The following is a 144179-nucleotide window of genomic DNA, read 5'->3' as shown; positions in this document are numbered from 1 at the left end:
TCGCTGCAACACAATGGGGTTCGGACAGTTAAAGTAGACCCCCTTTCCAAATAGCATGTGGCATTGTTCGACGCTCTCACTACTGTTCCCGTGTGCACAGGCAACATTATCACACTTGGTGCGGGTTGTACAGGGCGGACTCATAGTCCTTCCTTCCCACTGCGTCTTTGTCCACTCGGAACGCTGGTTCTCCCTGATCACCAAAGGCCCAGTCAATAATGATCACCAATTGCATCGCCCAATAATAACATAGGGAATCCAGGACGGCAAGGCCTCCCCCGTATACCCTTTGCTACAAATTTTGCAATGCAATGTGGGAGCAGCCTCTGTCCCACAGCAGCAGCCTAACTTCCTGATCCAGCTGTTGAAACACTGCTGCTGGTATCCTACAAGGAGCATTTTAAAAAACACATAGGAGCCGAGGTAACATCGTTATTTTGTAGAGGGTGGCCCTCCAAATGAAGGAGAGCGGTAAGGCCCTCCGGTGCCCGACATCTCTATGGAATCTATTTAGCGGGGATTGCAGTTTCCTCTGGAGGAAGCTTTCCTGACTCCTGGTGACATACATCCCCAGGTACATAAAGCCCTCCTGGCTGAGCGATGCAGTACAATTTAGGGGCAACGTGGGGGGAGCCTCCGCCAGGGGGAGGACCAGTGACTTGTCCCAATGAATTTGGTAGCCAGAATGCTCCCGAAAGATGTGGAGAGTCTGCATTATTCTATCAATGTACCATCAGGAGTTGGTGGCATACAATAAAATGTCATCTGTGTACAAAGAAATGCGCTCTTCCCATGCTCCAGCAGACCCTATACTCCTTGTTAGACTTTTCATCCTTGGCGTGGTCTCCCTTAACTTTTTGCCTCTGTTTCCCAGGTTGTTGATGTGTGCTGGACTTTGATTTTGCTGATTTTGTTACTCTGGGCACTTTACACCTGCTAACCAGTGCTAAGGTACAAGTGCTTCTTTACAAAATGTGTATGTAATTGGCTTATCCATGATTGGCATATTTGATTTGTTAGTAAGTCCCTAGTACAGTGCACTAGAGCTGCCCAGGGCCTGTAAATCAAATGCTACTAGTGGGCCTGCAGCACTGGTTGTGCCACCCACATAAGTAGCTCTGTTATCATGTCTCAGACCTGCCACTGCAGTGTCTGTGTGTGCAGTTTTAACTGTAAATTCGACTTGGCAAGTGCGCCCACTTGCCAGGCCTAAACCTTCCCTTTACTTACATGTAAGACACCCCTAAGGTAGGCTCTAGGTAGCCCAAAGGGCAGGGTGCAGTGTATGGTTAAGGTAGGACATATAGTAATGTGTTTTATATGTCCTAACAGTGAAATGCTGCTAAATTTGTTTTTCACTGTTGCAAGGCCTGTCCCTCTCATAGGTTAACATAGGGGCTACCTTTAAATATGATTAAAGTGTAGGTTCCCTTTGGGAGCAGATCGATATTTGGAGTTTGGTGTCTCTGAGCTTACAGTTTAAAAATACATCTTTTAGTAAAGTTGATTTTAAGATTGTGTGTTTGAAAATGCCACTTTTAGAAAGGGAGCATTTTCTTGCTTAAACCATTTCTGTGACTCTGCCTGTTTGTGGATTCCCTGTCTGGGTCACTTTGACAGTTGGGCGGGTTGCACCTCTCACTAGACAGTGACACAAAGGGAACTGGAGTGTAGTCTGCATTTCCTGATGAGCCATCTGTGCTAGGAGGGAGGTCAGGAGTGGTCACTCACTCCTGAAAGGGCTGTGCCTGCCCTCACACTATGTCACAGAATGCAGTCTCCAACCCCCTGGTGTGTGTCTATGGCCTGGCCTGAGCAAGGCAGGATTCCACAAACAAGAGAGACTTTTCTTTGAAGTAAGCCTACTTCAAAGGGCAAAATAGATATAAGAAGAGCAACCAAACCACAGACTTTAGAACACTTCTGGAAACCAAGAAGAAACTTTGCCTGGAGAAGAGCTGAAGAGCTGAGGAAGAAGAGATGCCCTGCCTGTGACTATGCTTTGTGGTGCTTTCCTGCAGTTGCTGCTTCTGCCAGAGTAAAAGGGCAAAGACTGGACTTTGTGTGCCTTCCATCTTGTGAAGGTCTCCAAGGGCTTCATTTAGAGCTTGCCTCCTGTTGTTTGAAGTCTCAGGGACAGCAAAGACTTCTCTCTGCCAGCACCTGGAGCCTCTGGAGAGAATCATACTCTGCCAAGTGGTGCCCATTCAGTTTTTGTGACCTTGAAAGGAGAAGCTGGCAGCCAAAGAGGAAGAAATCCACGCACAGGACGCCGTGTGGGGAAAAGATCAACGCGACTTCGATCTGCGGCTGAAAAATCAATGTGCCGCCAGCTTCGCAGCTGAAAATTGACACTCGCCTGCAACGCGACCAAAGAATCGACGCACGGAGCTGGAGAAACAATGCGTAGCATCGCTGACGGAGGCTGGTGAGTTCGCAACACGTGCTGCGTGGTTTTCGGATCATCGTGTTGTTGGATTTCCGACGCAAGTACCGATGGGCATGTAAAAACAACGCAAGGCCTTTCCGGACCCGAGAGTACTGACCGGATCGATGCATCGCTCTCCTGCAGAGAGAAGAAACGACACACCCCAACCCGATGAAAGAAGAAACGATGCAAGGTCTCACTCGTGAGTGAAATCAATGTATACTGAGACTGCCGGCACCCTTATGCTATATTACACAATATTTGAAGCATGCAATATATTAGGGAAAGTAAGAAATCCGTCACAAGTACACAGCGTGATTTTGTCCACGGTGTATTTTTCAAATTTTTCTAATGTGGTACTATTTACACTAGTTAGGAGATATTATTCGTTGTTGTATAAATAGATCACCTGCATGGTTCCCGTTATGGGAGAGAGGGTTTGACACCATGATTAATATTTTATTCATATTTGTTACTGACATTACCATTGAGTTACTGATTTGTTAATGATAGGCAATATTATTGTAGGAGGTCCTGAGGAAATCAAGGGGCACACCCCGGATGAAACACGTGTTGACCTGTGATCTATTTTGATCTGTGACCTTTGACCTGTGATCTATTTGATCTGTGACCTATTTGGATGATTACGTAATCCACAGGAAGACTAACCAGTAACCTACATGGACAATTACGTGATTTATTGGATGATTTTCAGAATAAAGACCACTAATGAAGATTTGTACTTATTGTGTGGATCAGATGGAGGATGAGAAACTGGGATAAAAAGAGGAATCTATCAAATTTGGGATCAGATATTTTGAACTAACTGTGGGTTCTGGATTAATGAAAGTTCAACTTATACATAATACTCCCAAGGATTTGCCTTGGGAAAATATGATTGATATTATACCTGCTACTTTTCATTACAAATTGTTGTAAGAGAATTTCACGTGTGCCATAACCTAATGTATATGTTTTAGATAACAATTTTTTTTTTGTTATCGAGTGAGGTTTTTGTTGCGGGTGGAACCTTTGTTCTGAGCACCGTGTATAATAGAATTTTTGCTTTGATACATATATAGATAGGGAAGTAAGAGCGCCAGTTCACTCTCAAAATTCACCCCTTTAAGACTTAACGTTTATTTGAAATCAATGTATAGCAAGCCCTTTTTGATGCACACTCGCCTGTGCGGGGTTATTTTTGACGCACCCAAGGTACATTTTCATGCTAACAGTGTTATTGTGTGTTTAAAACTACACAAAGACTCTTTTTGATTTTTAATTGATAACTTGACTAGTTTATTGTGGATTTTTGTCGTTTTGGTCTTGTTTTGTTTAGATAAATATCCTCTATTTTTCTAAACCTAGGTTGTGTCATTTTGTAGTGTTTTCATTAAGTTGCTGTGTGTGTTGGTACAAATACTTTACACCTAGCACTCTGAAGTTAAGCCTACTGCTCGTGCCAAGCTACCAAGGGGGTAAGCAGGGGTTAGCTGAGGGTGATTCTCTTTTACCCTGAATTGAGTGAGGGTCCTTGCTTGGACAGGAGGTAACCTGTCTGCCAACCAAAGACCCCATTTCTAACACCCCTGATTAAGGGGTCCTGACAGATCCAGGCTGCCAGGGGCTTGAGCATCAGCGCAAACAGGATAGGGGAAAGAGAACGACCCTCTTGAGTGCCCCTGCATAGGGTGAAGGGTCCCCAGAGCGCACCATTGACCCGCACTCTGGCTACTGGGTCCCAAAATGCAAATCAGTTTTGACCCTGCTCTCCATAGGAACAGTCCAGCCCAAACTCCGAGGCCAGGTCCTCCGTGGCTCGGAAACAAGTATCTGGGACCGGTTTCAGGGTATCACCAATCATCAGACCGGCTAGCTTGAATCCAGTGGCACAGTGAGCCCAGGACACACGTCTGGGCATACACAGCACACTTACGGCAGCAAATGCAAACTCAACAAGGTGATGGATGGAATGTTGTTTTTTTGTGTGTGCATATGCATGCATGTATGTCTATATCTGAGCCTGCTTGTGTCAGAAATCTGTTTGTGTGGGAGCCTGTGTCAGTGAATGTGTGCATACATGTGGGGTGTGTAGGACTATTGTACCCACCGCCAACCCTAGACAAAATGCCACCATTACCGCAATGTTGCCAATTCTTGACAACTTGTGGGCATTCATGTAATGATGTGAATTGTCCACTTTTGCTGGTGATCTCATAATGGTGCTATTTCTAGGCATCATGTGGGCTTCCATGGGAAGATGTTGGCTCACTTATCGGCAGTATTTCTGCACCACTGGTATGCATCCATTGCATGCTGCCGTCCCTTAGTAAAATGCTTGCTCTAGGCTAATCGTGGTTATTCCTCGCATTTCAAAGTCATCTAGGGTGTTATGGACCCTGTCCCTGAAATAATGCTGATTCTGACAGAAAGAATGTTTGAGGTGTTGTGCACATCCTGGCCAATGCACTACGGTGGTAATGTATGTCATATTTGTGCATGCATAGTATGATTGTGCCCACCCTAGCGAAATGATGACTTTGCCTTAATCGTGACTTTTCCTGACACACTGTAGGTGGCCTTGCTATGACAGTGCCAGGAAACGAACATAAATAAACATGAATACATTAAACCAACCTGCTCTCTAAACCTTAGGGGAAATACGTCTGTAGCAATGCTTACGTTTTGGAGAAAGGATTGGACAAAGCAAAACTAATTGCATTTGTAAGTGCTTGTTTAACTTGTGAAATTATGGCATTATTGTATTTTGTTTTTTTAGGGTCGAGCCTGTGAAAGTCCGTGCTAGTGCATGTGTCTCTCTTGTGAGACACTTATGTTAACAAAAAAGGGCTTAGAGCCCGCCTGTTGCTTTGCATTTGTTGGCTTGCCTGGCACTCTTCTTTACAGCCTCGTAATTGTCACTGGAGGTCTAGCATCATTACTGTATCTTTCTTGCGGAGCAGTGACCAACCACTGATCAATTCAACTTAATCAGTGCCCGTCCACAGCTCCAGACATTAGTGAGGTACTATTTTAGTCTTTTTAACTTCTGGTGCCCTGCACACAGAAGGAGTGTGACTGGCAAAAACGTCCCAGCAGGACAAACAAAATTGCAAAGTTGTATTTTCTTCAGTTAACTTTCTTTTATTTTGCCAAGTCTTCTTTTCTCACTTTGTACCCATGTTTTGTTTTGTTTCTGCTTGTGGGCACTGTTCTCAAATGATGACAATTATTGTGTTCTAAATGCTGTAAAGCAACATTATTTATTTGTTATGTGTAATTTCCAAATCTATGTTTTAACATATAATTGTGCGGTGCACCCCAATCCACCCCAATACAATCAGCACTGATCCACCCCCCTCAGCCTACATCAGTCCACCTCACTCAGTCCAATCTACCCCACTTTAATCCATCCACTCCAATTCAAATGATTCACCCCAATCCAATACACTCCAATCCTCCCAACCCACCACACTTCAATCTGTCCCACATTAATCCAAAACAATCAGCCCAACTCTAATCCAAAACGATCTGCCCCACTCCAGTCCAAAATATTCTGCCTCACTCCAATACAAAACAATCTGCACCACTCAAAAACAATCTGCCCTACTCCAATCGGCCCCTTTCCAATCAAAAACAATCTGCCTCACTCCAATCCAAAACAATCTGCACCACTCAAAAACAATCTGTCCCACTCCAATCTGCCCCTTCCCAGTACAAAACAATGTGCCCCGCTCCAATCCAAAACAATCTTCCCCAATCTAAAACAATATGTCCCAATCCAAAACAATATGCTCCACTCCAAAACAATCTGTTCCACTTCAAACCTAAACCATCTGCCCAACTACAATCCAAAACAATCTGACCCACTATAATCCACAACAATCTGCCCCACTCCAATCTGAAAAAATCTGCCTGACTCCAATCCGTGCCCAACCCCAAGCCAAAACAATTTGTCCCCACTCCAATCTGCCCCATTCCAATCCAAAGAAATCTGTCCAACTCCAATCTGCCCCAACGTAATCTAATCCAAAACATTTACATCACTCCAATATGCCCACTCCAAATCAGCTGCACTCCAATCCAAAACAATCTGCCCCACTCCAATCCTAAAAATCTGCCCCAATCCAACCCAAAACAAACTTCCCCACTCCTATCCAAAACAATATGCCCCAATCCAATCTGCTCCACTCCAATCCAAAACAATCTGCTACACTCCAATCCAAAACAAACTGCCCACTCCAATCTAAATAAAATATGCCCACTCCAATCCAAAACAATTTCCCCCACTCCAAAGCACTTTAATGCAAAACAATCTGTCCCTCCCCAGTCTGCCCAACTCCAGTACAAAACAATCTACCTCACTCCAATCTGTCTGCTCCAAATTTGCCCCAAAACAATCTGCCCCACTACAGTCCAAAACAATCTACCACACTGACCTGCCCCACTCCAATACAAAACAATCTGCCCCACTACAATCAAGAACAATCTGCCCTACTCCATCTGTCTCACTCCAATCCAAAACAATCTGTCCCACTCCAATCCAAAACAATCTGCTCCACTCCAAATCTACCCCACTCCAATCTGCCCCACTCCAATCCAAAACAATTTGCCCCACTTCAATCCAAAACAGTTTGACCCACTACAATCCAAAACAATCTGCCCGCACTACAATCTGCCCCATTCCAATCCAAAACAATTCACCCCACTCTAATCCCCACCACCCCAATCCACTCAATCAATCCATTCCAACCCAATCCATCCACTCAAATCCATTCCACCCCACTCCAGTCCAATTCAATGTAACCCAATCCACCCCACTCCAGTCCAAACCACCCAACCACCCCTCTCCAAACCATAAAATCCAATCCACCTTAATCCATACCAATCCACCCCACTACAAAGCACCTTAATCCAAACACTCCAATCCACTCCACTCCAATCCACCATAACCCACTCCACTCAAATCCAGTCCACTGAAATGCAGTCCACTCCACCCCAATCCAACCCACCCCAATCAAATCCATCCCGCTCCATGAATTCCACTGCACTCCACCCCACTCCAATCCAACCCACCCCTCTCCAAACCAATCCATTCCACCCACTCCAATCCCCCACCCCAATCCACCTCAATCCATTCCTCCCTGCCCCACCCCAATCCTGTCCGCTGCACCTCAATCCAATCCACCCCAACCCAATTGACTCTAATCCACCCACTCAATCCAACTCACCCCACTCCAATCCAATCTACCCCACTGCAATCCAGTCCTCTCCAATCCACATTGCCGATCCAATCCACCTGCTCCATGCCACCCCACCCCATCCAACCCAATCCACACCACTCATTACATTTCACCCCTCTCCAATCCACCCCACCACACTCTAATCCACCCCACTCCAATCCACCCCACCCCACTCAAGCCACCTTTCTCCAGTCCACCCACCCCAATCCAAACCCTCACCCCATTTCAACCCACCCAAATCCAGTCCATCCCACCCCATCTGGTCCACCCTGCTCCATTCCACCCCACTCCAATCCATTCCACCTCACTCTACTCCAATCCTCCGCACCCCAGTTCCACCCACCCCTTGCAATCCAAACACTCCAATCCCCGACCCCACTCCAAACCAATCCATCCCACTCCAATCCAGTCCAATCCACTACACTATAGTCCAATCCACCCCACGCCAATCCACCCTACTCCAATCCAGTATACCCCACTCTTGTGCAATCCACCCCACTCTAGTCCAACCCACTCCAGTCCACCCCACCCCTATCAAATCTTCCCGCTCCAGAGCAAACCAATGCACCTCACTCCAGTCCACCCCACTCTAATCCAATGCACCCCAATCAAATCCAGTACACCCTGATAGAGATCAAATTTTACTAATACGCTAGTGGCATGGAAGTTAGCATATGGCGACTTAAAAGCTTCACTTAAAAGCCTATCAGAGAAATTGACATGAAATGTAAAAATGTGCACGTTTGAATCATGGCGGACCATGTGACCTCCATTAGTTTTCAACATTGTGTTTGCCTTGAAAGATTTTGTGCATTTATATTTAAGTGAACTAATGACATGAATTATTATTGAGAGTAGTTATTTTAGAGAAATAGTAGAGATGAAAAGAATATATGATGAGTATTAAACAAACTTGAGTTAATCATACTTATATTGATTTAAATGATTTTATTAACGTGAGTTACATGTGTGCAGGAAAATAAATGCACATTTAAACAGTTTCTAACAATGTGCACAAATATTCAATGACATTAAAGAATTTGCTTTGCATATTTGATTTAAACTGTAAGATGCACAATAGGATTTATATGTAATAATTGCATTTATATGTAATTAGACTTTCTGATGTGTTGGTGAATATCCTTTTGTATCAGAGACAGAGAACATGTTTTAACTAATAACAAATCTAACAGTATTTGATCTAGCTGTTAAATAAGGCAAGAATTTTATATCCACATGAGAGCTATTAGAATCATTGTGTAGAAGCCTGGGAGAGGGATCCTATGTTTAAACATTTTTTAAATAGTTATATTTTGGTGTAAATGTATGAATTCATCCAGATGACTTTGCACACTCCCTGAGAAAATCCGGTTTAGTTGAAAACTTTATGTTGTCAATGATTTTCCATTGGATATTTATTAATTTGCGCAAAATGAGCTCACATGGAGGACCATCAGAAACCTCTGGATATTTCTAGTAAGGGAGAGCCTTTTGGAACTTTTAGTCAGTCAAGTTTTGCTGATGACCTGCTGCTGTAATGTTAGTATCCCTTTTCAATCCCTATGACCAGTAGATATTTTCTGATGCTTTAAAGTCATCCTTTCTAATTGCCTCATTTACTTATGCTGTCCAATACTAATATGACCAATAAATTCTGAACTGCTGATCTGTCCATGGCAGAGCTCATATTCTGCACTGCCCTAGAAGCTGCTGTCTACTGATACTGAGAAGCTGTGAACGCTCTGGATCGACAAAATATTTCTGTTTGATGTCCCATGTGGAGAGGAATATAATCTGTATTGTTGTTTTTCTTGATTTATTTTCAGTTTAGATGATTACCTCAGGGTATTTTTATATTGAGTTACCATAGTTAGATGATTTTTCCAAATTATTTTTGTCTCTTCTTTTGTTTTGTCCATATGTGTTAGTCTGTCCTCACACATACATGTCCAGATTTGAATTAGGGATTAGGATGGCCCAGCCCCGAAAATTGATTGTTATTAATTGAATTATGAAGATTTATTAATATCACCATCATTGCCTTTGATAATTCTATTAATTTGTGTTATTCTTTTGCAAGGAAATATGGCCCTCATTGCGACCCTGGCGGTTGGCGGAGAAGTGGTGGTCTTACCACCAACAGGTTGGCGGTAAAAAAAATTGAATTATGACCATGGCGGTTTCCGCCATGGTCATCCGCCACTTCTCCGATCCAACCGCCAGGGCGGAGACGACTGCTGGGCTGGAGACTTGGGTCTCCAGCCCTGCGGCCGTCACAAGACCGCCGGCGGTATCACGACCCGGCTGACCACCGTGGATTTCATGGGGTTGGGAACTGCCATGAAATCCATGGCGGTAAGCACTATCAGTGCCAGGGAATTCCTTCCCTGGCATTGATAGGGGTCTCCCCCACTCCCTGTCCCCACCCCTGATTCCTCCCCCCCACACCAACCCACACCCCTGCCACCCCCAAAGGTGGCAGAACCCCCTTCCTCACCCCAATCCCCAACATCGCAACCCAGACATGCATGCAAACAGCACCAACACACAGAACCGCACACATATCAACAAACCTGCCAACAGCCACACATACCGTCATACACGCACACCCACATACAGACATACACGCACACATCCATTCAGACGGACAAACATGCACACATTTCCAAACACACCACACCCCCCGCATGCATACACGCATTCACACACCTACATCCTCACATGCACACCTCCATTCACGCACACAACACCCCCTCCCCTAACAGACGATCAACTTACCTGCTCCGTTGATCCTCTGGGAGGGGACGGGATCCATGGGGGCTGCTCCGCCGCCAGCATCCCGTCAACAGAACACCGCCACGCTGAATCACAGAATGTGATTCGGTGGGCGGTGTTCTGTTGACGGGGGTGGAGCAACCTCCACTTCCCCGCCGACCGCCAGTATGGCTGCCAGCAGTCATAATTCGCCGAGCGGAAATCCGCCTGCACTGGCGGTCTTCAGCACGGCGGTCCCTCGGCGGTCTTGCAAAAAGACCGCCGATGTTGTAATTGCCACCAATGTATTTGTTTACATGTATGTGATTATTTGTTCTTTTTCGTCCTGGTGTTGTTTTGGTCCTATTCCTTGGTGTTTGTATGTTGACTTATGTGTTCTTTTATATGTTGTTGCATAGTATTATATGTTTGGGCTCTGTAATATAGGGGGGAATTGTTGTACACAAGTTTCTTTCTCTTAAATTTTGTGATATCAGTTTGTATATTTTGTAGAAATAAACCATTGATGTGTTGATATTGGGTTTAGTTATAACATTGAATATGTCCATGGAATAAATAGGAGAGATATGTGTTTTTTACATTTTGTACAATTCCCAGCAATAACACAGGAAGGTGATGGAAGTGTTGGATCTATAACCAAGAAGAAGCCTGTAGAAGATCTAGTGCAGAAGTTAGATGAACATAAAAGGGTAACAGCCACCTAAAGTGTTTTGGATGATAAATTTATATCCCAGCTTTAGTAGAATTGTCCCTCACCATATAATGCATTTGAATCAGTAAATCAAAATGTATCTCTGACTATAGCCACAGCCCCAGTTATTCAAAGGCAGGTTCAAATAGGTCTTAATGTACCTTCTGCTACTGTGGCACAGGTGTCTGTGGTTAATCCAACAGCTCCAGTTCTTAATACAGCCCAGAATATCACATTTCCAGTTATGCCACAACCAATTCAGAATTCAGGAATGATTTAAATAGAGTCTACGCCTAATGTAATGACACCTGAACAAATTGTGAATCAGAGACAGACAGTGCCTATGTATTCCCCAGTAATGACATGGCAGAATGTTGCCCCAAATAAGTCAAACCAGACTTTTGGCACAGTATTAACTGGTCAAGGTACAGGACTGATGTTTCCACCAAGTCAAATGAATTTGTCAGGACCAGATGCTTTGACAGTTCCTGTGACAATTGTCCTGTTGTATACCCAGGGTAATAATAGGAGTAGTCCTCAGTCTCCAAATCCAGTATCAGTAGCACATTCTCCTTTTAGCACTAATGCAGAAATGCAAAGACTGAGCACTACTGTGCCAGCAATGACTCCTATAAATGTTTCCAGTTCTAACCAAATATGTGATAAAGTAGGTCCACTGATCGATATGACATGCCCCCCATGTTCTACAGGTTTATCTGTGCTGGCTCAGGAGCAAGCTATGAAAGCACCATGTAATACTCCACAGACCATATCTCGAGGTAATAATATTAGTTTTCAAGGATTAACAGCTTAACAACTAACTGAATGGTTGGGCAGTCTAAGTAAAGTATCAGTTTTGAAAAACACACCAGAGGGAGAGAAGATACTGAATGTGGTTAAACTAAAATTGAAATGGAATGAAAATGATTGAAGGAACATTTGAAATGGACAGATTCTTACAATGAAAACAAATTGCACTTGATGTGCAAGGATGTCACACTTTGTGCAAGACAAATATATGGGAAAGTAGCTGAGTTGGAAGAGAAATATGAAATTGAAATAAATAAATCTAAACAGTTAAAAATGAGTTACAAATTAGAATTTGATTAAAGATTGCAAATATGAAATCAGGTGGTATGAACATTCACATTAAAGAATTGATTCAGAGCATCCAAACATGAGATCATTGGAAAATTGGGAAGGCAGATGGGAAAAGTAAAGGGATCGGAAGACAAAAGCAGACTGCACCCTAAAATGGTGCACAGCAGGCTGAGAGAGCTGTGAAAATGATGCCAATTAGAGGAACTCCCGGAGGGAATTTAGTTCATGTCCCATGGAGCACAAGTGACATATTGTGATTTACCAATGTTTCCCAAAGTTGAAGGATAATCCAGTGGAATGGTACCAACAAAGGGTGAGGTTTGTTAAGATTGCAAAGTGTTTGTAGGAAGATTTGAATTCTTTATTTGAAATTGTGGTTCCTGCAGATTTGTGGGTTGAAAGTAAACGGAGTACTGATTGACCAGCTCGTGAACTGCCAAGGGATACGGTGAAAGGTGCATCGTCCGAAGAGGTGATAAAAAGTTATTTTAAAGTGACTGTATTTCTGAAAACTAGAGTTTCCCCTAAATATGTTGATTCACAGAGAATTGAGAGTACAGCTCAGGAGTCAAAGGAGTCAGTTCATGCTTATTATGAGTGATTATTGCAAACATTCAAACAATACAGTGGCACAGAGATTATTTAACCGAGAGATAGGATTCATTTTGTGTTCAGATTTTTTCAAGGATTGATGCCTGAAATTAGCAATACAATTCAGAATAATTTGATTTTTTGGCAGGGTAGACCAATTGATGAGGTACTTCAATACTCAATATACTGTAGTGATAAAATTGAAATAAAGCAGAAGAGATTAAAGGAGAAGGCGATGGTGATGCAAATTAAATCTGCCCAAGTAGGAGGTAGGCAGGGATAGCAAGGAATGGTGAACACTGGAGGAATGCAGAGAGTACAGCAGCAGGCCACTATGGTGCCTTAGTTTAAAGGTGGAGGTCATGGAATTAGAGTAGATCAGAATGGCAACATGACTGATGTTCACAACATGAAAGAATGCTTCCTTGTTATGCATGCGGGAACGTCGGACATTGGAAACTGGAGTGTCCATATAATAGTGTAAATAATTTGTGGCAAGGTGGTGGTGGTGTGCTGATTTTTGACAAAAGTCAATTTCAAAATCAAAGGGTTCAAAGGCCTCGAAATCAAAATATGAACATTTCTACAGGAACAGTACAAATGCAAGTTCCCCAACATCAAGTACAATTTCCCAAACAGCAAATTCAGGTCCCACAGCAAATGCAGATTCTCCAAGCTCCGATAACACAACAACAGAATGCAAACTAAAGAGCAAATGCAAATGCAACTGTAAATCAGCTAATTACACAATACCCATTGATGGATCTGAGTGATGATGAAGTGATTGAAGAATATCTGAGTGAAAGTTCAGAAGAGAAAGAATGTGTGTTGGGTACCTCACTGGAAGTAGATCAGCATGGTCCTTATGTGAATGCAAGTGTTATGGGTCATGATGTTTTGTTTCTGGTTGACACTGTAGCAACACATTCCACTGTCAGGTCTGCAGAAGTCTCTGATACGCACCTTTCTGGAAGGACAGTTCAGGTAGTCAGAGTGGAAAACCAGCATTTGGTAAATCCCATTAAGGAGTACATCCCGGTCAAGATAGGAACATTTGAGGATTTACACCAATTTGTGGTCTGCAAGTCAAGTCCTGTGAGTCTGTTAGGAAGAGACTTGTCATGCAAACTAAAATGCTCCATCACTTGTACTCATGAAGGGATAGCAATCCAGACAAATAATGATGATGAAACGTCAAGCCAAATTGAAGAGCTATATCCTCTTATTTCATTGTTTCCTGTTATGACAGTCAGAGACTTACCGGATGAATTACAAGCCACAATGATGTTGAGAGTTTGGGATCTCTCCGAAAAAGATATTGGAGTCATATGAGGTGTTGAGCCAGTCAAAGTTGCAGTTTAACATGACCCCAGAATAAATTGAGGGAATAACTCTGATAATTACAGACTTTGTTGAGCAAGGCGTGCTAAAGGAAGTGATGGGTAGCCCACATATTTCTCCTATTATGGGGTTGCGAAAGCCAAGTGGAAAATATCGCATAGTTCAGGATTTGAGAAAGGTGAACAAAATTGTGTTATTATGTTGTCCTGTGATGCCAAATCCTGCAGTAATTTTATTTTGGATTCCATGTGAAACAGAGGGGTTTCCTGTTATTTGATTTGTCCGAGGCTTTCTTTTCAGTACCCTTACATGAAGACAGTTTATTTTCTCATTTAAATTTGGCAACCGTGTATGTCTTTGGTGCGGTAACCCACAGGGATTCTCAGAATCAGCACCCATTTTCACTCAGATCCTAAAAAAGTACTTAGAGTACTTAAATATGCCATTGCAGTCTGTTTTAGTACAATACATTGATTATTTGATGGTTGCATCCAATACATGTGAAGCCTGTAGACAAGATACCATAGCATTGTTGAATTATTTGGGTGAGAACGGACATAAGGTTCCCCTAGCAAATTATAATATTGCCAGGAGGAGTTAAAGTATTTAGGTCACCAGACTGAGAACAGTGCAAGGAAAGTGTCCCAAGAGAGAGTTGCCACTATTATGCAGATGAATCCCCTAGTTACACAGAGAGATGTCAGAATATTTTTGAGCATGGTGATCCCAAATGTTTCAGTAATTTCCAAACCAATGCAGAAATTAACACACAAAGATATTACTGATCCAGTCCTGTTTGATGAAGAATGCATGAAAGCCTTCACTGAGTTGAGAGAGAGTTTGTGCAGAGCTTCGGGTTTCGAAATACCAGATAAAAAGATTTTTTTTTTTACTATTTTGTCATGAACGTGATGGTTGTGCTCTTTCTGTTTTGATACAGATGCATGGAGGAACAAAAAGACCTGTGGCATATTTTTCTGCCACACTGGATCCTGTAGCTGCAGCTTTGCCTTGCTGTTTAAAGAATGTGGGTGCCACTGGTGTAAGTGTTGGTCAATGAGAAGGCATTGTGATGGGACATCCTCTGTCTGTGCCCCACATTTGGTTGAGGTCCTTTTGACCTGAACCAAAATCCAGCATTTGACTAGTGCCTATCTTACCTGTTATGAATTAATAATTCTTCATTCTCCCAATGTGCCTATCAAAAGATGCTCAGCTTTAAATCCTGCTACATTGTTACCTGTTAAAGTTGCGGATCCAGATTATGTTAATGAAATGGAACATGACTGCCTTCATGCCACTGAACTATTCACCAAACCCAGACCTCCTATTCAGGATACTCCTTTAGAGGAGAATGATCAAGTTGTATTTATTGATGGTTCCTGTGTGAGAGAAAATGATGGTACTCTGAGAGCTGGTTATGCAGTTTGCACCATTTCAGAAATAGTTGAAGCTTCATGGCTTCAAGGCGTCATTTCTGCTCAAGTGGCCAACTTGGTTGCCCTTACTAGAGCATGTTGTGTATCTGAGCGACTCAAAGTGACAATACTAACAGAGAGTCTATAGGGGTTTGGTGTCATACACAGCATTGGGCAGTTATGGCATCAGAGAGGTTTTATGACCTCTTCAGGGTTGCCCATTCAAAATGGTGAAAGAATACACAGTTTATTAAAAGCATTAAAATTACCTGAGAAAATTGCGATTGTAAAGTGCACTGCATACCAGAGATCAAATGATTATGTCATTGAGCAATGCCTATGCTGCACAAATTGCCAGATATTGTGCACTCCATTGTGTCACTTTCAATAAAGAGTGGCGTGGCAGAAGTGACACCAGTGAGACAAATCAAAGTTTCTTAATGTCAGTGGTTGATATCTGGGATGAAATTAAGAGATTGCAAGAAGAGGTGACAGAGGAAGAAAGCAGAAGTTGGGGTAGAGCAGAAAGATGATGATTGGATTTCAAATGAAGGGAAAGTTGTGTTGCTAGATTGTTTGTTTACCTCTATAGCTAAATATTACCATAGTCAAGTTCATTTAGGCAGAGATGCAATGATTTGCCCATTTAAACAGACAAGGTACAATCACAGATTTTGGTTAATTACAGAAGCAGAATGTCAAAGATGTGTTACATGTCAAATGAATGTGGGGAAATGCACTGTGGTTAATTTGAGCCATATAGACAGATTAGGAGGTCCATTTAACAGAACGCAACTTAATTTTGTTGAAACGCCTGCCTGTAATGGATTGAAGTATGTGCTGGTGATTGTGTGTGGGTTCTCCCGTTGGATAGAGGCCTATCCAACATGCAGGAATGACAGTGTTACTGTAGCCATGCTGCTGCTCAGGGAACTGATACCTAGGTTTGGTTTCCCAACTTCTTTGGAATCAGATAGAGGAACTAATTTTAATTACAGTATCATAAAATTGCTTTATGCAGCACTAAACACTGAGCGAAAATTGCACTGCAGTTACAGACCAGAGCCATCTGGATTGGCGGAACAAATGAATGGAACACTGAAAGCTCAATTGGCAAAGGTTTGTGCCTCTAAAAATGACTTCATGCATTCCCACCCGCCCTGATTAGTATGCGTAGCACCCCTGACAGTAAGACAGGATTGTTACCACATGAAATACTTATGAGGCGTGCAATGAGGTTTCCAGCAGTGCCTGCCAATGCACTTGTGAGCATAACAGATGACTTTGTGCTGGATTATTGTAAAGTTCTGGTTAATGTGGTTCAGTCTTTATCTCATCTGGTTGAAGCAACAATGGTTTAAACGGCTCAAGAGCAGAGTCACAGCTTGAAGGCTGGTGATTGGGTGCTTATCAAGAAACATGTGAGGAAGACTTGTCTAGACCCAAGGTGGAAAGGACTCTATCAAGTCATTCTGGTGATGACAACTGTTGTGAAGTTTGCTGGCCTTCCAAACTGGATTAATCTAAGCCATACATGCAAAGTTCCATGTCGTCTTGAAGGCACATGGTCTGATCCTCTAAGAGTGAATGGAGAAGAAGAAGGGGTTCAGATTAACCAAGCTGGGAGGACTGAACAAGTTGCTGAAGTAGAACTTGTGTGAGATGGCAAAAATGCAAACATTCCAACTGCAGATAAAGATACAGGAGAGCAAGGTCAAAGCCAACTGACTCCTGCCAAAACAGCAAAAGATGCGAGCCCACTTGCACCCAAAAAGAGAACTGCAAAACGAGATCAGTGGCTTGCATTCACACCTGATTTAGTTGCTGATAAACTTCCAACTATAACAGAAGCAGTTGCAGAATCGAATCAAAGTGAAGGTGAAATTTGGGGTGTGAGGAGAACAAAAAGTAGAAGAGTGCCAAGCCTCAAATACTCTTCACTTCAATGGATCTATCTTGTTGCAAGTGAATGGGAGAACAAGTTTATGGCCTTTTGTTTTTACCGTGAGAATTCAGTTAAACATTCTGGAGCTTGAAATTGCATTTGAACTGAGTTTTGAAATAATTTTGCCAATTGATGAACAGAGACGCTACACACTGGAAGTGACAATAAGTGATCATCAGACTGTAATTTATTAAAGACAAACCTTTTTGAACTATTTTGAGGACCTTTAGTTGAAACATGATTAACTTTCTAGAAGATTGAGGACTGTTGTAAATAATTGCGGAAAGACTTTGATGAGCTGCTTTGATTTCGCTTGGTTTTGCCTTTGAACTTTTTTAATTTTCTTTATCTTTTCCCTGTCTGACTCTACAGAAGACATGAATCCAGAACAGGTTAATGTAGCAAATGTAAACATGAGTGCATTGGTTTTATTCATAGTATATATGATTGCATGCATTCTATTGGTGGCTGAATTTAGTGTTTCAGTGAAAGAACATGTGCAAAGCATAGCAACTCCACTGCAAGGGATGACACCATCTAAGTGAGATAAGTTTCATAAAGATGATAGATTGCTTCATTTAGACAACGCTGAGGGAGATTGGTCTTCCAATGTTGGTTATAATTTGCTGCTTGAGTATGTGGATACAATGAATTTGCTTGACTGTCATGTGTGCAGACAGATTCTTTTGTCACTTCAAGACGGGATCACATATCACAGCTTACCAATGACTTATGGCATTAGTTGCAGCCTACTTTTAACACGTTTGTACAATCAAGAGTACATTCAGTATTTTATCTCAAACTTTGACCTGGTTTTCTCTTTTGTTCCCATTAGTCAGGCTAAGAACATAGATATAGTAGAAGGATTCTTTGAACCTACAGTAACTTTTGGCGCAGCATACGCACATAGAAATAATTTAACATGTATTTTTACACAAGTAGAGAAAGCTGATGATAAAAGAAAAGCAATGAAAAAAAGATAGAAAAGGGCATAGTTTCACACGAGTACAAAAAGAAATGAGCTCACAGCACACCTGATACACAAGGACATTTAGCTTTAGTTTGACAACATGTAGGGAACATTTGTACATATAAAGGCTGCAATCAAAAACTGACAATAAGTTTGTAGGCACTAGTGAATGCAGACGTGTTTTTGTTTAAGAATATATGGGATTTTGTGTTAAATGGACAAGACCCTGCTGTTCCTGGTGTATATTACATTTGTGGGAAGAACGCGTACTACACGTTACCAAAAGGTTGGTATGGTACATGCTACTTAGGGGTGTTTTTTCCAAAAATGTATCAAGTAGACAATATTGACAATCCACCAGGGAATAAGAGATTTAGGATGAGGACGTGAAGAGATGCAATTAGTTTAGAGATTACTGGAGATATTTTTGGAGCTTTTATTCCATCAGTAGGTGTGATCTTAATTGACATTAGGATAAGGAAGTTATCAAGTATAGTAGACAAAATGTCAACTGATTTTGCAGGTACAATGCTCCTACTTGACAGGGAAATAGTTGAGATAAGATCAATGGTTTTGCACAAACGCCTTGTGTTAGACATCCTTTTAGAAAAAGGAGGCGGAGTTTGTCGAGTTTTAAAGATGCAACATTGTTGTACTTACATACCTGGCAACAGTAGGGAGATAGGGAGGTACATTTCTATCCTGACAAGTCTGAAAAATGACTTGAATGACATAAAACAAACAAATATTTGGGACACAGTAGGTGAAGGATTTTCGAGAGTAGGTTGTTAGGTTGGAGAGTTAGTATATTGATTTCTGAGAATGATCCTTAAACATTTATTGATTGTGACAGTGTTCATAATTAGTGTACTTGGATTTTACAAAACCTACAATTTCTGGAAAATACAAAGAACAAAGAATAAACAGAGGATGAAAGAGATTGTAATAGAGAATATGAGAAATAGGCACTACAAGAACTTGAAGAAAATTTAAAATTACCACCTACCTAGACCTATGCGTTATCATACTACAAGGCTTTGAGTTGTCTCGTTGTAAATGAGAATGTCCTTTTGTGATGACATAAATTCCTGTCAGATGAGGGACTGATAGAGATCAAATTTTACTAATACATTAGTGGCATAGAAGTTAGCAAAAGGTGACTTACAAGTTTCACTAAAAAGCCTAACAGAGAAATTGACAAGAAATGTAAAAATGCGCAGGTTTGAATAATAGCTGACATTGTGACCTCCATTAATTTTCAGCATTGTGTTTGCCTTGAAAGATGTTGTGCATTTATATTTAAGTGAACTACTGACATGAATTAATATTGAGAGTAGCTATTTTTGAGAAACAGTAGAGATGAAATTAATATATTATGAGTATTAAACAAACATGAATTAATCATACTTATATTGATTTAAATTAATTTATTAATATGAGTTACATGTGTGTAGAAAAATACATGCATGTTTAAACAGTTTCTAATGATATGCACAAATAATGATTGCAATTGAATAATTTGCTTCACATATTTAATTTAAACTGTAAGGTGTGCAATAGGATTTATATGTGTTAGTTGTGTTAATATATATTTAGGCTTTTTTTTTAGCTAAACTAGGCCTGAAGATTCATTTTGCAGCAGTAAAGTACTAAATCATCATGTTTCCTTTGACCTGAATTATTTCCTAAGTTGCTGATGTGTTGGTGAATGTCCTATTGTATCAGAGACAGAGAACATGTTTTAACTAATAACAAATTTAACAGTATGTGTTCTAGCTGAGGAACAAAGCAGGAAGTTATATTAAATTCACATGAAAAATTGTTCGAATTATCTTTTAGAAGCCTGGGAGAGGGATCCTATGTTTCAAAATCTTTTAAATAGTTATATTTTGGTGGAAATGTATGAATTCATTGAGATGACCGCACACTCCCTGAGAAAATCTGCAATAGTTGCAAACTTGATGTCATCAATGAGTTTCCATTGGATATTGATTAATTTATGCAAAATGAGCTCACAGGACCAATCAGAAACCTGTGGACATTTCTAGGTAGGGACAGACTTATGAACCTTTTAGTCTGTCTAGTTTGGCTGATGAACCACTGCTGTAATGTTACTCTCCCTTCTCCTGAATCCCTCTGACCATTAGATATCTTCTGACACATTAGTCATCCTTTCTAATTGCCCCATTTAATAACGCTGTTCAGTACTAATATGCCCAATAAATTCTGAACTGCTGACCTGTCCACTGCACAGCTCATGTTCTGCACTGCCCTAGATGCTGTTGTCTACTGATGCTGAGAAGCTGTGAACACTCTGGATCTACAAAACGTTTCTGTTTGCTGTGCTATGTGGAGAGGTACATAATCTGTATTGTTGTTTTCTTGATTTCTTTTCCATTTAGATGATTACACCAGCGTATTTTTTATAGTAATTTACCCTAGTTAGATGATGTTTCCAAATTACTTTGTCTCTTCTTTTGTTTTGTCTGCATGTGTTATTCTGTCCCCACAATTGCAAGTCAGATTCGTATTAGTGGTAAGAATGGCCCAGTTCCAAAAGCTGATTGCTATTAATTGAATTATGAAGATTTACTGATGTCACCATCATTGGCTTCGAAATCTGATTTTGATGTACGTACTATAATTCTATTAATTTACGTTATTCTTTTGCAGTGGTTGATAGTATTGATGTTAACTAGGCTAAATCTTTTTAGACGTTTTGGTCAGCCTATGGTTTTCATGTATGTTTATAACTTAGTTTTACGCACCATTTATGTTACTCCTGCTTTGTGGTTGTAATAAAGCTTTGAAACTTTATCCAGTTTGGAGTCTTGTTTCCGTGGCCAAATTGGTCATGGTGTTTAAAACTGTTTGTGTTCCTCATGTTATTGTTTTATGTTGAATGAATCTCATTACCACACTCCTCACTGAGTTCAAAGATCCAATTGTTCTTTAGTGGAGGTGGGACGAGTTGTGGTGTCTCATCAGAGCGCATGCGGTTTCGGAACCTGAGGAGGGAAGAAGACCTCCGCATGCACTCCAGCAACCCCAGTCATATCACTTCAACCCAATCCACACTCCCCAGTCCAATCCACCCCACCCCAGTCCACCCCAATCCAAACCACCTCATCCTATTTCAGTCCACCTCATTTGAATCCAATGCACCCCATCCAGTCCACCCACTCCAATCCACCACAGTCAATCGACCCCACTCTATCCGCTCCACTCTATCCCAATCCAGTTCACCCTACTCCACTCCAATCCACCCCACCACCTCCACGCCAACCTGCTCTATCCTATTCCATCCCACGCCACTATACACCACTCCACTCTACAACATTGCAGTCTATGACACTCTGCCACTAAACCACAGAACTCTACTCCTCTCTCCAAACTCTCCAACACTCTACACCAACAAATCCTCAAACACTCTACTCTACAACACTCCACACCGTCATGTTTTAGCCATGCTGAACAACAACCACACTGATGGTGTACAACATGGCAAAAATACTTTGCCGAAGCAATAGCTTTTGTACAGGCAGGACATATTGGATTTGCCAACGCCAGTTATGCATTCCAGTTTATGTGAACATCCTCAACATCTCTTGTTGCCGAACTGGTGGTCTCTTTCTTTATCTTCTTCTGCAAAAGACTTCTGCACTAACCCTGCCCGAGACCATCCGTTTATTTTGTCTCCCCCTTCCCAGCCAAACTGTTTAAGCCATCCTGCTGTGCAGCACTTCATTTGCATAAACGCTATACCCTTAGAGCAGAGGTCTTCAAACTGGGGGGCGGGCCCCCTAGGGTGGCCTCAAGTGGTCCCAGGGGGGCGCCAGACTCTGGCCAAAAGACGCGTTATACAGATAACAGACCTTTTTTTTAAGCAGAAGCATGTTATGGCATTTTTAAAAAGGTAACAGCACTTAACTGCAATGTTTAAATAAGTCTAGATCTATTTAAACATTGCTATCTTTATAAAATAATTGTGAAAAATTCTGAGGTGGGGTCCCAATTATTTTTATTTTTCGACTGGGGGGCCGCGACATTAAAAGGTTTGGAGACCACTGCCTTAGAGTATGCGCACAGGTGGCATATACAACACACAGGAGCATAGTCGGTCAGAAGATCGGGGTTCTCAGGGGAGGAAGTGCGGTGACAATAGGTCATGGAGCCGTTTCAGATACTCCTGCGAGTAGCCCTCCAGGCCATACTCGGAACATTTGTCCCGTGGCAGCGACGGGCTACTGAGCGACAGTTTAGGTCTGCGTGTGCTGACGCATGCAGGCGCGCGCTCCATCTTCGCCCTGGCCGGTTTGTTGATTAGTTTCCAAGTTGCATAGGCTGCCCCTCCTACCATCCAGAGGCGGGCCCCGGGCAACACAGCCGCAGGCAACAGCGCCCAGGGACCTGGAAAAGAAAGCGGCTCGAGACAGGGAGACAGGGAGGCAAGGAAGAACAATACCCGGGACATGGAGCAGCACTCGGAGACCTGAGGCATGGAGCGAGTTCTATGGGTCCTTAAAAAAATACAGAAGGACAGACGGCAGAGATAAGGGGGTTGTACTTGGGGGGCGGCGAGGAAGCATCCGGGGGGGACTTGGAACGGCGCCCAAGGACTCGAGGCGTGGAGCAAGGTCCCTGGGACTAGAAATACGGACAGTGAGACTCCATTGATGTGTGCGAGGAAGACTGTAATGTATGACTCACACAGGTACGTCCTTATGTAAAGTTGGTATCTGGTGTCCCAGCACGTCACTCTTCCTTCTCCATTCCAGTGACCAAAAAAAGCCCCGCTTCTCTCATCTAATACATAGGCCACTTCTGAACTGCCTCCGTCTCTTGCAGTTCCTAGCTGTACTAGCTGTTGCACTGTTCGCCATCTCTTTAAACACCCCGAGGCCTGTTCACAAAGGCACTTTTTTGCAGTCCTTAAAGTAATACCCTTGTGGTACTCATTTACGTGCTTTTACATGCATTTGTGAATTGGACCCAAAACAACAAAACTGGAAATAAAATGGGCATGGACTATTCGTATACAGTTAGCGCAAATAAAAAGGGCGTTGCTCTATTTGCTCTTTTACGAATAGTGACTTGGACATTACTTACAGGATCATTTACAGTTATGTGTAAGGGGATGTGTAAAGGTTTTCCTGTGGTCCTGCATCCCATTCTCAGAAATGCTTTTGCGGCTTGGGCCCTTTGTTTCTGCTGTATCGCCTATACCTAGTGTTTTAAACAGAACTATAGAAGCGTGAGTACTCATTATTTAAAGTGCCTGTTTACTCCCGAGAAGTGCACCTCTTTATCCATTCGCGGGTTGTCCCATCTTTTGCATGCTGATCCTCACATCTTACACTATTTTCCCCTCTGTTGCACTCTCCACTTCTTCCACCTTCTGCACTATCAAATTCTCCATCTCGTGCACCATGCCACTTCCCTCACACATTATTGCACTCTCTGTTTCACACGTTTATTTGCTGTGCCTTCTAGTTACCCCTTGGCATTCCCTGCTTCTCAAATCTAACAAACGGCCCTTTCCTCCATTCTATGCACTGTTTCTTGCTTCTTCCACCTCAGAACCCCCCTTCTCCCATTCGTGTTTCCCTGCTTCTCCCATCTCATGCCCTTCCCTCTTCTTCCACTTCAAGCCAGAGTGTGGGTCTCCTATTTGTTTGCACCGCCTGCATCTCCATTGCCTTTTCAATGCCTGCTTCTCTTGTGCCATATTCAAGGCACAATTTGAATGTACACGTAGAGTATGTTGAATATGAAATAAGACGCTGCAATTTGTTTCTCATGGGGAATTCCGGAGTGCTTCTGGCCTGTGTAAGTTTCAAATGTTGGGAGTGGATACTTCGGAAGAACCTTATTATGTCACTAGTTTGGGAACTCAGAATTGTTCTCTAAAAGAAAGACTCGTTTTATTTTATTTTGTTGCCAAAACCATTTGAATATGCGTTTTGATTGCACTGTGAGTTGTCCTTTTCTAATGTTAGTTCTAGTTGTGAAGGGTGGGTTGCAGGTCAGCTCTTGGGAGAGGGCCTAAGACAGTAATGGACGCATTTCATTGTCTCATATGACCATGGGCCGGCCACTCCTCTTCTGTTGATGACTCAAGTTACTGAAGTTGCCACAAAGGTAGGTGCCTGTAATTGCCCTGTTATTAAGCCGCCGCTCTTTATTTGTTGATTGGAGAGTCAGCTCAAGTTTGAAATTGGAATTTATTTATGAAAAAAAAAGTTTTTAAAATTATAACCAGTAATGTGCATCTAAAAAAACCGTTCTTCACTGAAAACAATAAATGGATTTCTTACACACCCTAGTGTCTTGTGGGTGCGAAAATAGTGCAAATGAGCTGAAGGAACATAGTTATGATACAATATAACAAAATAAGACAACATAAAATAATATCATTTTAAATGGTAACAAACACACAGACCCTGTATAACAGTAAAAGCCACAACGATCAATGAACAATCCAGGGGGCAGGGCGTTGCAAACAATGTCATCTTAAAACACTGGTTATGGCTGGAAAAAAAGTAACAAGGTGTAGTATTTCTCACTTAAAAAAGGCACATAATAGCCTATACATCAATGTTTCAATAGTGCCTTTGTTGCTACGTATGCAGTGACGTAGCTGGTGTGTCATGGGTCCAAGTGCAGGAAAGAACATGAATCCCTTGGCACTGTTTGAATTATGAAATATAGGAATAATCAGAGTTTCAGTGGGCCCCTCAGGCCTCTGGGCCCTGGTGCCGCTGCACCTGCCACACTAATGGAAACTAAACATCTGTACATATGGGAAATGGAACGCTACCGTTTATATAGTACTTCAAACTTGCCTACCATGGAAGAGAAAGTTTCATTTTAGGACTGAGCATGAGTATCACATTTCTCTGCCTCCTCTCCTTCCAGATATGTTCCACACATGATACTCCTGCTTCAGTTCAGGTTTCTTCCAAGATAGCTTGTTGTAGACCTTGATGCGTGATTGTTCTCTATGCCCCCCTCCCCTTAGCATTTTTTATGCCCTCTGTGCGAGCTAAAGACCTTTCAACACATATCTCCAATTTCCTAGTTTCGAACTCAATACTCAATGTACAGTATTTAATTAGCTCCGACGGTTTTCTTAGCAATTTTTATGTTTTTATTACAACGATTTTGGCTGAAACAAACAGCAGCACAAAATTGCTTCGGTTTAATAACGCGAAATAACAGTGACATAGTGTGATCTGTTTTTAGGATGGAACGACGGAAGAAAAATGATTCTGCGAAGGGTTTGCTATCTTAAACTCTAAATTTACCCACAGTGGCTGATTAACTTAAGGTTGCTATGTCAACCTTTGCTCATTCTTCGCCTTCCTGGAGAATTTGAAAAACGCGCCCTATGGCATGTTCTTTGTTAGCTGCGGCCATTCACTGGCTCTGGCAGCGCTATGTTATATGTAGTCCGCCAAAGCCAAGTTTGTGGAAATTACGGCTAAACCTTAGTTTTCATTAATTCACAGCCATTTCTGTTGTATGTGACAGCAAGAGGGCAAGCAGTAAAACAGGATAGCTAGCAATTCAGAGAACAAGGAGCTGAGCTGGAGACGCACTGCTATTCTGGTAAAATGGGCCTGCTTACCCGGGCCAGGCTAATTCTCAATAAATTCACTGCCCCGAAAGAAATCTGATGGCCGGGTGATGTGCCACGCAGGTCAGAGCTTATTCTACAGGTCACGACTAAATTATGAATATATTTTTTTCCTGCTTTTTCGAAAAGGTAAAGCCCCAACCCAAGTCTTGGCTTTAAAATTTACACATGCATTTCAGAACACTCTCTGTGTGCCAAGGCAGGTAGTTAATCCACACACGTGGCCGAACAATGTGGAAATTAGAAGAGATCATCCTGTAATAGATACTGAAGGAGGGTGGTGTCAAGCGCTTACACCAGGGGCAAAACACAGGCCCCTGAAGGCCCTGAGGTGCAGAAGCATCCACAGCTCGGCCCATCAACCCTTCAAGTGTCACCCCAAGACCAATCAATATTTGTGAGATGTCAGCAGGGGCAGCTCCTCCGCTAAAGTGGAGGAGCATCGCCACACTGGATTGTGGGGCAAGGAAAAATAAAATGATAATAACGCTACATGGTTGCCTATTTCATGCAGGTGGATGATGTGGATGTGGTGTGATACTGTATCAAATTTTGCTGACACACACACACACACACACACACACACACACACACACACACACCCTCCTCCTCTATGGGCAGCTGTTTGATCATGAACAGTGAATAGCCTTCTTTATTGTACCAATAAAGAACACTGTTGTCAGAAGAACAGTAGCCAGAGCAAATTGTAATATTGTACATTTTGGTGGTACATAGGTATTTGTAAAGCAATTTACTCACCATAACACAAAGAAAAACACACTTGTGAGCGTCTCCAAATGCGTGTCACAAAACCTAAGAAAATATCAAAACGAAAATCACAAACAACACGATAAATGCCAAAAATATTGACAGCTCCAAAATATTGGGAGGCAACAATCAAGTGGTCACATGGTCTTCAAACCTATTACACACCCCATTGGGTTAAAAAAAATCAGTGTGCCCCCCAAAATGAAAACATATTTTCTCACATTCACTATATTTTGCATCTCCAAACATATGTAACTAGACAAACATTACAGTTATGTCTAGTTATCACTTTTACAAATGGAACCACACAATTGCAAACATTCTGTTGGCAGTCAACTCTTCTTAAAAGTGCAAAAGTATCCACAATGTAATCCTTTATCGGAAATAGAGGGAAGGAATTTTGAGGGTCTTCTAGAGCCCTTCCCTATCACTTTGATCCCTACTCCCAGCAAGTACATTAGTGACAAAAGATGGTACTGATGGCCTATTACGGAGTGGCTCACTGCCACTCTGTTTTCTTTCACTAAATACACAGCACTGTTTTCATCACAGCATTTGTCTCTGTTTCCTAGGGGCACAATAAACGCTCCTATTGACCAGAACCTGGGGCCAGATGTAGCAAGCCGTTTGCATGTCGCAAACTTAGAAAAACGCAGTTTGCGCCATGCAAACGGCCTCCCGCAATGCTCATTCCCAAATTGCGAGTTGGTACCGACTCGCAATTTGGGAATGCGACTCTCGCAAATAGGAAGGGGTGTTCCCTTCCTATTTGCGACTCACATCGCAATTCAGACTTGCTTTGTGACTGCGAATGCGGTTGCAAAGCAACTCGCAGTTACCACCAGTGTCACACTGGTGGTAACTCATTCGCAAAAGGGAAGGGGTCCCCATGGGACCCCTTCCCCTTTGTGAATGTCGACAAAAATATTTTTTCAGAGCAGGCAGTGGTCCTATGGACCACTGCCTACTCTGAAAAAACGAAACCAAATGGTTTCGGTATTTTTTTCATTTTGCAGCTCGTTTTCCTTTAAGGAAAACGGGCTGCAAAATGAAAAAAAAACTGCTTTATTTAAAAAGCAGTCACAGACATGGAGGTCTGCTGACTTTAGCAGGCCACCATCCCTGTGAGTGCAGGGACTCGCTATGGGGTCGCAAAAAGCGACCCACCTCATTAATATTAATGAGGTGGGTCTTTGCGACCCCATAGCGAGTCGCAGAAGGTGTCTGAGACACCATTCTGCATATGCTTCTGCGAGTCTGAAATTGCGAGTCGCACCGACTCGCAATTTCAGACTCGCAGAAACATATCTTGCTACATCTGGCCCTAGGTTCCTTCTACCCATGAGACCAACAAAGGACCTCCAGGGTGGCCCAACCCACAGTTTGAAGAACTCTGCACAATAACAAGGGCATTTTTGGCCATTAAGCCCCCCCCCACCCAACGATCCTCCACCGAAGTCCATGAATGCAAATGAGGCAGAAGAGCATGTCCCTTGCCTACACATAGGTGTAGGGTGGTCATCTCTTCGCCTCCTGCACAGAGCAGGAGTTGCTGTCTTTTTCAGACTGTAGTCCAGGAAGATGGCAACAGAGCTTATGTGCTCTGCTATGGCCAATCCAATGCTGTGAAGCACATTAAGGGATAAATCCCCGTATATTGCCCAAAGTAGGATATATATATATATATATCTAACACCAACAATTGAAAAACAATAGATTCGTTTGCACTCCAGGAGAGTTTTATTACTTCTATCCAAAAAAACTCTCCTGGAGTGCAAACAAATCAATTGTTTTTCAATTGTTGGTGTTGGAGATTGTGGAGGAATGGTCCTTTCCTCACATTTGCACCCGTGAAATTTGCGTGATACAAGTGGGACCTTTGGATGGTGTAATATATAAATATAAATATAGGTTTGACAGCATCAAAGAATAAACCCATAGGAATTATAAAGACCATTGGAGTTACATTGTGTTTCCCATGACAATGTACTTTCAGGAGTCAAAATCCTACAATAACAGATGCAAACCGGCATCCAGCCTTCCCAGCCCCACAAGGGGTAGGTAGGAACCATGGGAAAGAAGGCTAAGAGCTCCGGCATGTAGGTACCCCCCTCGGTATTCCCTTTGGAGTGAGTGTGACTACAAGGGAACCCCCCCCGGCACTAGCCAGACCAGAGGCAATCCGCCCCCGACTCCGGGCTATTATAGACCTACCACACCATGAACTACTTGTTCAGGTAGGCCATTCATTATTTCACTTTGAGCACTTCATTTACTGCTTGTGCTCCGACCCTGAGGAATGCCCCTGACCTACCAGCACTTTGTAAGGGCAGACACATGTTGGTCATACGTATTTCTTTTTAGACTCTAAGAGACATTGGGCCTGATTACAACTTTGGAGGAGGTGTTAATCCGTCCCAAAAGTGACGGTAAAGTGACGGATATACCACCAGCCGTATAACGAGTTCCATAGGATATAATGGACTCGTAATACGGCTGGTGGTATATCCGTCACTTTACCGTCACTTTTGGGACGGATTAACACCTCCTCCAAAGTTGTAATCAGGCCCATTATCCTTGAATGAGCCTCCCCCCCTGTTCTTAGCCTTACCAGCATGCACCCCCATTAAAACTAAGTAGTAGCAACTGGTGACATGCATGGTAATTTTATTTTCACCTCATCTGGATCTCTGTAATTATCCAGTCAGTCTAATTTCAGCACTCCCTCTGGTTCCTTTAACCAAGAGGTTGAGTCCGCCCAAGTAGTATCATCTTACTTGGGTGGGGCTAGGTGGTCAAATGATGAAGCAAGACACTATTATGTGTGTGAGACCACCTAGTCTGTAAGGGAACTCCCCCCTCCCCCTGTAGGACAACATAGCACCCCTTGGTTGGGACACTTTTCAACCATGCCTTCCCCGTTTTAGAGCTTAAGGCGACCTAACTGACACCGCCTACTGAGGGAACACTGACTCAATCCTACGCTCAGTCTCTACTACCCCACACCTTTAGTGATTATATAAAGAAGGCTAAGAGACAAACCATATTCTGTGATCATGTTCCGGATCTGGTACTACATACATTAATGCCCAGAAAATAGGTCAAACAGGGTCATCCAAAGAGAAGCTTTTCCATTCCATCCTGCCTTCAGTTACAACTACACTCAAACTCTCAATTAATGATCAAAATGTGTAACTAAGCAGAAGTCCTCAGCCAATCCAGAAGACAATCTGCATGACAACCAGCTCAGCTCCAAAAGCCTTGAGCCTCTCTCATCATCTAGAAGTGTCATGCCAGTGTGTGAGAAGAGGAATAAATCATCAGAGGCTGTAGATTCAAAATAGAGTACTTACTGCTCATAGTCATCACTTTTTAGTCTCTATATTAATGTGTATTCTTTTTTATATAAATATAGGTGGTCATTATGCTTTTGGTGGTCTCCTGACCACGATGGCGGCAGTGGCATTTGGTCCGCCTCCAGGTCGGCGGTGAAGACCGTCATATTATGACTTCAGCGGCTCTGTATCAGCGAAGTCTTGCTGGCGTGGCGGTGCTGGTGGTGGAACCACCTCTCCTTCTCCGTCGGCCAGGCCGACAGGGTCATATTTCCACCCATAAACGGGCAGAAATCCTACCTAAATTAAAACATGGCGGTCTTCGGATCGCTAGCACTGGCGGTCTGTTGCTAGCAGCGGCTTGGGCGGTCTTAGAAAAAGACCACCAAAGTCATAATGACCACCTGTATGTGCAACAGTGATATGAGATTGAAGCAGTCATCCAAGATTTGAAAACTGGGAAAACCCCAGGTCCAGACGGATTCCCTCGTGACTTTTACTGTAAGTTCAGAGATCTTGTGACACCCCACCACTTTCAGCTATATTCTGAGGCTGTGGCAAAGGGGTCCTTCCCTCAGGACCTTGGCCTGGTGAGCATTGTCGTTATTCACAAAACTAATCCACCATTGATGGACTGTGGGACATCCAATCTTCTTGATTAACATGGATGTCAAAATATACGCCTAGATCCTGGCATCCAGACTTCAAACGGTCCTCAGCTATTTGTTCCACCTATACCAAAGCAGCTTTATGTCTGGCTGCAGTATCAGACATTGTCTACAGGGCCATGGCTCGTGTTGGTGAAACTACAGAGGCAGCAGCATTGTTGCTTATTGATTTTGAAAAAGCATTTCACACTATAGATTGGTATTATCTCGGTTAGTACTCTCCTGGATGGGGGTTGGTATCTGATTTTAGACCATGATATTGCTTCTTTATTCCCATCTGATGGCCCAAGTCCTGATTAATGGTGTACTATCTCGTATTTTTGCGATCTGCCATTGTACCCGGCAGGGATGTCCCCTCTCCCCACTCCTGTTTACTCTTGCCATCGAGCCTCTGGCACGCTTGATCCAATGAGCAAATGAGGGGGAAGGCTCAGAGGATAGGATTGCATTGTATGCAGACTCTGTCCTTTTTTTCCTTGCTGATCCAGAAACCTCTGGCCCACGTGCACTCAGGCTTCTCCGTATCTTTGAGGAGGTCTTGGGCCTCTGGCTGAATGAGGAGAAGCCACTTCTTCTCCCTCTCCGAGGAGATGCTACATCAAGTGCTTGGCGGATGAGCATCCCGATTGGCCTTCTCTGCTTTAAATATTTAGGTATACATGTCTGTACCCTACCAGACCTTATGCATGCCCTTAACCATACTCCTCTCTTGAAGGGAACTATAGCCAGTCTAATGGTGTGGCATCATCTCACTCTCAATCTTCTGGGTAGGGTTACCCTAATAAAAATGATGATACTGCCCCGATTGTTTTTTATATATCCATCAAAGTTTCCAGCTCCACATTCCCAACACATGATTTAGCGAGGTGGCAGTTCTGATCTGGTACTTTCTCTGGAAAGACCACGCCCCCCATCACCCAGGCTAAATGGTGCTGTGTGGTTTGTGATGGAGGTATGGGAGTGGTGGATGTCCGTCTCTACTATTGGGCTTCCCACTTGTTGGTCATAAATGATTGGATGACAGGTAGCTGTGATGACCTAGCATACCAGTTGGAATCGAACAGCCTTGGCCTAGAAGGGGTGATGCACTATTTGTATGGCCAACCCCTTCCCTCTTACCCTCCCGGAGGTCACTAGAGTGGTCTTTTTGGTGTGGAAGGGGGGCATTATGTTTTACAGGCTGGGATGTACACTTAACAGGTGAGACTCCCTGTTGGAGAAGACGTTTGTTGGCCTAAGTAGCACTTTTGGAGGGTTTCAGAGCTGGGATCTCATAGGCATTTCCATGCTGGGAGATGTGTGGCACATTCTCCACCATGTATTCATTCAGTGACCTCCAACCTCAGTTTGCCCTTTCGCCCGCCAAGCTTCCTAAATGTCTGCAAATGCCTCATTCCCTCGGGTGTCATGCCACTCATCTGCAAGACCTCCCAGACTTTAGTCTCTTGGAGGCGAGACCATACATGCATACACATGTAGTATACTGGACATGTAACAATGTTTAGAGGGTGACTATTGTTCTTTATATATGGGGCGACCTATATTTTGTCTGTAATTACTAAAGAGGGAGGTTTACTCCTGTGACCCCAATGGTTTCAGTAATTGAGAGTCTTGATTTAGATATTTCTATTATTTATAATTTATGGCTTTGGTGAGACCGGATTAATGGATAAAATCGATATTGTTTATTCAAAGATGGCGACCAATGGGGGACAGAATTTTAGCCCTTCTTCCATCTTACTGACAACATTAACATATTTGCGGTGCGTTTCTCTGTCTGTTATTTTTAGATTACCATCATATTCTGATTATATCTTTAGTACATGTGTGGGTCTGAATACGGATTTCTAGACTGATTTGTACTCTTCTTAGATGTATGTTGACTTTAGACTTAGGGACGGCAATGATTTAAAGATGCCGGACACCAGATGGCATTTATTTAGTCCATCGTTGATTTCTATCACCATATAAGGGGAGACTTAGTATGCTGGTGGTTGTCAGCGTACTCGCGGCAGTCCTTCTACTCCAACATACATATTATACTCTTTCAATACTCTTCAGGTGAGTCAACGGTTAAGTGGTTTTAAGTCTCATAGTCTCTTCAGGAGTTGGGTTTTTGCTGTAATTGCGTGGACTATTCTTGGGCATGTAAATCTTTATTTACGATATCGATGTTAATGTGAGGACTATTCGATAACTTTGCAACGATGGTGGTTAGTGATTTACCGGGGTCAAAAAAAGACGGATACTATTTATTTTTTGTTAAATATAGGAAGTTGGTTTCTTTAGTGGTGCTATGATGTGGTTGACACTATGAGACAGAAATATGCCCTTTCTTTTCTTGACAGCTAAATTGGAAGTGTGAATGTATGGCGGAAGTTATAAAAAGGCGGAAACCGGACCTAACATTTTGTTGTTAAACATTGGTACTTATCAGGTAGAGCACTTGGATAGTACTCTTTTTCTTTGTACTCACCATGTTCTGTTGCACATGTGTGTGCATGATGTTTCACATAACTCACATGGGAGGTGTTGAGCATTACATTATACAGATAACTAATGTGATATTGCTATTGTACAAATTGTACTATGTTGCAGATCACTAAGGGGCACATAACTATGATGCTATTGACAATATTTATCATTGTTGCACACTAATTTTGTTTACTTTTGAATCATGTACTATTAGGGGGCTTGCAAGCATTTTGGTTTTCATATCCAGGGTGTTTGGTGACGGAACACTAAACAGCTGTACTTGTGATTTCTTAATTTGTAATGGGATTTACTATGTTTTTGATTATGTTTTTAGCCCTGATGAAGTCGTTGGGTTACTTCCCAAGACGAAACACGTGTTGGCTGAGTCAAAATTGAAATTATCATCTGGCAAATACGGAAGGATTGGAATTTTTATTTTTATTTTACTGGATTAAAATTTGGAATACTGGCTGAGCCATATACAAGGACTAAAGTGTTGTACTTCAATACGCAATAATATTGGACTTAATCAAGATATATTGATTGGGATCTTAGTTCCTCTTTTTGTATATACACAATGAAAACCTGTAATGAAAGAACAGGATATGATTTATTATGCACTTCGGCGTGTGCCTTGAATGTTCATTGATTTTCTGTCAGTCCTTGGCTGGTCAGGTTTTGGGGAGGAGGGTGTTTTACCCCTATAAGAGCACCGTATTTCTGATATTACGGTTGCAATACATTGTCTATTGGGTCTTTGAGCACCAGATTTTCCTATTAAAACACCCCTCCTACGTATTACTGATGAAGAGGTTAGGCCATGGAGGTATCACCCAGGTGTACCGTGCCCTCATAGGTAATGCCACAGAGACGCTGGACCTACTCCGACAAAGGTGGGAGGAATGGATTGGGGAACTAGAGAAGGTGGAGTGGCAAGAGGCTTGTATGGCCCCCAGGAAATTAGCCATATCAGCATGCCTGCACCTGGTCTAGCTACACTACCTCCATTAACACCTACTTGACTCCTCAATAACTAGGGTATGCAAGTATTCTCTCTGACACCAGCTGTGCCCGCTGCCTATCCCTGTCAGCAGACATCTTTTATGTATTCTGGCAATATCCACAGAGAGCTTGTTATTGAAATCATATAGGTATGCCTCTCTCAGTAGTCCTGTACAGTTCCAACCTATTTACTTGAAAAGTGGCATTATTGGGGATTATGGATGGCTTTGGGGGAACCCTGGCGGTACAGAGCTCTGGTCAAGTTGGTGGCCTTGGTGGTCAAGATAGATATAGCACAATCCTGGAAACAACCAGATCTACCGAAGCAGGCAACTTAGCGTACAGGCATGGATAGGTGTGCAAAACATGAGGAACAGATCAATATTGCCCAGGGATGTGCACATAAATTATCCAAAATTTGGGGTAAATGGTGGGATTACTATGGGTTGTCCTCTGCGATGGATAATATGTCTTTAAAAGTGGCTGAATTGTGGTGGGCGGTGGGTGGAGGTGGGGGGACACTGAGACTGCACAGGAGGAGCTTTCTTTTTGTTCATGGTATTTGGATTTCACTTGTATCAGCTGTGTTAAAATCAATAAAATCTGTTTATCAACAAAATGTGCATCAGAGCTGGTAATCCTTGCAGAATTCAGTGACAGGTTGAAATTAACAACCTCAAACGTACCTCTAGTTACATTCCTGATATCTTATACGTAGCAAATTAAGGCAGATTAGTTTTCAGTATCCATAATGTGAATAAATAGTTAAAAAAAAATTGAAGTTCAAGAAGAGGTATTTCTGGAAATAGTAAAAATCAATCCACATCATATTAATGGAACTGGCAACTATTGAGACAATCCTTTTGTAAAATATCACATTACATTGAGCCATACATAAGCTGAAAAACATCTGTAGTCCAGATACAATTCCTGGTATGACACAGTCACCTTATTTAAGCACCAGTGTTTGCCATCAATGTTTCCATATTGCTTTGGATTGAGGCCCAGGTGTCAATTACCTCAAACACCAAAGTATTCATGCTCCCAAAGAATAATCAAATCTGAGACCTGCAGCTGCCTACTCCCAATATTATCCAAGTCCGTATTGGATGTAACACGAGTAATTTTCCAGTATTGCAATCTATATCCCAAAACATTGGCTATGAAGATCCAGTTGGGAAATATTGAGTTAACAAAGTTGACTGTCTATGGCAAACAAAAATAAGCAACGTTTCCCAACCGAAAAAAATGAAAAAAAAAGAATTCCTCCCTATGGTACCAGCCCTCAATTAAGAAAACACCACTGGTGCGCCTGTGTGAAAAATAATGAAATAACAGATGAAACTATAGTGGCAAACACTCTATCCCATAAACAAAAACTTAAGAATGGAAAGAGGGCACTTTACAATAAATCAGGGTCTATTATAGCCCATTTATAATGCCATCTGTTCACTAGAGTTAGGGCCATAAGAAATGACTCCAAAAGTCTTTAGTCCTATTTCCTCCCCTAACATTAGAGGGTACTTCTAAATATGTCTGCACACTGAATATTGTTTATTGTATTGGTTGAAAGCTTTCCATTGCTCAAGAACACCTTTCTTTACCAGAGGGATAGTGGTCCCAAAGTATGCTTGTATGTTCAGATATTGTAGCACTATATCTTTTGTTCTCAGAGTATGACAGTGTTTTTTCAAAAAATGTCTAATCCTGGTTGCTTTCCTACTATATGGATCACAAACCTAATAGTTTTTTCTTTTCTTCTTCTTTGTGCTGTTGTCTATGAGGTATTTTCTTTTGGTCAAATCTACTCTCTTTACTGCATCCTCAACTAGCCTTCTATTGTCTCCCCTCTCTATAAATCTAGAAAAAGTGATCTTCTCTTCCTGGAAGAATATGTAATTGCTGCAGTTACCACTAGTATGTAATAGATCATTGTAGGGAATGCAATAGATCATTGTAGGGAATGCTATTGGTAGGATTAACTGGGTAACTACTGGACCCATGGAAAAAACTGTTCCAAGCTCTCTTCTTGGGGAAATAATTTAGTATTAAATTTGGTACCTCAAGTCTCAATCTTCAAATAAAAAACTCAACAAAATGATTCATGTTTCTAGTAAATTTTACATTTAAGCCATTGTTATACAGTCTTTTTCACAAATTCATCTGCCAGCTCCTCAAAAGCCTTCCAGATAATGAATAAATCATCAATGCATACATGTCTTTCTTCAGCCATTTGTATCAGCATTACCCTCATAGATCTGCATTCCCCTCTTCAAAACATCTTGAAATTGATAAAGTGGTGGGGTTTTGTTTCACTGATACCTTCTTTATTTTCTAAATGGCATTCCATAGAACCAGGGCACAGCAGTAGAGACCAGCTTCGTCCCCGGCTATGCCACACTTTTCATGCCTGCTGGGAGTAGCTGGACCCCCATGTATTGGATTTGTACAATCAACACATAATGCTCTGTGTTTGGTATATTCATTATTTATTTAATCTGGGCATGGGCACCACTAACAGATTAAATGAGTATTGTGGGGGTGGCTGCAAGATTTGCAACAGCCCCCAAAACTGATTTCTGAAAACTAACGCTACGTCTCTGGGGACTCAGAAAGCATAAGTGATGGGCAAGGTTATACTAATTTTCAAAGTAGTCTGAGCTAGACCTTTTTCTCAAAAGCTCTTGAGTGCTGCGATCACTAGTGGTCGGTCCTACGGCTGGAATATGAGGCCTGATCAGTGTAAAAGGGAGATGGTGAGACATATGTTTGTGGTCACTTTGAATTCAAATTCCAGTACATGTGGTTACTGTTTTATTAATAGGTTGATGTCTTGAAAAAGACTGTTGGGTTGCTTTATTTGAAATGACACCCCCTTATATTGTGATGTTGCATCTGATATAGGTGGTGGGGTGTTGTGATTATGAGGTTCAGCCCCAGCTGGGAGCAAAATGTTATAAAAGGGTGTTACTAAAGGTATTTTCATCTACCTGCTCTATATATTTGTAAGATTAATGCATAGTATTTAGTAGTGTGTGTAGTATATGTACTGTTCCTTTCTAAAAGAATAAAACACAGACTGGACAGTAATTTATTGATCGTTGCGTGCCAACAAATGGCGATAACTAGCCAAATCCACTTGTCCTGAGTAAGCCTTTGACTGCTGTGCGTCTCTCCCTGAGAGAATCAAGTGCTGCAATAGGGTACTCAATTTTCAATAAGGAGGCAATTGTGGACCGATTACCTATTGCACTCTTCACAACTAATAACCCAACTTCTTAAAAATAGGCTTACTCTTTTGTAGCTGAGTGTTGGTAGTAGTACGTTCTTCCCTAAACCCTTCATTAAATTTCCCTAAAACCTTCCAATTTTGCTCATTTTCCAGGCACACTACTTTATTTCTCTCACATTTACTACTAAAATGTAAGCATACATGTGTGGAGATCATGGCTAGGTACTGTGACGGCAGTCTCTACATAGAAACATTATGGAAGGCAGTGCAGGATGCTGAGGTCTCTGCCTATAGGTTACTGAATAGCATTTTATAGTGTTTGAGTAGTACTACTGTAGAGGCAATTCAAGTAAATTTAAAGTGTTAAAGTAAAAAAATATATATTAAAACTGCCTCTGTGCATGTTTGCAAAAAAATATCTATTTAATAAAATAAAAAAAAAACATGAAATGGAAGCAGAAATTAAAGCAGAGGTTTGTCACTGAAGTGGGCGGAATTTTAGGTGGATTTGCACTTGTGCAAGAAAAAGTGCTGTCACTGTCAGTGAAGATAGTCAATGGCTCAAGTGGGCTGACCCACTGTCCCATTCTAAGGCAGTGGTGGACAGAATCAGAGTGTGAATAACACTTGAACAGATTAAAATATGAAGAGGGCTGACTGAATGCTTCCATATACGAGGGCTGACTAAATGCTTTCATACCCTTCTTCCATACCTGGAAGACATGCTTCCATACCATGAAAAGGCTTAAATGATTGTCAGTCAGCACCCGGTAAATCATCATGCACACCCCTGTCACAAGCAGGCTGGACTACAGGAACACCCTCTATGCCGGGATCAACAAAAAAATCACCCAAAGATTGCAGACCATTAAGAACTCGGTGGCCAGCATCCCATTCAGTCTCCCACACCACACTTGCATCACATCACACCGGAAGGAGCACCACTGGCTCCCCGTACACAAATAGGCACAATTCAAACTCTTCACCCACAGTTTCCACATAGCACTTGCCCAGAATACCCCAACAATCACATCTGCTTTCACAAATCTTCACAAACTATCCAGTATCAACTGCTCATCCAGACTCCTACTTACATATATCCCAGGCATACGGAAGAGCAGATCCGGTGTTTGTACCTTCTCCTACATTACTCCTAAAGCAAGGAATGTCCTGCCACTACAGTTAAGAGCCTCCTCCTCACTTATTGAATTCCACAAAAAACTGAAAATTCAGCTTTTTGAGTGGTTCCACTATGACTTATGTTTAGCTAAGTGCCAGGATACCCTCCTGGATGATAGGGCCCTCAACAAATTTGCATAACATAACATAGCATAACATAATAACATAACATAAACAGCCATGTATGTGTATATAAATGTAAAAATTTCTTTTTTAAACATGAGACTGACTGATATCTGTGAAATGTGAACTTCTTGGAAGAAAGTGCACCATGCCAGAGAATGATGCTCCTTAAAGGGTTTCCATGCCTGCTTTTTTATGCATTCATATTAAGTGAATATCTGTAATAACTGTATATAAAAATGTCCTGATTACAGAATGGTTATGACATCACTTTTCCAGTGGCGGCCAGCAGCTTTAGGAGGGAGGGGGGCGGGTGGGAAGCACACACACACACAAATTCATTCTTTCACACACAGACACGCACGCACGCACAGCCATCAACACTCATACCATTCAAACATGCACGCACGCACCAAACATTCATTTTAAAACATCACACACAGTCATTCTTTCACACACGCACGCATGCATGCATGCACAGCCATTAACATTCATAACATTCAGACATGCACGCATGCACCAAACATTAATTTTAAAAGATCACACACACTCATTCTTTCAAACACACACACACGCACGCACGCACATCCATTAACAACACTCAGAACACTCAAACATGCATGCGAGCACCAAACATTCAATTTAAAACATCACACACACACACTTACCTTCAGCCTTCAGGTTCCAGGAGGGTTGGGACTGCTGCCTTCACTCATCGGCTGACCTAAGGGGAAGGCAGCAGTCCCAGCCTCGTCACATAGTGGGATTTGGTCAGTGAGGCTGCTAACCCCACCCCACTCTGTGACGAACTGTCACTGATTGCCACTCGCCCTGGGCGCTTCAGGGCTTAAACCTGAAGCGCCCAGGGCGAGTGTCAATGGGTGACGCTTTCTTCGACACCCAGGGGAGGGCCTCGAGGCACCTTTGATGAGCCGAGGAGGTCACACCCATAGGAGCTGTGACCTCCTCAGCCCAGCAAAGTTCAGCTCAGGGAGCCAGGAGTCTGCGCAAATCGCGCATGGCTCACTCCTGGCTGTCTGAGCTGAAAATGAAGAGTGTCTGTCAGGCTGGCCTTTGTTCAGCCTGACAGACACTCTTCATGAGAGGCAAAGGTGGGGGGGCGTGGCCTCTCCGCCCTAAAGGACGGGCCGCCACTGCAATTTTCACGTGTAGTAAGAAAATGGCATCACTACTTCTAGTAAGACGTTGTTACAGTTCAGCTGAAACGTAACAGTATCTCTTACCTGAGCCAGCGTACAGTGTGAAAGCCATGTCACTGAGCAGAGTTACAAATGCCATTCAATCAATTGAAGGGTGGATTACTTCTTGAGCACTGTCTTCTAAGCTATGTTTCCCTACAAATTCACAAACGCTAACTGATATTGAGACATTTATGACATCACGCATGTTTAGTGACCTGCTGGAGCTCACTGCACGCAAACAAAAGTCTAAATGAAAGTTACCCCATATTCTGATTTACAGCTGCCTCTAGAAGTGGCTTATGCAAGTCGACTCGACATCGGTGATTCAAGAAAGAAACATAGACTTCAGTCTTATTCCTCTGACTTGTAAGCGAAATACATGGTGACTTGCATTATCATCATAATATACGATAGGGTATACTTTTATGTATACATTTATGAATTTAGATATGTATTTCGGGTTTTCGATATTTATATATGTATTTCTAAATTATTTATTTGAAATTAAGTGTTTATGTACTTATGGTTTTGCTGTTCTGTGTAATAATGTATGCACTCACTGGTATGCGTATTTATTCACCATGCTGCATTGGCCCACCAAATTGCTGTTAAATACTGAAGAGAGAGAAACAAGAGATTTGTTTCAGAAACATTAGTCCAACTACAATTGTGGCATAAGTAAAAAGTCCGTTTATCTTTCGCCCAATGAGTTTGCATAGATTTGGCATCTCAGCCACACTTAAGCGTGTTAAGTACAACTTTTAAATAATGTCTTTTATGTCAGAATTCTTAATAAAATGAAACCATATAATTAAGAATTGCGTTAAAAACATTTACTGTTCATTTTCAATCTGGAACATAGCCAGCAGAGTTACTTCCTCTGAAAGACTTCCTTGGCAACTATTGAATTCTGTTTCTGAACAGAATCCAGAGTAAAGAAAGGAAACATGTTTCTTCCTGTGACATTTTATTCAAGGCGTCACCTCTCCTGTAGCAATATAACAGGCAACATGCTTCGTTTCTAAAACTCTGCTGTAATATATAGTTTTCATTTAAAGATGTGTTGAAAACTCAACCTTTCAAATCTGTTTTGGTTTTCCCAGATTATTTACCACTTGATTTTGTTAGGGTCTTATGCTTCTCAGATACCACGTATTCCTATGGGACTTCCTTGTGCCATCAGGCCCCGTTGTCACCACACCCTCCTTTTCCAGTGATATAGATACAGACGCATCTATAATATATGAGGGAATTATTACATTGTTAAGCACAAACAACAAACCTTTACCTCGTAGAATTCTACTGGTAAAGGTATATTATCTTCTAAGTGTCCCCTGTAACTATTTAAAACTAATTAAAACGTAAAGCTTGAAGGTATTCCCCATAACCCCTCTTCCTTCCTCCACTGTGGTCAGAGCTCATCGTAGTCTTCTTACTAAGGCTCCCAGCTATCTTCAGCCACGCTCTATTTATACGTCATATTTTAGTCTGATTCCACCCTTCCCAATTCTCATCTATGAGCCCCAAAAGCCAACACATCCCTCTTGAGATCGTGGACAGAACGTCATATCGGCCTAATGTACTCTATGGTAAGAACTGCATATCCATCACTATGCCAAGATTGTTGTGGTGGGAGGTGTGGAAGAAGTGGGGCTTCTGATGCTTGTTGTTAGATCCGGCATCCTTGGAGTGGCTTACCTAACGTTTTGCCTTCAGATCTCCTCTTTCTGCTTACTTAGTTTCTGCTAGCTTTAGGATTCTGCGCCCTTTACCTCTCCTACCCAGTGCTAAAGTGCTTGTGTTCTTTCCCTAAAACATTGTAACTTTGGCTTATCCCCAATTGGGAAATGTATTCCCATATAAGTCCCCAGTAGAGTGTCTACATGTGCCCAGGACCTATAAATTAAATGCTACTAGAGGGCTTCCCTAACAGGTAAAAGAGACTACAAGGGATTTTATTTAGGGGAATATTAAATGAGTTCAACCTAGTCAAGTGATGTCTTCTATTGAAATCTAGCTTCTGATGGATACAACTACCTGTGGATTCCTCACCTCATGAATACTCCCATGGCGCCAGCATTCGACGGAAATCTTCTTACTAGTCTCTGCACGTCGACGAGGACGTCACTGTCTCGCACGCGATGCCGTCTGACGTCATACAGGCAATAAGAGGTCCTCGACGACGTGCAGACGTCAGTTCCCTTTTTTCCGTGCATTCGAAACGGTTATCTTCGAGGGAGCAACTGTTACTCTTGCGGTTACAGTGTATATCTTGCTGCGTACTCTTTCTCTGTGGAAATAATGTCGCAGAGAAAGTCTGGATTTAAGCCTTGTCGTTAGTGTGGAGGCAAGATGTCGGTGACGGATCCTCATTCCGATTGCCTTTGGTGTTTGAGCTCCGACCACGACGTCTCGACTTGTGATTCATGTCAGCACATGAATCCGAAGGCCCTTAAAGAACGCGAGGCGAAGCTGTTTATGGCCAAGTCAAAGGAGAAGCATCACAAGAAAAAGTCTTCTCCAAGACATCGGTGTCATCGAGACTCCCGGCGCCGTAGAGAATCTCGGCGTCATTCAAGGGAGGCTCGTTCCAGGTCTCCGGATCGGCGCCGAAGGACATGGGAGGTCAGCCCCACGGTGACGCCGCATCCTTCGACGCCGTTGCCCTCTCCGGCGTCTCCAACTTCGCCTGGACAGGCGTCGGTGATTGAGGTATTGGAGCCTCAAGTGTTTTCTCCGGCGCAGACGCCGAGGCCGGCGTCGGGGTCGCCTCCGAGTCAGGCACCCCAGTATCCGGCTTTTCCCACCCCTGGAGCCGATAGTTCCGCATTCTTGAATGCGATGTATGCCATCTTCCAACAGATGGCTCCAGGGGGTGCTCCGGCTGGGCCTTTGGCCTTTTCTTTGGGTGATCCTGCGCCTCTTCGGCCAGCACCCTTTATGCCCTTTCTCCCGTTTGGGAACGTGGGCTCGGCGCCAGTGTCGGCGCCGGTGGCCGCTCCGGTGGCTTCGGAAGGATTGGCCCCAGGGATTTCCATCCCGTCGACGTCGAGATTTCGGCCTGTGACTCCGGTGGGTCCATCCGTTTCAACTGCTCTTCAGTCGGCGCCGAAGTTACCTGTGGCGCCGGATGCGGCGTCGGTGGCTTCGGAAGATCGGCGCCGATCTCCGACTTCGGCGGAGGTATTGTCGACTCCGCGGATTGAGCAACGACTGCATTCAAGGAGGTGTGCTCTCCGGGTACTAGAAGAGCAGGAGTACCAACGAGCCCTAGAGGAAGGAGAGCTAGAGGACTCGGGTGATGGGCTGCGTGGACTGGAGTCGGCCAGTGGGCTGGACACTTCCCCTGAGTGGGACCTTTCGTCCCCGGGGGAATATACCAAGGAAGCTGCTTCCTTTCATACAGTGGTACGGAAGGCAGCTAGTTTTTTGGACCTGCCTTTGCCGGTGGTGGAGGCGAAACAAAACCTTTTGACAGAGGTGTTGCATCCGGCCTCAGCCGCGGCGGAGCCTCTATTACCTTTTAATGACGCTCTGCTGGATCCGGTTTTAGAGGTGTGGAAGAAGCCGGCATCTTCCCCAGCAGTTCACAGAGCCGTGGCCAGGAGGTATCGGACGGCTCCAACTGATCCTGGTTTCCTATCTAGGCACCCTACGCCGGAGAGCTTGGTTGTGCAGGCCTCCTGTTCGTCCAAGTCAGCGCCTGGTTCTTTTCCGACGGTGCCTGGGGACAGAGATTCAAAAAAGCTGGAGGCGCAGTCGAAGAAGATTTTTTCGTCCTGCAGTCTGGCATTAAAAGCCACCAATGCAACCTGTATCCTGGGGAGGTATATTCATGCTCTGATGGATGACATCTCCTCTTCGTTTACAGAGCTTCCCCAGGGTCTTTTGGATCTTGTCTCTGATGCCCAGGCTGCTGCGACCCAAATTATCCAGACGGGACTGGATACCACCGACTCGGTAGCCAGAGCAATGGGCACAACTGTGGTGGAAAGGAGACAGGCCTGGCTCCGTAACTCGGGCTTTTCGGCAGATGTACAGTCCACATTGTTGGATCTCCCGTTTGATGGGGACAAACTGTTTGGGGCTAAGGCTGATTCGGCCTTGGAACGGTTTAAGGAGAGCAGGGCCACGGCTAAGTCGTTGGGACTCCAAGCTCCTTCTTCCACGGCCTCTTCCAGATTCTTCAGGAGGTTTCGTGGATTTGGGCGTGGCTCTTCCTCCTCTTCCTTTCGGGGAAGATATCAGCAACCTGCCTCTTCCCATCCCTATAGATCTTTTAGGGGGAGGGGTAGGGTCCGCACCAGGGGAGCTTCTCAGCAGCACTCTGCCTCTTCCTCATCCTCTGGCGGGGTTCAGCAGGGGAAGCAGCCTTAGGCTTCCACCATTTCCCACTCACTCCTCTCCTGTAGGGGGAAGATTACAGCATTTTCTCACCAAATGGGAGACTGTTACGTCGGACACTTGGGTTCTCAGTGTTGTGGGAAAAGGCTACACCCTTCCCTTTCGGGAGTTTCCGCCCTCATCCCGCCCCGCCCTTCGTATTGTTCACAAGAACATCTCCTGTTGCTAGAACAGGAGGTAGAAGTCCTCCTTTTAAAGGGCGCGGTGGAGTTGGTCCCGGAGCAGGAAAGGGGTCAAGGAGTTTACTCAAGGTATTTCCTGATTCCCAAGAAGGATGGTCGTTTGAGACCAATTCTGGACCTGAGGATCTTGAATTGGTTCCTCAAGCAGGAAAAGTTCAAGATGCTGACCCTAGCACAGGTGCTTTTGGCGTTGAACATGGAAGACTGGATGGTGTCTGTCGACTTGCAGGATGCTTACTTTCATATCCCGATACTCAAGTCACACAGGAAGTATCTCCGGTTTGTGGTGGGATCGCAACACTACCAGTTTGCGGTCCTTCCGTTTGGTCTTACTTCAGCACCTCGAGTCTTCACGAAGGTGATGTCGGTGGTTGCGGCAGAGCTCAGAAGGAAGGGGATAGCAGTATTCCCTTACTTGGACGATTGGTTGATCAAAGCCAAGTCCCCGGAGCTTGTGTTGCGTCATCTGCAGTCAACAACCCAGTTGTTGTTCGACCTGGGCTTTTCTGTGAACGAGCCCAAATCTCACCTAGAGCCCTCTCAGCGCCTCCTGTTCATAGGGGCAGTACTGGATACAACATTGGGTCGGGCCTTTCCTCCGCCTCAGCGGATTCAAGATATTCAGGATTTGGTTCCAATGTTTCGAAATGGAGCGGTAGTTCCAGTCCTCAAGGTCCTTCGTCTGCTCGGTCTTTTTGCCTCCTGCATTCTGTTGGTCACGCATGCTCGCTGGCACATGAGGGCTCTTCAGTGGTGCCTCCGAAGGCAGTGGTCTCAACACAGAGGGGATCTAGAGGGTACTGTCAAGATCTCCAGAGATGCTGCTGTGGATTTGAAGTGGTGGATTGCAAGCAACAATCTTTCACAAGGAAAGCCGTTCCAGCAGTCGCCACCAGTGGCCACAGTCATAACGGATGCTTCCACTCTAGGGTGGGGAGCTCATCTGGGGGATCTGGAGATCAAAGGTCTTTGGTCTCCAGAGGAACAGATTTTTCACATCAATCTGTTAGAGTTACGGGCTGTACGTCTGGCTCTCAAGGCCTTCCTCCCTTCCCTTCGTGGTCAGTCGGTACAGGTCCTAACGGACAATACTACCACGATGTGGTACATAAACAAGCAGGGAGGAGTGGGGTCGTACCTTCTCTGCAGAGAAGCTCTTCGACTATGGTCCTGGGCAAAGGACCATCGGATTTGCTTGATAGCAAACCATCTGGCCGGAGTTTTGAACGTGCGTGCGGACAGTCTCAGTCGCCACTTCTCGGCAGACCACGAGTGGCGTCTCCATCCAGATCAAGTCCGTTTAATCTTCCAGAAGTGGGGGTTTCCTCGGGTAGATCTGTTCGCCACTCGAGAGAACGCGCATTGTCCGTTGTTCTGCAGCCTTCAGTATCCGATGCAGGAAGCGTTGGGGGACGCGTTTCAAATGACCTGGTGCGGCCAGTTGCTTTACGCGTTTCCTCCCATACCCTTGATTCCTCGAGTATTGAGGAAGATTCGCCAAGACCGGGCTCTAGTAATCTTAATAGCTCCGGATTGGCCAAGGAGGGTGTGGTACTCCGACCTTCTCCAACTCTCAACGTGCCCGCCGCTCCGTCTCCCTTTCAGGGCAGACCTCCTCTCACAGTCGCAGGGGCAGGTTCTACACCCCAACCTCCAGAGTCTGCACCTACATGCCTGGAGATTGAACGGGGCAACCTGAGTTCCTTCTCTCTCCCGCCTGAGGTAGTGGATGTTATATTAGCGGCCAGGCGACACTCCACTAAATCTATCTACGCTAATAGGTGGTCTAAATTTGTTGCGTGGTGTGGAGAGAGGCAGATTGATCCTTTACATGCTCATCTATCGGACGTTTTGTCTTTTGCTCTATCTCTGGCGCAGAAAGGTTGTGCAGTGGCTACTATTAAAGGTTATTTATCGGCCTTGTCAGCCTTCATATGTCTTCCAGACCAACCATCTTTATTTAAATCCCCTATTGTTATCAGATTCTTGAAAGGTCTTCTAAATCAATATCCTCCAAAGCCATTCGTTATGCCGCAATGGGATTTGTCCTTAGTCCTGACTTTCCTTATGGGGTCCCCTTTTGAACCTATGCATTCTTGCCCCTTGAGGTATTTGGTTTTAAAAACAGTCTTCCTGATAGCTATAACATCAGCAAGGAGAGTGAGTGAGTTGCAGGCCTTATCAGTAAAACCCCCTTATACAACTTTTTATGGGGATAAGGTGGTGTTGAGGACCAAGGCTGCTTTCCTCCCGAAGGTTGTTTCACCCTTCCATTTGGCTCAGGCAATTACTTTGTCCACGTTCTATCCTCCGCCTCATCCTTCCAAAGAGGAAGAAAGACTGCACCGTCTGGACCCAAAGAGAGCGTTGAGCTTCTTTATCGATAGAACAAGGGATTTCAGGCTGGAGGATCAGCTGTTTATTGGATATGTGGGCAAGAGGAGAGGAAAGGCAGTCCACAAGAGAACACTATCCAGGTGGGTTGTTCTTTGCATTAAAATATGTTACTCTTTGGCAAAGAAGGATCCTCCTGAGGGCATTAGAGCTCATTCCACCAGAGCTAAGTCGGCCACTTCGGCCTTAGCCAGAGGTGTTCCTGTGGTCGACATCTGCAAGGCCGCAACTTGGTCGTCCCTTCACACTTTTGCAAAACATTACTGTTTAGATTCTGAGGTTAGAAGGGACGGTCATTTTGCACGGTCAGTGCTGCAGGATTTCTTGGTTTGACCATTTAGGCACCCACCGCCGGGCGTGGTACTGCTTTGGGACTCTATTCATGAGGTGAGGAATCCACAGGTAGTTGTATCCATCAGAAGAACGAGTTACTTACCTTCGGTAACGACTTTTCTGGTGGATACATTAGCTACCTGTGGATTCCTCACGGTCCCACCCGCCTCCCCGTTGCCTTTATGGTCTTGCCAAGTAATCCTTGAGTGCGCTCCTCTTGGTCTTTGAGGGTGCAATAGATGTATATATAATATATTTATATATATATATATATGTTTATGTGTATATATTTTTATGTATATACTTGGGGTGTGTATATATTTTGAAAAGAGAGAGTTTTATATATATATATATACAGGGAGTGCAGAATTATTAGGCAAGTTGTATTTTTGAGGATTAATTTTATTATTGAACAACAACCATGTTCTCAATGAACCCAAAAAACTCATTAATATCAAAGCTGAATATTTGTGGAAGCAGTTTTTAGTTTGTTTTTAGTTTTAGCTATGTTAGGGGGATATCTGTGTGTGCAGGTGACTATTACTGTGCATAATTATTAGGCAACTTAACAAAAAAAAATATATACCCATTTCAATTATTTATTATTACCAGTGAAACCAATATAACATCTCAACATTCACAAATATACATTTCTGACATTCAAAAACAAAACAAAAACAAATCAGTGACCAATATAGCCACCTTTCTTTGCAAGGACACTCAAAAGCCTGCCATCCATGGATTCTGTCAGTGTTTTGATCTGTTCACCATCAACATTGCGTGCAGCAGCAACCACAGCCTCCCAGACACTGTTCAGAGAGGTGTACTGTTTTCCCTCCTTGTAAATCTCACATTTGATGATGGACCACAGGTTCTCAATGGGGTTCAGATCAGGTGAACAAGGAGGCCATGTCATTAGATTTCCTTCTTTTATACCCTTTCTTGCCAGCCACGCTGTGGAGTACTTGGACGCATGTGATGGAGCATTGTCCTGCATGAGAATCATGTTTTTCTTGAAGGATGCAGACTTCTTCCTGTACCACTGCTTGAAGAAGGTGTCTTCCAGGAACTGGCAGTAGGATTGGGAGTTGAGCTTGACTCCATCCTCAACCCGAAAAGGCCCCACAAGCTCATCTTTGATGATACCAGCCCAAACCAGTACTCCACCTCCACCTTGCTGGCGTCTGAGTCGGACTGGAGCTCTCTGCCCTTTACCAATCCAGCCACGGGCCCATCCATCTGGCCCATCAAGACTCACTCTAATTTCATCAGTCCACAAAACCTTAGAAAAATCAGTCTTGAGATATTTCTTGGCCCAGTCTTGACGTTTCAGCTTGTGTGTCTTGTTCAGTGGTGGTCGTCTTTCAGCCTTTCTTACCTTGGCCATGTCTCTGAGTATTGCACACCTTGTGCTTTTGGGCACTCCAGTGATGTTGCAGCTCTGAAATATGGCCAAACTGGTGGCAAGTGGCATCGTGGCAGCTGCACGCTTGACTTTTCTCAGTTCATGGGCAGTTATTTTGCGCCTTGGTTTTTCCACACGCTTCTTGCGACCCTGTTGACTATTTTGAATGAAACGCTTGATTGTTCGATGATCACGCTTCAGAAGCTTTGCAATTTTAAGAGTGCTGCATCCCTCTGCAAGATATCTCACTATTTTTGACTTTTCTGAGCCAGTCAAGTCCTTCTTTTGACCCATTTTGCCAAAGGAAAGGAAGTTGCCTAATAATTATGCACACCTGATATAGGGTGTTGATGTCATTAGACCACACCCCTTCTCATTACAGAGATGCACATCACCTAATATGCTTAATTGGTAGTAGGCTTTCGAGCCTATACAGCTTGGAGTAAGACAACATGCATAAAGAGGATGATGTGGTCAAAATACTAATTTGCCTAATAATTCTGCACTCCCTGTATATATATATATATGTACATAAAAAGATTTACAGTTATTCGTACAATGTGGTGTATTTTTACAATATAATGGATGTTGCCTTGCTCTTTCATTGCATTGCCTGGTTGTTCTCATGCACGTAAAAAATGATTGGTACTGACGTCTGCACGTCGTCGAGGACCTCTTATTGCCTGTATGACGTCAGACGGCGTCGCGTGCGAGACAGTGACGTCCTCGTCGACGTGCAGAGACTAGTAAGAAGATTTCCGTCGAATGCTGGCGCCATGGGAGTATTCATGAGGTGAGGAATCCACAGGTAGCTAATGTATCCACCAGAAAAGTCGTTACCGAAGGTAAGTAACTCGTTCTTCAGTTCGATACAAATTAAATTCAACACAATTTCTTTAGAATCCACAGAAATAAATCTCAGAAGCAGCTGTATCTTGTAAAACCATGTACAGTCAACGGTAGAGTTAAAACATAAAACACATGGATTCAGGGTTTCTGTATCAGTTGTTTGCAGTACATTGTATTACACACAAAGAGAGAAATGGGAGCGTATCATCCCCATACAAACTCCCTAAGACAAGCATCAACAACACAAAGTGTATGGGGAATACTGTGGACAGGCTAATCTGGCCTGTTCAGCTGGCCATCAGAACGTGGCGATCTAATTATCGGCATGGGATATAGTGGCTTGTTGGAAGGAAAGACTGACTGCCAAGACATTTGGCAGAATGATATAGCCGATGGAGAATCTAAAAAGTGCACAATCAAAAAACATGCATGTGAAAAATAAATTATTAGCCCTGTGATTTAGTAGAGAAAGTATATGTTTTTATAAAACATTGTGAAAATTATGGATTGAGATGCAAATACTTTAATAGGTGGAGTAAGGAGTGTCTCAACCTTTCAGAGATTTAGGAATATTTATTTTCTAAGGGTCATTACTATAAGTAAGAAATGTTTCAAATTCAGTAAGAGTACAGGGTGAACCTTACATAGATTGGAAAAGTAAAAGCCCTCCTTACTCACATGTCGGAAAATTAATTCTTGCTGGATTAGGAGTCTGATCGAAATTAAGCAGTCTAAAAAAATATATACATGCAACATGCTATGAGGACTATGTTACACACTGAAAGTAATTCTTATTGATAATTAGGTGATGTGAAAACTTACTTTAAGTACCAGGTTGCATACATTACTTTGTTGGATCACGTCTGGCATATGGTAGGACCGGGATGAACTAAGTTTTAATGTAAGTGTTAGAAATGGGGTCTCTAGTTGGCAGTGGTTTCCACCTGGTCCAAGTAGGGACTCTCACTCTAGTCAGGGTAAGGGAGTCACACAGCTAAGATAACCCCTGCTCACCACCTTGGTAGCTTGGAACGAGTAGTCAGGCTTCTCTCAGAGGAAATGTGTAAAGTAGTTGTACACACAGTAAAACAGTGAAAGCACCACAAAAGTACTCCACACCAGTTTAGAAACATAGCCAATATTTATCTGAGTAAAACAAGACAAAAAAGACAAAAATCCAACATACACAAGTAAAGATACGAATTTCCAGAGATTACATTTTAGTACAGCACTTAGAAACTCAATAGCCACAACTGTGGCTACCATGGCATTGTGACAGAGCTGTTCCCAACAGTCCGACGCCGCATGTGAGGGAGTGCAGGCCAGTCACGGAGTCGCACGGAACCCAGGTACAGTACCCTGGAAAATGATGAGGAAACAAAGACGTTGCACGGAGTCGGTAGATGAGGCATAGCTGAAGCTGGTGCAGCATTGGTTCCTTACTGCTACCGGGGAGGTGAGGCGTTGATTCCTTACTGCTAGGCTGGGGAGGTGAGGTATCATTTCCTTATGGTTGCAGAGGAGGTGATGTGGCAATGGGGATGAATCATTGGTTTCTTACGATAAGGCAAGGTCAATGAATCCAGCAGGTCAAGACGTGAGGCGTCAACTTTACAGTTTCACGATCCCCACTGGGCCGTAGGTGCTGTGGCAGAGACAGGTGTCACAGATGTCGGTGACAAGGCACTCAGGACTCACACTGTGGCTGGACTTCGGAGGCACTGCGGCACACCTGTGTTGCAGGTCGCGGGCGTTGCACTCAGCTGGGACCACAGCTCCAGTGCAGGCAGAGGCTTAGAGTCAGCGCCTGTTCCGAAGTCGCTCTGGAGTTAATGTGGTTAGTTTCTTCTTAGTTGCACCAGAGCTCACTTCCAAGGACCCACAAACTGGATTTGGCACCACTTGGCAAGTCAGAACTCTGAGCAACAGAACCCAGGTTATGGCAGGTGAAGTCTTTGATGGTGCTGAGACTTCTTAACAGGAGCCACGCTCACTTCAAGCCCCTGGAGAACCTTGGAATCAGGATTTAGAAAGCAAAGTCCAGACCTTTCACTTCCAGGACAGACGCAGCAAGCAAATGGCCAGCACAACAAAGCAACAGGCAGAGTAGCAGTCCCTCCTGCAGCATCCAGAGCTTCCTGGCAGAATGTCCTCAGTCCAGAAGTGTTCTAACTTTGTGGTGTCAGAGATACAATACTTATAACCATTTCTGTCTCTGAGGTAGGCACACTTCAAAGAGAAGTCTTTGTAGTGCCCAAGACCCTGTTTGTCCCTGCCCTGCCCCTGACACACTCCAGGGGATTGGAGACTGCGTTGTGTAAGGACAGGTACAGCCCTATTCAGATGCAAGTGTCAGCTCCTCTCACTACTCTAGCTCAGTCTGATTCTGGGCCATTAGATATACAGAACAGACCTCCGCTTCCTTTGTGTGACAGTCTAAAGTGAATGCACAAACAGCTCAACTGTCATCCTGACCCAGACGTATATTCCAGAGACAGGCAGTGGCACAGAATGGTTACACAATGAAACCTACAATTCAAAACACAACTTCACCAAAATATGTATTTTTAAGTTGTGAGTCCAGAGACCCCCAAACACCATAGCTCTATCTGCTCCCAATGGGAAATTACACTAAAAAGATATTTCACAGCAATCCCCATGTTACACTATGAGAGAGACAGGTCTTGCAGTAGTAAAAACTGAAGTTAGGACTCTCAGGACATGTAAAACAAACCAGTACATGTGTTATCTTTTAAATACACTGAACCCTGCCCATGGGACTGCCTTGGGCTTACTGTAGGGGTGACCTACAGGCAGTAAAATGTAAGGTCTGAACCTGGCATGTGGGTGTACTTGCCATGTCAAATGGCAGTTTAAAACTGCACACACAGACACTGCGGTGGCAGGTCTGAGTCATGTTTACAGGGCTACTCATGTGGGTGGCACAATCAATGCTGCAGGCCCACTAGTAGCATTTGATTTGCAGGTCCTGGGCAGACATAGTGCACTTTACTAGGGACTCACTAGCAAATCAAATATGTCAGACATGGATAAACCAATCACCAATGCAATTTAGGCAGAGAATATATGCACTTTAGCACTGGTAAAGTGCCCAGAGTCCTAAAGCTGACTAAAATAGGTCATAAAAAATAGGAAGAAGAATGGAACATTTTGGGGGATAACTCTGCAAAAAGGAACAGGTTCAACAGTGAGTTTGCTGAAAACTGAAAATTAAAAAAATACAGTAGAGTATATAGGAAAGGGGTTATATCAGAATCATCTTGTGTTGTAAAATTTAGATAAACCCGGTTTCTGAGAATGCTGGATAGAAGGTAACTGGCAACGTCAGTGTTCAAGCAGAGTATTTAAACAGTTTTCCGGTTTGTGACTAATCATGAAATACTATGATGTCTTGAATCCAAATACCAATGACCGCCTAACGTGGTCTAAACTCTCACTCTGGGGTCAAGAGGTTAGTGTAAGTTATGGCAGGCCCAAGGCAACTACATAATAATCACCGATAGGGAACACATCAATTGCTTGAAAATGCTTTCAATCATATTGGAAAACCAAATGCAGGAAGAGCATATGTATAAATATGCACTTTTTAAGGTTAAAAGGTCTATCTCATACACCTACTTGTCGTTTGGACAGGCAGGTATTCTTGCAGCAAGAGGCTTCCGCATTAGTCAGGCCCAGTGTGTCAACATGCGTGTGTCAGCCATGATGAATTAAAGGACACACCCATCATGTAAACACTAGACCCGTATCCCGTATCGGCCATCTTAGAGCAAACACCTTGTTCAATTAGGTGACGTAACAGCCTTGAGAATATGCAAACTCAGCTACGGATTACCGTTGTGAGAGCCCAAAGAATTGTGATCTCAATCAGTGCATATTCATAGTGTTGAGTATTAAGCATTAAAGAGAATTTATGTTTTCAAGTGAAGTGACAGACAACGCAAGTAGGTGTTAGAAAAAGAACATTAAGGGCCTGATTACAACTTTGGCGGAGGGGGTTAATCCATCCCAAATGTGACGGATATCCCCCACTGTATTACGAGTCCATGAGTTCCTATGGAAGGCCATAAATGCCTACATTTTCCAAGTGATAGGAAGACCTTAGTAAGATGTAATTATTGATCAAGGTAAAACATACAAATACCTGATAAATTACAAAACACATATTTAAATATGTATCAATTTAACATGGCTCATATTCTTATTATCAAATTTGCCATTTCATGTGCTGGTTAATACTAGAATAAGTCAAAGTTTTATCAATCACAATTTACCATCTTGTCGGGTGCATAATCAATGCTATAAATTGAGGCAAATTGTTTCAAACACATTGGTGTCACAAGGAAGTATTAATTAATTGTATATTCAAAATTATATGAAAACATCAGTAGGATAGAACAGAGTGTAAGCATCTGAAACCTATGCAGTGTAAAAATGTAGACAAACATCAAATATACATAACGGATGATAAAAAAGAATGGTCACCAATCATGATTGTACCTGTACTATACAATTCTAGGTAACAACTGGTTAAATTCTCAATATGACTATGGTTTATTTTTGTAAAGGTGGGAGTGGGTCTTGTTATTTATGGTTATCATTGTTGGCATAAAGCTGGGAGGACTCATGCACAGGTATGTTATCTATATTGTGACTAGGGTCTGCCATTCTTTAGAGATGTTTAATCCTTTCTTTAGGATGTCCAGTTTTCAAATCCAATGGTTCTCTTTTTTAATTAGAATACGATCAGTATTGGAAGATCTTATTGTTGGTTTTGCACTGTCAATAATCCACCAGGTGAAGTCTTTCTCGGTATGTTTTGATTGTATAAAATGTTCAACCATAAGGGCATGTTCTACTTTGCTCCTGGTGTTGTACCTTATGCTTTCTTACTGGTTTGACTGTTTTGCCAATGTATGGAACCCTGCAGGGCACAAAACAACATTACCTTGGAAGTACTACAGTGGGAAAAATGTTTGATGGCAAAGTGGAGCCTGTTAGCGTTAAAATACTTGACTGTTTTGGTGGTTTTGCATGCAAAAGTTGTTGAACTGTGGGTGTGAGTAGATTAACATATGCCTTGACTGGGTGTTCTTTCAAATTGAAGCCTCTTTTGAAGATGAAGAGTTGTTTTTCGTTAAAGATAGGATTGGCTACCAGGAAATTCCAATGTTTAGTGATTATTTTTTTGATTTTATTGGACACTGTACTGGACGTCCATACGCTTACCAAGTGGGATCGCTTCGGTCTTTCTCTGATCTGTAAAAGTGCTTCTTTGTCATTGCACCAGATGTTCTTTAATCATGTTTTGAGTAGTCTGGATGGGTAACCACGTACATTTTAGTTTGTTCATCGGTTTGCAGGCTTTTGTAAAATAGTCGTCTTTTCTGTAGCAATTGCATCTTACACAAAGGAACTGCCCAAATCGGAGGTTGTCTTTTAAAGCTTGTGGGTGGTGATTGTTATACATTAAGCAGGGGTGTTGAATTTAATAAAATACCTACTTGTACTTGCGACATGTTGCTTTTTAAATGTAATTGTCTTGTAAAACAAAAAGTCTACTTATCCCTTTAGTGCAATGTAGTGCAGCGCCAAATTATGGCAGCAATCTCATTATGTAAGAGCCTTGATAATAGCCTCTCTGATTATGCCAGGGCTAATACTGTAGTAGAGCTTGAATACTAGCAATTTCAAGCCCTACTATAGCAATTTCCTTATTTTGCCACCTTTCCGAAGATCTACATACTGGGGCTGGCGGAAGCAAGCAATAGTTTCAGGTGTGGAATGTCTGTGAGTCTGTGCAAACCTACTAACTTGCATGTTTTAAGGATTTTCACCAAGTCTTCTCTAATCTTTTCTCATACTGAGAAAGGTTCGAAATGTACTCCTGACAAGGGAAGAAGTAGAAGTTCTTCCGGGGTTGGGGAAAAAAGTGGAAGGAAGGAAAGTGAACTTGTAAGCACTCAATCGATTTTTTTCCCATGAGCAAATCTACACTTACGCTAAAATACACTTCACAAATATTTTCTAGGTGTGCATTTCATGGTCTACTTCTGTAAATTCATGTGAATTCATAAAAGCCACTAATGCAAAGACATATCTCATGGATGCACTTTTAAGACTTTCCTTAAGAATTGGGCCCCTAATTAAGTCTGGCTTTAACCAAGACATTTTGTTTTTATTAAAAGTCTATTTCTAGCTCTATCGGCTGGCTTTTCTGTGAGCAATATAATTCTGCTCTTTCACAAGGGGCCTATTGGCACAAAAAGTCGTTTTGTTCAGTGCCAGGAACTACTGTGGCAATGTGTGCTTTTTGAGAACAAAAGATATTTTTGCTTTTTGCCAAAGTTTGTTTCAATGGGGAGGGCCTGGCAGCTTCCACAACAATAAAGTGTTACAAAAAACATGTCAAAACAAGACATACATTGACAAAACAAAAGACTGACAACCAGTGTAGGATCGGTTAGCTTTGTCAGGGCTTGTTTACTTTCATGTTCCTCATAATCTTGTGAAAAATGGTTACACTGATTTTCCATTATGGGTATTTTTTTTAATACGAGCATGAATCAACACATTTCACTAAATGATGCTTCAAAGAAATAGTACCTAAAACTTCACAGTAATTTGGCAAAACCTTTTTTTTTACTACATTTTATTTTGAAAGCAAAGAATCATCATTCTTGCTTACAAGTTTCTTCAAATATTTGCATCTAATCAGAGAGCATTCTGGAAGCATTATACGCAGCCTCATATTGTTAAACCTTTCAAACGTTTGTACACTTTCTTTTTACTGGAATCACTGTCAGTAGCGCAGTGTGACCTTGCAACGTTTATTTAGAGCGCTCACCCCAATAATAAAGGCTTTGCATTAATGAACCATGAATATTAGTTCGAACAGCATTAACATAAGGGCACAAATATTACATCAGTGGCAGACAGTTCTGTTCCCTGTAAACTGGCAGGCAAATGGTTTTTGTTGCAATATGTCCTGGGCATCAGGCTGTAGGAATTCCATACCACTGCTTAAGAGTGTATTTCTGCCTTGTGGGCTTGCATCACTGATTGTGCCACCCACATAAGTAGCTCTTTAACAATGCCTCAGGCCTTCCATTGCAGAGCCTGTATGTGCAGTTTTAAACTTCATTTCAGTCTTGCATGGTTTACCTCCTGCCAGACCCAAACCTTCTTTTTAATATATATACATCTCCTGTAGTGTAGGCTCGGGACAGCCCAGATGGCAGGGTGCACTGTATTTAAAAAGTAGGACATGTACTTTTAAGTTTTACATGTCCTGGTAGTGAAATACTCAAATTAGTTTTTCACTTCTGCACGCCTCTCTCTCTCATATGCCATAGGCTAGCACTGAGATTACTTTATTACATTGTATAACTGTAATTCACAATCTGGAAGAGGTAGGCTTTTCGAGTTTGGCATCTCTGGAATCACAATTTAAAATCCTAACCTATGGAGGTCTGGAAAGAAGATCGGATCGCAGCATTGTGCTGGAGTGTCATTCGTACCAAACATCTTGCCATTTTGATGCTTTGAAGTCATTGCCTGGAGAGACCATTGGAATGACAATCTCTCTCTCTCTGTCTTCCATCCCATTATGGAATGGAAGACAGACAAACAGGGAGAGAGAGTGACAGGACGGCAGGGGGAACCTCAAGGCCCCTGCAGGCCTGTCGGCTCCCCACCTCCACGTCCAATCCGAGCTCTGCAGCTCCATGTTTGAGCTCGTTATTATTTGCGAAGTTGTTGGGGACGATCCGCAGGCCAAGATGTACACATTTATTTTCCCTTTAATATCTCCACAACTACTGAACAGATTTACACCAAATAAGCAAAAGCATAATCTGTGTACCGAAAGCTAGCTTTTTGCCAAATTTGGTGTAATTCCGTCCAGCGGTTTGGGCTGTAGTCGTATCTAAAGGTCCTATGGGAATTAACATGGGAAACAACATATAATTAAGGGAAAGTACCCTTTTTTGGTGGATATTCAACTCTTTGTAGTCTTGTCATCTTCTCCACACCAGGATTCATGTTATCGCAGATTTTTGTATGTAGACGCTCAAAGAACTATCACATTGCCAAAATTACAGAAACACAAGGTCACTGGAGACATTACCTTGTGGTCCTTTATGCAGCTGTAGTGCAATAAATGCATTATACATTTACCCAATGAGGTAGCACTTACTAATTAGGCAGTAGAAAGTACTCCAATTGGATAGACATTTTATGCAAAACAGTGGACTGTTCTTGGATAAATAAGCAGCTCAGGATACATTCTAGCACCAATGCTCATTTCAGAGAAATTAAATCACAATTGGAAACACCTACAAATATAAACAAAGCAGGTGCCTCAGTTGAAGCTCTGCTTTCATAAAGTACAAATTATCCTAAGTTCTTGCTCTTGGCCAAGGCCAACCCCCACTGTGCACGTTTTTTGCCATGCTCGCCGCGGGGCTGGATCCTTGCTAGGGGTTTGCCCCCACAGCCTGGTCATAGGCCAGGCCCTGCGGCCAACCCCCCACTACGTAAAAAAAAACTAGGAATTCCCTGATAAAAACAAAAGTGACAGGGACATTATAGTTAGGAATTAGAATTAAAAAAATCTTAGAAATTAACTGAAAAAACCAAAGGTTATACGGACGTTATAGTTAGGTTCTGAATTTATATGCACCAAACCATAGAAAATTAGCTGTTATAGTTAGTTTCGAGTAACTATAAATCGTGCCCTAAGGTAGCTATAACTCGCTCCCGTGCCATGCACTGCTAATTACCCCAGATATTACATCACTCATAACATCGTCTATGGCATCATTGATATTATCACTGCAACATTTGCAATAAAATTATTGATGAGAAAACTGTGCATGGCGAGTAATAGATACAAATAAGGGAAACACTTTGGCGCTGCACCTATGCTGTATTATGGATGTGGGTGGAGAGGCAAACATGGTGTCAGGAGGTGCACTGACTGAGTGAAACAAAGTGGAGGCATGCAATCCCCGCACATGCCACCTTATCTAACACAAAGACTAACTAAAGGACAGATGGCAGTAGCTTAAAGAACATCACACAATTCTTGCACACATATAGGACAGGTACAACACAGGAAGCTAACACATTAACAAGGGAGTAACAGGATCTAAAGGACTGTTGTACGTTCTCTGTAAAAGACATACATATGCAAGAAGTACAACACTCCTGGAAAAAACAGCCAAATCTCCTAAGGGTTGACATACATTCGTGTACCCATATAAGGTGGACCCTCACCTACTTAGTGTGGTATGCTTCATCAGTGTGTTCTGCCTCTACCCTCTAGGAAGCATCCAAGAGCACCACTGTTCACTGGTTGTACAGACTCCTAGTTATGCCGTTTTCATCGCTGAGGAAACAGAGGGCAACTGCCATGAAACACGTGTTGGTTGTTGCATCATTACAGAAGTGCTGATAAGAACAGTTCTCTGACTGTACCATATAAAGAAGTACAACAATAAAAACATTTAAGACAATTCTTGATGGACAACTTAATGCTTTAAAAATGTACGTGAAAAAGACTATCTTCATAAATAAACACATAAGAATATTTTTCAAACAAATTATGGTTGTGACTTTATTACACTTGGCAATGAAAAGTTGGAAATAGTGGCTAAAATTGCAATTTCTGAATGAAACTTCAGATCATTACTAAAAAAAGTTTTATAATTTTTCCTAAACAATGGTTTGTGTATTATATGTTCATTTGCAAGGCACCCCCTCCAATCACAAATGCTCTCTACCCTGCAAAAGACTGCGTAATACTATCTAGTGTTAATCAATTGTGACATTCACGGGTACTGCCTTGATAAATCGGAGCAAGTGAAGGGCCTTTGGTGTTACCCACCTTATGCCTCCAAACCTTAATTTACAAATTGACTAAAGTCCTATATTTGTGTGATCATCTTTTACTTTTCTTTTCTTTTTTTCTCTTATGTTTTTCTCAGGATGACTGTATTGTTTGCCCTTAAAAATAAATAGTCTTTAATATATCACAATTCCCTGTACCAGTTTATTTTTCTATATTTCTGGTGGGATGATAACTCCATGTTAAAATGTTAAATTTTCCATTTGCATGCTATTTCACTGAGGGCAAAACAATGATGCATAACAGTTTCATAACAATTGCTTTATAATTAATTTTCTGAATCACCTTTTTATGCAAGAAGTCCTGTTCAAAATATTCCGAGATACATCAGAAGAGGAAGAGAAAAATGAAAAAGCGTCACACACGGAGAAAGCTGAAGGGACAGGGAGTGGCTGTAAATGGTTTAAAGAGGCCCGAGATGGCTTTACTCTGCCTCACATAAAATTGCAGCAGCTGCATGTTTCAAGGGAGAGCTTTGGGCACTAGCACATTTTTATTTACAAATTAGGAACTGGGTTTATCACTCCCATTCCCTGGAGCAGCTCAGGATTTGTCAGAAAATCATTTACGCACAGTAAAGAGCATAGTGCACAGCCAAGAAGCAAGGGACTAATCGGGAAATAGGGTCTGACCTGACGCCACCTGCATTGGCGGCACCAACCACCCTGGTTCTGATGGCTGGCAACACCCAACCCTTGGGAAACATACAACCACCTGGCAGTCCCATGGACCGAAAAACGAACTGAAAAACAAATGCCAAGCAAAGACAAGCTCAAATGAGAAAAGAATGCAAGAAGGAATCTCCAGGAAATAGCAAGGATATCGCTCTTATTTTTAACCTTGCGACCATATGTATGACCCGGGGGGATGGAGCCCCTAGGGCCATTATGAGTTTGGGGAGATGGCCCAACCAGACCCCCTCCTCTTTTAAAAATAAATAAAAGGCCCTGGGATCCCCAGGGCCAGGCCTTGTGGCCAACCACACACCACACATGGCCAAAGGCTGTGTGTAATGTGGGGTTGGCTGCCTTTTGGGGGGTTGGCCTCAGGGCCTGGCAACAGGCAAGGCCTTGTGGCCAACCCCGACTGTGCACAGCCAAAGGCCCGTATAGAGGAGGTTACTTTTACCCACGAAGAGCTCTCTCAGGATGCTCCATAAATGAATAAGATAAGACATAGAAATAGGTTGGAAAGCACTGGCTTGCTTGCTAGACCAAGATTGGATATTTTTGAATCATAGTCCTGCAAAAGAAAGATGACATGCCAAAGTATAAGCTAAAAAGGATGATGAGCCACATTGAAGAATTAGTAGTATGATGAGGACACGTTCCACTTACGCTCTATGGTAAGACAAATTTAGTCAAGATCACAATCCTTCCAAAGATGAAATTCCTATTTAATAACATACCTCTCCCATTCCCCAGCGAGTGTTAGTTAAAATACAATGCAGATTAGGGAGTTTTATTTGGATTTCAAATGGATACAGACTCAGTTGGAAGAAAGTAAGAAGGGAATTAGAAAAAGGTTGAGTTTCACTTGTAGCTGTTTTATTGGATTGTCTTGGGATTGTCTTTTTGTTATCAAGCTCTGATGACTCTAGTAGGGGAGTGATATGTGCCACCATATTGGGGCCAATTGGAAGGTGCAGCTGAGGGTACTGGGCTCTTTATGGGAAGTGTGGTATAACATCAGAAAATTCCTAGTGATAGATTACTAGTCAGAGTGTGGCCGTGTTTTGGAACTCTCCAGATACTCCTCCCATTTCTAGAGAATAAGCTGAGTTTACAACTAATTAACACTAGTATCAATTACTGGGGCAGTTGCGAGCAGCCACTGGTGTCATCTTATGGAAGGCCATAGTGCACTGTTTCCCAGTATAATTGTCAACAATTAGCCTTGTGGGGAACAGGACAAAGATGGAACAACTGGGAGTTAAAAGATAGGATTTAAGACTCAAAGCCTTCCCCAACACCGTGATGCCAGTAGGTGTACATGATTGCAGTCAATTGACACCAGGATGTCAGGATATCCTACTGGTGCACAGATGTTTGCTTTGCTGACGTTAGTTGTGTGGATGTCCAAGAAGAACTATATATGCTACTCACTCACTCTCTGCAAGGCATCCATCATTTAGCTGAGTATTTTGCTAAAGGTTGACAGAGAAATTCCATGCACCCATCCTTCTGTCCACTGTGTCGTGCCTGTGGCAAATAATTCTGGCACTTCTAGCGTTTTCAAGAAAGCAGGATGGCAGTGAGTCCCTAGGGTGGACTCCAGGGTATACATAATGATGAAAATATGTTCATATGGTGGCCAGATCGGGCCTGTGTATAGTCTGGATCTCAAGCTGACTCATGCTTATGGTTTCCCACCTTACTCTGACAATCCTGGCTCTCGTCCACTGTCGCTACGCAACATTTTAGGCTATTGATTGGTGGCTGGTTTTCCATCCTTAGCTGCAGAACATGGATCTAGTGTAGGGTGACATAGTGGCCTAGCAGTGCTGCATTCAGGGTGGTGTACTGTAGAATGGAACTGTGCCACTGGGACCAATCCACACCGCCTTAACCGGTCTTGGGTTGCCCTTGTTCTGATTCAGAGAGGGACTGGACAGTTCCCAATGAAATAGGACCAAGACTGATTTGCATAAAGTTGGGTCTAATCTGGGGTGTCAGGTTGAGGATAATAATAATGGACTGAGATATGGCACCGAGAAATTAGCAGTGGCTGAAATTAATTAAAGTAGCAAAGTCAATAGTTTCTACCAAACACACATTAATAGAAGAGGGAAGACCAACTGGCGTTGCCAGGGCTTCTTCATTATCTTCATCGTCCGCATTTCTTCAAATTAAAATAATTTTATTCCTCTTAACAGTTTTCCGTATTGAAATCAAGCTGTGTATCTGTAAGCGTCTCTCACATAACAGTACTCATTAGCCTCCCCGTCTGTACAGCAGGAAGTATTTATTGAATACTATCTGCACGCGGTAATGCTGCAAGTCTCGCTGCAGATCGCCACCTGGAGCGCACACTAGATGCTTTATTGTGAACATTTGCCCGGGGAACCCTTAACACAAGCCTCCGAGAAACTTTTTGAGGTAATTTTTTCGGTGTAGAAGTTCTCTTGACGTTTGCCTTGGAAAACGTGATTTCCCCCATCTGTTCCATCAGAAAAAAACATTTTGGTTTCCCTAAAGTGCAACATTAAAAATTTATATTTGCGATTAGAGTCTGCGGGTCGGTTCGGTTTTGCATGCTCGTGATGACAGGTCTGGCCAGCTTCCAGAGTCCAGAAAGGTTAGAATAGAGCAGCAGAAAAAAAAAAAAACATTTGACCTTCAGACGCCCAGTTTCATGCTGCGACATTTCTTTTTTATTCGGTCTCCGTGCTGTACCATTAGCACCGTGCATAAACATCATTGGCACATGGAAATAGTGTCTCTTGACAATCGCATTTTTTGTGCGTGGACCTGTTTATTCAGGACTGATGTTGTCAAAACTCTTATGGTCACACACTCGTAGGGGACTGAGATTAAATCCCAAATGTTTTTTCAGTGTTTACATGGCAAGTGCCAGATTTAAAAAAACGCTTGCTGTGGACCAGAACTCCCCTCAGTACCCTATGTGTTTCCATATTTGCCCCTTTACGTTGCTAGAGAAATGCAGAGGTTTTGTACCTTCACAACCCTTCCCTAGGGTGAGGTTCCAGTGGTGGACCTCGCTGTGCCTGTTCTAGAACCATTTGAACCATATTTGTGGCCCTTAGAAGTTTGAAGATGCAGTTGGGCCTGAAAAATAAAACCCAGTTCCCACTAGGAACTTGGAAAGGGCCTGGGTGCAGTTGGAGCCCACTGTCCTGTGTATTCCTATTCATGGGTACCTATTTATTGGCAAATTTAACCTGCCATTTTCAAGATACAACACCTAAGGTTTAGTACCCCTGGAAACTCCATGGCGTATGCCTACCTCGTAAAGCATCTGACTTCCCCTTTGAACTTGTGGGAACCAAGTGAGTCCCTAATGGCAGCTTAAGTAAAATGGGGCCCTTCCGGGCAGTGGCTACAAGATTTCAAGCAAGTTGAATTGCACCTGAGACACTCAGCATCTATTCATTATTTCATTGTCTTAACTTTGGTTGGACCATTGTTGTTTGTCTGGTGATTTTTTGGGGTGTGTTATACCAGGCATCCTTGGCGTGGTTCCCCCAACATTTTTCCCCTCTGACCTCCTGTTTTGCTGACCTTGTTTTTGCTGGAGTTAGGACTCTAGGCACTTTGCTAACCAGCCCCAAAGTGCATGTGCTCTCAGCCCAAACATGGTAACAAGTTCTTATCCACAGTTGTTATATTTAATTTACTTATATTTCCCTCCTAAAGGACACTACATGTGCCTAGGGCCTGTAAATTGAATGCTACTGGTTGGCCTGCAGCTTTGATTGTGCCACCCACATCAGTAGCCCCTTAAACATGACTCAGGCTACCCATTGCAGAGCATGTGTGTGCAGTTTTAAACTGCCATGTTGACCTGGCAAGTTAACCCTATTGCCAGGCCAAAACCTTCCTTTTTAATTCATATACACACCCAAGGTAGGCCCTAGACATCCCGAGGGCAGGGTGCAGTGCATTTAAAATGTAGGACATGTACTTTTAAGTTTTACATGTCCTAGTAGTGAACAACTCTTAAATTTGTTTTTCACTACTGCAAGGCCCATCTCTCACATAGGATAACATTGTGATTGCCTTTTTACAGGTTTAACTCCGAATTGGGAAGAGATGGGATCCCCAAGTTTGGTGTCTCTGGAATCCCAATTTAAAATCACAACTTATGGTGAAGTCGGATTTTAAACTGTAATTCTGAAAATGTCAATTTTAGAAAGTTGGCATTTTCTTACTTTAGCCATCTAGTGCCTTCTGCCTGCCTCTGAATACACATCTGGGTTGGTGACAGCTGGGCTCTTGTTCATTGCCTCTAGACAGCCACAAACAAATGGAGCTTAGGTGTGACTGATGGGCCATCCACATCCTTATGGCTCAACCTAGGCAGAATGGGAGGGAGGAGCTGATACAACTGAATAGGCTGTGTCCTCATCCCACACAAAGGGATGCATAATCCCCTGCAGTGAGTCTGGAGGCAAAGCAGGAAGGGGAGGTGCTCTGTGTACTTCAAAGGCCTCTCTTTGAAGTCTACCCCACTTCAGAGGCACCACTGGGTATACGTACTGGACTTCAGACACCATCAACCCACTACCCTTCTGGACCTGTGGATACTTTGCCAGGAATAAGGACTGCTGTGCTGCTGAAAGGACTGTCACTGCTGAACTCCTGCTCTGCTGTGCTGTGCGGACCTGCAGTCTGCTGCCTGGTATTGAGAAGGCGTGGACCTGCTTCGCTCCAGCCCAGAACCTTAGAACTGGCTTGTCCCCTGTTTGTCTGAAATCTCAGGGACGCAAAAGACTTCCAACACATCTGCTACAACTCCTGGACCCATCTTCAACCAGCCCCTGAACCCCAAGAAGCACCCTTCCACTCCTGGGCCCTTGAAAGTGGTTTTGTGGCTCCTGAAATCAAGCTTTTGGGCTCTTTTTGACTGCGAAAGGGCCCACTTTCACCAGAAACCTGCCTCTTGCCCAAAGAATCAGCGCAACCCACTGCAAGTTTGTCTTTTCATGCACCAAGCATCACTGCTCATGATCATGAGGCTCCAGTCTGCCCTCCATGTCACCCGCCTGACTTGTCACGCCCGGCGACCACAGCCAGCGACATTCATCTTGCTCCCTGTAAACTCTTAAATTAGTTTTTCACTACTGCAAGGCCCATCTCTCACATAGGATAACATTGTGATTGCCTTTTTACAGGTTTAACTTCGAATTGGGAAGAGATGGGATCCCCAAGTTTGGTGTCTGTGGAATCACAATTTAAAATCACAAGTTATGGTGAAGTCAGATTTTAAACTGTAATTCTGAAAATGTCAATTTTAGAAAGTTGGCTTTTTCTTACATTTAGTGCCTTCTGCCTGCCTCTGAATACACATCTAGGTTGGTGACAGCTGGGCTCTTGTGCATTGCCTCTAGACAGCCACAAACAAATGGAGCTTAGGTGTGACTGATGGGCCATCCACATCCTTATGGCTCAACCTAGGCAGAATGGGAGGGAGGAGCTGATACACCTGAATAGGCTGTGTCCGCATCCCACACAAAGGGCTGCATAATCCCCTGCAGTGAGTCTGGAGGCAAAGCAGGAAGAGGAGGTGCACTGTGTACTTCAAAGGCCTCTCTTTGAAGTCTATCCCACTTCAGAGGCACCACTGGGTATACGTACTGGACCTTAGACACCATCAACCCACTACCCTTCTGGACTTGTGGATACTTTGCCAGGAATAAGGACTGCTGTGCTGCTAAAAGGACTGTCACTGCTGAACTCCTGCTCTGCTGTGCTGTGCGGACCTGCAGTCTGCTGCCTGGTATTGAGAAGGCCTGGACCTGCTTCGCTCCAGCCTAGAACCAAAGAACTGGCTTGTCCCCTGTTTTTCTGAAATCCCAGGGACACAAAAGACTTCCAACACATCTGCTACAACCCGTGGACCCATCTTCAACCAGCTCCTGAACCCCAAGAAGCACCCTTCCACTCCTGGGCCCTTGAAAGTGGTTTTAGGGCTCCTGAAATCAAGCTTTTGGGCTCTTTGTGACTGCGAAAGGGCCCACTTTCACCAGAAACCTGCCTCTTGCCCAAAGAATCAGCGCAACCCACTGCAAGTTCGTCTTTTCACGCACCAAGCATCACTGCTCATGATCATGAGGCTCCAGTCTGTCCTCCATGTCACCCGCCTGACTCGTCACGCCCGCCGACCACAGCCAGCGACATTCATCTTGCTCCCTGTGAACTTCTTCCCTGTGAATAGGACTCTTGGCTCAAATTTGAGAATGTAAAACTTCAGCAGGAATTGTCTGGGACTGTATCAGACCCGGGTCCCATTGTGGTTAGTCTGACCTTTTGGATTCCACCCACTCTAGCGTGACAATATTGCCACGGTTGGCGCTTTATGCTTTTAAGCACTGTATTACATTTTACTCTTTAAAAATTCATATCTCAACTTCTTACTGGATTTTTTTCATTTAGTCTTGTTTTACTCATAAAAATAAGCTCTATTTTTATACCAAGTGCGGTGTCTTTTTATGTTGTGTTTTCACTGATTTACTGTTTTAGGTGTTGCACAAATACTTTACACTTTGCCACTTAAGTTAAGCCTGCCTGCTCTGTGCCCAGCTACCAGAGAGTGAGCACAGGTTAATTTATGGTGTGTATCTGACTTACCGTGACTAGGATTGTGGTCCCTGCTTGGACAGAGTGCAACCCTCGGCCAACCAGAAACTCAATTTCTAACAGGTTGAATGTATTTGTTGCTGGAAACTAGGCAGATGGAGATTCTCTCATCTAACTTGTTAAGTTTTTACACTCTGAGCTAGAGGGCCATATATTTTAACTTAGCTGTCTCTTTCTATTTCCTTGTCTAGCATCTCTGTTCCGTTGATGGAGACTTTGTAAAGAGAGAATTATCAGATGAGTCCCTAAGTGTGCAAAGGTCACCCATGCTCACCCTTGTAGGATAAGATTTGTCCTAGTCATAAGCAAGCTCAAAGACTCAGAAAATGTGTTCTCTATGCAATTCATTCTTTCTCTCCTGACAAGCTGGCCTGGTAGAACCTCATGGTTCCTAGGCTATATTGCTACCTTGAGTTATTCTCCAAGCAGATTTGAAACTCTTAAATGGGCACACACCCACAATGTTCCAAATTACCATACAAACACCTACCCAGCAACTCCTGACCTTTTAATAATTTGTTACTATTTACAGTGGGTATAGTCTCTTGGTTGAATGCTGCATCACTTTTGCTAAATACTTTCAATCACAAATCGACCTGTTAAGGAAAACGTAGTTCACAGATGATGCCCCATCTCCATCACCTCTAGTGATTGATCCTCTCACTTTGAAAGAATCCTTTCTCTCTTCTAAGTGGCTTGCTCACCTGTTTTTTCAAATATGCTGAACTGAGTTGAAACTCAATCCATCCATGCAATATATTTCCAGCCACCAAATTAAAAATACAACAATAACAATCCATTTATATAGTGCACATCTACCTCAAAAGAAGATTCCCGGCACTAGAGGAAAAAATCACCTGAACAAGACATCAGATGTGAGGCTATCGAAGCAAACGCAGGAATTAAAAAGTAGTGTTTTCAAAGACTCTCAAAGACATGTTCAGACAAACAGTTTTTCAGAGCAAGAGGAAGTATGTGCCACAGCTTAGATACCAGGTAGATGAACGATTTACCTCTTGTGAATCAGCTGGGCAGCAGCTTTTTCAACAGTTTGGAGACGCTGAGTCAGAGAGGCTGGGAGTCCCATGTACAAACTGTTGGAGTAGGCCAGCCTAGAAGTTATCAGGGCATAGACGATCGTCTTGTGATGCTCTACAGGATTGAGGTGCAACATCCTTCTCAAAGATCTAAGGATGAAGAAGCAGGTGGACGATACTGCTTTAACCTTGGGTTTGAAGGTATGGTCTGAACAAATTTCACCACGAGATTCCTTACCAATGGAGAAGGGGGTGGGGGCACTCATTCCCAATGGCCACCAGAGGCTGGGTGGAAGAGTGGACTTAGTGCAGAAAAAAATAATCTCAGTCTTGTCTGAGTTAAGTCTCAGAAAGTTGGCTCTGATCCAGTCTGGCACAGATTTAAGGCAGAGTTTAAAGGAATCAAAGAATGTGGGTGCATTTTCCTGGAAAGCCAGGAGGAGTTGAATATCATTAGTGTAAGATATAACTCTCACTCCCAAGGATTCAGAAGCTCCATATAAATATTAAAGAGTGTGGGGCTTAGAGCAGAGCCCTTCAGGACTCTGCATTCTAAGGGTTTAGTCTCTGAGGTGAAAGGAGGAAGGAAAACAGTCTGAGAGCTCCTGCTAATAAAGGATTTAAGCCAAAGTAGGGCTCAATCTCTGACACCGATCTTATCAAGTCTCTCCAGCAAAATGGCATGAGAGACCGTGTTGAATGCCGAAGGCAGAACCAGAAGCATTATTATGGTAGGAGTGTGTAAATCTAGATTGACTTTAATGTATTCAGAGACTTCAAGTAGAGCTGCCTCATTGCTGTATCCAGCAGAGAAGCCTGATTGCAAGTCATGAAGCTGCTTATTTACGCTCTTCTCAAGAAGCTTAGCAACAGTGGAAAGTAGTGAAATAGGCCTGAAATTGCTAAAAACCTTGGGACCGGCTAATGACTTATTCAGCAGCGTGAGCAGTGGAACTTGTTACCAACTGGATTGAACCAGCACCTGGTCAAGAGATTCATTAAGCAGCCTATTCAGGCAGGGATTCACCAATGGTGCAGCAAGCTTAGGAATGGCCGGGAGATGGACCCAGGGGTTAGCCTGGCTTGCAATTTGCAAGCTTTCTTGCAGATTCCTCAACTGCAATGGGACAAATCTGGACAGTAATGGACCCAAAGTGGCCTGGGGTAGTGATCCTTGATTGATGGAGCACTGTCCTGAAAATTGTTTGTATACAGCTTGAATTTTCCTATGAAAGAAGTAGTAGAAGTCCTCACAAAGCTCCATAGAAGTGGTAAGGAAGTTTTTAGTTGCCATGGGGAAAATAAATAAATAGACCACTTTGAACAGTTCTTGAGGGGCATTCACAGCCTCTGAAATAAACATGGCAATAAAAGATTTTTGGGCCATGCGAATGGTTGCATGATATTTTTTTAGAGCACACTGATAGATCACTTTGTCCCCTTATCATACTTTGATTTCCATTGCCTTGCCAGTCTTTTGCATGCAGATTTCTCTGCCTTAAGGGCATCAGAGAACCAGAGTGGACAGGGATTAAGCTTCTCTGAGGAGTTGGCTTTCTATGGTGCAATGGTGTCAATAACCATTGTAAGCCAACCATCGAAAGACGTTACATCTTGTTCTAGGTCACCCTTCCTCTGGCAGGTAAAGGACTGAAGTGATTACAGAAAAGAGGACTTAGTAATTTTATGCTGGTGTCTGGACAACTTATTTGTTAGTCTTTCAATCAATCAATCAATCAATTAAATTTAAACAGCGCGCTACTCACCCGTGAGGGTCTCAAGGCGCTAGGGGGTGGGGGTCACTGCTGCTCGAAGAACCAGGTCTTGAGCTGCCTCCGGAAGGCGAGGTGGTCCTGGGTGGTCCTGAGGTGGGCGGGGAGGGAGTTCCACGTCTTGGCTGCCAGGTAGGAGAAGGATTTCCCACCTGCAGTGGTACGGCGGATGCGAGGGACAGCGGCGAGTGCGAGGCTGGTGGAACGAAGTTGACGGGTGGGCATGTAGAAGGTGAGGCAACGGTTGAGGTATTCGGGGCCCTTGTTGTGGAGGGCTTTGTGTGCGTGGGTGAGGAGCCTGAAGGTGATCCTTTTGTTGATGGGTAGCCAGTGCAGGTGTCTCAGGTGGGCGAAGATGTGGCTGTGGCGGGGTACATCGAGGATGAGGCGTGCAGAGGCGTTTTGTATTCGCTGAAGACGTTTCTGAAGTTTTGCGGTGATTCCTGCATATAGGGTGTTTCCGTAGTCTAGGCGGCTCGTGACGAGGGCGTGGGTCACAGTTTTTCTGGTGTCGGCGGGGATCCAGCGGAAGATCTTTTGAAGCATGCGGAGTGTGAGGAAGTAAGAAGACGAGACGGCGTTGACTTGTTTGGTCATGGTGAGAAGGGGGTCCAGGATGTATCCGAGGTTGCGTGCGTGGTCTGAGGGGGTCGGTGCGGTGCCCAGGGCCGAGGGCCACCAGGAATCGTCCCAGGCGGATGGGGTGTTTCCGAGGATGAGGACTTCCGTTTTGTCTGAGTTCAGTTTCAGGCGGCTGAGTTTCATCCATTCTGCGACGTCTTTCATTCCATCCTGTAGGTTGGTTTTGGCGGTGGCTGGGTCTTTGGGGAGGGAAAGTATCAGCTGGGTGTCATCGGCGTAGGAGATGATGTTGATGTTGTGTTTGCGTGCGATGTCGGCGAGGGGGCTCATGTAGACATTGAAGAGAGTTGGGCTGAGCGAGGAGCCCTGTGGGACGCCGCAGATGATCACGGTGAGATCCGAGCGGAACGGCGGGAGGTAGACTCTTTGGGAGCGGTCAGAGAGAAAAGAGGCGATCCAGTCCAGGGCCTGTCCTTGGATACCGGTGGAGCGGAGGCGGGATATTAGGGTGCGTGGCAGACGGTGTCGAAGGCAGCCGAGAGGTCGAGGAGGATGAGGGCAGCTGTTTCTCCGTTGTCCAGCAGAGTTCGGATGTCGTTGGTGACTGCGATGAGGGCGATTTCCGTGCTGTGGTTGGCCCGGAATCCGGATTGGGAGGGGTCGAGCAGGTTGTTGTCTTCGAGGAAGTTAGTCAGTTGTTTGTTGACGGCCTTCTCGATGACTTTGGCCGGGAAGCGGAGGAGCGAGATGGGGCGGAAGTTCTTCAGGTCGCTGGGGTCCGCCGTGGGTTTCTTCAGGAGAGCGTTGACTTCCGCGTGTTGCAAGCTCTCGGGGAAGGGTGGCAGATGCAAACGAGCTGTTGATGATGGTCTGGAGATGGGGGCCGATGATGTCGTCGGCTTTGTTGAAGATGTAATGTGGGCAAGGGTCCGAGGGGGCACCGGAGTGGATGGTGTTCATGGTAGTTTTGGTCTCTTTGGCGCTGATGGGTGTCCAGGCGTTGAGGGTGACGGCTGGGGCTGTGGCTTCCGTGGTGGTCAGCGGGGTCTGTGGACCGAAGCTGTCGTGTAGGTTGGTGATCTTTCGATGGAAGAAGGTAGCAAGGGAGTTGCAGAGTTCTTGTGAGGGCGTGATGGAGTTGGAGCTGGCGTTGGGATTGGAGACCTCTTTGACGATGTTGAAGAGTTCTTTGCTGTTGTGGGTGTTCTTGTCCAGTCTTTCCTGGTGTTGGTCTGTCTTGGGAGATGTCTGAGGGGGGCGAGGTTGTCAGCGCAGTTGGTGATCCACTGTGTGAGGCTGAGGGCTGCGTTGTTGGCGTCGGAGGTGATGGTGGGTTGGTTGTGGTTGAGGGTGGAGAGAAGCTGTTCTGTGGAGATTTTGTTCCAAGGTCTGCGTGAGATGGGTTGTGTGCGAAGGTGGAGAGTCTTGCGTTTGAAGGTGAAGTGGACACATCTGTGGTCGGTCCAGTGTATTTCGGAGGAGTGGCTGAAGGATACGTGGTTGCTGGCGGTGAAGATGGGGTCGAGCGTGTGTCCGGCGATGTGGGTGGGGGTGTTCACCAGTTGCTTGAGACCGAGGTTGTCGAGGTTGTCGAGCAGGGTGGTGGTGTTGGTGTCGTTGTTCTGCTCCAGGTGGAAGTTCAGGTCTCCGAGGAGGATGTAGTCTGGCGAGGCTAGGGCGTGCGGGGAGATGAAGTCTGTGATGGATTCGCTGAAAAGGGCGCGTGGTCCAGGGGGCATGTAGATGAGAGTTCCTCTGAGGGTGGTCCTGGGGTCGGTGTGGATCTGGAAGTGCATGTGTTCAGCGGCGAGGAGGGTGTCTTCGGTGGAGGTAGTGACGTCGATGGAGTTCTTGAATATGATGGCGATTCCTCCTCCGACTTGGTTGGTGCGGTCTTTCCTGGCGATCTTGTAGCCGTCGGGGATGGCTATGGCGATGTCGGGGGCCGAAGAGGCGTTCATCCAGGTCTCAGTGATGAAGGCGACGTCCGGGGCGGTAGAGTCCAGGAGGTCCCATAGTTCAGTGGCGTGCTTGTGGACGGAGCGTGCGTTGATGAGGATGCACTTGAGGTGGTTATTGGCGCGTGGGCGGGGTGCAGTCGCAGTGGAAGGTATGCTTGCAGGTTTGCCATGCGAAGGGACCATGAGTGCGTTTCGGGCTGGCTTGATAGCAGGTTGTAGTACGTCCCGGTTTGAGTGCGTGGAAGGAGGCAGCATCGTAGCGGTGCTGCGGGGTTTGGGAGTGCTGGGGGCCAGGGGTAATGGCGCTGGGCGCGGTCCAGGCGCGGACCAGGCGCGGACGGGCGCAGACGGGCTTGCCTTTGGCGCGCCTTCGGCGCAGAGGTGGGGGGAGGAGGGGTCAGCTGAGGGTGGGAGGCGGGAGGGAGGGCGACGAATGGGAGCAGGGGGGGGACGGGGCCGCGCGGGTGGCGGCGGCGGGAAGGCAGAGGGTGGGAGCGGGGGGGTCAGAAAGAAGGGAAAGTGTGAAAAAAGGGAAAAAATCACAGGAGATGGAGGCAAAAAAAGGAGCAAGGACAGGGAGACAGCAGAGAACGAGGGGAAATGGGCAAGACAGAGAACAGCAGAGAACGAGGGGAAATGGACACTACAAAGAACAGCAGAAAACGAAGGAAGATGGACACTACAAAGAACAGCAGAAAACGAAATAAGATGGGCAATACAGAGAACAGCAGAAAACGAAGGAAGATGGACACTACAAAGAACAAAGAACCTAGGGTAGGTCGCTTCCCCCCGCCGCTGCAGCTCCACCTGCCCAGGCTCCTGCCTCCTCCAGCAGACCGTAAGTACTCCTTTGCGCTCCCCACTGTCCAATCTCCTTCGTTTCCTGCTGTTCTTTGTATTGTCCATTTCCCCTCGTTCTCTGCTGTTCTCTGTATTGCCCATTTTCCTTCGTTTCCTGCTGTTCTTTGTAGTGTCCATCTTCCTCCGTTCTCTACTGTTCTCTGTCTGGTCCATTTCCCCTCGTTCTCTGCTGTTCTCTGTCTTGCCCATTTTCCTTCGTTTTCTGCTGTTCTTTGTATTGTCCATTTCCCCTCGTTCTCTGCTGTTCTCTGTATTGCCCATCTTCCTTCGTTTCCTGCTGTTCTTTGTAGTGTCCATCTTCCTTCGTTTTCTGCTGTTTTTTGTAGTGTTCATCTTCCTTCGTTTTCTGCTGTTCTTTGTAGTGTCCATCTTCCTTCGATTTCTGCTGTTCTTTGTAGTGTGCATCTTCCTTCGTTTTCTGCTGTTCTCTGTATTGCCCATCTTCCTTCGTTTTCTGCTGTTCTTTGTAGTGTCCATCTTCCTTCGTTTTATGCTGTTCTTTGTAGTGTCCATCTTCCTTCGTTTTATGCTGTTCTTTGTAGTGTCCATCTTCCTTCGTTTTCTGTTGTTCTTTGTAGTGTCCATCTTCCTTCGTTTTCTGCTGTTCTTTGTAGTGTCCATTTCCCCTCGTTCTCTGCTGTTCTCTGTCTTGCCCATTTCCCCTCGTTCTCTGCTGTCTCCCTGTCCTTGCTCCTTTTTTGCTTCCATCTCCTGTGATTTTTTCCCTTTTTTCACACTTTCCTTTCTTTCTGACCCCCCCGCCCCCGCCCTCTGCCTTCCCGCCACCGCCACCCACGCGGCACCGCCCCCCCTGCTCCCATTCGTCGCCCTCCCTCCCGCCTGCCGCCCCCAGCTGACCCCTCCTCCCCCCACCTCCCTCTTATGGCGGCCGCTGCGCGGCAGAGACAGCAACCCTTGACCCTAGGGTAGGTCGCTTCCCCCCGCCGCTGCAGCTCCACCTGCCCAGGCTCCTGCCTCCTCCAGCAGACCGTAAGTACTCCTTTGCGCTCCCCCGTCCAATCTCCTTCGTTTCCTGCTGTTCTTTGTATTGTCCATTTCCCCTCGTTCTCTGCTGTTCTCTGTATTGCCCATTTTCCTTTGTTTCCTGCTGTTCTTTGTAGTGTCCATCTTCCTCCGTTCTCTGCTGCTCTCTGTCTGGTCCATTTCCCCTCGTTCTCTGCTGTTCTCTGTCTTGCGCCCATTTTCCTTCGTTTTCTGCTGTTCTTTGTATTGTCCATTTCCCCTCGTTCTCTGCTGTTCTCTGTATTGCCCATCTTCCTTCGTTTTCTGCTGGTCTTTGTAGTGTCCATCTTCCTTCGTTTTCTGCTGGTCTTTGTAGTGTCCATCTTCCTTTGTTTTCTGCTGTTCTTTGTAGTGTCCATGGGGAGTCAAGGTAACATTAAACAGGATCAAGGCATGGTCTGACCAACTCAGATTCAGAACTGGCTTTACCTTAACAATCAGGTAGGTTCGCCAAGATCAGGTCAAGTGTATGACCAGCATTATGAGTGTACGCCTTGATTAATTGCTCCAGATTAATCCTTCCAAAGAGCTAAGAAGTTGCTGAGCACATTTATTGTTAAGGTTACGTACTTGCAGATTAAAGTCTCCTAATACCATATATTTGGTGTGGAGTGGGGCTAGTTGACCTAGAACATCCGTCAAATGCTGTAAGGAGGCAGCCATGGAATCAGGCAGAAGATAAGAAAAAAAGGAGGCTCCAGGGGAGGAAGAGGTAGGACCCCCTGCTCCACCCTGTGGCATCAGTCCATAGCTGGGGTAGCTCCTCAGTAATAGTGGAGGAGCGTTGCCCGCCCTGCGCAGTCAGTGACAAATAAAATTAAAATAAAACAATTTTATTATCAATTTATTTGTCGCAGTCTCTCTGACAGCTTGGAATGTGGAATGCAGGGCAGGGCAGGGGCGGGTACTATGGAAGAGGTCTGGTGGGCACTGTAAAATGCGCATGTCGATTTGTCTGGCTCTCAAACCGACATGCACACTTAAGTTTCTCCATCCCAGCTGTGTTGCTTTAGCATGAGAGCAGCGTCTAAATTGGGAGTCTGTGGTGACTGTCAGGAAGAGAGGGAGCAGCTGGCAGCGGGACTGGGAGCAGCAGTGGGACAGAGCAGCAGCAGGTAAGTCTTTTTTTTTTTTTATACAACCCCCCACCCGACACTCTATTCCAACCCACCCCCGTCCCACCAACCTTAATTGGTGGTAGCCGCCACTGGTCCGTATCCCTTGTTGAGTCGAAGGCTACAAAGTTTAGGGGCTTTAATAGAGAAGCTGCACCCTGATCAATTAAGTCCAATTCCTAAGTTACCTACGTTAAACTCCCATGCATAGCTACAGAGTGAGGTGCTTAGAGAAAGCAGCTCTGCCTTAGTATAGATCCTACAGCGTACAGTATGGCAGGAATAAGCAGCAGCATGGCTGGCGCCAGATGCGATCCAAACGCAGACAGGCTTGACTTTGGCCCACCGTTGGGGGCCAGTGGAGCACCCCCTCCATCACTCCCTAAATATGGAATCAAGCCACTAAATGACTAGAGTGCAACCAAAGCAAAACAGCGGCTCGATGTTGGAAAAATCAGGAAGTGAGTAAAACTAAAGTCCCAAGTTTGCGTCACAAATGTGAATTTGAGTATTTCAGGTATTTTGCAGGAATGCAAGTATTTATCTCATTCAGCAATTCAAGTAATAATCCCCCAACCATGAAAATTCTGCCAATTTGCTCACTGATTACAAGCAATTAAAAGCATCAACACAACAGTCCCCAAGATCAGTAATAAAATGCAAGGATTTCTCCCCAAACAATAGAAATATAAAATACTGCATGTTTGAAGTTAACCAATAAAAAGTATGGTAAATACACAGTGCAGGTGGACTAACTGCTGCCCATCCACTGTATTGCTCGCTATATTTGGAAGCAAGCCACTAAACAACTAGAGTGCGACCTAAGGAAAATGGCAGCTCGATGTTGGAAAAATCAGAAAGTGAGTAAAACTAAAGTGCCAAGTGCACTTCACAAAAGTGAATTCAAGTACTTCAGGTATTTAGCAGTAATACAAGTATTTATCTAATTCGGCAATTCAAGTGTTAATCCCCACAACAGTGCAAATTCTGCCAATTTGTTCACTTATGACGAGTAATTAAAAGTTTCAACACAACAGTCCCCAAAAACAGTAATAAAAATGCCAGGATTTTCTCCCCAACAATAACATTCTAAAATACAGCGAGTTTGAAGTAAACAGATAAAAGTAGGTTAAATACATGGTGCAAGTGAACTAACCTCTGCGTGTCCGCTGCATTGCTCTATATATATGAAATCAAGACAATAAATGACTAGACTGCAACCAAAACAAAATGTCGGCATGATGTTGGAAAAATCAGGAAGTGAGTAAAACTAAAGTGCCACGTGTGCTTCACAAATGCAAATTTGAGTATTTCAGGTATTTAACAGCTATGCAAGTAATTATCTCATTTAGCAATTCAAGTTTGAATCCCTCCAACCATGCAAATTCTGCTCACTTTTCAAGAGCAATTAAAAGTTTCAACACAATAGTGCCCCAAAACATTGCAAGGATTTCCTCAACAATAAAAATCTACAATACAGCGAGTTTGAACTTAACAGATAAAAAGTAGGTTAAATTCATGTGTAGGTGAACTAACTGCTGCGAGTCCGCTTGATCGCTCGCTATATATGGAATCAAGCCAATAAATGACTAGTGGGCGACCAAAACAAAATGGCGGCTTAATGTCGGAAAAATCAAGAGTCAGTAAAACTAAAGTGCCAAGTGTGCTTCACAAATGCAAACTCAAGTATTTCAGGTATTTAGCAGGAATACAAGTATTTGTCTCATTCAGCAATTCAAGTATTAATCCCCCCATCCATGCAAATTCTGCCAAGTTGCTCATTTATTACAAGTGATCAAAAGTTTCAACACAACAGTCCCCCAAATCAGTAATAAAAAGGCAAGGATTTCCCCCAAACAATAGAAATCTAAAATACTGTCAATTTGAAGTTAACAGATAAAAAGTAGGGTAAATACACAGTGCATGTAAACTAACTGCTGCCCGTTCGATGCATTGCTCACTATATATGGAATCAAGCCTCTAAACAACTAGAGTGCAACCAAAGGAAAATGGCGGCTAGATTTTGGAAAAATTAGGTCGTGAGTAAAACTAAAGTGCCAAGTGCGCTTCACAAAAGCGAACTCAAGTATTTCAGATATTTAGCAGCAATACATGTATTTATCTAATTCGGCAATGTAAGCGTTAATCCCAAAACAGTGTGAATTCTGCCAAGTTGCTCACTTATTACGAGAGATTAAAAGTTTCAACACAACAGACCCCAGAATCAGTAATAAAAATGCAAGGATTTTCCCCCCAACAATAAAAATCTATAATACTGCGAGTTCGAAGGCAACAGATAAAAAGTAGGGTAAATACATGGTGTGGTATACACTCTTCATTAGTTTGAGAGAAATTATGAAGAGTGTTTAATACCCTGCTAATCTCAATGAAGCTTGATGAAATAATTTTTGTATGCTATAGGACCAAGTTTTGGCTTCCTTCTTCCTCTGAGTGTTAGGAGAAAGTGGTAATGAGTCAGTTGGATGATTTGAGGGTGCTATCTGATTGAAGCAGTGTCACATCCTTTGTCCTTTTGCCACTCTCTTACCTTCTTGTTGCTGATTTTAGTGACTTTCTTGAATAGAGAGAGCATCCTTTGGGATATAGGCATATTCATATATACCTTATGCAGTACTGTGATAAATCAATATTGCAAGCAACTAATTTCTTTGGAACAATGTAAGAAAATTCCTCCTTTTGCATGTTCACCCCCTACATTTCTGGAATGTTGCTGGGGGTTTTCGACTCAGAGTGCACTGAAGCCTTCTAACCAGACCTCAGTGCCAGTGTTCTGACCCAATACAAATTGCATGTGGGATTTGATACACCCAATTGGCAAGGACTTACTTACTTATAAGTCCTTAGAATATGGTATCCAGGGCATGTAGGGCAGAGTGTTCATTCAGGGCTGCAGCATTGTATGTGCCACCCTGTGTGTGGCAAGGTACAAAATGGCCCCCAGCCTGCCACTGCAGACTGGAAGGGCAGTGTTTTTGCTGCCAGTTTGATCTAGCCATTCACTCCATTTGCAAAGCCACCCTTTCCCCTAACACTATATGTAAGTCTCCACTAAAGAAGGCCTATTGAGCCCTACAGCAGGGAGCTGTATTTTGTTAAGTAACTTTAATGTAATTTGCATGTTGACCACTGATGTCGTGTCACACTGCTTTGCACCTGGCTTAGCTGCCTATTGTCACTTTAGTGGTCACTGGGTATAGACTCCATTTTGTATTCAGTCTAGACTCCATTTTGTGTTCAGCTTAACTTCATTGCCACATTAAAGTATTTTTCCCTGCAAACATGATATGCACTTTGTTTTTCTACTTCTGCGTGTTTTCCTTCTCACCGAAGAGCTTGGACTGGTACACAATATGTAGGGGGTAAGCAGTTAGTACGATAAGCTAGTGTTTATCATAGGCATGAGAAAGGTTTGACTTTGGGAGGCGTGCCTTGGGACGGTGCCAGCTCCCGACGAATTCCTTTCAAGGTTTACCTAAACTAGCCAGCATTTTTAAATATTAGCATCTGGGAGAGGGGGGTCTTCTAGAAGGCTCTTTCCATGGCTGTTTAAGCTATAAAAAGGTGGCCCTGCTCAGTAGCGATGAATTCCGAGACCTCAGTCAGGATTGGACGTCAAATGCCTGACATTTTTCCCATGAGGATGAGGATCTCTTTCTCGCAGTTGAATGGGGTCATCTTCTTGCTGGCATGAGAAAGATGAAGCATCTGACAGGCCCTATGGTGATGAATTTTTAATAATTATTTGCATTGCATTGCATATGAATATATATCTATATATCAATAGAAGTGTTTGTGTCTTTGCATGTATATATTTTCTGTTTATATATTGAAGATTCTTTATACGTGGTCTTACGTTGTTGTTGCACATTTTGAAAGTACACTTTTTACTATTCAAACCTTCCTTCATCAACCTTGCAAAAAGCTGTAATAAATGTCTTCTTCAGACTAAGAAGTGCATTCCAGAGAATCCTTTTGACTCTTTTCAGTGTTTATATCTTGGCTCAGTCGAAAGTAAAGCAAAACAGTAAGATATTTATTTTGGATATGTTTTAACAGCATCGCTTCCAAATTAGTAGCCCTATTGGCTAACACAGGGTACCCGGTTGGCATCCTAACACAGCAAATTCCTGAATGTGAGTACCAAACTGAGTCATGGTAAGGTATCAAAATAATCATAGCATTAAACCTGACCTGATGCCCTGGTCGAATTTAATACGGCTATTAAAGATAAACAACTTTTAGAAAGTTCACACTTTGTGCTCTAGCTAGCCCTGCGGCCTCACAAAGGCCCAGGCAACAGGCATGCTTTTAGCGCCATAAGCCTCACTCCATTGTTGTCTATGTTGGTTGTCCTTTACAGTTTGGGTTTTGCTTGAAACGCTCTGATTGCCAGGTAACTGTCCAAAATGTCAGCTCTGGCCCCCTTGACCTCTCTCTTGCCTGAATTGGTTGCTCAAAACACAGGCCAGAGTAGCTAAACTAACTGTTTCAAACTTTTCAAAATTTTCCAGTCTTTGTTGACCAATTCTTGTTTGCGGTTGCATTTAAAAGTGATAATATAGTCTAAAATATGTATCTCTGGAACCCTCCAGTGGATTTTGTTCATGATGGTCTCTAAAAATTCATAAAAATATCTATTTGTATAAATTATAATCTTCTTTCTTTTGTGTTGTGTTGCTTTTTCATTGTTTGGTTCTGTGAAATGCTTTACACATTGCTCCTTTGCTAAGCCTTACTGCTGGCAGCCACAGCTTCCCGCAGCTGAGCTTAGTGCTTGACTGGAACTAAGACGGTATTTGAGACGGTACTGCATGATAAGGCTCCACAACCATATCATATATTACACCTAAATCCTCACAAAGAATATTTAAAAAATTCAATACAGTTAGAATACTCAGTCTATGCTACATGGAATATAACATCGACTTAAGGAACGATTATGCATCAGATTTCCTCTTTGCCATAAGATTTGTCCAAGATAACTTAGGGCTAGATGTATAACATGTTTTTGAGTTCTCAAACAGCCCGATTTGCAGAATCATGCCATTTTGCGAACGCAAAAATACTTTTTGTTATGTACAAAGATCAAATTGCGATTTAGTAACATGTTACCGAATCACAATTTACGTTTTTTGAATCGGTATTTGGAAGGGGCTTGTTTGGGGTGTTCCTTCCAAATACAGATTTGCATTGGCATGTACAAATGTTTTGCGACCGAAATACGGTTGCAAAACCTTTGCACTTTACCACCAACTCAAAGTTGGTGGTAACCCATTCACAAATGGGAGGAGGTCCCCTTGGGATCCCTTCCTCTTTGAAAATGGTTCAATACATATTTTTCCCACAGACCACTGCCTACTCTTAAAAAAATACAAACAAAACTTTTCATTTTTATTTTTAAACACATCCCTTTTTCCTTTAAGGAAAACAGGCTGCATTTGAAAAAAATGATTGCTTTATTTAAAAGCAATCACAGACATGGTGGTCTGCTGATACCAGTTGGCCATCATCCCTGGGATTTCTAGTGGGTCACAAATAGCGACCTACCTCATTAATATTCATAACGTGGATATATTTGCAAACCACTACGAATCACTAATGTGTCAAATATCACTTTTGTACATTGGTATTAGTGATTACCAAATAGCAATTTGCAAAGAGTCGCTATTTGGTAATCGCTATTAAATTCTTTATTCAGACCAGTCTTAGACTTGACTGGCATTGCATCAGTGTAGCTCTGTTAGGCAATCCAAGCAGACTGAACTCAAGCTTTGGTGAGTAAGACAGAAGCTAAGCTAACCTTCTGGTCTCCTGTGGCTCTGTGGTGTTGAAGATTATTCCTAGGCTGACATAACTGCTGGATAAAAGCAATAGCCAGATTGGGTTCTGTAATAAAGGGCAAAATTCTCAGCCACAATTGCAGGGCAGTCTAGTGTTCTTGCAGGTGCATGGGTAATGCTTTTGATAGGAGTTGAAGATTATACCACATAACATGTATGTTACAGTTGTGAGAAGAAGGACCAGAGAGACAAGGATCAGCCCAACGGTAAATGGTTGGATGTTGCAAAATTGAGCAGCATACGCTGTAGCGTGAGTAGGCCATTTAATTGTGGAACGGAATTCTGCACTCGAGATGGAGTAGTGCTCATATATTCTTATGGCAGTGACTAGCTTTGTCAGATGGATTTGAGTTCATACCCTCTATCGGTTCTGAGTTTTGTAGGAAGGATTTCTGGTAATTTTACAGGCACATTCAGTGTCTAGAGAGTTTAATCTCCAAATGAGATACTGATCCGTGGTTTGCCAGAGACATAACATAGCATGCCAACTATCATGTTTGTTATGTGGTTGTAGGTTTTGATAATTATGTGAATGCTGACAGAGTGAACATAGTGGCTATGCCTGCTTCATAATCTAAAAGTGTTTCTGATTGCTGTTTCTCTCTTTTTTAAGGTGCTGTTATAATGGATGAACAAGCAAACACGTTGGCTATGACCGTGCACCTTCTAGCCAGTTCCGGGGATGCAGTGCTTCTTCAGCAAATACTTGACCATCTTTTCCTGGGCCTTTGGCCAGATATTCAACTTTTCCATGTCTCAGAACGCGGTACTTCCATAAAATACTTTGAATCGTACCCCAGGAAAATTCCAGGATTTCCAGGGATGTCTGTTCTTCTTTTTCTTCACGAGGACTTTGGTGAAGAACGAATTCTCCATACACTCAACTTTTTCCAGCACCCACCTTGGCAGCTCCATCGGACAGAATACGCAAACGGGAGACTTAGTGCTTGCATGCCGGTCAGCCAAGATTTCTATAGCCTGGATGTCCACATGCCGGTCTGGGGTGTCAGGCAAGTTCATTATGGGACCGAAATCTTGCGAATTACTTTATATTGCAGCTTTGACAACTTTGAGGATGCAGTGAGGCTTTACGAAATGCTCTTACAGAAAGAAGCAACTGTGCAGAAAAGCAGCTTCATTTTTTTTGTACTCTATTCAAAAGAGAAAATGTGTGTCCAGCTTTCTATAAAGCAGTTGCCCCCAGGGGTGCCCGTGGAAGTGAAGGAATCCTCTGTACTGCAGTTCAAGGTCCAGGAAATTGGTCAACTTGTACCGCTTCTTCCCAATCCATGTATGCGTATTAGCCACACGCGGTGGCAAACACAAGACTATGATGGACACAAGATACTGCTTCAGGTATGGTGGTAACACTTTTTAATTGCTCATATACTTAGTAAGACAAACAATAGTGGTTAAATAAAGTATTAAAAAAAACATTGTACGATAGTATATGTGCTACTGTCAGTTAACACTGATGTCAAAAATATTCCATTACAGTCCCAGGTCTTGCAAACCAAAGTGGGGTGTTGAACACGCACATAAATCTATAGTTTGTTTTTAATACACATTTAGTTAACTGTTGTATAGAACACCAACTTGTAAGAAGCAATAATGTTCTCCTATGTTGCTTATAGATATCCACTGCCTGGTTCTTTTACACTGAAATGTACAAAAGATGAAGCAATACACTACTGAAGACAATAGCTTCATTTCAAGCTGCATTTCCAATAATTTAATGTTTGTTGATTAGTTAGATACAATGTTTTACAGTGATCTTTCTGTTGATAACTGAAACATTTAGATTAAACCTTCAACAAAGCAAAAAATGAAAATATCAAAAAGTCTTTCAAAAGCGATAAACAGTTATCATAAATACATATATTTAGACGCTCTTTACCATTCCTGTTTTATAATGCCTAACTACTAAGGCCAGAATACACCATGACCGGGCTTCACAGCAATCAACAAACTATTTAAATATCATTGCTAGATAGAAACATTGGACACATTTGGTCCTATTTATAAAAGCCTTTTTGAGTACAGGAAGTAGTACTACAGTCGTACTACTTCACATATCACAACTGCTATTGACAGATCTCTGGCTGTAGTGCTACTCCTATGCCTGGCCAATGTCTTATGTGCAGAAATCTCTGCCACAACTGTATAGATCTCAGCACATCAGGGTCAGACTGGAGAACTCTATCGCCCTCTCCTGCTCATTCTCTCTCTGGCTTGAAGTCCTCTGTGCCTGCTGCAATTAATGTTGGGGAGCTGTGGAAAGTGACAGAGTCACCAGCAGCCGCCCAAGGCCTTCAGAACTGGTCTCCTATGGCTAAAGCCAATCTGGGAAATGCCCAGTGGAACATAAGGTGAGTTTGGATATGCAAAAAAGATGTATATGTTTTCGCGGAAAATGTTAATAGGACAAAGGGGGTGGTTGGAAAATGAGGAATATTTACTAATAAATGGATGGTGTTAAGGGAACTTTAGGAAGGGGGTTACGAGAGACATGCAAGTACTGAAATACACAATTCCTATTCATGAAAGTTCCACCTTCATCTACTACAATAGTATTACTGGCAAAACAGGATCAAATCTACTGCAGCCAAGCCGTGTGATAAGTAAGACCCTCACATGGCCAGTCGCTAGTATTGCAACACACTGCCATAGAGATCATTGGAGAAAGGAAATAGCACTAATGCCACTAGGGAAGGATAGGAAGCTAAATGGAAACATATTTTTGAAAGCCTAAAATTAGTTTACATTCAATTATATATTTTTATTTATTGTAAATAAAAAATAAAAAACAATACTACTTTTAGCTTCAAGTTATATAAGACACATACTCCAACAAGGCTTCAACACATGGAATACCTGCTACTGCAAGGGAGATAGAGGGAATAGTCAGAATTCCCCACAGCAATCAACAGATGAAACTCATTACTACATCAAGCAGTTTGTGTGGTTATAAATTTTAAACTGTAGAACATAACTTTTGCATTTGCCCTAAACTGTTAAAGCTGCAGAAACTCAAACTTCAGAATTCTTTCATTGATTCAAACATTAGGACTGCGAAAGAAGCAATTGAACTTTGTTTCACTAATCAAATCGCCTCTTTTAATAGTGCATTAATGAGATTTTTAGACTTGGCTATTAGTTTTTTAAAGGCCTAAGTGATAAATGTCATTTTAACCTAGGAAGTATTTAGTTGTGGTGGCTCATCTGCTTTCTTTATGACTAAGTTGGCTTCTTTGTATAGTTTAGTCGATCTTAGTAATTTGATCTTATGTGTGTTTATTGTAATCATTTTATGCATAATACAATAAAATGTAATCTACTACATCAAGCAATCACACGAGTCCACATATGAAAGCAAAACACAGGCAAAAAGTGTAAGGAAATGCCTCCTTGGCATGGTTACCCCCTGACTTTTTGCCTTTGCTGATGCCAAGTTATGATTTGAAAGTGTGCTGAGGCCTGCTAACCAGGCCCCAGCACCAGTGTTCTTTCCCTAACCTGTACCTTTGTCTCCACAATTGGCACACCCTGGCATCCAGGTAAGTCCCTTGTAACTGGTACACCTGGTACCAAGGGCCCTGATGCCAGGGAAGGTCTCTAAGGGCTGCAGCATGTTTTACGCCACCCTGGGGACCCCTCACTCAGCACAGGCATACTGCTTGCCAGCTTGTGTGTGCTGGTGGGGAGAAAATTACTAAGTCGACATGGCACTCCCCTCAGGGTGCCATGCCAACCTCACACTGCCTATGGCATAGATAAGTCACCTCTCTAGCAGGCCTTACACCCCTAAGGCAGGGTGCACTATACCACAGGTGAGGGCATAGGTGCATGAGCACTATGCCCCTACAGTGTCTAAGCAAAACCTTAGACATTGTAAGTGCAGGGTAGCCATAAGGGTATATGGTCTGGGAGTCTGTCATACACGAACTCCACAGCACCATAATGGCAACACTGAAAACTGGGAAGTTTGGTATCAAACTTCTCAGCACAATATATGCACACTGATGCCAGTGTATATTTTATTGTGAAATACACCCCAGAGGGCATCTTAGAGATGCCCCTGAAAACATACCCGACTTCCAGTGTGGGCTGACTAGTTTTGCCAGCCTGCCACACACCAGACATGTTGCTGGCTACATGGGGAGAGTGCCTTTGTCACTCTGTGGCTAGTAACAAAGCCTGTACTTGGTGGAGGTGCTTCTCACCCCCCCCTGCAGGAACTTTAACACCTGGCGGTGAGCCTCAAAGGCTCACCCCCTTTGCTAACGCGCCCCAGGGCACTCCAGTTAGTGGAGATGCCCGCCCCCTCCGGCCACGGCCCCACTTTTGGTGGCAAGGGCGGAGGAGTTAATGAGAAAAACAAGGAGGAGTCACTGGCCAGTCAGGATAGCCCCTAAGGTGTCCTGAGCTGAGGTGACTCTGACTTTTAGAAATCCTCCATCTTGCAGATGGAGGATTCCCCCAATAGGATTAGGGATGTGCCCCCTCCCCTCAGGGAGGAGGCACAAAGAGGGTGTAGCCTCCCTCAGGGCTAGTAGCCATTGGCTACTAACCCCCCAGACCTAAACACACCCCTAAATTGAGTATTTAGGGGCTCCCAGAACCTAGCAAGATAGATTCCTGCAACCTGAAGACGAAGAAGGACTGCTGACCTGAAGCCCTGCAGAGAAGACAGAGACACCAACTGCTTTGGCCCCAGCCCTACCGGCCTGTCTCCCCACTTCAAGAAAAACTGCAACAGTGACGCGTCCCCCAGGGTCCAGCGACCTCTGAAGCCTCAGAGGACTACCCTGCATCTAAAAGGACCAAGAACTCCTGAGGACAGTGGCCCTGTTCCACAAAGACTGCAACTTTGCAACAAAGAAGCAACTTTTAAAGACCACACGTTTCCCACCGGAAGCGTGAGACTTTCCACTCTGCACCCGACGCCCCTGGCTCGACCTGCGGAGAAACAACACTACAAGGAGGACTCCCCGGTGACTGCGACCATGTGAGTAGCCAGAGTTGACCCCCCTGAGCCCTCCCCAGCGACGCCTGCAGAGGGAATCCAGAGGCTCCCCCTGACCGCGACCGCCTGCTTCAAAGAACCCGACGCCTGGTAAAGACACTGCACCCGCAGCCCCCAGGACCTGAAGGATCCGACCTCCAGTGCAGAAGCAACCCCCAGGTGGCCCTCTCCCTTGCCCAGGTGGTCTACCCCGAGGAGCCACCCCCCCTTGCCTGCCTGCTTCGCTGAAGAGACCCCTGGGTCTCCCATTGAACTCCATTGCAAACCTGACTCCTGTTTGCACTCTGCACCCGGCCGCCCCGTGCCGCTGAGGGTGTACTTTTTGTGCTGACTGGTGTCCCCCCCGGTGCCCCACAAAACCCCCCTGGTCTGCCCTCCGAAGACGCGGGTACCTACCTGCTGGCAGACTGGAACCGGGGCACCCCCTTCTCCATTGAAGCCTATGTGTTTTGGGCACCAATTTGACCTCTGCACCTGACCGGCCCTGAGCTGCTGGTGTGGTAATTTTGGGGTTGCCCTGAACCCCCAACGGTGGGCTACCTTGGACCCAACTTTGAAACCTGTAGGTGGTTTACTTACCTGCAAAACTAACAAACACTTACCTCCCCCAGGAACTGTTGAAATTTGCACTGTGTCTAGTTTTAAAATAGCTTATTGCCATTTTTTGTGACAACTGTACATGCTATTTTGCTGATTCAAAGTTCCTAAGTTACCTAAGTGAAATACCTTTCATTTGAAGTATTACTTGCAAATATTGAAACTGTGGTTCTTAAAATAAACCAAGAAAATATATTTTTCTATACAAAAACCTATTGGCCTGGAATTGTCTTTGAGTGTGTGTTCCTCATTTATTGTCTGTGTGTGTACAACAAAAGCTTAACACTACCCTCTGATAAGCCTACTGCTCGACCACACTAGCACAAAATAGAACATTAGAATTATCTCTTTTTGCCACTATCTTACCTCTAAGGGGAACCTTTGGACTCTGTGCATACTATTTCTTACTTTGAAATAGTACATACAGAGCCAACTTCCTACAAAAAGCCTTTGTTTCAACATGTTAGTGAACATATTTTTGTTTTCTACTTATTGTGAGTAAGGGTTATCTGAATAGGAGGAGAGGATTTACAGGCAGTTGACCAACATCTTTGGTATGTCCATAGAAGTAGTAATAGCTAGATTGTATTCTCAATTGATGTGATCATTCATACAGTTGTAGACTGGAAGCAGGAGCTCAGTTCACTTACAGACCGCTCCCAGGACATAACTGCTCATGTCAGATTAATGACTGAACTTCACTACCTGTCCTTAGGATCTTTTTGAGGGTTAGTGTATACACCATGGCTATCTCACAGGCAATCTTATCATAATGCTTGTGACAGGTGCTGAGCTATAGCACCAGTCAACGGCACTGGTTTATCACTCTGCCACAGTCAGAAGTACACCCTCTCCAGCTGTTGCTTAAAAGCACTAGATATTGGAGCTGTATACTAAAAAGGTAAAATGCATTAGAACAATATGAAGAGTTCACTCTGTGGAGAGGGAGTTTAAAGGGGCTTCGTATGAGGGAAATTTGTAATATCTCCCTGTCTGTGCTAAAGGTCCACTTTCCGTAAGAGACTTTGGGCCACATGTACAAACACATTTTCCCATAGACACAGAATGGGCAAAACTGTTTGATACATCTGGCCCTTTGCCACTTGTATACAGGAAAAGTTCTCCTTCACTGCCAGATCTCATCCTGACACTTTTTCTAATGGTCTCCCATGGTGCATTTTTTAACCACTACCAATAAATTGCATAGCCTGTGTACTCCTGCCGCATGACTGCCTTTTCTGTTTCACTGAGGGTGCACTGAGGTAGGTCATATAGGGCCATATGTACAAACACTTTTTCCCATAGACACAGAATGGGTAAAAACCTTTGCTACTTCTGGCCCATAGTTCCCTGAAGCAATCAATAACAAAGGTATCTACAAAGCCTGACTCCTCCTCAGGTAAGTTCCTCTTCTTCTTGAGTGAGATTGCTTGCATCTTGTAATCTGTAGGTGATGAGTGGCATCCAGTTAATGAGGTGGTTCAAGGGGAAGAGGACAGAGCATAGGGTGTGGAGTGTATTTATGTGATTGCATGGATAGTGTGTGTAAGGCCTTATGTATAGTGTTTTTTGGAAATATTTTTATTGATTTCAAGAGTAACAAAACAAACACAGTATAACATACCTTCGGTCCCACCAACAGTGCCATTGTATCTTCTTTTAGGAAAACAAAGTCAAGTCCATTTCGTTGCTTCACAATGTCTATATTCAGATGTCCAGTGTATGGTCGATTCCAGCAAAGGACCCTATGAGATACATCACAGACCCTCAATTTATAAAAAAGAAAACTGTAGTGGACTACCCAGCTAAGTGTCCCATCTGTTTAGGTCCAGAGTTATAGCCGCCCCAAATTTTCTTGTATTTCTTTTTGCTACCCCTTCTCCCATATATTTCTTCAACATCAATTACCAGTGGTCAATACCCTTCACCCATTCCTTATGATGAGGAATTGTCCCTGAGCCCCATTTTTTGCGGTCTTGTTTTGCCACCATGCACCCTAGATTTACTAGGATTTTATGGTATTGGATATTAGTTATCTGTCCACATAATCCCAATAGCCCAAGCGGCAGCAGGAGATCCAATGGTACATCCTTTGCTTGCTCTAGAGTTCTCCTCACTGCATCCCAGAAACCCCCAAGTCTGAGTCCACTCCAGAGCATTTGGTAAAATGTGCCCTCCTGTCCACACCCTCTAAGGCAGTATGTGTCCCGCAGCCCTACCAAGTCTATGAAGTAGAGTGCATGTGTAGTATACTATATGTGCAATTTTACATTGAATCAAATGGAGGTTCGCCAGGATGGCCACCTCCGCTGGAAAAATCAATGCTTCTTACCAGTCTTCTTCATCTAGGTTGCTGCAATCAAGCAACAACCTATGCAATAGTCTAGAGAGTGAGGGGGTCTGTGTATTTCTCATAAAGGTCCCATATTTTAAGGAGATCAATTTGTTTCTAACCAGCTCATCCAGCAGTCTCATTTCTAATGGATAGTTTTCTTCTGTCCCCTTTTTGAGACACACTTTTTGTGAGAGCGGCCCTCTGTTGAGTGTACTTCAGCCACTGTGTACTGGACATCTGTTATTCTGATTGTAGCTTGGCAAAAGGGACCTCCCCATTAGCATCCAATACATCAGCAAGGGCTGAGATAGCAATACTGTCTCATCACTGGAATCCTGTCAGGGCTGCCAGACGTTTAAGTCAAATCAAAATCAAATCATAAATATTTATAAAGCGCGCTACTCACCCGTGCGGGTCTCAAGGCGCTAGGGGGAGGGGGTTACTGCTGCTTGAAGAGCCAGGTCTTGAGTAGTCTCCGGAAAGCGGAGTGGTCCTGGGTGGTCCTGAGGATGGTGGGGAGGGAGTTCCATGTCTTGACCGCCAGGTAGGAGAAGGACCTCCCACCCGCCGTGGTGCGGCGTATGCGAGGGACGGCGGCGAGAGCGAGGTTGGCGGAGCGAAGAGGACGGATGGGTGTGTAGAAGCTGAGGCGGCGGTTGAGGTATTCGGGTCCCTTGTTGTGGAGGGCTTTGTGTGCGTGGGTGAGGAGTCGGAAGGTGATCCTTTTGTTGACGGGAAGCCAGTGCAGGTGTCTCAGGTGGGCGGAGATGTGGCTGTTGCGGGGTATGTTGAGGATGAGGTGGGCGGAGGCGTTTTGAATTCGTTGCAGACGTTTCTGGAGTTTAGCGGTGGTTCCTGCGTATAGGGTGTTGCCGTAGTCCAGGCGGCTCATGACGAGGGCGTGGGTCACGGTCTTTCTGGGTGTCGGCGGGGATCCATTGGAAGATCTTCCGGAGCATGCGGAGGGTGAGGAAGCAGGAGGATGATACGGCGTTGACTTGTTTGGTCATGGTGAGAAGTGGGTCCAAGATGAAACCGAGGTTGCGTGCGTGGTCTGAGGGGGTCGGTGCGGTGCCAAGGGCCGTGGGCCACCAGGAGTCGTCCCAGGCGGTCGGGGTGTTTCCGAGGATGAGAACTTCTGTTTTGTCTGAGTTCAGTTTCAGACGGCTGAGTTTCATCCAATCTGCGACGTCTTTCATTCCATCTTGCAGGTTGGTCTTGGCGCTGGTGGGGTCCTTGGTGAGGGAAAGTATCAGTTGAGTGTCGTCGGCGTAGGAGGTGATGATTATGCTGTTTTTGCGTACGATGTCGGCGAGGGGGCTCATGTAGACATTGAAGAGAGTGGGGCTGAGCGAGGAGCCTTGTGGGACGCCGCAGATGATCTCGGTGGGGTCAGAGCGAAAAGGTGGGAGGTAGACTCTTTGGGAGCAGTTGGAGAGGAAGGAGGTGATCCAGTCCAGGGCCTGTCCTTGGATCCCGGTGGAGCGGAGGCGGGTTATTAGGGTGCGGTGACAGACGGTGTCGAAGGCAGCCGAGAGGTAGGGGAGGATGAGGGCGACTGTTTCTCCGTTGTCCATCAGGGTTCTGATGTCGTCTGTGACTGAGATGAGGGCTGTTTCTGTGCTGTGATTGGCTCGGAATCCGGACTGAGAGGGGTCAAGTAGGCTGTTGTCTTCAAGGAAGTTGGTAAGTTGCTTGTTGACGGTCTTCTCTATGACTTTGGCAGGGAATAGGAGGAGCGAGATGGGGCGGAAGTTCTTCAGGTCGCTTGGGTCCGCCGTAGGTTTTTTCAGTAGGGCGTTGACTTCAGCGTGTTTCCAGCTCTCGGGGAAGGTAGCAGACGAAAACGAGCTGTTGATGATGGTCTGGAGGTGCGGGGCGATGATGTCGTTGGCTTTGTTGAAGATGAAGTGTGGGCAGGGGTCCGAGGGGGCACCGGAGTGGATGGAGTTCATGGTGGCTTTGGTCTCCTCTGTGTTGATGTGAGTCCATGCGTTGAGGGTGATGGCTGGGGCTGTAGGTTCTGTGGTGGTTGGCTGGGTCTGGTGTCTGAAGCTGTTGTGTAGGTCGGTGATCTTACGATGGAAGAATGTGGCGAGGGAGTTGCAGAGGTCTTGTGAGGGCGTGATGGCGTTGGCGTTGGCGTTAGGGTTGGAGAGCTCTTTGACGATGTTGAAGAGTTCTCTGCTGTCGTGGCTGTTTTTGTCCAGTCTGTCTGTGAAGAAATTTCTTTTGGCGGCGCGGATCAGTTAGTGGTGTTCGCGGGTAGCGTTCTTGAGGGCAGTCATGTTATCTGCGGTGTGGTCCTTGCGCCAGGCTTTCTCGAGGGTGCAGCAGGTTTTCTTTGATTCCTTAAGGGTGTTGGTGAACCAGAGAGGTTTTTTGGTGTTGGTCTGTCTTGGGAGGCATCTGAGGGGAGCGAGGTTGTCTGCGCAGTTGGTGATCCAATTCGTGTGGCTGAGGGCTGCGTCGTTGGGGTCGGAGGAGAAGGTGGGTTGGTTGTCATTGAGAGTGGAGAGAAGCTGTTCCTCTGGGATTTTGTTCCACTGTCGACGTGGGATGGGTTGTGTGCGGAGGTGGCGAGTCTCGCGTCGGAAGGTGAAGTGGACACATCTGTGGTCGGTCCAGTGTAAAGCGGAAGAGTGGCTGAAGGATACGTGGTTGCTGGCGGAGAAGATGGGGTCTAGCGTGTGTCCGGCGATGTGGGTGGGGGTGCTCACCAGTTGCTTAAGGCCGAGGTTGGCGAGGTTGTCGAGCAGGGTGGTGGTGTTGGGGTCGTTGTTCTGTTCCAGGTGGAAGTTGAGGTCACCGAGGAGGATGTAGTCCGGCGAGGCAAGGGCGTGCGGGGAGATGAAGTCGGTGATGGAGTCGCTGAAGAGGGCGTGTGTTCGAGGGGGTCGGTAGATGAGAGTTCCTCTGAGTGTGGTCCTGGGGTCGGTGTGGATCTGGAAGTGCAGGTGTTCAGAGGCGAAGGGGGTGTCTTCAGTGGAGGTGGTGACGTTGATGGAGTCCTTAAAGCCAATGGCGATTCCTCCACCTACTTGGTTGGTGCGGTCTCTCCTTGAAATCTTGTAGCCATCGGGGATGGCTATGGCGATGTCAGGGGCCGAGGAGGCGTTCATCCAGGTCTCAGTGATGAAGGCGACGTCCGGTGCGGTGGAGTCCAGGAGGTCCCATAGTTCAATGGCGTGCTTGTGGACGGATCGTGCCTTGATCAGGATGCATTTGAGGTGGTTGATGGCGCGTGGGCTGGTGGGCGTAGTGGTTTCACGGTGGAAGGTGAGTTTGCAGGTGTGACATGCGAAGGGTCCGTGGGTATGTTTCGGGTTGGCTTGGAAGCAGGTGCTAGAGCACCCCGGGTTGAGGGCGTGGAGGGTAACGGGGTCGTAGCGGTGCTGCGGGGTTTGGGAGTGCTGGTGGCCAGGGGTCGTGGCGCTGGGCGCGGTCCAGGCGCGGACGGGCGCAGACGGGCGCAGACTGGCTTGCCTTTGGCACGCCTTCAGCCGCCATAAGAGGGAGGAGGGGTCAGCTGGGGGCGGGGGGTGGGAGTGGGGCGATGAATGGGAGCAGGGGGGGCGGGGGCGAGCAGGTGGTGGCGGCGGGAAAGCGGAGGGTGGGGGGGTCAGGGAGAGGGGAGAAAAGATAGGGGAGGGGGGGTTAAAGGTGGCGGGGAGTTAGGAAGAAAAGGTAGGAAGATAGGGGAGGGGGGGTTACAGAGGTGGAGGGGAGTGAGGAAGGTCAGAGAGAGGAGAGAAGAGCAGCGAGGAGCAGAAGAACAGAAGAGAGAAGAGCCCAGAAGAAGGTAAAGAAGAAGAGGAGCAGAAGAGAGAAGAGCCAAGGAGAAGGTAAAGAAGAAGAGGAGCAGAAGAGAGAAGAGCCAAGGAGAAGGTAAAGAATAAGAGGAGCAGAAGCGAGAAGAGCCAAGGAGAAGGTAAAGAAGTAGAGGAGCAGAAGAGAGAAGAGCCAAGGAGAAGGTAAAGAAGAAGAGGAGCGAGGAGTCCAGAACTGAAGAACAGGGGAGAGAAGAAGAGGAGGAGAGAAGAGTCAAGGAAGTACGAAGTACACAGAAGAAGAATACAGATGAAGAACACAGAAGAAGGACCAAGAAAAAGAAAGCACACGCAGGTCGCGGTGCAGAAGAGAAGGAAGAAACACAGAAGAAGAGCACAGAAGAAGAACACAGATGAAGAATACAGATGAAGAACACAGAAGAAGGACAAAGAAGAAGAGAGAACACGCAGGACGGGGTGCAGGGAAGAAAGAAGAGCACAGAAGAAGAACACAGATGAAGACAGAAGAAAGAACACGCAGGACGGGGTGCAGGGAAGAAAGAAGAGCACAGAAGAAGAACACAGATGAAGACAGAAGAAAGAACACGCAGGACGGGGTGCAGGGAAGAAAGAAGAACACAGATGAAGAATACAGATGGAGAGAACAGAGGAAGATCAAAGATGAAGAAAGAAGCAGGAGAAGAGGTGAGTAGCGCGGGGCAGGGCGAGGGGCTGGGTGGGGGGAGTACTTACTGTGGTTTCGCAGGGCTTGCTTGGAGGTTTCAGGAGTCTGGGCTGGTGGAGCTGCAGCGGCAGGGAGAGCGACCTACCCTTGGGTCAAGGGTCGCTAACTCTGTCGTGCAGCGGCCGCCATAAGAGGGAGGAGGGGGGGAGGAGGGGTCAGCGGGGGCGGGAGTGGGGCGCCGAATGTGAGCAGGGGGCGCGGGGGCGAGCAGGTGGTGGCGGCGGGAAAGCGGAGGGTGGGGGGGTCAGGTAGATGGGAGAAAAGATAGGTGAGGGGGGTTAAAGGTGGCGGGGAGTTAGGAAGAAAAGATAGGAAGATAGGGGAGGGGGGTTACAGAGGTGGAGGGGAGTGAGGAAGGTCAGAGAGAGGAGAGAAGAGCAGCGAAGAGCAGAAGAACAGAAGAGAGAAGAGCCCAGAAGAAGGTAAAGAAGAAGAGGAGCAGAAGAGAGAAGAGCCAAGGAGAAGGTAAAGAAGAAGAGGAGCAGAAGAGAGAAGAGTCAAGGAGAAGGTAAAGAAGAAGAGGAGCAGAAGAGAGAAGAGCCAAGGAGAAGGTAAAGAAGAAGAGGAGCGAGGAGTCCAGAACTGAAGAACAGGGGAGAGAAGAGTCAAGAAAGTACGAAGTACACAGAAGAAGAATACAGATGAAGAACACAGAAGAAGGACCAAGAAGAAGAAAGCACACGCAGGTTGCGGTGCAGAAAAGAAGGAAGAAACACAGATGAAATACACAGAAGAAGAGCACAGAAGAAGAACACAGATGAAGACAGAAGAAAGAACACGCAGGACGGGGTGCAGGGAAGAAAGAAGAGCACAGAAGAAGAACACAGATGAAGACAGAAGAAAGAACACGCAGGACGGGGTGCAGGGAAGAAAGAAGAACACAGATGAAGAATACAGATGGAGAGCACAGAGGAAGATCAAAGATGAAGAAAGAAGCAGGAGAAGAGGTGAGTAGCGCGGGGCAGGGCGAGGGGCTGGGCGGGGGGAGTACTTACTGTGGTTTCGCAGGGCTTGCTTGGAGGTTTCAGGAGCCTGGGCTGGTGGAGCTGCAGCGGCAGGGGGAGTGACCTACCCTTGGGTCAAGGGTCGCTAACTCTGTCGCGCAGCGGCCGCCATAAGAGGTAGGAGGGGTCAGCTGGGGGCGGGGGGCGAGAGTGGGGCGACGAATGGGAGCAGGGGGGGCGGGGGCCGAGCAGGTGGTGGCGGCGGGAAAGCGGAGGGTGGGGGGGTCAGGTAGATGGGAGAAAAGATAGGGGAGGGGGTTAAAGGTGGCGGGGAGTTAGGAAGAAAAGATAGGAAGATAGGGGAGGGGGGGTTACAGAGGTGGAGGGGAGTGAGGAAGGTCAGAGAGAGGAGAGAAGAGCAGCGAGGAGCAGAAGAACAGAAGAGAGAAGAGCCCAGAAGAAGGTAAAGAAGAAGAGGAGCAGAAGAGAGAAGAGCCAAGGAGAAGGTAAAGAAGAAGAGGAGCAGAAGAGAGAAGAGCCAAGGAGAAGGTAAAGAAGATTAGGAGCGAGGAGTCCAGAACTGAAGAACAGGGGAGAGAAGAAGAGGAGGAGAGAAGAGTCAAGGAAGTACGAAGTACACAGAAGAAGAATACAGATGAAGAACACAGAAGAAGGACCAAGAAGAAGAAAGCACACGCAGGTCGCGGTGCAGAAGAGAAGGAAGAAACACAGATGAAATACACAGAAGAAGAGCACAGAAGAAGAACACAGATGAAGAATACAGATGAAGAACACAGAAGAAGGACAAAGAAGAAGAGAGAACACGTAGGACGGGGTGCAGGGAAGAAAGCAGAGCACAGAAGAAGAACACAGATGAAGACAGAAGAAAGAACACGCAGGACGGGGTGCAGGGAAGAAAGAAGAGCACAGAAGAAGAACACAGAGGAAGACAGAAGAAAGAACATGCAGGACGGGGTGCAGGGAAGAAAGAAGAACACAGATGAAGAATACAGATGGAGAGCACAGAGGAAGATCAAAGATGAAGAAAGAAGCAGGAGAAGAGGTGAGTAGGGCGGGGCAGGGCACGGGGCTGGGCGGGGGAGTACTTACTGTGGTTTCGCAGGGCTTGCTTGGAGGTTTCAGGAGCCTGGGCTGGTGGAGCTGCAGCGGCAGGGGGAGTGACCTACCCTTGGGTCAAGGGTCGCTAACTCTGTCGCGCAGCGGGCGCCATAAGAGGGAGGAGGGAGGGAGGAGGGGTCAGCTGGGGGCGGGGGGTGAGAGTGGGGCGACGAATGGGAGCGGGGGGGGGCGGGGGCGAGCAGGTGGTGGCGGCGGGAAAGCGGGGGGGTCAGGTAGAGGGGAGAAAAGATAGGGGAGGGGGGGTTAAAGGTGGCGGGGAGTTAGGAAGAAAAGGTAGGAAGATAGGGGAGGGGGGGTTACAGAGGTGGAGGGGAGTGAGGAAGGTCAGAGAGAGGAGAGAAGAGCAGCGAGGAGCAGAAGAACAGAAGAGAGAAGAGCCCAGAAGAAGGTAAAGAAGAAGAGGAGCAGAAGAGAGAAGGGCCAAGAAGAAGGTAAAGAAGAAGAGGAGCAGAAGAGAGGAGAGCCAAGGAGAAGGTAAAGAATAAGAGGAGCAGAAGAGAGAAGAGCCAAGGAGAAGGTAAAGAAGAAGAGGAGCGAGGAGTCCAGAACTGAAGAACAGGGGAGAGAAGAAGAGGAGGAGAGAAGAGTCAAGGAAGTACGAAGTACACAGAAGAAGAATACAGATGAAGAACACAGAAGAAGGACCAAGAAGAAGAAAGCACACGCAGGTCGCGGTGCAGAAGAGAAGGAAGAAACACAGATGAAATACACAGAAGAAGAGCACAGAAGAAGAACACAGATGAAGAATACAGACGAAGAACACAGAAGAAGGACAAAGAAGAAGAGAGAACACGCAGGACGGGGTGCAGGGAAGAAAGAAGAGCACAGAAGAAGAACACAGATGAAGACAGAAGAAAGAACACGCAGGACGGGGTGCAGGGAAGAAAGAAGTGCACAGAAGAAGAACACAGATGAAGACAGAAGAAAGAACACGCAGGACGGGGTGCAGGGAAGAAAGAAGAACACAGATGAAGAATACAGATGGAGAGCACAGAGGAAGATCAAAGATGAAGAAAGAAGCAGGAGAAGAGGTGAGTAGCGTGGGGCAGGGCGAGGGGCTGGGCGGGGGGAGTACTTACTGTGGTTTCGCAGGGCTTGCTTGGAGGTTTCAGGAGCCTGGGCTGGTGGAGCTGCAGCGGCAGGGGGAGCGACCTACCCTTGTAGTCTGTATCCTTCCCTCAGTGGTGTTCTTGAGGTCAGTCAATTTCCTCACCACATCCCTCTGTTAAATTTCTCCAGGGTCTGTACCACCGTTTTTATGGCTGGGCATACAGCAGGACCCAGTCCGCCATCATACAACCAGTGTAGATAGCTCCTATCCTCCATCACCTGCCCATCTAAATGGAACCTCCAGGTCCGTATACGCCCAGTGGTTAACCATACACACCTGCGCCGCCTTATAATATTTCGAATATTCAGTAGGGCTATTTCTTCCTCTTATTTTGTCCTCTGGAGGACTCATAAGGCCACTCTAGGCTGACTACCTGCCCACAGCAAGGTTTGCACCAATGCATCAGTCCTTGCAAAAAAATTATCTGGGATCCTATATGGCAAATTCTGTAGTGTGTAAAGGAATTGGGGGCCAACATCTTGAACATCACTGCCTTTCCAATTAGTGAGATCGGCAACAGCTGCCAGTGCCAGTGTTTGTCATCTCAGTCAAATCTTACTAGTAGAAAAGCCAAATTCACTTGGAAACGTGAATCTGGGTCTCTAGTGATCCATATCACATAGTATTTGATTTCCAGTCTGAGTGGTGGGGCAAGTATCTGTTCCCGTTCCCAATCTTCCATTGGAAACAAGAGGGATTTTTCCCAGTTTATAGTGAACCCAAAGGCGTAGAAGATATCTCCCAATCCATGAAGTGCGGAGGCCATGTGTGTCAGATATAACAAAATATAATCTGCATATAGCGATATATGTGCCTCCCTACTGGCCCTCGTGGCCAACCCCAGATCTGCACATCCAATCGTACCCACTCTGCCAATCCTTCTATCGCCAGTGCAAAAAACATTGGCATGAGAGTACAACCCTGTCTCATGTCCCTGTATAAATGGAATTCCCTGAAAAAACAGCTTCTGACCCATATTTGTGCATTAGGCTTATCATAGAGTAGTTGAACCCACTGCCTATATTTGGGGCCAAAGCCCATTTTTTCCAAGACTCCAAAAAGATATGGCCATTCCACGGAGTCGAAAGCCTTGTTGGCGTCCAGCGAGGCTATCGCCTGACCCGCAGGGGAGGCCATCGCCAACGTTTTTGGAGTCTACACAGGTTCAACACAGTTGATCGAACCAGCATGAAGCCATCTGGTCTGGGTGCCCCAGCCTAGTCACCACCCTCCCTAACCTCCTGGCCATCAGTTTAGCCAGGATTTTACTATCACTGTTTAATAAGGATATCAGTTGATAGGATTCAAATCTGTCTCTGGTTTACTGGCATTGGGGAAATGAGGTATTGTCACTGAGCGCATGTCTGCTAGGAGCTCTTTAGACCTGAACGCCACCTCTTCAAAGGCAGAGTCTAAGGTAGCGGCCTGCCAACCTGTTTAACTTACGGAGGAGCTCCACTGGTAACCCGTTGGGGCCCGGGGCCTTCCCTCATTGCATTTGCCTAATAGCTATGAAGCCTAAAACTTGCTGATCAGAAACACAGTTTTGATCCGTAACATTCTGGAAGCTGCATCACCAACTCTTCCACTATGTCCTGGCTGCCCCATTCCACTACCCAGAGGTTGTCCTCAGTTCCCTGATAAACACATTTTTCCTTTTCTTGCTACCAGTCCATGCCAGTGGTTTACCGGCCTTGATTAACCTCTTTTGTTTCTGCATCGCCAACTCTTCCACTATGTCCTGGCTTCCCCATGCCACCACCCAGAGGTCGTCCTCAGTTCCCTGATAAACATGTTTTCCCTTTCCTTGTTACCAATCAATGCCAGTGGTTTACCTGCCTTGTAAAACCTCTTTTGTTTTGCAAGGTACATCGTCCTGATCTCATTGTTAGCCACTAATCAGTAGTCAGCCCTTTTTTGGTCCAACTCTATTTTTCCTTCAGTTATGGGTGAATCAGAGTAGTCCCTCTCTAGGCACGTCAGTACGTCTTCTAATGTAGTCAGCCTCTGATGGCATTCCCTGCGGTCTCCAAACTCCCTCCCTATAACAACCCCCCCAATAGTAGCCTTATATGCTTCCCAAAATACAGTGCTGCTCTGCACCAAGTCCACATTCTCCGCAAAATAGAGTTTGGAGGTCCATTCCAGGCACTCGATGACTGTCTTATTTAATAGACACCATGTCCCTATCCTCCACCCAGTCTGGGGTTGGTTTGTGTTCATGACAAAAGCACCCCTAAAGGTGATTGATCACTGATACCTTGAGCTAATTATTCTGCCTCCCCAAATCTGTGTAGTAGATCATTAGTTGTAAAGAAATAGTCCAACATAGAGTGAATGTCATGAGACCCAGAAAAAGAGTATCCCCTCTCCTCGTCTTGTATATCCCTCTGTCTATAATATAGCCCTAACACCTGTGTAAAGCTCTCCAGCTTCCCTCTTGTTGCTTCTCCTTCCGCACTCTAACTGTTCATATTGAGATGTGTGTTGAGTACCAAATTGAAATCCATTCCCACTATTGTGTGAGCTGACAGTCCTCCTTGCCAGAAGGTCACCCTTCTTTTGAAGTGTCACCCTATGAAACCTGGGAAGCGCATATACGTTAACCAGCAGCATGGATTACCTTCATGGTTACCCAGTATCACTAAATAACACCCTTGTGAGTCAGCCCAGGTGTGCAGTGTATGGAACAGGAGCAATTTGGATATGATAGTCAACATCCCCAGAGACCCAGAAGATTATTGAGCCTGCCCTATCAATTTGTATCTGCTCTTCCCCATTCTTCGATGTTGCGTATCTACAAGATGTGTCCCCTGTGAATATATGGTATATGGTTGATATCTCGTAAGGGCTCGGTGAACCAGTAACTTTTTAACTTTGTTGCCCAGTCCATTAACATTCCATGTCATTAACGACAACTGTCTAGTCTGTGCCATATCGGGTGTATGTCTCCTCTCTTCTTGTCCCTGCTGTGCCCAATGAGTGACTGTCCAAATATTATCATTGTACTGTTGTGTGTTAATACACTAAGGGGGTCATTCTGACCCCGGCGGGGTCCACTTGTAACTCCAAAGCTCTTTGAGTAAGTGACAGCACCCCCACTGTTAAAGCCACTCACCACAGAGCTACATCTGCCAGTTTTGGAACTTATTGTTCTCGAGGCTCCTCTTAACCCAGGTGGTCCAGTGTCATGGGTGTCACAACTGGAAATGTGATCAGAACTACTACCACCTCCCTCCGGAGTCAGTGATCTGCACTTGTTATTGCTTAAGATGTCTCTGTTTTGTTTGATCTCTTAGGCTGTTTTTATCTGTGCAGCTTTCATCTGTTCCAGGGTCGGAGAAGCCTTGTTTTTCTTCCTGTTGTTCCTATGTTTATTCTCTGCCTTTCTCCAGCCACCCCTTACTCCCTCCCACATTGGCCGATGGGACTACAGTCCTCGTGTCTCAAGCCAGGCCTCCTGTAGTGTAGTTATAAAATGTGCTTTTCCTTCATGTATTATCCTCAGTTTTGCTGGGTAGTGGAATGTGTACTTCAAGTCCAGTTGGCTCATTACTCTCTTTACTGGGACATATGCCTCTCTTTGTATTTGTGCAAGGTTGATATAATCGTAGTAAAGGTTGACCTCTTGTTCATCAATTGTTCATGGACCGTGTTTCCTCGCTGCCTGAAGGATCACTTCCGTGTTTCTGAAGTTCATTAGGCGAGCAATGATTGAGCGTGGATTCGCCCTTGATGGTGGTGGGTTCACCAGAATCCTGTTTCCTCAGTCCACCACACATACTTCTCCTCTGGGGCCGCGGCTTGTAGGCCGTCCGACAGCCAGTCCTTCCTATCTTCATCCGTTGCCTCCTCACCCACTTAAGCATCTGGACGATGGGCGCATTTGCTTGGGCTCTCAGCTCACATGCAGGGGCGGATGCTGCTCTAGCGCTACATTGATCACTCCTGGTGACATGATGCGACCAAGGGGTGGGCACCATTTTTTCTGCTCTCACTCTCCTCCTCTTGTGGGCCTGGTTTCTCTCAGAGGGCCCCCTGAGAGAGGCAAATGAAAGGTTCCTTAGTACCATGAACACTCTGGTGCAGGCGCCACTGGCAAGGAAGGATCCACACAGCCACCACTCAAGATAAATTACTCCGGGGCCTCCGGCCTACTCAGGAGCTCTGGGCTATGTTCACAACTTAATTGACAGCTAGGCCATACCACCACTTCTGTATAGTGTTGACCTCTTCACTGCTCTATTAACATTACTAAGATGCCACAGACCAGTTTTTAAATCTGAATTTTGTTGGTGTTTTTGCTTCTCAGAATATTCTATTGGGAAGAATGCTGTAGAAAGGCAGGGCTTCATAAGGCTGGATACCTTCTACACAAGGTTGTGCTCAAGCCTTTTTCTTCCCAGCTAATAGCTTGGAGCTGGTAATTCTGAAACACTCGCCCTTCAAGAGTGCCCCAACCATACATTGACATTTTCCTCATTCTTCGGAGGTCATAAAGTCCCTTGATGCTTGGAAGATCACTCCTGGTCTTTCCACAACCGTTTGTCAGGCAAACCAGAAAACCTCCAGCACAGCTTTGCTGAAGGTCTATTGCGTTTAGTGAAGCAATCTTTTCTGCCCAATGTGTCCCAGTAGAACAACAGGAGGCTAACCTAGCGATCCTCGGGCAGCAGTTCATGTTCATGGGTTTCAGTAGATGTCATGCATCCTTAAAACTTCTTTTCCAAGAAGAAAGGCAGAACCATCTTCTTCCTTCAGGTTTTTGGCCAGGTCCAGGAATTGTATCAGGAGGTAACGGTAAGGTGCCATTCATATCCTGTGCACTAGTCAATGACTGGAGAATTCCCTATATGCAATGATTGCACATTTCTCACAGAAACCTTATATCCTTTTACAACATTTCTCGTTGACTTTGCTATTAACTTTACCAGAGCCATGCATTCAAGAAGGTCCTAGCCTTCTGCCCTTTACAGGAGCCTCACTTTTCTTTTCAGGCATAACAGTTTGGAAATTAGAGAACTCCTCCTCTTTCTAAATGCAAAACAACCATAACTTCTGGCAATGCGACAATGCACAGTGTATGACCTCACATTGAAAGGAATGGTTTTTTGGGTCAGAGCTAACTTCTGAGTGAACTGAAATAATTACCTGTCCTATGATCAGGCCCACCACTTCCAATCTAAATGCCAATGTGTTCCACCCCTTTTTGGATGAAAGTCATGGCTCTTTGCTCATCACCCATTGTTCTAGTAGTGGCCTATGTCAGGCAAAAGTGGTGGGGTGGGGGTGGATGGGATGGGGCGACAGTAACAATACAAAGAAAATAAGACCTTTCCTGCCTCTCGATGAATCACTGCTCTTCTGCTCCTCTGGCTGACAGCATGAGAGAAGCACCAGGATTGGCCTGAGTGGGATGGTTTTCGCTCCCATGGGAACTGGAAGCTTCTGCCTGCTGTCTCCAACCCGGCAACACAGCTGGGTTGGAGACATCTCAGTGTGCATGTCAGTTTGGCAATCCTATGACAGCCAGCCAAACCCACATGAGCACTTGCAGCAGTGCCACCACTCCTCCTCCATGCCTGTCATCAGGATGATGACCCCGCCCCCAGGATTAGACCTGGTGAAGAAAAATAAAATGTTAATAAACCTTTATTATTATTTTATTTTGCATGTTTTGCCTTTGCTGACAGGGGGCGACACTCCTCCGCTTTAAACGAGGGGCAGCAGTTGCATAGCTCTATGGATAGCTGGGCATGTCTTTAAGGCAAACACAGGGAGCTCTCTGTGTATTGGCCTTCAGCCTAGCTGTACTCTTCAACCAGAGTTTCCCAGCTTTCTACATTCTTTTCTGTGATGTAATTGATGTCTTCAGTAATGCTATTTGTGGCATCATTTGGAGGTCATGAGCAGTCCATGGCACAACTGGTAGTTATGGGTGTTTTTTCTCACCATACTCAACAAATTTAATTGATTAATAGTAGGAAATTCATACAAAATACGATATACATTTACAAGTAACAAATATGTTAATTAGTAACTTCACAGTTGTAATGAGCTTAATCAACAAAACGATGGATTGGGATGCTGCCCCAAGCGAATGCCAGTGGCTGAGATCAAGTCAAGCATTCTATCCATCACAGTTTGTGATTTCCTAAGCTGCTGGAAGCAGCACCACCATGACTGCCTAGCAAGTGTGAAACATTAAAAACCTATACCCAATAAAGTGCAATGATTTTCGTTGTCTCCAAACAACGTTAGTTAAGAGACTGTGGGGGAATGTAGTGTCACTGTGGCACAATTGCATACTGCATTTCCTATAATGTTACGCCTCACACCAACACATCACTGTGGCGGTGATTCTAACCGCGGCGGTCGCCGCCTGCCATGCGGTTACCGCCAAATGACCGCACCGCGGTCACAAGACTGCGGCGGCCATTCTGGCTTTCCCGCTGTGCTGGCGGGCGACCGCCAAAAGGCCGCCCGCCAGCACAGCGGGAAAGACCCAGCAACGATGAAGCCGGCTCCGAATGGAGCCGGCGGAGTTGCTGGAGTGCGACGGGTGCAGTAGCACCCGTCGCGAATTTCAGTGTCTGCTAGGCAGACACTGAAATTCTTTTTGGGGCCCTCTTACGGGGGCCCCTGCAGTGCCCATGCCATTGGCCCGCGGCACCCCCTACCGCCATCCTCCCGCCAGGAACAGGATGGCGGTAGGGGGTGTCAGAATCCCCATGGCGGCGGAGCGCGCTCCGCCGCCATGGAGGATTCTCAAGGGCAGCGGAAAGTCGGCGGTACACCGCCGACTTTCCGTTTCTGGCCACGGCTGAACCGCCGCGGTCAGAATGCCCAGCGGTGCACCGCCAGCCTGTTGGCGGTGCTACCGCGGTCATTCGCCCTGGCGGTTTTTACCGCCAGGGTTAGAATGACCACCTATAACTCTTGGAGACTGCCAGCTTTTTTTTGTGGATTGGACTTGATTTGGATTATTGCTTTCCCCCAGATTCCAATGCAGTAAGCTATATGTCCTGATATGCCTCCAGTCACTTTTGCGCTCTTTGAGAGAGTATTATTGTCTATCAGGAGGCATTCCCTGTATTGTTTTTTCTTGAAGCCCATTTGTGTAATATTTGTCTGTCATTTGTCTGGTGATTAATTTCCATATCGCCAGTTTTCAAAATCTCGATTTTTCAGTCTGTAATTTTAGTGCTCTTTGATTTTTTGTTTTTTTCCCTTCCATCTGTGAATGATTCCTGTAATTTTTCCAAAAGGAAGTCTGAGTTTTATAGTTGTCCAGAAGTATTCTAGATTGCTGCTTGAAGACATAAGAGGGAGCTTCACTCAATAGGCTCTATTAAATCTAAGACAAGGCCATATGAGATCAATGATATTGTGTTAAGGCAGTAGGTCACTCTAGAGAAATCCTGATCAAGTCATATCTTTGCTAATGCCTAACAATTATTCTGCTTGTTCTCCACCAGGTTTTTTTAAATTTTTAGATGGAAGTCACTTGTTACCTTTTTCAATTCCGCCCTTACAGGCAAATCCTGCAACAAAATATGGTGGTCATTCTGACCTCGGCGGTAAAAGGCGCCTACCGCCGGTCAGAAATCCTCCATAATCCCGCCGCGGTCGCGGAAACCCGCCACGGTCATTCTGACCCGCAGCAGCCAAACCTCCGAAAATCCGACAGCCACAACAGACCGCCAGACCAGCGGTCGGCGGAAAAGTGGAGGTGACAAAACCTCCACCGTCACGCCAACAGAAAGACGCCCATGCCATTACGACCCACGAATCCACGCGGCGGTCTTTCAAACGCGGTTTTCCATTGGCGGGACACACCGCCGCGGTCAGAATACACACAAACGAACAAAACTCAGCCACATTGGCCGATTTGAATTCCACACACCTGATACACATACACACACCACTCCCACACACACAATACAATATAAAACACACACCCACATCACCCACAAACCCCTACGACCAAAAATTCAGAAAGAAGGCCAGAGCGAGACACCACCATCCACAAACTAGCAGCCACAGCCACTCAACACCATCACCCACACAATATCCACACACAAAACAACACACACCACCACACTCAACACACTTAACTACACATACTCCACCCCACACATCATACACACCACCCCATGGCACCCCAAAGACACCCCCGCTTCTCAGACGAAGAACTCAGGGTCATGGTGGAGGAAATCGTTCGGGTAGAGCCCCAGCTGTTCGGCACACAGATCCAATACACCAGCATTGCCCGGAGGACGGAGCTATGGCAGAGGATTGTCGACAGGGTCAACGCTGTGGGACAGCACCCCAGAAATCGGGAAGACATCAGGAAGCGATGGAACGACCTACGGGGGAAGGTGCGTTCCATGGTATCCAGGCACAATATCGCCGTGCAGAAGACTGGCGGAGGACCCCCACCTCAACCCCCACAATTTACAACATGGGAGGAGGAAGTCTTGAACATCCTGCATCCTGACGGCCTCGCAGGAGTCGGCGGAGGAATGGATACTGGTAAGTTGAAGCTTCAATACTGCTTCCCCCCACCTGCATGCCAAATCATACCCCAACCCTCACCCCCATCCTCGAACCCCACCCCCACCCCCATCCTCACCACCACCCTCACCCCCACCACCATCTTCACCCCCACCACCATCCTCACCCCCACCACCATCCTCACCCCCACCCCCAGCACACCTATTCCCTGCCAATGTCTCACCATCACAACCCACACATCCCAAAACCTAGGCCTGCATGCGTCCACTAAGCATGGACACCCATCACCAAAGCATGCCCAATGCATATACACATCCCCCCCACAAGCCACCCTCACCAAAGCCCCCACACACGAATGCCAGCACTTGGGGACACGGGAACCCACAGATACACCCATATGGCACACATTGAAACTATAACCATACCTCTATACCCCTGCAGGACCCGACCGTCAACACACCGCCACGGAGGGCCCAGAATTCTCCACACCCCCCACCCAAGAGGCCGTCAGCGATGACAGCAGCTCTGTCGACCTGGACACCGATGACCAGCCCGGACCATCGGGGACCTCTGGACAGTCGGTTCCCCTCACACAGGCACAGGCCACTACAGACCCAAACCCCTCTGGGAACACCAGCACAGCTCCCACCCAGCGGGCCCATGCCTCTGTCTCCAGGGCGCGTCAATCTGCGGTGTGTCTACCACTACAGGGCACCCAGGATAACCCACCACCCCAACAACAACAGGGACCTGGGGGCAGTGGTAGTGGGCACACCGGCCAGGGGGCAGAGGCCCAGGGAAACAGGGCAACTCGGAGGGCAGCTGTGCGACAGGGGGGGGACGGGCCCAGGGAACCCACTCTCCACGAGGCCCTCACCACCATCATGGGAGCATACAACCGCTCCCAGGAGACGATGGCGACGGTACTGGCCCGGTTCCAGGAGATCCAGGTACTGCAGGAGGAACACTATCGGGGGTACAGGGAGGACATCAGAGCCCTCACCTCCACCCTGGTTACCATGGTAGGGCTGCTGCAGGACCTCATCAACACCAGGACGGACACTCAACAACAACAAAGGGCCCCTGCCACTAGCCTGGACCAAGAACAGCCAACCACCTCCGCCGGCGCTAGTGGACAGGAGGCCCCCGCACAACAGCAGCCCACCAGACCCCCACCTCCTGCAGGAGAAGAACCACCCCGCAAGAGGGCCCTGAGATCTCGCAAGAAGACAGAGTAGGATGTCAAGACCCCCGCCAGCAAAGGATACCACCTGATGTCATCCCACTGTCCCACATTGTCACCCTGTCCATCCTTGAACTGCCCATGCTCCATCTCTCCACAGGCCTCTGGACAATGCACCTGTGTGACTGTTACTCTGGACTCTGCCATGGACATTCCTTCACCATAGCCCCCACCCACTTGAAACCACCCATCCCATTTTGAGCACTGAAATAAACACCTATTTTGCACAAAACTATCTGGAGTCTGGCTGTGATTTCAAAATTTTGTAATTGACATGACAGTGCAAATATGTCCTTGTACATAGTGAAGTCAACAAACAGCTGCCACAAAGCTGTAGTCCATGGGGAAACGAAGCACAGGACTCGTAGTGGGGACCCCAGATCTGAAATAGGGAGGGAAAAGCCACAACTCAGTCATCATACACTGGGGCAAATAGACAGGCAGCAGAGATGCAGGAGAGTAGTTCACATTTACTAAATTATGTTTGAATTGTTACCTGTGTCCTATTGGAAGTACTGTTCAATGATTCTGTCCCTGTTGTCTGTTTCAGCCCCGTCGTCTTCCTCCTCGTCACTCTCCACAGGTTCCACCGCTGCCACAACACCACCGTCTCGACCATCCTCCTGCAGGAAAGGCACCTGGCGGCGCAAAGCCAGGTTGTGAAGCATGCAGCAGGCCACGATGATGTGACACACCTTCTTAGGTGAGTACATTAGGGATCCACCGGTCATATGCAGGCACCTAAACCTGGCCTTTAGGAGGCCAAAGGTGCGTTCGATCACCCTCCTAGTACGCCCATGGGCCTCATTGTACCGTTCCTCTGCCCTGGTCCGGGGATTCCTTACTGGGGTCAGTAGCCACGACAGGTTGGGGTACCCAGAGTCCCCCAATAGCCATACACGGTGTCTCTCTAGCTGTTCCATCACGTAAGGGATGCTGCTATTCCTCAGGATGTAGGCGTCATGCACTGACCCTGGGAATTTGGCATTTACATGCGAGATGTACTGGTCAGCCAAACACACCACCTGGATGTTCATGGAATGGTAATTTTTTCTGTTCCTGTACACCTGCTCCCTGTCTCTTGGGGGAACCAAAGACACATGGGTCCCATCAATGGCACCAATGACGTTGGGAATATGTCCAAGGGTGTAGAAATCACCCTTCACTGTAGCCAATTCGCCCACCTCAGGGAAAATGATGTAGCTCCTCACGTATTTCATCAGGGCAGACAACACTCTGGATAACACCTTCGAAAACATGGGCTGAGACATCCCAGAAGCAATTCCCACTGTTGCCTGAAATGACCCACTTGCCAAGAAATGGAGTACTGACAGGACCTGCACCAGAGGGGGAATCCCTGTGGGTTGGCAGATGGGGGACATCAGGTCGGGCTCCAGCTGGGCACACAGTTCATGGATAGTGGCACGGTCAAGACGGTAGGTCAGGATAATGTGGCGTTCTTCCATTGTCGACAGGTCCACCAGCGGTCGGTACACGGGAGGATTCATCCGTCTCCTCGCCAAACCCAGCGGACGGTGCCTAGGAAGGACAACATGGAGCACACAGTCAAGCAACCCACAGTTAAGTACTCACAGCTTGCACAGTAAACGATTCTCTATGCAGTGAATGGCGTGTCTGAGTGGCTATGCAAGGCCTAGGCCTGTGTGACGCAGTTGAAATTGAGCCATGTGGACCCTCGAAATGGCGGCTGCCTGACCTGTGAAGTGTGACAATGGGATGTGAGGTCAATGCGCTGGCGTGGCACACCGCGGCGGTCAGCGGTCGAAGACCGCGGCGCGAAGCCGCATTGGTTAACATTGAAGCCTATGGGTTTCAGGAGCCAATGGCGAAGGGCGCCGGCGGTGGCGGTACGCACCGCCGCGGTACGCACCGCCGCGGACGTGACCGCCATTTTCTATCTACTTATCCACTTGCGACTTGAACTTTCACAGGAGAGGACCTATACTGCAAGTGTTGCTGTGACCTCGGTCTGGAAGGGACAATGGCTGCTGCGACTGGGGAAAGGGCCCCTGCCTTCACTGGAGAGGAGTTGGAGAAACTTGTGGATGGGGTCCTCCCCCAGTATGCGCTACTCTACGGTCCTCCAGACCAACAAGTGAGTTTAATTCAATATGGATTTGGGGCCACTGGCTGGCTTGGGGGCCTGGCGGGGGGCCTGGTGGGGATGGGGGGGCATGTTGGGCCTGGCGGGGGGCATGGCGGGGGGCCTGGCGGGGATGGGTGGCATGTTGGGGCTGGGGGGGGCATGGCGGGGGGCCTGGCGGGGATGGGGCGCATGTTGGGGCTGGCGGGGGGCCTGGCGGGGATGGGGGGCATGTTGGGGCTGGCGGGGGGCCTGGCGGGGGGCCTGGCGGGGATGGGGGGCATGTTGGGGCTGGCGGGGGGCATGGCGGGGGGCCTGGCGGGGATGGGGGGCATGTTGGGGCTGGCGGGGGGCCTGGCGGGGATGGGGGGCATGTTGGGGCTGGCGGGGGCCTGGCGGGGGGCCTGGTGGGGATGGGGGGCATGTTGGGGCTGGCGGGGGGCCTGGCGGGGATGGGGGGCATGTTGGGACTGGCGGGGGGAATGGCGGGGGGCCTGGCGGGGATGGGTGGCATGTTGGGGCTGGCGGGGGGCATGGCGGGGGGCCTGGCGGGGATGGGGGGCATGTTGGGGCTGGCGGGGGGCCTGGCGGGGATGGGGGGCATGTTGGGGCTGGCGGGGGCATGGCGGGGGGCCTGGCGGGGATGGGGGGCATGTTGGGGCTGGCGGGGGGCATGGCGGGGGGCCTGGCGAGGATGGGTGGCATGTTGGGGCTGGCGGGGGGCATGGCGGGGGGCCTGGCGGGGATGGGGGGCATGTTGGGGCTGGCGGGGGGCCTGGCGGGGATGGGGGGCATGTTGGGGCTGGCGGGGGCATGGCGGGGGGCCTGGCGGGGATGGGGGGCATGTTGGGGCTGGCGGGGGGCATGGCGGGGGGCCTGGTGGGGATGGGGGGCATGTTGGGGCTGGCGGGGGGCATGGCAGGGGGCCTGGCGGGGATGGGGGGCATGTTGGGGCTGGCGGGGGGCCTGGCGGGGATGGAGGGCATGTTGGGGCTGGCGGGGGGCATGGCGGGGGGCCTGGAGGGGATGGGGGGCATGTTGGGGCTTGCGGGGGGCATGGCGGGGGGCCTGGAGGGGATGGGGGGCATGTTGGGGCTGGCGGGGGGCATGGCGGGGGCCTGGCGGGGATGGGGGGCATGTTGGGGCTGGCGGGGGGCATGGCGGGGGGCCTGGCGGGGATGGGGGGCATGTTGGGGCTGGCGGGGGGCATGGCGGGGGCCTGGCGGGGATGGGGGGCATGTTGGGGCTGGCGGGGGGCATGGCGGGGGGCCTGGCGGGGATGGGGGGCATGTTGGGGCTGGCGGGGGGCCTGGCGGGGATGGGGGGCATGTTGGGGCTGGCGGGGGGCATGGCGGGGGGCCTGGAGGGGATGGGGGGCATGTTGGGGCTGGCGGGGGGCATGGCGGGGGGCCTGGCGGGGGGCCTGGCGGGGATGGGGGGCGTTGGGCCACTGGCAACGAAAATGCAGACAAACTTGAACGTGGTATTTCTCCCTCCCTGTACGTGTCACATAGGTCCGCGCCCATGAGAAGATCGGGATTTGGCGTGCCATCGCCAAGGAAGTCCGGACCCTGGGGGTCCACCATCGACGGGGCACCCACTGCCGCAAGAGGTGGGAGGACATCCGCCGCGGGACCAAGAAGACCGCCGAGTCTCTGCTGGGGATGGCCTCCCAACGTAGGCGGGGTGCCTGCCGTCAACTGACCCCCCTGATGTTCCGGATCCTGGCGGTGGCCTACCCTGATTTGGATGGGCGCGTGAGGGCAGCACAGCAGACACAAGGGGGTGAGTCCAAGCATTATCTACTCTGTTGTCGCGCAGTGGAGGTGTCTGGGTGGGGGAGGAGGGCTGTGGGTCCCCCTAGGCCAGGGCGATATCTGTAGGCTGGGCACCCCCGTAAGCCCCTGTGTCCCCAGCCACCACCCTCAGTAGTGTGTCAGTACAGCCATCCCTGGGCCGTGTCATCCATGGGTGCAGTTATCAACTCTAGGCGTGTAGGGCATGTTCCACGGAATGCGTAGCGGACCCCAAGTGCGCAACTTAGTGCAGGGGGCATCTGTGTCTGTCATGTCCGCTAACTGTACCGGAGATCCATGTACTCAATATCCCTTTATTTCTCTCTCCCCCCCCCTTTTTGTTTGTCTTTCTGTGCTTGTGTGCATCAGCATCATCAGGCGGAGGAGAAGTGGCATCGGGGCAGGAGGGAGCTGCATCTCACATGGCCCAGGAGGGCCATGCCACAGAGTCTGACTGGACCAGTGAGACGGAGGGCGAGGGGAGCTCCACAACGGGGACGACTGGACCCTGCAGCGACACGGACACGTCCTCGGAAGGGAGCTCCCTTGCGGGGGTGGCACCATCCGTGCCCCCTGCCATTACAGGTACAGCCGCCACCCAGCGCATCATCTCCGCCCTCCCAGCAGCCCCTCAGCGTTCGCCCCGTGCCCGCTCTGCCAGGAAGCCGGGCATCTCCTTCTCCCCAGGCACCTCAGGCCCTGCCCCTGTTACCCCCGCTGCCCTCAGTGCGGAGCTCATTGACCTCGTGAGGACGCTCATTGTTGGGCAGACTACCCTTTTGAATGCCATCCAGGGGGTGGAGAGGGAGGTTCATCGCAGCAATGCGTACCTGGAGGGCATTCATTCGGGTCAGGCTGCCCATCAGCGATCGTTCCAGGCTCTGGCCTCAGCACTGACGGCAGCCATTGTCCCTGTCTCCTGCCTCCCTCTACTAACTCCCTCCTCCCAGTCTCCTGTTCCTCTGCCTGTCCCACCCACACCATCAGACCAGCCTGCACACACCTCAACACCCAAGAGAAGCTCATCCAAACATAAGCACCACAGATCACGCAGACATTCACACACGCAACATTCCGATGCAGACATGCCAACAGTCACTACCACCTCTGTGACCCCCACCTCCTCGTATCCCTCCTCCCTCCCTGTGACGTCTACACTCACACCTCCATTCACCTCACCATCAGCCAGTGTTTCCATCACCAGCACACCCTCCAGTCCAGTCCGCACACGTGCAGTCACCACCCCCACTGCCATTTACACGTCCCCTGTGTCCTCTCCCACTGTGTCTGTCACCCCCTCTTCCACACCACACAAACGCAGCCACCCACCCACCCAACAGCCATCCACCTCACGACAGCCTATCCCTCCTGCACCTGCACCCAAAGACAGCAAACGTGACTCACCTACAACCACATCCTCTCCCTCCACTCCCATTCCCACTGTACCTACCACTCTCCATTGTCCCAAGAAACTCTTCCTCGCCACTGCTAACTTCTTTCCTGACCCTGAGCCCCCCCCTCCTTCTCGTCGGGGTAAGAAGAGCACCTCAGCCACCACCAGCCCTGCAGCCCCCTTGACAAGGGTGCAGGGGTATTGGAGCCCACCAGCCCGCATGTCTGGATCTTCGCCCAGCAGCAAGGGGACAGCCAGCCCACCCCCTGGGAAGAGGAGCAGAAGGCGGAAGGGGCGCCGCAGGAGCCCGGCTTCTACATCCCCCCCGGACACCACCCAGACACAGTCACCAGCCACAGCTCCAAAGGGAGGAAAGGGCCACAGACTCCCGACTAAGGAGGGCAAGGGCAGCAAGTCGGAGAGGTCAGGCTGCAGGCCTGCTGCCCAGGAGGAGCACACCACCCCCATAGCCGCTGGCCAGGGAGGACCCAGCCCAGCTGGCCAGGAGGGCCCCACCACCCACAGCCCAGGTGGGCATTGAAGGAGCACCATCCCCGCTGCCCAGGAGGGCACCACCAGGCAATGAGCAGTTGGCCATAGACCGGCCGCCGTCTCAAGCACCGCTGAACTGGGCCCCGCCGTCTCAAGAACTGCTGAACTGGGCCCCGCCGTCTCAAGAACCGCTGAACTGGGCCCGCCGTCTCAAGCACCGCTGAACTGGGCCCCGCCGTCTCAAGCACCGCTGAACTGGGCCCCGCCGTCTCAAGAACCGCTGAACTGGGCCCCGCCGTCTCCAGCACCGCTCCGCTGGGGCCCGCCGTCTCAAGAACCGCTGAACTGGGCCCCGCCGTCTCAAGCACCGCTGAACTGGGCCCCGCCGTCTCAAGAACCGCTGAACTGGGCCCCGCCGTCTCAAGCACCGCTGAACTGGGCCCCGCCGTCTCAAGCACCGCTGAACTGGGCCCCGCCGTCTCAAGAACCGCTGAACTGGGCCCCGCCGTCTCAAGCACCGCTGAACTGGGCCCCGCCGTCTCAAGAACCGCTGAACTGGGCCCCGCCGTCTCCAGCACCGCTCCGCTGGGGCCCGCCGTCTCAAGAACCGCTGAACTGGGCCCCGCCGTCTCAAGCACCGCTGAACTGGGCCCTGCCGTCTCAAGAACCGCTGAACTGGGCCCCGCCGTCTCCAGCACCGCTCCGCTGCGGACCGCCGTCTCAAGAACCGCTGAACTGGGCCCCGCCGGCTCAAGAACCGCTGAACTGGGCCCGCCGTCTCAAGCACCGCTGAACTGGGCCCCGCCGTCTCAAGCACCGCTGAACTGGGCCCCGCCGTCTCAAGAACCGCTGAACTGGGCCCCGCCGTCTCCAGCACCGCTCCGCTGGGGACCGCCGTCTCAAGAACCGCTGAACTGGGCCCTTCAAGGCAAGACCCGCTGAACTGGGCCCTTCAAGGCAAGAAGCGCTGAACTGGGCCCTTCAAGGCAAGAACCGCTGGCCCTTTGGCAGACGTGGCAGGGCAGGATCTGTCTCTGGCAGGGCTGCAGGATGTCCTCTGGCCAACATGCCTCCTCCAGTGGCAGTGGAGTCTGTTATGGACTGTTTGGACTGTGGCTTTGCTCTCCCCAGGATGGCCCAGTGGGCAGGCCACCCACTGTACAGTATGGACTGTATGGACTGTGGCTTTGCTCTCCCCAGGATGGCCCAGTGGGCAGGCCACCCACTGTATGGACTGTATGGACTGTGGCTTTGCTCTCCCCAGGATGGCCCAGTGGGCAGGCCACCCACTGTATGGACTGTATGGACTGTGGCTTTGCTCTCCCCAGGATGGCCCAGTGGGCAGGCCACCCACTGTATGGACTGTATGGACTGTGGCTTTGCTCTCCCCAGGATGGCCCAGTGGGCAGGCCACCCACTGTATGGACTGTATGGACTGTGGCTTTGCTCTCCCCAGGATGGCCCAGTGGGCAGGCCACCCACTGTATGGAATGTATGGACTGTGGCTTTGCTCTCCCCAGGATGGGCCAGTGGTCATGGAGTCCCCTCGTGGATCTGGCGTCGTGTACTCAAGTGGCTGAGGTGCCCCCCCTTCCCTTCCCCCTGAGGTGCCTGTCCTATTTTCTTTCTGATGCCCCTGCAGTGTTCTCTCCGTGGAGTTCTTGTCGTGGGACTGGGCCTTGCCCCTTTGCACAGGACCCCTGTGGTCCACGGACAGTGGTTGGACTACATTTAGTAGCTGTATATATTTTGTACATAGTTTATTTATTTATTGGGATTACTGGTGTCCATATTTCAATATATCTGCCCATATGATCTCTTCTTTTGGTCTTTGCATTATTTCGGAGGGGGGGGTTTGTGGGTTCTGACAGTGATCTGTGGGAATGCATTGATGTGTGTGTTGTAGTGGGTGTGGGTGGGTGGGTGTGTGCCGGTACTCTTTTCCCTCCCCTGTGTCGTAGGTGCAGTACTCACCGATGTCTTCCGCGCCGCCGGGCGTGCTCCTGGTACAGGAGCAGGTATAGGAGTGCGGGGATGACCTGCAACTCGGGTTCCATACTGCCGGAATCTCGCGTGGAGTGCGTAGAGGTGAGCGTTTTCCCGTCCGTAGTCTGTTTCCGCCGTGTTTTTATCGGCGGTGCTCCCGCCCCGGAAAAGGTGGCGGATTGGTGGGTCGTGATAGGGTGGCCGGTACATTGTCTGCCGCCTGGCTGTTGGCGGTGACCGCCGCGCTGTTTGTTTGTTCCGCCGTGGCGGGCGGAGTGTTAATGCGGCGGGCTGTGTTGGCGGTTCCCGCCAGGGTCAGAATTGCATATTTTGGACCGCCGGCCTGTTGGCGGGTTGGCCGCCGCATTATCACCGACCGCCAGGGTCAGAATGAGGGCCTATGTCTTGTATTGAATTGGCTTTTGTGTCTTGATCCTCTACGAATATGCTGCCGGTGAGGCCAGTTTCAGTCAACACACTTTTAGGTTTAAATTCCCGAAGTTGAGATTCCTTTAACCCCTTCGCTGCCAGGCGCTAAGCCTTTTTTTTGGCTATTTAGGGCAGTTCGCTCTTAGGCCCTCATAACTTTTTGTCTACATAAGATACCCACTCCAAATTTGCGTCCTTTTTTCCCCAACATCCTAGCGATTCTAGAGGTACCTAGACGTTGTGGGTTCCCCTAAAGGAGACCAAGAAAATAGTCAAAATACAGCGACAATTTCGTTTTTTTAAAAAGAAATGGGAAAAAGGGATGCAGAAGAAGGTTTGTGTTTTTTTCCCCTGAAAATGGCATCAACAAAGGGTTTGCGGTGCCAAAATCACCATCTTCCCAGCTTTCAGGAACAGGCAGACTTGAATCAGGATACCCCATTTTGCAACACAATTTTGGCATTTTACTGGGACATACCCCATTTTTACTATTTATAGTGCTTTCAGCTTCCTTCCAGTTAGTGACAGAAATGGGTGTGAAACCAATGCTGGATCCCAAAAAGCTAAACATTTCTAACAAGTAGACACAATTCTGAATTCAGCAAGGGGTAATTTTTGTAGATCCTACAAGTGTGTCCTATAGAAAATAACAGCTGAAATAAAAAAATATTGAAATTGAGGTGAAAAAAACAGCTATTTTTCTCCACGTTTTACTCTGTAACTTTTTCCTGCGATGGCAATATACTGTTACGTCTGCTGGACTCTTCTGGTTGCGGGGCTATATAGGGCTTGTAGGTACATCAAGAAGCCTAGGTACCCAGAGCCAATAAATGAGCTGCACCTTGCAAAGGGTTTTCATTTTAATCCGGGTATACAGCAGTTCATTTGCTGAAATACAAAAAGTTAAAAATAGGTATCAAGAAAACCTTTGTATTTCCAAAATGGGCACAACATAAGGTGATGAGAAGCATAGACGTCTTTTTTTACGCACTGTCTTACATTTGGAAGGAAAAAATTTAGAGAAAGACAAGGAGCAATAACACTTGTTTTGGTACTATTTGTTTCCCCAAATTCTCCTGATAAAAATGGTATCTCACTTGCGTGGGTAGGCCTAATGCTTGCGACAGGAAACAGAACATGGACACATCACATTTTTACATTGAAATCTGACATTTTTTTGCAAAGTGCCTAGCTGTAGATTTTGGCCTCTAGCTCAGCCGGCACCTAGGGAAACCTACCAAATCTGTGCATTTTTGAAAACTAGACACCAAGGGGAATCCAAGATGGGGTGACTTGTGGGGCTCTGACCAGGGTCTGTTACCCAGAATCCTTTGCAAACCTCAAAGTTTGGCCCAAAATACACTTTTTACTCTCATTTCGGTGACAGAAAGTTCTGGAATCTGAGAGGAGCCACAAATTTCCTTCCACCCAGCGTTCCCCCAAGTCTTCCGATAAAAATGGTACCTCACTTGTGTGGGTAGGCCTGGGTAGGCCTAGCGCCCAGGACAAGAAATGCCCCAAAACAGAACGTGGACACATCACAATTTCCCAAAGAAAACAGACCTGTTTTTTACAAAGTGCCTAGCTGTGGATTTTGGCCTCTAGCTCAGCCGGCACCTAGGGAAACCTAGCAAACCAGCACATTTTTTAAAACTAGACATCTCAGGGAATCCAAGATGGGGTGACTTGTGGGGCTCGCCCCAGGTTCTGTTACCCAGAATCCTTTGAAAACCTCAAAATTTAGCTAAAGAACACCTTTTCCTCTCATTTTGGTGACAGAAAGTTCTGGAATCTGAGAGGAGCCACATATTTCCTTCCACCTAGCATTCCCCCAAGTCTCCTGATAAAAGGGGTACCTGTAGTTAGGCCTAGTGCTTACAAGGAAATGCCCCAAAACACAATCTGGACACACCAAAATGATCAAATGCAAAACTACCTGTTTTTGCGGGGGAGGCACCTGCGTTTTTGGTCCTGGGCTCAGCAGCCATCTAGGGAAACCTACCAAACCCAGACATTTCTGAAAACTAGATACCCAAGGGAGTCCAAGGAGGTGTGACTTGCGTTTTCTTACCCAGAATCCTCAGCAAACCTCAAATTTGGCTAAAGAAATCTAATTTTTCCCACATTTCTGTGTGGGATCACCGCACCAGGACAAATTTCCCGCCACCCAACGTTCCCCTCAGTCTCCCGGTAAAAATGATATCTCATTTGTGTAGGTGGGCCAAGTGCCTGTGACAAGGAAGAGCCAAAAGCATGGCAAAATTGAGGGGGAACCAAAGCGGGTCCCAAAGGGCAGTTTGAAAAAAAATATTTTTAGGTTGACAAGTGCAGCAAAATCTTTATCGGTATAGATGAGACAATGTTGGGTGGTAGGAATTTTGTGGATTCCTGCAGATTTCCTGCAAAAATGTGGGAAAAATGTGTGATTTCCAACAAAGCTGGAGGTTTGCAGGGCATTGTGGGTAAGGAAATGGTGCAGGGTGCATCTGAAGCGCACCACCCTGGAATCAACCAGATGTTTAGTTTTCAGATGTGTCTAGGTCTTGTGGATTTTTCTACATGGCAGCGTCCCAAAGTCAAAAAAGTGTAGCCCTCACCATTCCAAGTGGGACGATTTTGAGAGTTGCCAAGCTCTCATGGCCCAAATGTAAACCAAAACCCAAAATAATGAAATGTGATCTTGCTTGCTGTGGGATAAGATGTTTTAGTGTGCGGGGGAGAGCTGAAAGACTGTTTGCCCCTTCAGTTGGGGTAGGGGCATAACCAGGCCCATACTGGTTGGTAGCCACCACCCCACTATATATATATATTTTTTTAAATCCATGGCATCTAGTAGACTTTCTGCCCCCGGGGTGTGGATCGGTGGTAATTTCCCCATCTGCCCACTGGTGGGCAGAACAACTTTGGCCCAATTTATTTAGGGTGGGGGTATGGCCATACCCCCACCCCCTTATATTGAAAATAAAATCTTCCCGGGTCTCTGGTGGGCTTTCTGCCCCCTTGGGGGCAGATGGCCCTGCCAAAAATAGGCCGATCTGCCCCCAAGGGGGGCAGATATGGCCATCAGTAATGTGCCCCCTTGGGGAGCGACCCTTGCCCAAGGGGCTGCCCCCCCCATCAAAACACATACATACACACACACCAATTCCTGGTATCTAGTGGTTTCTGCCCCCCTTGGGGGAAGATTGGCCTAACAAAAATAGGCAGATCTGCCCTAAAGAGGGCAGAAATGGCTTAAATACAATTTTCCCCTCAGGGGAGCGACCCTTGCCTAAGGGGTCACTCCCCATACATAAAAACAAAGTAAATAAAAATATATATATACATCCCTAGTGTCTAGAGGTTTCTGCCCCCCCGGTGGCAGATCGGCCTAATTATATCAGGCTGAGCTGTCTCCGGGGGGGGGGGGGCAGAAAAGGCCTAAAAAATATTTCCCCCCCCCGCCCAGGGGAGGCGCCCTTACCCAAGGGGCCGCTCCCCTTAAGCGTTAATATAAAAATAAAAAATTCCCTGGCGTCTAGTGGCTTCTACCTGCCCCGGGGCAGATCGGCCTAGAGGGTTTCTGCACCCAGGGGGGAGGCAGAAATGGCCTAAAAACAATTTGGCCCTTAGGGACTGACCCTTGCCTAAGGAGTCACTCCCCACACACAAACAAGAAAAAAAAAAAATATATATCCCTGGTGTCTAGGGGTTTTCTGCCCCCTGGGGGGGAGTGGGGGAGGGGGGGAATGGCCTAAAAATTATTTGGCTCCCTGGGGAGCGTCCCTTGCCCAAGGGGCCGGCCCCTCATAAAAATAAAAATAAATCCCTGGTGTCTAGTGGCCATTTCTGCTGCCCGATCGCATCGTGATTGGGCAGCAGAAATGCTGAGAAAGACATGATAGCAGAGGAAAGTCCTTTCCTCTCCTTTCATGCCTTTCATGCCTTGCTAGCGCTTCCCCCAAGGGCCGTACACGGACGTAATGAGTACATCTGTGGCGTACAAAGGGTTAATCTGTACACCTCTCGTTCAGTTGTTGATCAATCACTTAATCCGCATTGGCGTGCTAACAGGACAGACTCCCTTCATCTGTTCATCCACAAAGTGTAACAAAAGGGGCACTTCGTACATGAACTGCTTGAGGATGAACAGATATCTATCTATCTAAGCGAGTTCTTTCCGTCCTCCTAAGACAGATAACCCCCCAAAATGAATTGGGAGAATAGGCCAGTGTTTACGATGCTATGCAATGACATTTGAATTTAAGGAATTAAAAATAAACTAACATGGTTCGATATATAAATACTAATATCAAAGCACTTATTATTTCTGATGTTATTTGCAATGTAGCAACCCCAATTGAATAGTGTCATATACTGTCTAAAGCGGTACAATGGGAAAAACACTTCATGATTTGACCTGTGGTTTATTACCCTCTCGTGTTTCTCAGGTTTCGCTCTGTGGTTTACCTGCAACAGTTATGTACTCTAGGCAGGGACACTGAAATTATGTGTCAGGGGAGAGCCAAATCATGCAGCAGGATTGACTAAATTATGCTACATGAAAAGGCAAATTATGCGGCACATTTTGTTATAGTATTATTTCATTCTTTTCTCATTTGTACCCTTGTTAACACTCTCTGGGAACAGTTTGCACCTCCTTAGTAGCAGTTTAATACTCACATTTAGCAATAAGTAACAGACAGGTGACCAGTTAACCTTTCCAAAGGGCCCTCCACTGCACTGCAACGCATGTCGCCAAGTTTTTAGCAACTTTTGAACCGTTTGAGCTAAAAGAGAACATTTTTTGTGTTAAAATCTGTAGATTATGCAGCAGTTGATGAATTATGTGGAAATGCAACAAATCCTTTGCTATGCAAAAAATGCATTGGCTGAACAATTGCTTAATTATAGTGGCCCTGACTGTAGGAGATAGCAATAAAGGGGTAGCTTTTGTTAGGGCCATTGGTGGCATTTGGGTCCATATATTTTTTCTAAACTTTTTATTTACACACTTTCATCTGCAGGTCTCTTGCGTGTCTAATTGTTAAAAATAAATTAACTACAGTTACAAGTGAGATTTTCAAAACAATAGATTGCAATGCACACATCAAAACAAATAAAAGTTAAGAAGATTGAAAAGTCGGGGCAAGCTTTAAAGGACTATTGTCACTGGATAAGTAGAATGTAAATCAGTTTGATTTCTTATCTAGGCCAGTTGCTTTTCTTGGATACAAAATGCCCTATTTGATGGTGGTAGGACGGGCCATTGTTTCTTACTGTAGAGTGTCCATTCCAGCAATTGCTGCGAAAATGTCTTTGCATTTTATAGACCTGAAAACAGTAGCATCTGTTCTCTCTTTTTGGGAAGACAGTGCCACTGAGGTGGGTGTCATTGGTTTAGGTAGTATACACACATATATTTTCGTGCAGTTGAATCCGACTATTGTCAAGTAGGAGACTAATTTGCCATTTTAAGGAAGTTATTGTAGACATGGTTTATTTTGGATTGTTTTGCAATCAGTTAAACTCTAGAAGACACACTTATTTGATATGGATGTGCCCGGCTTCATTACCCGCAGGTCCAACCATCTTCATCCGCTTCATTGATGAATGGAGAGAAATCTCTCTATGACAGAAAAAAGAACACAAGGAATGCTGTGTACCCACCACGCCCCCACCAGGGAGTACATAACCATGTACCTACCCAGCATTCCTCCTGTTATTTTCCCTGTCCGTGACAGGGTAATGAGGCTGCTCATGTGGGGATTTAACGCGGCTGACACCTTCCTGTGGCCGGGCAGTGTGGAAACTTGCTTCCACTGTGTTTCTGCTCGGGTGCTTGGCCTCGATGCAGTTGCGGTTCTGTATTCAGCCGGTGGGCCGCTGGGCTCGTCCTTTGGTCAGCTCTTTGCGGCTGGGGCGACTTCTTGTTGTAGAAGTGAGACCTCTGCTTCCGGGTTCCTGCTTCCTTCGGTACACGTCGCGGTGACGCTGGGGCGGTCTCCGTGGTGTGCCAGTGAGTGTCAGATATTCTTTTTCTTTATTTTGACTGTGTTTTTAATGTCTTTTTGCAAGGGGCATATTGTTTTTTGCTTTTTTGTGGACCTCTTGCAGTGGCTTTTTTGGGGGGGCTCCTGTTAGGGGTGGAGCCTCATCTGCTTGTCGTTTGCCCCCTCTATTTGTTTTTGTTTTTTGGGGGGGTGGCTTTTTAACCTCTCCTTGCTTTTTTCTAATGGTCAGTGGCTGGCTCCTGTCTTTGGATGTGCAGTGTGTGTCATTTTAGGCAAACACACGTCCAAAAGAAGGCATGTGGAGGTTCCCCCTCCTCCTCTTCTTCTTCCTCTTCCTCCTCCTCTTCCCATGGGCATGGTCATAGGAGCAGTAACAGAGGTGATGCCCACCTACGCAAACTTATTTGGGAGACCTTGTTTTAATTTTCAGTCGCTCCTCCTGTTGTAGTTCCGGCTGGGGTCGCTGCTTCTCCCTCGTCCAATTCTGAGTTGAAGGGTCCTTTTGAGGAGGAGCAGAAGGGCAAACATACTTCCAAAGAGTTGTTGCCTCCTGTGGTGAAACATGTTAAGATGAGCATGGACTTTCCTGATGTTGAGGTTCCTGACACTTCTTCTGACTCTCTTTTATGCCAATTCCAGAGTTCTGTGCCTGTGGATGTCCCTATTCATCCTTGTATTCAAGAGGTGATTAAGAGGGAGTGGAGGGACCCTGATAAGATTATTCTTCCCAGTTTTGTGGCCAAGTTGTACCCTTTGCAAGATATGGCCCAGGTGTTGCCGGATTCAGTACCTATTGACTCTTTTGTCGCCAGTTTGGTTGGCCACACGTCCTTGGCTGAGGATGCTACGATTTGGGATTCTGTTGACAAGAAGGTGGATGTGTCCCTGAAGAAATCTTATGCTGGGATTCATTTGACTTTAAGCGCTGGCATTTATGGAACTTACATTGCTCAATCTTTACTATCAGATCTCGAAACCTTGAATGGTGCTCTGGATGGGTCATGAAACTGCTCTGGGCTCATGTCCCTTATTGAACGTTAAGTTGAATTCCTGTCTGATATTTCCTTTGATGTAGTGCGGGCATCGGCTCTGGCGGAGGAGGTTTGTGTGTCTGCTCGCCGGAATCTTGACCGCAATGGAAGACAGATGCTGCACAGTGTGCTTCAGAATTGCGGCTTGTTGCATCACAGGGACCCACGGTGCCGCCTGGTCGGGCCAGGTGGGGGCCACAGTCCATTTTACGGGCCACAGTGCCGGCAGCGCCCCTTTCTTCCAGCCTTGCGCCGTCCTCCCTGCTGCTGCGGGGATGGGTGCCAAGAATTGGGCTTCGCCTTTTCCCACGCATTGTGCGTGGTGCACATATTAATATTGAAGGCCCGGGGCCCCCCCCTCGGCCTTCCACTCACCTAGTGCCCAATACTTGGCTTTCTCCTTCTTCTCTTTCTTCGGGTAGCCATTTTTTCCTGTTTCCCCCAGCATACCTTTCTCTTCTCTGGTTCCCTACATGCATCTGCTTCCCTTCTTACTATGGTGCCTTTCCTAGCTAGTCCTATTACCCCTTCCCAATCCAAGATGGTTGTTTTTCATCTTCCTGTTTGTCACTTCTGCCTAGGGGTAGATAAAGGGATTTAATTATCTTCTCTTTGCGTTGCAACACTTCTCCAGCTGATCTTCTATTTGGAATCCAGTTTTGGCTCCTGTTTTTTCCTGTTTTTTTCCTGGCATCAAGATTCTGATTTTTCTTGTGTCCTCCTTTTCTTCCAGGGAGTTCCTGTCTGGAGGTTTTTTCTCTACGGGGTTTTTCCTCTGGGACTCCTTCTGGAGGGCACGGACTGTAGTGGCGTATAACTGTCAACAGCACGGTGGCTACCGGAAGGGGCCGTCCCTAACTCGGCCATAGCCAGACCTGAAAGAACTGAGGCCGCATGCCATCTCCCTCTGGCCTGGATGGTAAGCCAAAGACAAAACCTGACACGGCTTCCTTTCCAAGGGAATGCGTTGTTTGCTGCAGAATTGGAGGAGAAATTGCATAAACTTTTTAAGGAGAAGAAGCATTCTTCTTTCCGGTCCACCTTGGGATATCGCCGTTTGTTTCGTAAAAAGTCTCCAGTTCAGGCTCCCTCCAGGCATCAGTTTGTGAGGTAACAAGGCCGGTTCCCACTGGGCAGGGGCAGAGGAAAGGAACACAAATCCCCTCCACCTTCTCCTAAGTCTCGTTCCTGACTATATGACTGTCCAGGTTCCGAGGTCGGGGACCGTTTGCAGTATTTTCTTGCAGCATGGGCTCTCACCTCTTCGGATTTGTGGGTTCTGGATGTTGTTCACCATGGTTATCGGGTGGAGTTTCTGACTGTTGCTCTTCCGTCGGGGCTGCGTCCCACTCCTTGGCCCTCAGTCCCTGGCAAACAGGAAGCCCTACGACTGTGCATCAGCCCCTTGCTGCAGAAGAAGGCAGTGGTGCCAGTCCCACAGCCGGAGCAAGGTCAAGGTTTCTATTCCATAATCTTCTTAGTTCCAAAACATACAGGGGGCTTCATGCTGGTTTTGGATATGAAAGCTCTGAACAGATTTTTCTGCCATGTCCCCTTCAAGATAGAAAGTTTGCAGAGAATTATTCCTTTAGTGCTTCAGGGTAATTCTCTGTGCACCCTGGATCTTCAGGAAGCTTACTACCATGTTCCAGTGCATCCATCTTCTCAGCAATATCTCGGGTTCTGTCTCAAGGAGTGTCATTACCAGTTCTGAATCCTTCCATTTGGCCTCATGTCTGCTCCACATGTGTTCACGAAAGTGGTGGCTCCCCTGGTGGCCTCATTGCCTGTCCAAGGTGTCCATTTATACCCTTATCTCGATGACTGGTTGATTCATGCTCCCTCTCCAGCCCAGCTTGTGCAGGATCGTCAGTTACTTTGTTCTGCTCTGCAGCACCAGGGGTTTCTCCTGAACTGGGACAAATGCCAGCTGCTTCCGTCTCAGGATCTGACATTTATTGGGGCACGCTTCCGCACAGATCTCAACCGAGTGTTTCTTCCAGTTGCCAGGATACATGTCTTGCAGTCTCTCGCTCTGGAGTTCCTGTCGCGAGAGTCTGCCCCGGCGCAATTGTGACTTCTGTTGAAGGTTCTCATGGCTGCAGCAGTCTTTACTGTTCCTTGGGCTCGATTTCATCTTCGTCCTTTGTGGATTCATCTGCTCTCATGTTGGGATCCTCAATTGCAACTGTACGACCAGGAAGTTCCTGTCTCCTTGAAGGTTCACAAGGATCTGCATTGGTGGACATTGGGCTCCAATTTGGAGAAAGGAGTTCCTTTGCAGCCCACTCCTCCTGTGGGGTTGACTACGGATGCCAGCTCTTTGGGGTGGGGGGCAACCCTGGGCAACCAGTCTCTTCAGGCCCTCTGGTCTCCTTGGGAGGGGAGGCGTTCCTCCAATTGGAGGGAGCCCATGGCTGTCTTCCGGGCCTGTATGGGGTTTTGTCAGGCTCTCATGGGTCACCACTTGGTGGTTTGTTCCGACAACATGGTCACAGTAGCCTACCTCAACAACCAGAGTGGAATTCGGTCCAAGTCTCTCAATCTGGTGGCGCTGCATTTGTTTCACTGGGACGAGCGCTACCTTCAGTCCCTGGTTGCTGTGCATGTGCATGGGGTGTACAATGGTGTGGCGGACTCTCTCAGCAGGTGTTTTCCCCCATTAATGGAGATTTCTCTTTCCCAGGAGGCGTTTCTCAGGGTGTGCGGGAAGTTTGGTGTGCCCTACCTCCACCTCTTTGCTTCCCGCCTCAATGCTCAGGTTCCTGTTTTCTGCTCTTGGGTTCCTCAGTCTGGGGCATGGGGAGAGGATGCATTGACGGTCCCTTGGCCAGACAGGCTGTTGTATGTGTTCCCGCCTATCTTCATTCCCAGGTTTCTGGCTTGCCTGCTGCAGGAGGACAGGTGTGTGATTGTGGTGGTTCCCTTTTGGCCTCGGAGATCTTGGTTCCCGATTGTCCGGTTGCTGTCAGTTCAAGGTCCTTGGTGTCTTCCTCTGTTCCCCTTCCCTCTATGGTCTGTTCCGCCTCTTCCTCTCTGGAAGCTTCCGCTTTTGGTCTGGAAGTTGAAAGGCAAGTGTTCCAGGACAAGGGCATTCCAAGGCTTTTAGTGGTGGCCATTCAACAATCCTGTAGGCCATGTACTTTGAAATCCTATGCTCTGCATTGGGGTCATTTTCAGTAATGGTGTTCTCCTCTTGGTTTGTCTCCATTGGATTGTTCCTTATCTACGGTTCTTAAATTTTTACGGGAAGGTTTTGAGAAGCGCCTGTCTCTACCTTGCATGCTCAGTAGGCAGCTATTAAGGCTTTTTGGGCTCCATGGGGTGATCTCGCAGATTTAGAAGATTTGATTTCTCATCTATTGAAAGGCTTTTCTCTTTCCCGTCCTCTGGTGAAACCTCTTTTTCCTTTATGGGATTTACCTCTGGTGCTTCGTTCCTTGGTGTCCTCCCCTTTTGAACCTCTGGAAACCACTGATGTTAGGTTTTTAACTTTCAAAGTGGTATTTTTGGTTGCTATCACCTCAGCTAGGTGTATTGGGGAGTTGGGTGTTTTGATGGCTCGGGAACCCTTTTTGTCTTTTTCCGAGGATGGCGTTTGATTGCGTATGGATTCGGCCTTTGTTCCCAAAGTGACTTCTCAATTCCATTGTTCCCAGGAGATTGTCCTCTCTTCCTTGCAGGTGGGGACTCCTAGGGTGGGGGATCCAAAAGTGGTCTTTGTTGGATGTTTGTAGGGCTCTTTTGGTCTATCTTTACAGGACTCTCCCTTTTCTAAAAACTGACTCTCTTTTTCTTTCCTTTGGATCCTCTACTACGGGGAAAGGGCATCCTCTCTTTCCATCGGTTGGTGGCTGAAGCAGGTATTGAGCTGGCTTATTCTTTGGCTGGGATACCTCCTCCCAGAGGTGTGCAGGGTCGCTCTACCAGAGGTATGGCTGCCTCTTGGATGGAAATTAAGGGGGTCTCCATCCCTGAGATTTGTCAGGCGGCAACATGGGCTATTGCTAATACCTTTGTTTCCCACTATCGTCTTCAGAATGTGTTGGGGATGAACTTAATTTTGAGTTAGGGGTCTTCAGGCAGTTTGCTCCTAATTTTGGCATTTTCATTAAATCACTTTTTGGCATGTACCTGTTGTTTGCCTCTGTGGTTATTTGACGGTTTTGTCTCTCAGGCCGTTTTTTTCCGGCTTGGGTTTTCTCCATTTAGTACTGAAGGGGACGAGGATGGTAGGACCTGGGCTAATGTCTAGTTACTTACCAGTAATCTTCATTACTCCTGGACCTGTAGTCCTCGTCAGATTCATTATGCCCCGCCCTTCCTCCCGGCCGGCCGGTGGCCGGCCTTCGAGTCGGGGGATTGGTAGTTCAGGAGGGATGCTTGGTAAGTACATGGTTATGTACTCCCCTTTGGGGGTGGGGGTGGGGGTGGGGTGGGTACGTAGCATTCCTTGTGTTCTTTTTTTCTGTCATGGAGAGATTTCTCTCCATTTAGTAATGAATGGGACGAGGACTACCGGACCAGGAGTAATGAAGATTACCGGTAACTAACAAGACATTTATTTCTCCACTTCATCATGAGAGGACATTTAGTGATCAAGCTTCTCCAATTTTGGTTCTTGAGTGTCCTTCAGATGTCCATAGACTGGCTTCTTCAAGGTTTCACTTTAACCTGAGGCACAGATTAGGCATCTTGTCTACAATTAACAATTTAATCAGATGTTTGTTCTGTGTAGATTAAAATAACAACGGCAATAATAAGAAAAAATCACAGGGCTACAATAAATAAATCAATAATGCGCCTTCTCTGATGTCAGCTTCTTTCTAAAACAACTTACTACAAAGACCTCCCTGAGAGCAAAAAACTTTCTTTCCACAGACAGGAAAGAAAATGCAAGAAAACCAGAATCCCTTGATGACTCCACTCTATTAGAGTCCAACACACAGAAAACTCATTACATCAGCCAAAGCGATATACAATACCAGCAGTGAAGCTATTGACAGAAGCCTAATGTTCTTCAAGAAAATCAAGAACTTCAGTCATCTCACTTCCTGACCCTTCTATTTCTCAGGCCACAGTGAAGTGCAACGCCATTAACATATTTCTCGCTGGAAAAAATACAGATCTGAAAACACATTGGCAAAACAAATCCTCTTATTCCTCTGACACTTACCCCTCTGGTTTCAGTCTTCAATTACCATTTTTTAAACCCTGTCTTTCACAGGTCTCACCAATGTCCTCAACTCTCTCAAAGTCATGTGCTGTGAATAGAAGCTCTCTCCTCCCTACCGCCACCCACCTTCCATGTGTGCCTATCATACTCAAGGAATCTTCCCAGAAGCTCTCACTATAGGCCACCATAGGCCAGATCCTCTCTGTCCTGTAGAGACCCGTATTAGATATTGATTAGATCATAAACTACCTACATTTTATAGGCAAGATTATTAAGAAATCAAGTACATGATCCTATCAATGCTAATCATCTCCTATGTGACTACTAATCTAAGCCACGATTATGTTTCAGCATGGCCAGAGCAACCTTACAAATCAAATCCTCCTGGTGCCTTGGACCTGATTTTGCTGGTCCTCTTCACAAACTCAAACGTAGTTCACCAGCCTACCCTCATCCTCATTCTGAAGTCTTGAATGTGGTTCAGTGAAACTGATCCTCACTGGTTCTCAGCCAACAACAGTTTATAAACATGAGCTTCTTCAGTTCCCAGAAGGTTCCCATCACCTTTAGGATGCCCCAAAGATTTATTTTGTCTCACCACATCTTTATTCTGTAACATTGAGCCCCTTGCAACTCTACTCACTTAATAACACCATCAATATTTACCAATACACTGTTGGCGCAGCTCATATTGAAAGTCGTCTCTGCTCCTAACACCCAAAGCTTGAAACTATGTCTGCATCTCATCCTATCTGGATGTCCGGCGCCCCGTTCAAACTAAACCCCACTAAAACAAAACTCCTTCTTCACCAAGAACAAAAATGAACAACTGTCACAGCAACATGAACTTGGACCGGTGTGAACCCCCAGCTTCACCTAAAGCCAAGTCACTTAGATTCACCCTCGATACCGATCTTGCCCCTCAAGGAACACATTGTGTGCTAACCCACTGTCTTCCCAAACAAGAAAGTGAAACTGATTCTCCCAAAAAGAGACTTTAGAACTGATGTTCAAGCCCTGATATTTTTTCCAATTGATGGTGGAAATGCACTGGTCCACAGCCATCCAGAGACTTCACACTGGATCCTCTTAAGGACATCTACATGAAATGAATACACACTTCTTTGAAGAACACTACATCACAACACTTTAAAAGCCTGCTTCCACTTACAAAACTCAGCTATGCCACTTATCTCTTGCTGATTGCATCTTGCCTGTGACTCTGTACAACATTCCTTTTTAACTTTGGTTAAGTACACACACACACACACACACACACACACTCACACTTACACAAATACCATCTGTGTAATTTCACTTTATTTCAATAGACTTTGATACCCTTATTTCCACGTTATTAGCGTTGAACCTGTTCTAAATTTAACAGGTATTTCTGAAGTTGCAGAATACTTGGAAGAACATTCCAATGACATTGATGTGCTACGGAAAATGATGTGGCAATCACCATCATCCCAAGATCACTTTCACAGTTTTTTAAGGTATAGTGCGACTCTTAAATAGTGAGTATGTATGTCATTAACTCCTTAACATCTAGTTTGATAATCTGCATATTTCTTGTAGAAATGGTATATGTTCCCACAGAAAATTAGCATTTTCCCTTTTGTAGCAGTATTTGTCTAAAGTGATTGAACTGCTGATGTATTCACAACTTTTAGCTGTGCATCTGTGCACCATATAGTCTTTAAAAACGTGTCACGCTATTAACAGCCAACTAAAAAATCGTATTATACGATTTACTGTATTATATAATTAATATGAATGATCCCAATGAAAGCTTTTTCACAGAATCTTATACTAAATAATGCATGAATTGTCCAATATTGTCTCTTTTCCAATGTTAATCCCAAGGACACATCTGAGAATTCAGGGCTTGGCTGCAGGGACACTTGCCATTGGGATTGGTAGGGGGCATGTCTTTAGAAGCCCCTCTCTAAGATGCCCAGAAGACTGGGGCCCTCTTTCTTTTTCACTACTTAAGCTTCTAATTATCTCTCTTTTCTTCTTTTTTCAAGTCTTTATGTTGTGAAATGCTGGGGACTATGTCCAAGTGGATCCTTGATCAATTGCTACCGTCCTAGTGTGCCCCCTAATTGACCAACATTTCATCAGAATTGGGGCAAACTGATGGAACTGGCCATCCCATGCTCTTTGATTATCTGTGATTATCTCTATTCATTTCTTGTCTCTCACGATTAGGACTCAGTGAAAGTCTCATATGTCTATAGACTGTTGCTACAATTGAGGGGTCACTTAACTCATTGTGTCAAGCACATGGGTGGAAAGTCATCCTTCATCTTTTGTAAACTAGGTCCTGCATTCCCCCTTTAATTAGAAAAACTTGAAGGTTGGTAACTTTAATATTACAATAAATGCCCTCAAGACCAGTACACTGAAAATTTGCCGGTTTTATTCCTTACATTTGTTTTTGAAATACAGAATTTTAAAGTTAAAGGCATGGATAAATAGATGGAACGTTGCACCCAAGTTATTCAGAAGCCTCTTCTGATAAGCAAAACATCTCAGATGCTGTACATGTTTCAGAAACATAAACATTCTAAACTTTGGACGTTCAGCTTGAGAGAGAGGATGGGTGTACACACTGATCGCTGAAACATTGTGTAGAATCCCTTCATTGTGTAAGAGCATGTAGATTATCTTGAAATAGGAAAAACTATTGATCAACTTTGATCTGCCTGAAGACAGTAATGAGTGCATCTGTAGATTATTTACTATAACCAGTTTCGATTTTTGGAAGCTAATATGTCCTGAACCCTGGTAAAGTAGAGGAAAACTTGTGTAGTGTTGTGTACATGTAACAACCTGTTGTGTAGCCATTTTAGTTATAGCTCCACTGCATGTTATTTTAGGAACTAGGCCTGCCACTGTGCACTTTAACCTAGATATATTTTATTCAGCTTTGCTTATTATTTTAACAATAGCCACATTTGCGGTCTTGTTTTATTTATTTCTATCTAGATGTTCTTTGCATAGGTCAGCACTGCGTTCTTAAACAAGACATTTCTTTTACTCTATGCTTTTTTCATGGCTGCAATAGGTTGCCGGTAAATGTAGTAACGCTTTGTCTCTCGTGTTCATAGAAACATACACATTCTACGTAGGGACATTTTCCCAGAACATCAGCTGTTTTATTGTAAAAACAGTTTTGTCCCATACACGCTAGAGGGAGATTCCAGCCAGATGACCACGACTGCCTCTGATTGCTGAACGCTTCGTTACTGCTGCTTAGGTAGACTACAGGCCTTTTGCTCAGGTATGAGGGATGATGTCTTCCTAGGGGAACCTGAAGGGAAGAACTAGAGCTTAACATGCTATGCTCTAAAATAGCCTAGGTAGGAATTATTTTAATGCTTCTAGTGACAATATGGTGGCGGTATTTTTATGCTTTACTCTCCTCGTCACTATTTTAATCCAGTCATGCTTCATCATCCTGGTTATTGCAGTACATGCTTTATCTAAGATGCAGTTGCTTCATTAAAACCTTATTGAAACATATACTGCCTCTGCTTGTCCTTGTATATGTGAGACTAATGTAACTAAGAGAAACGGATGCGATCTGAGTGACCACGATTTCCCTGAGGAGTTAATTGTGTCATGCGCTTGGCTGCCCAATCATCCCTGCTCTTGGGTGAAGATGAGGCACTGCTAGGTAGCCAAAGGAAAACCCAGATTAGGCCGACAGTTGCCACCTGTAGCGGGTTAGACTCAGTTCCCCACACCGCAGGCGATTCTGCCACTCAAATCCAGTAGTCTCATTAGAATAATGAGAGCCTACGTGACATGGTGCCGCCAAATTTTGGTCAGGCTCTAATTTTCAGGTCCCCTGAGTATCTCTCTCACTATTTACAAAGACACCTCAGTACTATATACAGAGATGTCCGTGGTAGTGAGGATTTCTCCTCCTCAGCTAAGTAGGGAGTACCTAACTAATGCTGTAGATTGTTCAAGCATAAACTATTAAAAGGATAATCCCCATTTGGTGTTCTTATCTCTGAACAAATTTACCATTCATTATGGCGAACCCACAATGGGTAGGAATTGCAGTCAATATGCGACCACCCCTTACTTCACATTTACTGGCACATGGCCTAACGGCCCAGGGGGGTCCGTCACATTTGTTGTTGAGGCTCACCAGGCCTATAGAACAGACATTTTTTATTCTTGGGTCACATTTCCAGCAGCTGATGGAACCACAAATACATTTCATCACTATACACCTGCAAATATACCTGCACGATACAGAGCATATTCATATCTAGAAATACCTCTATCTCATCAAGAACATAATAATTGGCTTAATGGCACCCTACCCCATTCAATTTTACATGCTAGGTTAGGTCCTCTAAGTAATGACGGTCCTACCTGGCCTTTGTTGGCCACATATACACCCCACCCTGATGCAGCAACCTTGACGGTAGTTGAAGTCCGCCGCCTACATGCTGAGCTGACGGAAATATATAGACGATTAATACAGTTTGTAATGCAAACATTAAATACACACCCAGCACGTGCTGCTCCGGCGCAACCACATGCAGTAATGACAGGCATTAATCCTGCGACCGTACATTCGATCATGGGTGAAGTACCCGCCAAACGAGAAGAAATTCCATTTTGGTTAGCTCAAAACATTAATGCACTGGAAGCAGTATTTCCATATATGGGACCTCAAGATAAACATAGAATATTAACTATGTGGTTGCCATTTGGGATGGTTGCCACTATAGATAACTCTAATACTTGGGCACGGTATTTGCCACGCTCTATACTACCGCACACGGTACACCGACACTTGCCAATTTACCGGAAGTGTTGAAACAAATTCAAGATGAATACGGGGATGCCCCAGCCCTGGACTTGAGGATGCAACTAATGGGCAATTTTGCCACAGTATCCTCAGTTTTATTAAGTAACCTTAAAGGGGAAGCAGTCGCACTAGCAGTGCGCATGCGGCTCCGGGATGTTCCTCCACAGGATCAAGAACATGAGCAGCTAAAGATTATCACGGAGACCTACATCTAGTATTGGTAGAGATAGTCTGGGGGCTAGACCCACAAAACCACAGCTACAGGGTAAATCTAATAAAGATTCTACCAAGCAAGCTCCTGAGGTACTGAAAAACGCTGGGACAAAAAACAACAAACCTAAAAAAGAAAGGGGAGAATCTCTGCATACGGAGACCCCACAGAATAAATATAATCTCAGAAATAGAAATAATATAAAAACGCCTGACAGATATCAATATACTGATACACGCCAATCTCGTTCCTTTCAGAACTCACTGGAAAAATGCAGGTAGAAAGGTGGTCGGTCAGAGCGAAGAACTCAGTACGTAAAACCGAGCCAGGAATCACAACGCTCAACTGAAGTTTCTGTTAAAAAAAATAAAAGAGAAACTTCCCCAACAAAAACCCTAATTCAAAAAGAAAAAGGTGGCAGCAGTTGAAGTCCGACATGCCACTCAAGAAGAGGGCTCTATTGAAGAACAAGAAGTGGGCATTAGCGCTATTAGACAGCGCGGCAGAGGTCGCAATAGGTCACCGAAATCTTCTAGAGCATCTGGATGTGAAAGCAACTGTGTCTCCATTCCTGATAGGGTGTACAAAGTAATGTTACAGTTAGGAGACATTGAGCGTACAATCGACGCAATCTTTTGGGACTGCGTTGTAAACATATATTATATTCTACTGGCCGAAAGGGATTGCCCACCTGAATTTGTCCGTACCTGCCCATATGGGGAAGATGTTATCAAACCTTCTTTCTCGACCCTTGTTCCCGAGGAGCTCGCAGAATCCTATGCCATCGATTGGGCATTGGTGAAGGCACCCCCGTTATATTGCTACCACGTTGGATGGGATAAAGACTCCCCCTATCATGTAATACCTATTAAAAATCAACCACAACCCCAGTTTTCAATAAAACATGTTGCAAAAGCACCCGTGAGGGGAATCCTCACACAACTGGAGTACCAGGGCGTAATCGAATCCTGTGGCTCACCAATGAATAATCCCTTATTCCCAGTATCTAAACCGGACTATTCATACAGAATAGTCTTAGATTACAGACATTTAAACAGTCATAAATGGACATACGCTATACAAACCTCACATAGCACAGCACTCATGAACAACATAGTGCATAAAAAATACAAAACAACACTGGACATTTCCAATGGTTTTTTCTTCCAAAATATAGCACCTGAGAGTAGAGACTTAACAAGTTTCAGCGCACTAGGCTTCCAGAAAAAAATGTTTTGTTTACCCCAGGGGTACAAGAACAGCCCAGGACTGTTCGTGGCTTGTCTGACTTCAGTATTGCATTACATTGACCCCGAAGAAATGTCCTATGTAGATGATATTTATCTCATGAATGATGAATTGCTGCAACAATTAAGATGGGTAGCCCGCATTGTTGTGGTATTTGCCGAGTTCAGCTACAAATGACATTTCAGAATAACAAAAATAGCCTTCCTTAGCGTATTGTTTTTGGGATATGAGCTATCAAGTGAAGGAAAGAGCCTAGCGCCACAATTCTTTGAAAAATGCGCACAGTTACAACCTCCAAATACAATTTAAAAACTCCAATCTCTATTGGGTTGTTTAAATTTTGGCAGAACTTACATTCCAGATTATGCATCACGCATAAAACCTTTATATGACTTAATACGTCCTGACTTTTCAAGTAACTTTTGGACAGTCTAACACACACGCATTCTCAGAGCTTTGCAAACAGACATGCTTGCAGCACAACACCTACATACAAGGGACAACAAAAAACATCTGGTCATCAGAGTAATTGGGGGTGCCATTGGTTTCACATATGTAACTTTCAATGAGGGTGAGACAGTCCTGATTGCATACAAATCACATTTGTATTCAGCAGCAGAACGCTTTGCTCCCACTAAGAAAATTCTCACTGCTATTCAGATGGCTGTCATTAAAGAAAGACCACTAACCCAGGGGAAACGCATTATTGTCGTATCTCCAATTCCAGCCTTTGAGGTTATTACCAAAGCCAATGTTCCAAAAGCTAAAGCATTACATCCATGTTGGATTCAATGGGCAACGTCTTTGACAGCCACTGATGTTGACTATTTCTTCGACCCAAAATTACAAACTCAAGATTTTTTTAAATATGAACTAAATTACCCAGTTTCAGCAAATGCACTGACTATTGATCAATATCAAAGAGTCATGTACACCAATGGCTCAGCACAACCTGTAATTGGCACAAAACATCAATACTCTGCTGCTTGCGCAGTCGTAAGTGGCTACTTGGAGGATAATACATTTTGTCCCCAACATACATTCATGCAAACCCCAAGGGATTGCACAGCACACTTAGCAGAGCTAAAGGGTCTGGTGATGGCACTGGAACATACGGATCCTGCACAGTTAACACTGATTGTTTGTGATTCGTACTACTGTGACCAGTCCTTCAATGAATACCTGCATTACTGGCGCCAGAATGTGTTCAGAGGTTCTAAAGGCAACACCATCAAACACAGACTTCTGTGGGGGAAAGTAGCAGATCCAAAGGAAACACTACCAAATGTCCATGTTGTACATACACTTGGACACCAGCGCGTGGGAATATACGTTGCTGGAAGTACACTGGCTGATGAAGCAGCCAAACCAGCAGTAGCTACGGCTGCTGTTGCTGCAGTAATCTGTTCTGGAACAAAACCGGACGATGACATATGGGCTGCTGTGAAAGCTACGGCTGAAGGCACGTCCTATCCAAAGGCATTTCATGCTAAATATTCCTACTGAATGGGAGGCTGCCTACATGCCGAAGTAAAGATACCTGGCGTGGGGGTGCGAGTAATTCCCAACGAAGACATTTGGTCACTATTCTAATCCTGTCATGCTTTATCGTCCTGGTTATTGCGGTACATGCTTTATTATCTAAGATGCAGATGCTTTATTAAAATCTTATTGAAACATATACTGCCTCTGCTTGTCCTTGTAGGAGACTAATGTAACTGGGAGAAACTGATGCGATCTGAGTGACCACTAGTTCCATGAGGAGTCAGTTGTGTCATGCGCTTGGCTGCCCAATCATCCCTGCTCTTGGATGGAGATGAGGCACTGCTAGTTAGGCTGAGCAAAACCCAGATTAGGCCGACAGTTGTCACCTGTAGTGGGTTAGTCTGAGTCCCGCACACTGCAGGCGATTCTGCCGCTTAAATCCAGTAGTCTCATTAGAATAATGAGAGCCTATGCGACAAACCAATGCCAGTGCCGCTATGGAATGATAGTAGTCAAATGCGGAAGATACAGATCAAAAACACAAACGTTTAGGAAAAATGGTTTGAAAAACCATTGATAATGATGAAACCAATATCAAAATCAAAAAAGTTGCGACTGGAAAAAATGGAATTCAGTTTTATACCTTTCCAGTTAGATTGTGTACTCAAAAAGGTTGTCTCCGTAGCAGCTAGGTATGCATATTACATAAAATTTACTTTGACATCTATGTTGAGTCTTTTTTAAATTGATGACTACAGCGTTGCGTGGAGATACATGCCTAGCATGTAGATCACACAGCGGGACACTTGTCAGAATCAACACTCTTAGGAATCCCTTCTTCGAAAACCAGCCAGCTAGTTCATTGTTCATAGAAGGTATATCAGTCTGTCTGTACTCACACCACTCAGAAGGGATCGGTCTCAGAAAATGGTAGTAATTAGATGGCATCAGTCTCTACTGCCCGGCTGTCTTACCAACATTTTTTTTTTTATTTAACAGCAACACCTATTTCTTTAATAATGGACACATCTTGCTGTAAAAAACAATGTTTGCCATTTGGGAATGTAAACGAAGGGACTGAAGTGTGCTGTATCTTACAGAGTTCCTTCCCTGCATTCGTAGCCGCCACACAGGGTGCATATTGCAACCTGCCTAATTAATATTCATTAGGAAGATCACTTTACAAAACCCTGCAAATACGAATTTTGAGATGTGAAATGTTAGTACATAGGTCACATCACAAAGCTGCAAAAAGTTCACAAAAATATGGGGCATAATTTGCAACCACTATGTACATCCTGCCAGAATTTACATCAGGCCGAAAAAGTACAGGTAAGTGACCTGTTTTGAAAGAAATGGTAGTAATCTATCCATGTACCCACTCGGATAGAATTAGAAGTACAAATAAATAAACTGTTTTGAAAGATAGAAATTCGAAGCATACGGAATCTAGAAAAGTTTACTCCGCATTGGTTTTCCTTCGTCCAAATCGAATTGTCAACATCCCGTTGCTAATATAATCAATGGTGAATCTTGACCTCTTTGTTGTTTGTCACATTTGTTTTTTTAGGTTCAAGACAGCACAAGAGGAAAAGACACATTTGTTCCTGATCGTCAAGAAAGTAAAATCGATCGAAGTGCGCTACTTAGACACGTCTTTCGAAATAAAGAAAATACAGACAGAAAAGATAGATATGACTCTGTGAGATCAGACACCCAAAACTGGACATTTCAACCTGGAACATACAACAATTCCCTTGAGGCGTCGGATCGTAGTGAAAGTTTACATTCCGAGAGCCCCTGCGGCACGCCAAGAAGTGGCTCGTACTGCTCATCACAGGGCAGCAGCCCAGCCGTACCCACACAATGCACCACACAGTCCAAGGCGAGAGTTCCTAGCCAAGAAATGAACACTGAAACACAAGAAGAGGAGACAAACGTCGACACAGGATTTACAGTGGTGCTTTCTGAATGCAGCCCATCACCCCTTACATGTTTTTCAAGCGATTTATACAATAACCTTCCCTATCACGCAGCAGCACAAGACTGTACATCCACGGAGGTTGGCTCACAAAACCAATTGCGCTGTGAGAAACGTCCCCGTAATTCTTCCATGGGTGTCAACAAATATAAAGGAGTTGGAAAAGGGAGCTCAAAGCTCACACAGTCGTCTATAAAAAACCATGGAAATAAGGAAGAAGAAGACGAAGAGTTTTTTATTTGAGTTTTAATTAATGTGCTGGGAGAGATCATTTGAAATCTCATTATGTGAAACCTGGGTTGTAGAATGAAGCACTGGACCATGAAAGGGCTTCTGGGCAAAAGTCTAAATCTGTTGTAGGATTTTCACACTCTTAAGTATTCACATTGAATATTTATATATTAGCTTGTCAGACCTATGTCTTTTTCTGTTTCACAATGAGTCAAAATACACTACAAATATATATGCTATGATTCAGATCACTGGATTAATACATCAAAACAGGGTCAAAGTTTGTAGCAGGGTTGTCGGAATCATAAAGCAAAGGAAAGGGTAAATTATTTGATTAAAGTAAAATTGTGGCCTAGTTAGTTTGTCATTTAAAAAACATATAAGTATTGATATACATGGATCCTAATGGTTTTAAAACAAGTGAAAGGCTCCCCAAGAAAGAAACATAAACACATTTAGCCAGTACCATTCAAAATGTTATTCTCTAGTTGTAATTTATTAAGTGACATAGTCAGAAAAGTGTTTGGAGTACTTTTTAAGGGACCTAGTCACAAAGTGGTATTCCTGTAGTTCTCTTTTACGTACTCTTATGTTCTTTTTTGAATTGGCACATAAAACTGGGAGTATAATTTGAATATTCAGGCAAAATACCTGTACAATAAATGGACTTTGCCCTCATCGCACTTTTACTGATAAGGAGGTGGATGGAGGTTTTGAGACCGATTCACAAAGGCTTTTCAAAGTACGTAAAAAGGTACTCTTGTAGTACTATTTCTTGTGCTCATAAATGATTTTGTGATTCGACCCTAGGTCTGGCCTGGTTGAACACCAGTCAGTGTTTTATGAATACTGTCACATACAGGAGTGTAGCTTTGGGGTGGGGGGTGGCGGTGTTAGAGGTGTTACACACCCTAATAAATGTAATGTCTGGAAAATAGTTGTGTACAGATGCCTTTGATCGGATATGGTGAGGTGTGTGTCTGATTTCACAAGAAATGTTTACATAAACACAGACAAAAACGCACACACACCACTCTCTCTCTATCTTCTTTGAAAGTGTTAAAATGTGGGTTATTTTACTAAACATTGTGGTTTCTTCACTTAGTACTCCTAGCAGTTCACATTCACCTCCCTTTCCACTCCCCCTTTAGTCCCTCTCACGTGCTCTTCTTGTTTTATTATGTATTTTGACCTTGTACGCCAGCCTGATTGTGAAAAACTGAAGCTCAAAGCCCCAGTCTTACCATAGGTATAAGTTTAATAAAAGGCCTCTTTTCTCTCTGCTCAGAACAGCCATGCTTTAAACCCTGTCACCTAGAGCTGAGTGTTGGGTTTAAGTGTTCACGATTTCGCGCTTCTGGGAGTACCCCTTTTCAACAGAAACAATACTAGGAGTTGCTGACATGTCCTCTTTAAACGACTGTTGCTTTACATTACATAGAAACATTATTTTAGCATCAGCAGTATAACAAATATTTTCATGATAAAGGAGTTTTTTTGCGGTATATTCTTATATATATCCGTCTAAGGAGGTTGTTTGCTTCCGGTTATAATGCACCACATTTCTGCTATTTCACTATACATTAGAGCACATTTTGGAATATATTTTTGATTCTTTACTGTCAGAACACAGCAAACAGATAAAATGTAATCATTTAGCTTTTGAAGTTTGTTAGAAGCTGGAAGAGAACGACCCCGTATGCAGTATTCTTTCTAAATGTTCAACCATTTCTAGGGAAGATGCAATCAAAAAGTTGTCAGTAAGGATGCAGCTCTAGGGCACAAGTCGTGCTGCTTTGTTTAACATGATTTATCAAGCTGTAACTCCCTCTTCTCCTTTTTGTCATCCACTGATACGTCGACGAGATTAGCTAGATCCTGTAAAGACACGGGGAAGTAATGGGATTGTAAGCGAATGTGTTAATGTCAGTGTTGTTGCTATCGACATATTTGAGTCCTGGAAATCATGTTTTACGTTATTTACAATATGTTTCTCGAAACTGTATTTTATGTTAACTTCTTTGAGCAGCGTGTATAGAATTTAAATGACAAATGATGATGTTCTTGCTGCACTGATAACCTTTCCTCATATCAATTCAAACAATTCAGTTTGCACAACGTATGAGCACTTTAGGTGGTATTGTTAAAAACTGCAAACACTGTGTCACATTTCTATAACATAAAATAATTACATATGAGATTAAATGTTTGTTGCAACATTTCTGTAAAAAAATGACTATGCCTAGAAATTCAATCTCACGTACGTATATGTACAATATAATAATATAAATGATGCAACATAAATGATAGTGTGTGAATCAGGAACAGTTTTCTGAATATTGGTGCTTTGAAATTCGCACACATGATCAAAAATATAGAGAAATCTTGGAGATGTGTGTAGATCCTACGCTGCTCTCTGTGAATTGAAGTAGGGTCTTATCAAGCATTTGACACACTGGAACTATAGTATTATAAATCCCACGACTTTTTGAAGTGTAGTTCAAAGTCCTACTGCATGGGTTATGGAGAGGGTGTCAATAAAAATATTTTTCAGCGTATCTAGCATAGAATTCATGGTTGGAGTCATAGAACTTCAAATGCCAAGAGTGCAACTGGTACCTACATTAAAAAAGTATGTACTTGCATTAGCCCCATAAAAGTATGTTAGCAATAACTGTGCAACAGGAAGACTTTGTTTTGGCCCTTCCCCTGACGGAAGTAATATTATAGGTCTAATGTGGGCAGAACCTGGTAACTCTCTGCAACCACTGCATTCCTTCACTTATTACAGTAGCTGCTCAAAATGGCATTACTTTGCGCACATAAGTGTGGTCAATAAAATAGCATACTGCTATAAAGTATGTGGAACCCCTGCATGGATTACGGCAAATATAAGTAAACACCAGTTGGTTAACACTGATAGAATGTGGTGTATGTATGCATAATTTCCCACCCCAACATGCCCCGGGGAAATTAGTTTAAGGGTGAAGTCACCTTTTGGAACAAATTATGCACTGCTGGTGACTGGTCCATCTGGCGCAGGATATCACCAGGTGAGATAGAGTTTGCTGTCTTTTTGTCATTGTGGGATGCAATGTTGTGCTTTATTCCTGCCAATAGTTACAATTATTGATGCTGGATAAACCTACCTAGTTACACAAATATCTAGAGACTGCCCGAACTGTGTACAATGTCACTTAATAAAGGCCTGTCCCGTTTGTTGGTTTTCATTCAGTCGTTATCATAGAGTTGGGGAACTGTACCTCCAGAGCCTATGGGCATCATTTAGAGATAAACCTGGCTTAACTCCTCCCTTCTGTGCTTTATGCTTAAAAGAGACTCCTTACCTGGTATGTGTTGGCTTGTGCCTGTTTCTGTTAGTACTGCTGAGGTGAAGGGAATGTGGTTTCGAATTCTCAGACCCTAATGGCTAGGACTTGGGGCCGGCGGTTTCCCCCCACAATGGCCCCAGTGGTTTTAATCTGCCAGGGCAGCGCTGCCCAGGGGATTACAAGTCCCCCTACCGCCAGCCTTTTCCTGGTGGTTTGAACCGCCAGGAAAAGGCTGGTGGTACGGGGAGTCGCGGGGGCCCCTGACAGGGTCCCGTGCAGCTTTTCACTGTCTGCACAGCAGACAGTGAAAAGCGCGACGGTTGCAACTGCACCCGTTGCACGGCCGCAACACCGCCGGCCATTTGGAGCCAGCTACTGTGTTGCGGCCCAGCCGGGATCTCCAAATGGCTGTGGCGGGGGTGCATTGGCAGCCGCCCGGCGGTCCGATCTTGAAGCCGCCCGCCAAGGTCGTAATGAGGGCCTAAGTCTTGGAAAGAGCCTCCAGAAGTAATTCTGGTGCCAGTGGTCTACTCACTGTCTCCCGAAGCATCGAGAAATTCCACAGAATGTTTGTGGCCTGTGTGCCCTATGCAAGGCTCGTCAGCTCCTGCCAAGGATGCAGGAAAGTTACTTTATGTTCAGACCTGTATTTAGCCACAAAAGTATCGGAGGCTTGCATTCCCTCTGATGCTGTGCACACATTTTTGTTATTAATTTCCATGCCTCTTTGTTTTCATTCAATATTCAATTTATTATACCCCATTATTTCATCCCAAACATGTATTTTCCCATGTTAGCCAAAATACCTTTTCATGCTATTTGACCCTTTTTGAGGGGAATCCCAGCAGTAGTAACTTTTTGAATAAGTTGCTTTTACCAAGAAAAGTAGGTTATTTTACAAAGATGCTCTCTTAAGTTAAAGTTCAATATCTCCAGATTCTGCATCTCATCGTTAAGCTACCTCTAATGTGAAAAATATTACTTCCTTTCCAATCTTACCTAGAATCAGTCTTTTATTTAAGAGATATGCTTTTTATATAGTGTCTAACGATGTACCATTTTTTGAGGAACACGTAGATGTAATCACCAGTGTGTTGTTGTAAAGAATCTGTAACTTTGTCTGATGGGTAGATCCATCCAATTCTTGTGGATTTTAAGTAACAGATATGGAACAGGGTTCTATTCATTTGTAGAAATGTTTTGGTCCTTTTGCTAGTTTTTTAGCGTTTTCTCCAACAGTACTTCAATTATCCCCTTGCATTCATATACAGTATTGATAGGTGTCTTTGTTAGCTTGGTGTTCCCTCGTTTTTTCTCCTAAACAAATATTCCTTGAGTGTGAGTGTTTAAGTATGGGGAGAAGGGGCTGGCATGTCCCTGATGGCCCGGGCAGCAGTGGTGCACAGAAGCAGACGTGGCTGTCATAGAGATGCAGCAAATCTCCTACCCCAACATCCCATTGTCTCTTCCCATTGTTTCAGCAGCTCGTTAACCATAAGGCTTAGGTCCTACAAAGCTGTCTATCTTCTGTTGTTAAAAACGTATTTTGCAGTGTTCTGCACAATGCACCCTTCGTAAATACTACCCATCCAACACAAGCGCTAGAGCTGGCTCCGCTGAAAGCAAAGAGGCCTCAAAAACAGCCAGTTATAAAACCTATGGCAAAGTCCTGTGCACTGAAAGTATAATCTCCTTCAAATTAATTTAGGTCCCATTTTTCATGCCGAGCTCAAACCTTCAGCACATTGTTGAGGACTCTGGTGCCAACTTTGTTAATGTGAAACTGTGGAGGCACCAGCAGAGACAATCATCTTCTGCATACAATAGGTGTTGTCCATCATGGCCTAGTGTCTCTCCAACAATGTGCTAGTATTTCAAACTCTGCTGTGTGCTCATTTTCTCACTGACATCCATTGCTCGCTGCCGCTCCTTGAATTTTACCTTTTCCCCATACATCTATAGCCCCTCTACTGCCTCTCACACAGCAAAGTCAGAAGTCCTGAAATCCTTACATTGTTTTAAAAGCAACTTCTATTTGCCATGTGGTTAGCTAAAACAGAACTCTCCGGCATTTTTCACCAATTTACGACACATAAACCAACGTCCAATAGAAAATGTTAAAGAGAATTGATCTCATATATCTAACTGAACACATACCTGCTATGTAGTCAGTGACGAGGGAGCACCCACCAGGAATTGCCACCAAGAAACGTCACACAAAAAAATCCAACAGAGCTCCTAAGACCAAGCTGCCCACACACATCCTTTCACTGTAGAAATTGGACACAAAACATTGCCAACCTGTAGGGCAATATGCATTTTACTAGCAAGAGCACATAAGATAAAACATCGCAGACACATCACAAAAGGTAAAAACACAACACACACATGTCCAACACAGCTTTAACTTCTCACATAGCCTGTAACTCATTTAGTGTAATTCTAACAGCCAGTAATAGGCTCAAAGAAATGTGTAACAAACCATCAGAACCCTCTATCCCCAAATATCTGACATCATAATCATACCCCATGTCACACACCAGAGCATACCCATGACACCAAAACCATAAAACCACAGTTCATTAAATTACAAACTGCCATGCAAACTAGAGCTAGACCAGAAGGCACCTCCCAAGTGTAGGGTTTTCTCCAGCCTATGTACCTGCCAATGACTAGGCTGCACAAGGAGCTGTAGATCACACTTTTTTAGTCCTCTGCATGTACCTGTAAACTCTTAACATTCTAAGCCAAGCTTTCATTACATTCTATTCTGGCGATTACGTCACACTGATACAGAGTCCATGGGGAATCAGAAAGGTTACATTCTAAATCATGCAGGTCACTACATCTCCCCGTCTGTTAAATGGAAAATAACATTTGTTTTCTAAAACCATTAGACATTGACCTATATATATGAAATATCATGTTAGCTCCATAGTTAGCAGCATTAGTGTGAAAACAAAAATGTGTGAGCAAGAAAAAAATAGGGAGACAAGATGGAGAATACATGCCAGGAGAGACCCCAGGGGGATCCCAATGAGCCCAGTAGGAGCCAGGAGGGAGCAGCAAAGTCCCAGGAGAAGGAGAAAATGAAGCTTAAGTGTCACTTTAGTGAGGAGGAGAATGACATCTTGGTCAGAGAGGTGACGGAGCACCAATACCAGCTCTTCATCACCTCCAAATTGCCAATAGGTAGGAGAGAGGCTATATGTCAGGCAAAAGTATATAATGTCAACAGCGTGGCAGAGGTGAAGAGGACTGTCACTGATTGTGAGAAGCGCTGGCATGATTGCAAGCACAGAACTAAAGAGAAACTGACCAGGAACCGAAAGGCAGCACTGCAGGCTGGAGGTGGCAGTCACGCTACCCAGGAGGACCAGGATGAGCTGGAGGAGATGGTGGCAGACGTCATCTCGGAAGAACTGATCACTGGAATCTCTGGACAGGAGAGCACAGACTACCAAGACCTACCACAAGTGCACAGCAAACTGCAATGGGGGACTATCTGGAAATTTACCAATGGAATAAGGGGGAGGCACATAGGACACTCTGAATGCATGCAAAAGGGTTGCATTGGGACACGTAGGGCAAGATTCAAAATGCCCAATCACCACGGGGCCTCACTTTTAGTGGCACTCTGGAGGTACTATGCACTCTGCCATATTCACAACATGGAGTAAAACCACTCTTTGTGGCTTAACACCACCTTGTCAATAAGGCCCCTTCACATGCAGCACTTTGCCTGGAAGGTGCATGCAATCAGTGTTGCTGTGGCCGTGCCACAACAACACCCATTGCATATTGTTGTTGCCCCTGATTTTATGTAAACCTGAGGCTGTGACTAAATCCATCACCATCCCAGGGG

General features: G+C 45.7%; 1 protein-coding gene across 1 annotated transcript; it reads left to right on the top strand.

Annotated features, from left to right (window-relative positions):
* Positions 1 to 22828: 22828 nt before the first annotated feature.
* Positions 22829 to 140195, top strand: FAM124B (family with sequence similarity 124 member B). Its single transcript, XM_069213487.1, has 3 exons — positions 22829 to 23217; positions 81769 to 82511; positions 136341 to 140195. The coding sequence occupies exons 1-3, from the start codon at positions 23205 to 23207 to the stop codon at positions 136992 to 136994; spliced, it is 1410 nt and encodes a 469-aa protein (XP_069069588.1). The 5' UTR covers positions 22829 to 23204; the 3' UTR covers positions 136995 to 140195.
* Positions 140196 to 144179: the final 3984 nt, after the last annotated feature.

Source organism: Pleurodeles waltl, chromosome 11, assembly GCF_031143425.1.
Source record: "Pleurodeles waltl isolate 20211129_DDA chromosome 11, aPleWal1.hap1.20221129, whole genome shotgun sequence".
Taxonomy (NCBI): domain Eukaryota; kingdom Metazoa; phylum Chordata; class Amphibia; order Caudata; family Salamandridae; genus Pleurodeles; species Pleurodeles waltl.
The sequence above is the reverse complement of the archived record's forward strand: the minus strand, read 5'-3'. Positions and strand labels throughout refer to the sequence as shown.

Coding starts and splice junctions, on each gene's coding strand:
- FAM124B (XM_069213487.1), top strand. Junction 82,512..136,340: donor GACACAAGATACTGCTTCAG/GTATGGTGGTAA, acceptor TTGTTTTTTTAG/GTTCAAGACAGCACAAGAGG.